This window comes from Ambystoma mexicanum, chromosome 3p, assembly GCF_040938575.1.
Source record: "Ambystoma mexicanum isolate Mex_15411 chromosome 3p, UKY_AmexF1_1, whole genome shotgun sequence".
NCBI lineage: Eukaryota > Metazoa > Chordata > Amphibia > Caudata > Ambystomatidae > Ambystoma > Ambystoma mexicanum.
In genome coordinates, this window is record NC_090925.1 from 742,173,051 (window position 1) to 742,317,229 (window position 144,179).

The window sequence follows — 144,179 nt, forward strand, 5'->3', positions numbered from 1 at the left end:
ACATGCAATTTCTGCGAGATATTAGTTTTTCAAGTCGGAAGATGATTTGTTCCTGGTTGTTGGCTGCTGGAGTTGTCGTCTCAATGTCCTTAATTAGACCTAGAATACGTGTAGCCTCTTCTTCGGAAAATCCAAAAGTAGTTGCGTGTTTATCTGTTATAGTATTTATCTTGGAAAAGGACCTGTTGTGTCCCAGTGGTATCTATAGTGTTTTGATGGGTGCAACTCGTGTTGATGTGTCACACACTCAAAGAGTGGGAAAAATACAACAAGAAACAATGAACACATATGCACTCCTGTTATTGTCCTGGAGAAACCTATTTGTTGGTTTTAAGATTGGTAGTGAGGTGCTGAGGAGTGTAACACAACCTTGACACAAGGTTGTGGGTTTGGAAAAACTGGAAGAGGGAGGGTAACCACAAGATGTGGGCCCCTCGCGTCCCCGGCACACTCTTGGTACTGCCACTGACGGTCAATATGTATAGTTCTCTAGATATAAATGTTAATCATCATCTAAACATACCGTTATGTCAAAAAGCTTTGTAAATGATTCTATTATCGGTATTACTAAAGAGATTTATTCACATAAACTTTAGTGGACTTCTCTTATTAACATACATATATTTTGCAAACAAAGTTGTGTGAAACTTTTAGAAGTCTATATAATTTCTTCACACGTGATAAGTCATCAAAATTCAAACATAAAAACTCTACGCATTTCGGGAAAACTCCCATCTTCTGGAGTGTATGTTAAAGATTGTCAAGAAAAATTTCTGTCCAATGATTAATCTTCAATATTCTAAACTTCTGAGACGTTGTGTCTAGATATCTACAAGAGAAGACATTATTCTTAGTTGTAATTTTTACTCAGAAAAACAAGACTTTCTTACTAATTGTTATAAGCAGACTACCATAGTGCTTCCTACCTCACATCGGTGCCACAAGTTTGAAAGCCTGGGTCTAAGTGGATGAGATTAACATCTATCAGTCTTCGTATGTCAATACTGGTAAATAAGTACCCTGCAAGATAAGGGTAGGTCTGATAAGTAAAGTATCAAAAAACCAAGACACATATTCATAACAGGAGAATCCAAGAGAATGACAGAGAGATGTACCTTGGATATGAAACTGCATGGAGCTTGGGATTATTACGCTATATTCTTTCAGTTGCCTGTAGTTCAAAAATCTCTAGCCCAAGTCATGCCTTGGCAGGAGTAGCTGGAGTTACAAAGTAACAGGGGGTAGTGTGTTAAGTTCCAGAGGTGAAAGAGTGGTTGCAAAAGTCAGCCAAGGCTGGAGGTAGGGTGTCAATGTGGTCCTGGATGGTTTTGGAAGAACAGGGAAGAACCTGTTTTGATGAGGTTTTCATAGCTCGAACCTGTCTAGAAACCTCCTCAGGGGATAAGGGAGGAAAAGCAGAGAAGGGCATGTGGGAGGCTGCAGGCTCACACAGGGGTAACCGGATAACATAGGGGTAACTAACACCGGCTCCCCCGGAGGACCTGTATCTATGATGTCTGTGTGATCATCCTTTTCAAAGACTGCTTCTGGCCTTCCCCAGCCCAGATATTATGTGACTCTGCCCATAACTGATCTATCAGAAGGGTCAGCGTGTGCAGCAGAATCTGGAGCGGCAAAATCTGTTTCTGGCAAAGCTTCAAAGCCACTAGCATCTCTGTGTCCACAAGATATTGCTTTCTGGAGATTAATTGTTCAGGCACATTAGAAGTGCCATACTTCAAGTCAAAAGGCACATCTCCCTCTTCCTCCAAAATCGACCCCATGGTCTTGAAGAAGTCTGGCCTTGGTAAAGGATTGAAAAACTTCAAAGAATCCTTCAAAGACTGACAGGACATCGATGTAGTAGAAGGCGCCAGGGGGCTTAACAGTTTTGATGGCTTAGAGGGCAACACAGGTTTTGACTGACCTAGTGCCTGCTCTTTTAAAAGAGTTGAGGAAGAAGGTTTTGGCTTCACTCGATGAGGTGATAAAACCTCCTTCTGCAGAAATCGAGTAGACTTACTGTCCGGGATCTCAGGCACACAAGTAGTGGTCTCAGAAGAACCCCTGCTGGCTTTACTAGATGTGGTAGGGTCCAAATACTTCTTGGATACCTCCGAAGGGGTGGTTGGAGCCACCTTCTTAATCACCTCCAGCATCTGGAGATGAAAATTCTCCCAGTCAGCTCGAGATGCCGGCTTGCTGGGAATGCTTTGCCGCTTTTTGTCAAGTGAGGAGTCTGTTAAAGATGATCACGAGCGACGGCGACATTTCTTCAATTTTTTTTGTTTTGTTTTGTTGGAATGAGGACGAGCATGAATGCTGACCTCTAGATCTCGAGCGCTTCTGTTTAGAGCACTTCTTCACAGGGGAAATCTCCCTGGATTCGTCAGACTACCTCCTATCGGAAAGGGTTGATGAAGGAGATTTTGAAAGTGGCCTACCTCCTGCGAGCTTCCCCTTCTTCTCCTTCAAGTCCTACACAGTCATTGACTGACAGGAACCGCAGCTGTCGGTTTTATGGTCAACTCCCAAACACCAAAGGCAGATCCGATGTTGGTCCGTAATGGACATTTTAGCTCCACAATCGGAACACCTTTTAAAACTAGTTTTCAGTGTAGAAATAGTTGAAAACCTTCAAGTATTTTAAAAACGCAGTGAAAAATCACTGAGGCGATGACCCACCTGAAGCTTGCTAAACATGCAGAAAAGCAGCACTGGGGCAATGGGTGCTGTGAGAGCTTCTTATACCAGCATCAAGGTCATGGCCCATGACAGAACAAAGGTTGTTGATGGCCATTGAGGGCCACGAGTCAACGGCGCACAGCAGCCGCAACTATGAAAAAGGTTTCTGAACCTGCAAGAGGACTTACAAATTTATCAAAGATGAGGAATACATGGGAGGACACAACCCATTTGAAGTGTCCATTTGGGGCCAAGAGCCTTCTACTACTGTTGGGGCGTGTGCCTTGCATGCCACCCAGTTAAAAAAAGAATAAGTACAAAATACAAAAGAAACCTCTAAACAGGTTTTGAATCACCATTCCCAAGTATGTGTATTTCTTTATTATTAGAACTGCCATTGCTTTATATTATCACTAGCAAAAAGCAGAACCTGTCGTATGCTGACAGGTGGTCCCTATATGCACTCCAACGGGATAATAATCCCTACAGTTCAATAATGAAGCTTTTGCAAATTACACTGATTCAAAAGCAATGTAAATAACAACTTGGGCATCAATTGTTATTTTCAAATCAACGTACTTTGTAATAAGGGTTTTCAACCAACAAAAAAAATGTCACACAGAAATTTTCAACAACAGACCATGACAAGTTATTCAACCTAGTGATAATACAAGTCAACTGATGGTACAACGGTAAAATCTGTTATTAGATCAGATCAAGGCATACAGTTCATATAGGATATTCTCTAATTCCTTAATGACTTCCAATACGGCAGTTAACCAATGGCAGATGTATATGATGTTGGTTGCACCTAGTTGCATATCCTATATTGATGTCTCAACGTGATCCAAATCTGTGGGCAGTGTCCACGGTGTTGTGTCAAAAGTGCCAACGTGTTTTGGAATAATTCCTTCTTCAGGGCTCTTACTGCTGTGTTGTAATTGTCATTCAAACTCGTGATGTGTATCTGTAGATAACACATAAGTATAATAGTCTGTCAAAATACAATATCACGTACCTACACTTAAGTCTAGTGAGAAACATACTACTAACAGAGAATCATTAATTTAAACTAACCTTATGTCAAAAACCCAGAGTATAGACTACCTCGGTCACACCAGGGGCGGTGGTAGAGGTAAATGGTTAGATAAGCTATATCAAGGCTGTAGATGGTGCATCATGCAACATCCTCAAATTAGCCTGGTTAGTCGGTCTGGGATAAACATGCTGCAGATAAAGTAGAAAAGGGAGGTGTCACTGTGCTCTGAATATCATAAATGCGTGTGCGCCACTAATGCGCTGCTACCTAAGAGCATTACATATACGTGTTGCGTAGTAATATGCGGTTCTGCGCATGCGCGGCCCATAAAGAGGCTCGCGCATGCGCGCATTAATAAAGACGGTCCCGGCCGGCAGTTCGCGCTGGAGACCAGAGCAGCAACACATCTCCGGCGTGTCTCTTGGTGCAAGTGCTGTGTGCGTGCCTGCAGGTGGGGCCTGCCACCGCCCCACACCATCACACTGGCGACGAGGACGGCGCGGGAGCAGTCCTCCGCTCCGGTAGCATCCAGAGAGGAGAACGCTGCTCCGTGTCGGCACGGGCTCACACGTGTGGCCGGCGGCCATCTTGGATTGAGCGCAGAACGCAGTGGTTGTGGCCCGTGAGGGTGCTTGTGCGCCACCTGCAATTTGCACCGAAAATAGTCAATTTTTGGACCCTCCATAGCCTGTGCAGCTGCAAGGTTGTGGCATTCTGTCAATATAACAGGAAAAAGAAGAAAAGAGTGGCACTGGAGAAGATATTGCGCCAAAGGTGATCCGGGGCCCTGTCTTCAAAGCAGTTTAACGTATTTCTGTGAGTACCACGCAGGGAAATGGGGGAGGAAGACAACAGGATGGCGCTCCTGCCCCCATCCCTCGCAGGGTGAACAGCACACTAGCCCCCATGCCGGAATTTGATACCACAGGCCCACCTTCCAAGTTGGGTCTAAATGGCACCTGTGGGTGAAGAGGTTGGAGATGTTCTTCAAGGCCATGGGGATCACGCAGGACGAAGAAAGGATTGCAATCATGGTGTACTCGGCAGGGGCCGAGGTGCACAAGATATGACTCTCTGAACATTCCGGTTGCGACGTACGCTGCAGTGAAGCAGGCGCTCCGAGATCATTTTCTGCCAATGGCGAATGTAGACTTTGATAGGTTTGTCATGAGTGCGGAAAGACGACGAGAGGAAGAGTCATTGGATCAATTTTGTGCACGACTCAGAGTTCTAGCAAGCTCCTGTAGATGGGAAAATGAAGAGGAGATGGTTCGGAACCAGTTGTTGCAGGGCTGCAGCTCTGGTAAACTGAGGGGGCAGGTATTGAGGGAACCTGGTTTGACCCTACAACAGATTCTGGACACAGGAAGGGCCTATGAGCTGGCTGACGCGAGGGGTGCGAAAATGGATGCAGCCACGCATGGGAGGAACGAAGGTGAGGCTTTTGCAATTGGCCGCACTAACCCAGGAAAGTCCAGGTGGACGTCAAGAGGAGGTGATAGCCCGGGGGGGCATAGCAACGCTCCCTCGTGCCAATATTGTGGGTACGACCTGCCACATATGGGTGACTGTCCAGCCAAATCGAGAACCTGTGGCCGGTGTAACACCCCAGGACATTATGCTAGGGTGTGCAGGGCATCAGCACCTGTCGGCGTGTCGAGAGGGCCCGAAAGGGTTGCCAGAGGCAGCACTCGGAGAGTGAGGGGTGTATCATCCATTGAACAAGGCGTACAGGACCTGAACATCGCCGAGGAGGAGGAGGAGGAAGACGAAATCTTCATCTCGAGCATAGCTGAAGGGCCAGACAAGAGACAACAACCCAAGTGCACAGCTAACATTGGGGAAACACCCACACCGGTCTTGATAGACACTGGGGCGTCCGTCTGTGTGCTGGCAACGGAACACTACAACGCACTCCCTGGTCCACCAGGCCTAGCAGAGTCCACAGCACGGATATACGCTTTCGGAGGAGACACACCGCTTCCCATCCAAGGAGTATTCGTGACCCCAGTCACTCACAGACAAAATAGAATAAGGGCAAGATTCTTTGTCACAGATGTGAGCCCGCATTCACTTCTGAGTTGTGCTGCGGCTGAGGCATTGGACATTGTACACTTCTCATTTGCGGTCTATCACACTGACTTGGAAAATCTGTTGAGTCGTTTTGAAACGATATTCCGAGGGATAGGGAAACTAAAGGCTGACCCAATACGCCTCCACATCGATGGGTCTGTGAGACCAACGGCTCTCAAACACTGCCGCGTCCTTTTCCATCTGAGGACACAGGTGGAACGCGAGCTGCAATCCCTGATAGACAAGGACATCATTGAGAAGGTAGAGGGCCCCACCCCCTGGGTCTCCCCGATCGTGGTAGCCCCAAAGCCCAAACAACCGGGTGCTGTATGCATCTGCGTGGACATGAGGCTTCCCAACCTAGCGATCAAAAGAGAGCGCCACATAACACCCACCCTGGACGACATCATTGGGGAGCTTCAAGGGGCGAAAGTGTTCTCAAAACTGGATTTGAGGTCCGGGTACCATCAGTTAGAGCTCCACCCCGAGTCAAGATACATCACGACGTTTACAACTCACGAGGAGTTATACCAATATAAAAGACTCGGTTTTGGTATCTGTTCCGTGGCAGAGGTCTTCCAGAATACCATCAGGGGAGCCCTGTCCGGACTCAAGGGAGTGATAAACATGTCGGATGACATTCTGGTCTTTGCCCGTTCCGAGGCTGAACACCTAAAGCGCATGGAAAACACACTGGTGAGGCTGCGCGACCTAGGGTTGACACTGCACAAAGAGAAGTGTGAGTTCCTGAGAGACAGGCTGGAATTTTTCGGGTTCGTCTTCCACGCAGGGGGCATATCATCTGATCCCGAAAAAGTGAAGGATATCCGGGAAGCTACCCCGCCAACCTCACCATCTGAAATCAGAAGCTTCCTGGGTATGGTGACATATTGTGGTCGCTTCATCCACGATCTAGCCTCCCTGTCGGAACCCCTGAGAGCACTAACCAGAAATGACATCGCCTGGAACTGGGGGGAGAAAGAACAGAGGGCTTTCGACAACATCAAAAATGCCCCATCGGAACAAGAAACTATGGCATACTTCAATCCGGATCGGGAGTCCGAAATTGTAGTCAATGCCAGCCCCGTAGGACTGGGGGCTGTCCTCATGTAGGCCGACAATCAAGGAACCATGAGGCCCATCGCATATGCCAGCAAAGCTCTAACAGAGACGGAGAGATGGTACTCTCAGATCGAGCGGGAAGCTCTGGCCATCCTATGGGGGTGCAAGCACTTCCAGATATATATTTTGGGAAAACCGGTCGTGGTGGTAACCGACCACCAGCCTCTCATCCCGATCCTGTCCGGAATATCATCCAAACCACCGACTAGAATAGAGAGATGGATGCTGTTGTTAATGGAGTACAGCGTCAAACTGCTGTATCGACCAGGCCCTGACAACCCGGCAGACTACCTGTCCCGCCATCCAGGTGTGGGGAGGCCAAAAGACACAGTGGAAGTGGCAGAGGGTGTTGAAGCGATGCATCTCGCGGTCGAATCGGCGCTGCCCGTTGCCCTATCCCGCCAGGAGATCGCCGAAGACTCCAACATGGACGAGACATTCACAAGGATCAAGCTTGCTATGGCAAATGGAGAATGGCGAGAGGTCCTCCAGGACAACTCCCGAAGGAACGCAGGGGCTCAGAAAGACCTGCAGGCCCTCTGGAAAGTGCGCCATGAGCTCTCGGTGGCCGAGGATGGCCTCCTGCTAAGGGGTCACCAGATTGTCATCCCGAGAACACTGGTTGACAAGGTTCTGCAGCTCGCACACAATGTGCACCAAGGGATGGCCAAGATGAAAGCAAGACTGAGACTTGAGGTCTGGTTCCTCGACCTGGAAAGTAGAGTGGAGGAGTTTGTGAGAAGGTGCATCCCCTGCCAAGCAGCCCGCCCGGTGGAGAGGGCCCCGCCGATCCAAACCATGGAGAGAAGTGACCAGCCATGGGGGACGGTCCATGCCGACTTTGGATCCACCGGCCGAGGGCTCTACTTCCTAGTGGTGACAGACCAATGGTCCCGCTATCCGGAGGTTGAACTGGTGGAGTCGACGGCGAGTGACCACACCATCATGGCGCTGGAGAAAATGTTCGCCACGCATGGATTTCCGGTGGAGATATGCTCAGACAATGGGGCACCATTTCGCGGGCAACGTTTTGCTCAGTACTGTGAGGAGAGGGGAATACGCCATAGGAAAGTCACACCGCTCTGGCCGAGGGCAAATGGGGAGGTAGAGCGCTTCATGCGAACGCTAAACAAAGTGTTCCGCATATCAGCAGATGGAGGCGCAGACCTCCGACGCAACTTAGTGGACTTCCTTCGAGAATATCCCTCGACCCCCCCATCAGTCAACCGGGGTCGCCCCTGCCAAAGCACTCTTTAAGCGTGTACCAAGAGGGCTCCTGCCCGAAATGGAAGGCCGCCAGCCGGGGGAGAATGAAAAGGATCACGTGCGAACGGAGAGGGCGGTGCGGAATGAAAAGGAGACGATCAGGAGGAAGCTCTTGGAGAGGCCGATTGCGGTGGGGGATACCGTATTGGTGCGAAGCAGAAGGAAAGTTATCTTAACCTACGAAACCCAGCCCCTGGGGGTGACGCTTGTGAAGGGCTCGATGATCACAGCGGCCAACACACGTGGAACTGTCACCAGGAATGTCTCGTTTTTCAAGCGCGTGGGATCTGCCGAAATGGATGAAGTCGACCCTCCGGCACCTGAGCCGAGCGATGAACCGCCACCGAGACCCGATGGACTGGCCGAGACTCAAGGGACACAAGAGGTGCCTCAGGCCGAGGAACGCAGGTACCCGAGCCGGGCCGCCGCAGAGGTTCCAAGACTTTATTATGGACCCTGCCTAGTCATCTAGGTCGTGCTGGAACATTTATGTTTGAAGAATACGTTGTTAAGTTATACTGTTGATCAATGTTCATTGTTTGGGCAAAAAGGAGGGATGCTACGTAGTAATACGCGGTTCTGCGCATGCATGGCCCATAACGAGGCTCGCGCATGCGCGCATTAATAAAGACGGTCCCGGCCGGCAGTTCGTGCCGGAGACCAGAGCAGCAACATGTCTCCGGTCGTGTCTCTTGGTGCGAGTGCTGCGTGTGTGCCTGCAGGTGGGGCCTGCCATCGCCCCACACCATCACAATACGGCTCAATTGTACGCAATCCGTACACTTCGAGGTTTTACTTCAACTTCACAGCTTCTATCTATGTACATCTACGCTGAATCAGTAATCCGACTCAGTGTTCCAAATATCGGGACGAATAAATCTTAAACAGAATGTTTCCTACTGTTAACGATTTCGAACCAAATGCATGCTTAGCATCAACATTAGCCACTAGTAGCACAACCTATACTACAGTTTGTACACCGTCAAGTCTCACCCGCTAGCTATTCTTCATGAAGAACAAATGGAAACTTTACAAATGCGGAAGCAAACGCTGCGCGTCTGTCTGCTCGCGAAGCCGAGCTACAGTAAACCAAATGTACATATGTTGGCATGGTGACCAGCGCGCATGCGTATACGGTGGCATGTGCATCATATTGGTAGGGGCTTCTCAAGAGTAGTCATGGCAACGTAGTAATTTAGCACAGTGCCTATAATACGAACTAATACACATGCTCTAGCACGCAGTGTGCATCTGACCAAGTCACTTGGTTCACAGACTGACAATACATTTGTCAGTATTTGATATATTACTATTCCCTTGTTTGTCACGTAGCTCTGCATGGGTCCTGTAGACAGACATGACACTCAATTGTTGAAAATAAATGATCCTGTATGTTGCTGTTTCGAGTCACTTATCGCTTGATGTGCTTTTCACTCTGAAGTAAATTGCACTGACAATGGGAGCATGTGGTTGGCTGACATACCCCGTAGTAGACCTGGGTGGGAGGTGAGAGTTGGTGTGCTGCAGCATACTGAGACCTTCTGTGTGCTCTCCCCACCTGTCGCCTCAACCTGGCACTGTGCAGTGCATTGCGGTACATTGTGATGCAAATATCCCCAAAACCGTGCATCCTAGGTTCTTAAAACGTGGTAGGGACCAATCGAGTTTTGTTCCTCATGTCGAGAAGCTTCAAATGAGCTTTGTCCGGTCCTTCTATGACGACATTGATGTTTTACCAATTTCAGCCAACCGTCTCATGTGTGAAGGGGCTGAAATCCAGGGAAAGGGATGTAATGTCCTAATATCATGTAGCCAGTAATGTCTGGATGGTCCTAACCGGTAACTATGCAACATTTGGTGCAGATTGGTAGAATGGTGTGCAATTGTATAAGGATCAAACTAACAGATGGTCTGCTTTATATATATATAGAGAGAGAAGAGATTGCATTGTGCATTGTTTTGCAGTATACAAAGTAGGATTCTGGAGTTTGCTTCACAAGTCACCAGGTGGAATCGGTAATCCTTTATGGGGCATGTTCAATGTCCACAAAGACACAGTATCCATAGGGTCCCCTAACTATCTCAAAGGACTCAGGAACACTCTAAGCGGTACAACCCTGCCCTTTTCTTAATTCACAGACTTTGCTTCTGTACGGACTCCCCATTAGCAGCAGGAGAATATGACCCTCATCTCTTACAGGTCCTTTATCACACCTGTTCACCTCTGAGAACCCATTAGAGCGCCCTCACACCAGGGCCCCACATAGCGTTTAGCGAGAAGAACAAATGGATACACTTGCATGGTCTATCTGTGCCCTACTGTCTCTAAGCGTGTGTCCGCTTGGGCCTCATTCCGAGATTGCCGGAATTCTGGCGGTAGAACCTTCAGGATACCAGTAAATGGAGATACCGTTTCCGGCACTCGGTCCAACTGCATTGCTGCCGGATTCCTAGTGCGGGAATGACGGTGTAAATCCCCTTTCATGAAGTCCCATAGGACTCCATGAGGGGATTTGCCATCGGTAACGGGGGCTTTTTTTGCCGATATGGCACTTTTAGCTGGAGGTAACCCAGGAGCCCCACCTGCAAACCCATAGTTGGGCCAGTCCGGTAAAGTGCTGGTATCCATGAATGCCGGCACTTTTACCGGACCGCCCCACTTGGAATGAGGCCCAGTGACGACGCTACATTGTTGAACTGCTTATGAATACCGCCTGTGGCCTGCTCCAACTCAAAGGCACTGAACTCTACAAAAACCTCTAACTCCTCTCGTACATTTTCTGCGTGGCCTTAACTTTCCAAACCTCTGGAAAGGCCCCCTTGTGACCCGTCCTGTTCATCGATTCTGGTTTTGCTTAGAAGACCCTTAAGAACTCTTAGATTCATTTTGCAAGTCTCTTCCAACAGCAGAATTTGTAATGTCTCTTTGAAAATTAAGCTTTATTACAGGGCAATATAGTTAATTTCGTTTTGACATTTAGTGTGCTTTTTTTTAAGGTTCTGTGATTTGATGGACGTTATTCTCGGCAAAATATTTATTTTTCGAAAAAGGGCCAACGAATGAATTTGTGATGAAAATGTCCTTTGACACCACAACCGTTGTACTTAGCAATTTGAACTCTGAGCAACAGCCTGAAACATAATTTTTGAAATGCATCTGGTACAGTGAAGGGTTTTTAGGTTTTTTGTTGTTCACCTGCTATAATCTCATCACTTTGTGCTTCTATGAACCGTCTCCGAGCTTAACCTGAGAGTTATACTGTTTCTTAACCACATACATCCATTGCACAGTCATAGCTTGTTACATTTTCAGAACGTTTAAATGGAATTTCCCTTTTTTTCAAAATGTATTTCACCCCTTCGTCTACTACCCTGTCTCTTCCGGTGTTTGCTGTTGCGCACTAATCTGGGTCACAGCATTGTTCCTCTCCCTCGGGGGGGAGGGGGGTTCTCTTTGCTTTTTGTGCTTTTCCTAGCGTGCAGCATTTGCATTGTTTTATGATTCACCTCAGATGTCACGTTTATTACCATCCAAGGCTTGTTTTTTTTCTGTCATTTTCACCAAACCAACATGCTATAAAAAAGTGCTAGAAATGATATAACGGTTACTAAATGTATTGTTACACGTGTTTTCATCGTCAGCTATAAGCATAGTTTATGTTTACAGCATCTTTATTATCTAGTTTCCCCGATTCTATTGTCCTGCTTGCTTCTATTTCCACTCCCACCATTCTAGTGTCAATTAAATACATCGCTACTATTTTTATTTCCTGGACCATATCGTTTTTGTTATCTATTGCAGAAGAGCCGCCAGGATACCAGCAAATGGAGACTCTGTTTCCGGTAATCGTTCTGGCGGCATTGCCACTGGATTCCGAGTGCCGGGATGACGTATAAATACCCATTCATGGAGTCCGATAGGGCTCCATGAGGGGATTTGCCGTTGTGCCGGTAATGAGGGCGTTTTTGCTGGTAGGGCACCTGGCTTACCTCCAATTTCCCCACTGGCAAACTCATAGTCGGGTGGTCTGGTAAAGCGCGGGTATCCATGAACACTGGCACTTGTTTACCAGACTGCCCGACGACTCGTAATGAGGCCCTCTGTCATTTCTGGTAGAGATAAGCTCCGAACTTTGCAAAGCTTCCTTCATGAAGAGCCGCTTGTATGTTTGCGAGTCATGGTTCAACAATTTGGTTGAGGCTTGTTCAGTTGACCGGTACACGGTAAAAGTGGCAGTAATAACGTTTACCAGCACTTTTACTGTTTTGGCAAACTACACCTTTGCTGGTAGGAATGGAGGATTTACCTCCAGCCCTTCTGACCCCTGCCGGTAATACTGCTGCTCCCCATCCCCCCATGACGTCCGATCAGACTCCATGGAATGGGGATTTACCGTTGGTACCGGCGTTTGCCGGTATCCTGCCAGAATTACCGGTGGGATACCAGCACACTTGTAATGAGGTGTGCACCTTAAGACTCTATCTTCTCACCCACTTCTACTCCTCCATCGCCTTTCTCAAAGACAAAATGCTGTCAACCAATCAATCAAGATTATTCTGCTGTCCACAAACCTCCCAATGGCATTTTTTTACTCCAAAATGCAAGCAGTAAGTAGTCTGTGCACCGCTGTAACTGGTTAGCGACCTATGAGATTGAGTGGGGTGCTAGAACATCACTTGGTCTGCTGGCTGGAGAGCAAGATTGCGCCACCCACAAACTGCCTCAGCAGCCTTCATTAACTCTTGGCGCAAGTCTAATTTGTTAGAGCTGATCTACTGCCCATGGAGACATTGGCAGCCTGATGCGTCCACCAATCGGCAATATTCAAAGCGCCCCAGTAGGCCTTCTGGAGGGGTTCACATTCAGTCTCCATACGGACACCTTCTGTATGTTCTGGTCAAAAACTGTGATGGTATGTGTTCATCCGAAGGTTTAAGCTCTTGCAGAAGGCCATCTATTGGCAAGAGAAAAATGGGCCAAAAAAGTTACGGTCCTCGGTCCTCCCAATATTCTAAGCTACAGAAGAAGGGAAAATAATGGCCCCCCCCCCCCTAAACAACAGTAAAAAAGGAGAAGTTTGATGCTTCAGTTGTTCTAGGTAAGTAAGTGAGCTGGCACGTATGTTGCGTTGCAGCCGGATAGCCGAACAGGGGGCGGGGTAGGGTGTTGAGACATTTTAAGAGGAAGACATTTTAGAGGTGGCTGTTCTTTGTGCTGGCCACGCTGGGGGAGACCGGGCCAAGCCTTGCTGATGTTCTAGCCCACTCTTGCCAAGACTGGCATCTGGCTTCGCATCACCCTAAATAAAGACTGCTATGCTTTGAGTATAGTAACACACAAAAACTGAAGGGCACAAGTTTGATATATTAGGAAAATACTATGAATTTATTAGAATATTTTGGGAAGTTTGATTTTCCTCCATCCTCTGTGTACGATAACTTGGCAGTCTGCAGTTGGTCTCGTCCACTTCCCCAGATGGTCCCACCTACCCAGGCCTGGCCTAGAGATGCTCTCTTCTGCCGCTCATGTAGTAGCTCGTTCCTTCGCTCACCTGCTCCTTCCACATCTCGTTCCAGATCTCTGACAAGTCGACAAGGTACTCTTTGATCTGGAAGGTAGAAAGAGCACAATAAGGTCAAAAAGCGTGTACTACTACTCACTGACATACGGCTCACCTAGTGAAAAATATATGGTTACCAATTGCTTCTGCAACCCCCTGGTCAGTGTGTGGCCAGCCGAAGCTTGTTCTTAATGTGACCTCTCATGTTTTACATCTAGGGCAGCTGTGGACTGTCTGACACGGGGTTAATTTGTTGTGACTTCAAGGGGGACAGGCGGGTTGCACTGGGCAACCTTCCTGTACTGTCGCAAGATGTCTTACAATAAAGGGGTTAGTCTGCTAGGAGACAATAAAGTGACCGTGACAGGACCAATAAGTGAAGGAGCGAATAGCAGGATTTGACAGTTGGGAATAATATTTAGGTTCCTGAGGAGAAAGTTTAGGGTGACTCTTAAACGTGTTCCGGCTCTAGATGTTCCCCACATCAGAAGTTCCTGGGCGTCTTCCTCGCAGGTGAGGCTTAATCCCCCAACATTAGCTGAATTATGTGTCTCACAGTATCCAAAGTAAGCCACTCAAGAGGGGGGGGGGATACCCGTGGGTTCGCCTAGGTACAGCCCCTGGTGGGATTCTGGTATCGGTGAGCTGTGGGCGATGACTTGATAGACTGGCAAAGAGGTCATTTGGAGGTTGTTGCAAACCCTGGATCAGGGATCCCAGGGACAGCGCTGTGAAACTAAAATAGATCTGTCTCTGGTTAGAGTTGTCCTTTGTCAGTTCCCACCCATTGCCTGACCCATAGAGGGTTCAGCATCTTCCTAGAGGCTGCTGAGGGGCTCGAGGGGGGGATACGTGGTGATCAACTGCTCTTCCCTTGTGCCACGTGTCAGCACATCCTTGATGGTGTGTGCGGGATGATGCTGGAGGAAGGTGCTGTGCAGGCTCCTGGTAAAGCAATACATGGTGCTGGTGCTTTAGGAGGTGAGGATGGCATGGATTACTGGAGTGCGGAGGGCATGAAGACAGAGCTTCGGGAGAAGACAGGAGAAGGAGTTGGGCACAGGAAGCCCGGGGGCAGCAACTATATTAGGCTATGCAAAATCGGCAACTGGCGCATGTTACTATGTGTTGCACCTGTAGCTCACATATGGTAACTATGTCGTGCACAAGCTGCCATTGAATATATGGTTACTGGGGCATTGCATGCTGCACTTGGCATATGACGGCAGCGCCTGCACGTGTGGGACTTCCTCAATCATATGGTGAATATGCTGTGTGCTTGAGGCATGCACTTGCATTAGATATGGTGAATGTACCAGGTATGCGTGGCACTATTTGGCATTCCATATTATGTTTGAAGCCCTTGCGGCTGCAGTTGGCATATGGTGTGTTTGTTGGAAGATGAGGGGTGTCTATTTTTAGAACGTCACATGCCTAAATGGTGTAACTGGAAGCATCCCCAGCAAGAGTGCCTACACAATAGCAGAAAGGTGAGAATAAGGGGCGGTCACGCGTATAAGGATGTGGGGAAAGTGGCACAGGGAGCAGGGACAAGAACAACAAAAAACAGGTGACTGAGAAAGGGCCGGCAAGTGCTGCAAACGGAAGAGCAGTACTGTACAAATATACAACAATACGGTATTGGGCAACACTGAAAGCAGTCGTGGGGTCAGGACTTTGGAGCAAGACCTACACCTGGCATCAGACGCAGTGGCGTAACACAAAATGTGGGGGCCCCCCTGCGAGCCATGCTGAGGGGGCCCCCCAACTCGGCAACAAATCACGGGTTGCGCCACACTCTGGGCCGGCCTAGACTGTCACGCTTGCACAATACGCATGAACGTGCTACTGAAGGGGTATGCCGCACACTGCACTAGGAAAAAGATATAAATATGTGTTTTAATGCAATATATACAGCACACTTTCTGGGATAAATTGGCTATAAAGCCAGAGTGTTTGCAATTGTTTTGTAGGGTAACACAATCCAATACATGCAAGTCACCAACAGTGCACAGGAACATTAATGCTTCCAACTGGCTGCACAATGTAGACCAGTGTAAACACGTAATAACATTATAGTACAGAATGCCAGGCCACATTTAGACATACCTAGACTGTTTTCAGCAAAATGCCAGTCAAAGCAATAACACTCATCAAGAAGAGAGCACACAATAAAGCATGTGTCTCCATGGCCTCGAACAACACGGCCAAACTCTTTAAAATCTGCAAGGAACTGGTCAATCCTGTTGTGGTCTATACCTCTTCTGTTCCCTCCCATGGCCTCTGTACAGCTCTGGCCTCTCATTTCTCTGCTAAATCTCAGGACATCCTGTCCTCTATGTCCTCTTCCTCTCTCGGCCCAATTTGGCCATCTCTTCTCTCCTCCTCCTTTTTCCTCTTTCTCTCTGACAACACCTGACGAGGTTTCTAGACAAGTCCGATCTATGAAAGTGTCGTCCAAACAGGTGCTCCGCTGCTCCTCCAGAACCATCAAAGCCCATATTGACACCCTCGCTCCAGCCTTGGCCGATTTCTGTAATCACTCTTTCGCCAATGCAATGTTCCCCTCTCCCTTTGAGCACTCCCTTGTGCACCCACTCCTCAAGAAGCAGTCTGCTGATCCTACCTGCCGGAAACCTATCGCTCAATCTCCACCTTTCCTGAGCAAACTCTTGGAAAAGCTTGCCATCTCCCAGCTTACTCTCCACACTGAATCTGTTGGTTGTCTCCATGACCATCAGTCTGGCTTCAGAGCTGCCAGAGGCATGGAAACTGCTCTCCTTAACACCTGTGCTGCTCTCTAACCTTGATTCCAGCATTCCTTCTATTCTCATCCTTCATCTTTCCTCTGCTTTCGACAGGGTCAACATCGCCATCCTCATCAATCGACTCTGTGAGAACCTGGGCATCACAGATCAGACCCTAGAGTGACTGACCTACTTCCACTTGGACCGCCACTCCGCTCCCAGGTCGATCGTGGTCCCATTCTCTCCGCCACCTCTCTCTACCTGTGGCATTCCCCAGGGCTTTATCCTCTCATGCTGGTTTTTCAACCTCTACTTGGCCACTTTGGCCTCCCTGATCTCTACCTTATCCTCTAAATTTCAGTGTTGTGCGGATGACTCAGCTTTCCTTCAGGCTCCCCTCATCCTCCTCTCCTCTCTTGCTCATTCCTGACTGTCTATCCACGATTCAGGATTGGTGGGCCTCCAACAATCTCTGCCTTAATGCCAGTAAGACAGAGATCCTTCTCATTGGGACCCTTGCCACTGTGTTTCCTCTCTCACTATAGCAGACCACCTTGGGCCCTCTTCCTTTGCCTTCCTGCGAGGCAAAAAACCTTGGTGTCATCTTCAACGCCACACTCTTTCTCTCCTAACATCTCGGACATCACCAAGAAGTCCCACTACCAGCTGCTCCTCCTCAAAGGGACTCTTCCCTTTCTCACTCTCCACCAGAAGCTCACTGTCTCTAAGCTGGACTACTGCAACAGCCACTTTCTCAATCTGTCTTCCTCTAGTCTCCGTCATCTGCAAATAATCCAGAACAGGACTGCAAGACTTAGCCTTGGCCTCAAGCCCTGCGATTGTATTTCTCCAGCCCTGAAATCTCTCCACTGGCTGCAAGGATCAAGTTCAAGAACCTTTGCATTGCCCACAAGGCTTTCTGGGGCCAGTGCCAACACTAAATCCAATGCTCTCTTCCAAAATACCTTATTTCTCTAACCCTTCACTCAGCTACCTCCAACTCTCTAAGGCTTAGACATTTCTCCAGGCAGAGAGTGGGGGTAGACCTCTCTCCTCTGCTGGTGCCTCAACTGGAAAATTAGCCTGGTTAGTCGGTCTGGGATAAACATGCTGCAGATAAAGTAGAAAAGGGAGGTGTCACTGTGCTCTGAATATCATAAATGCGTGTGCGCCACTAATGCGCTGCTACCTAAGAGCATTACATATACGTGTTGCGTAGTAATATGCGGTTCTGCGCATGCGCGGCCCATAAAGAGGCTCGCGCATGCGCGCATTAATAAAGACGGTCCCGGCCGGCAGTTCGCGCTGGAGACCAGAGCAGCAACACATCTCCGGCGTGTCTCTTGGTGCAAGTGCTGTGTGCGTGCCTGCAGGTGGGGCCTGCCACCGCCCCACACCATCACACTGGCGACGAGGACGGCGCGGGAGCAGTCCTCCGCTCCGGTAGCATCCAGAGAGGAGAACGCTGCTCCGTGTCGGCACGGGCTCACACGTGTGGCCGGCGGCCATCTTGGATTGAGCGCAGAACGCAGTGGTTGTGGCCCGTGAGGGTGCTCGTGCGCCACCTGCAATTTGCACCGAAAATAGTCAATTTTTGGACCCTCCATAGCCTGTGCAGCTGCAAGGTTGTGGCATTCTGTCAATATAACAGGAAAAAGAAGAAAAGAGTGGCACTGGAGAAGATATTGCGCCAAAGGTGATCCGGGGCCCTGTCTTCAAAGCAGTTTAACGTATTTCTGTGAGTACCACGCAGGGAAATGGGGGAGGAAGACAACAGGATGGCGCTCCTGCCCCCATCCCTCGCAGGGTGAACAGCACACTAGCCCCCATGCCGGAATTTGATACCACAGGCCCACCTTCCAAGTTGGGTCTAAATGGCACCTGTGGGTGAAGAGGTTGGAGATGTTCTTCAAGGCCATGGGGATCACGCAGGACGAAGAAAGGATTGCAATCATGGTGTACTCGGCAGGGGCCGAGGTGCACAAGATATGACTCTCTGAACATTCCGGTTGCGACGTACGCTGCAGTGAAGCAGGCGCTCCGAGATCATTTTCTGCCAATGGCGAATGTAGACTTTGAAAGGTTTGTCATGAGTGCGGAAAGACGACGAGAGGAAGAGTCATTGGATCAATTTTGTGCACGACTCAGAGTTCTAGCAAGCTCCTGTAGATGGGAAAATGAAGAGGAGATGGTTCGGAACCAGTTGTTGCAGGGCTGCAGCTCTGGTAAACTGAGGGGGCAGGTATTGAGGGAACCTGGTTTGACCCTACAACAGATTCTGGACACAGGAAGGGCCTATGAGCTGGCTGACGCGAGGGGTGCGAAAATGGATGCAGCCACGCATGGGAGGAACGAAGGTGAGGCTTTTGCAATTGGCCGCACTAACCCAGGAAAGTCCAGGTGGACGTCAAGAGGAGGTGATAGCCCGGGGGGGCATAGCAACGCTCCCTCGTGCCAATATTGTGGGTACGACCTGCCACATATGGGTGACTGTCCAGCCAAATCGAGAACCTGTGGCCGGTGTAACACCCCAGGACATTATGCTAGGGTGTGCAGGGCATCAGCACCTGTCGGCGTGTCGAGAGGGCCCGAAAGGGTTGCCAGAGGCAGCACTCGGAGAGTGAGGGGTGTATCATCCATTGAACAAGGCGTACAGGACCTGAACATCGCCGAGGAGGAGGAGGAGGAGGAAGACGAAATCTTCATCTCGAGCATAGCTGAAGGGCCAGACAGACAACAACCCAAGTGCACAGCTAACATTGGGGAAACACCCACACCGGTCTTGATAGACACTGGGGCGTCCGTCTGTGTGCTGGCAACGGAACACTACAACGCACTCCCTGGTCCACCAGGCCTAGCAGAGTCCACAGCACGGATATACGCTTTCGGAGGAGACACACCGCTTCCCATCCAAGGAGTATTCGTGACCCCAGTCACTCACAGACAAAATAGAATAAGGGCAAGATTCTTTGTCACAGATGTGAGCCCGCATTCACTTCTGAGTTGTGCTGCGGCTGAGGCATTGGACATTGTACACTTCTCATTTGCGGTCTATCACACTGACTTGGAAAATCTGTTGAGTCGTTTTGAAACGATATTCCGAGGGATAGGGAAACTAAAGGCTGACCCAATACGCCTCCACATCGATGGGTCTGTGAGACCAACGGCTCTCAAACACTGCCGCGTCCTTTTCCATCTGAGGACACAGGTGGAACGCGAGCTGCAATCCCTGATAGACAAGGACATCATTGAGAAGGTAGAGGGCCCCACCCCCTGGGTCTCCCCGATCGTGGTAGCCCCAAAGCCCAAACAACCGGGTGCTGTATGCATCTGCGTGGACATGAGGCTTCCCAACCTAGCGATCAAAAGAGAGCGCCACATAACACCCACCCTGGACGACATCATTGGGGAGCTTCAAGGGGCGAAAGTGTTCTCAAAACTGGATTTGAGGTCCGGGTACCATCAGTTAGAGCTCCACCCCGAGTCAAGATACATCACGACGTTTACAACTCACGAGGAGTTATACCAATATAAAAGACTCGGTTTTGGTATCTGTTCCGTGGCAGAGGTCTTCCAGAATACCATCAGGGGAGCCCTGTCCGGACTCAAGGGAGTGATAAACATGTCGGATGACATTCTGGTCTTTGCCCGTTCCGAGGCTGAACACCTAAAGCGCATGGAAAACACACTGGTGAGGCTGCGCGACCTAGGGTTGACACTGCACAAAGAGAAGTGTGAGTTCCTGAGAGACAGGCTGGAATTTTTCGGGTTCGTCTTCCACGCAGGGGGCATATCATCTGATCCCGAAAAAGTGAAGGATATCCGGGAAGCTACCCCGCCAACCTCACCATCTGAAATCAGAAGCTTCCTGGGTATGGTGACATATTGTGGTCGCTTCATCCACGATCTAGCCTCCCTGTCGGAACCCCTGAGAGCACTAACCAGAAATGACATCGCCTGGAACTGGGGGGAGAAAGAACAGAGGGCTTTCGACAACATCAAAAATGCCCCATCGGAACAAGAAACTATGGCATACTTCAATCCGGATCGGGAGTCTGAAATTGTAGTCAATGCCAGCCCCGTAGGACTGGGGGCTGTCCTCATGTAGGCCGACAATCAAGGAACCATGAGGCCCATCGCATATGCCAGCAAAGCGCTAACAGAGACGGAGAGATGGTACTCTCAGATCGAGCGGGAAGCTCTGGCCATCCTATGGGGGTGCAAGCACTTCCAGATATATATTTTGGGAAAACCGGTCGTGGTGGTAACCGACCACCAGCCTCTCATCCCGATCCTGTCCGGAATATCATCCAAACCACCGACTAGAATAGAGAGATGGATGCTGTTGTTAATGGAGTACAGGGTCAAACTGCTGTATCGACCAGGCCCTGACAACCCGGCAGACTACCTGTCCCGCCATCCAGGTGTGGGGAGGCCAAAAGACACAGTGGAAGTGGCAGAGGGTGTTGAAGCGATGCATCTCGCGGTCGAATCGGCGCTGCCCGTTGCCCTATCCCGCCAGGAGATCGCCGAAGACTCCAACATGGACGAGACATTCACAAGGATCAAGCTTGCTATGGCAAATGGAGAATGGCGAGAGGTCCTCCAGGACAACTCCCGAAGGAACGCAGGGGCTCAGAAAGACCTGCAGGCCCTCTGGAAAGTGCGCCATGAGCTCTCGGTGGCCGAGGATGGCCTCCTGCTAAGGGGTCACCAGATTGTCATCCCGAGAACACTGGTTGACAAGGTTCTGCAGCTCGCACACAATGTGCACCAAGGGATGGCCAAGATGAAAGCAAGACTGAGACTTGAGGTCTGGTTCCTCGACCTGGAAAGTAGAGTGGAGGAGTTTGTGAGAAGGTGCATCCCCTGCCAAGCAGCCCGCCCGGTGGAGAGGGCCCCGCCGATCCAAACCATGGAGAGAAGTGACCAGCCATGGGGGACGGTCCATGCCGACTTTGGATCCACCGGCCGAGGGCTCTACTTCCTAGTGGTGACAGACCAATGGTCCCGCTATCCGGAGGTTGAACTGGTGGAGTCGACGGCGAGTGACCACACCATCATGGCGCTGGAGAAAATGTTCGCCACGCATGGATTTCCGGTGGAGATATGCTCAGACAATGGGGCACCATTTCGCGGGCAACGTTTTGCTCAGTACTGTGAGGAGAGGGGAATACGCCATAGGAAAGTCACACCGCTCTGGCCGAGGGCAAATGGGGAGGTGGAGCGCTTCATGCGAACGCTAAACAAAGTGTTCCGCATATCAGCAGATGGAGGCGCAGACCTCCGACGCAACTTAGTGGACTTCCTTCGAGAATATCCCTCGACCCCCCCATCAGTCAACCGGGGTCGCCCCTGCCAAAGCACTCTTTAAGCGTGTACCAAGAGGGCTCCTGCCCGAAATGGAAGGCCGCCAGCCGGGGGAGAATGAAAAGGATCACGTGCGAACGGAGAGGGCGGTGCGGAATGAAAAGGAGACGATCAAGAGGAAGCTCTTGGAGAGGCCGATTGCGGTGGGGGATACCGTATTGGTGCGAAACAGAAGAGCAGAAGGAAAGTTATCTTAACCTACGAAACCCAGCCCCTGGGGGTGACGCTTGTGAAGGGCTCGATGATCACAGCGGCCAACACACGTGGAACTGTCACCAGGAATGTCTCGTTTTTCAAGCGCGTGGGATCTGCCGAAATGGATGAAGTCGACCCTCCGGCACCTGAGCCGAGCGATGAACCGCCACCGAGACCCGATGGACTGGCCGAGACTCAAGGGACACAAGAGGTGCCTCAGGCCGAGGAACGCAGGTACCCGAGCCGGGCCGCCGCAGAGGTTCCAAGACTTTATTATGGACCCTGCCTAGTCATCTAGGTCGTGCTGGAACATTTATGTTTGAAGAATACGTTGTTAAGTTATACTGTTGATCAATGTTCATTGTTTGGGCAAAAAGGAGGGATGCTACGTAGTAATACGCGGTTCTGCGCATGCGTGGCCCATAACGAGGCTCGCGCATGCGCGCATTAATAAAGACGGTCCCGGCCGGCAGTTCGTGCCGGAGACCAGAGCAGCAACATGTCTCCGGTCGTGTCTCTTGGTGCGAGTGCTGCGTGTGTGCCTGCAGGTGGGGCCTGCCATCGCCCCACACCATCACAATACGGCTCAATTGTACGCAATCCGTACACTTCGAGGTTTTACTTCAACTTCACAGCTTCTATCTATGTACATCTACGCTGAATCAGTAATCCGACTCAGTGTTCCAAATATCGGGACGAATAAATCTTAAACAGAATGTTTCCTACTGTTAACGATTTCGAACCAAATGCATGCTTAGCATCAACATTAGCCACTAGTAGCACAACCTATACTACAGTTTGTACACCGTCAAGTCTCACCCGCTAGCTATTCTTCATGAAGAACAAATGGAAACTTTACAAATGCGGAAGCAAACGCTGCGCGTCTGTCTGCTCGCGAAGCCGAGCTACAGTAAACCAAATGTACATATGTTGGCATGGTGACCAGCGCGCATGCGTATACGGTGGCATGTGCATCATATTGGTAGGGGCTTCTCAAGAGTAGTCATGGCAACGTAGTAATTTAGCACAGTGCCTATAATACGAACTAATACACATGCTCTAGCACGCAGTGTGCATCTGACCAAGTCACTTGGTTCACAGACTGACAATACATTTGTCAGTATTTGATATATTACTATTCCCTTGTTTGTCACGTAGCTCTGCATGGGTCCTGTAGACAGACATGACACTCAATTGTTGAAAATAAATGATCCTGTATGTTGCTGTTTCGAGTCACTTATCGCTTGATGTGCTTTTCACTCTGAAGTAAATTGCACTGACAATGGGAGCATGTGGTTGGCTGACATACCCCGTAGTAGACCTGGGTGGGAGGTGAGAGTTGGTGTGCTGCAGCATACTGAGACCTTCTGTGTGCTCTCCCCACCTGTCGCCTCAACCTGGCACTGTGCAGTGCATTGCGGTACATTGTGATGCAAATATCCCCAAAACCGTGCATCCTAGGTTCTTAAAACGTGGTAGGGACCAATCGAGTTTTGTTCCTCATGTCGAGAAGCTTCAAATGAGCTTTGTCCGGTCCTTCTATGACGACATTGATGTTTTACCAATTTCAGCCAACCGTCTCATGTGTGAAGGGGCTGAAATCCAGGGAAAGGGATGTAATGTCCTAATATCATGTAGCCAGTAATGTCTGGATGGTCCTAACAGGTAACTATGCAACATTTGGTGCAGATTGGTAGAATGGTGTGCAATTGTATAAGGATCAAACTAACAGATGGTCTGCTTTATATATATATAGAGAGAGAAGAGATTGCATTGTGCATTGTTTTGCAGTATACAAAGTAGGATTCTGGAGTTTGCTTCACAAGTCACCAGGTGGAATCGGTAATCCTTTATGGGGCATGTTCAATGTCCACAAAGACACAGTATCCATAGGGTCCCCTAACTATCTCAAAGGACTCAGGAACACTCTAAGCGGTACAACCCTGCCCTTTTCTTAATTCACAGACTTTGCTTCTGTACGGACTCCCCATTAGCAGCAGGAGAATATGACCCTCATCTCTTACAGGTCCTTTATCACACCTGTTCACCTCTGAGAACCCATTAGAGCGCCCTCACACCAGGGCCCCACATAGCGTTTAGCGAGAAGAACAAATGGATACACTTGCATGGTCTATCTGTGCCCTACTGTCTCTAAGCGTGTGTCCGCTTGGGCCTCATTCCGAGATTGCCGGAATTCTGGCGGTAGAACCTTCAGGATACCAGTAAATGGAGATACCGTTTCCGGCACTCGGTCCAACTGCATTGCTGCCGGATTCCTAGTGCGGGAATGACGGTGTAAATCCCCTTTCATGAAGTCCCATAGGACTCCATGAGGGGATTTGCCATCGGTAACGGGGGCTTTTTTTGCCGATATGGCACTTTTAGCTGGAGGTAACTCAGGAGCCCCACCTGCAAACCCATAGTTGGGCCAGTCCGGTAAAGTGCTGGTATCCATGAATGCCGGCACTTTTACCGGACCGCCCCACTTGGAATGAGGCCCAGTGACGACGCTACATTGTTGAACTGCTTATGAATACCGCCTGTGGCCTGCTCCAACTCAAAGGCACTGAACTCTACAAAAACCTCTAACTCCTCTCGTACATTTTCTGCGTGGCCTTAACTTTCCAAACCTCTGGAAAGGCCCCCTTGTGACCCATCCTGTTCATCGATTCTGGTTTTGCTTAGAAGACCCTTAAGAACTCTTAGATTCATTTTGCAAGTCTCTTCCAACAGCAGAATTTGTAATGTCTCTTTGAAAATGAAGCTTTATTACAGGGCAATATAGTTAATTTCGTTTTCACATTTAGTGTGCTTTTTTTTAAGGTTCTGTGATTTGATGGACGTTATTCTCGGCAAAATATTTATTTTTCGAAAAAGGGCCAACGAATGAATTTGTGATGAAAATGTCCTTTGACACCACAACCGTTGTACTTAGCAATTTGAACTCTGAACAACTGCCTGAAACATAATTTTTGAAATGCATCTGGTACAGTGAAGGGTTTTTAGGTTTTTTGTTGTTCACCTGCTATAATCTCATCACTTTGTGCTTCTAAGAACCGTCTCCGAGCTTAACCTGCGAGTTATACTGTTTCTTAACCACATACATCCATTGCACAGTCATAGCTTGTTACATTTTCAGAACGTTTAAATGGAATTTCCCTTTTTTTCAAAATGTATTTCACCCCTTCGTCTACTACCCTGTCTCTTCCGGTGTTTGCTGTTGCGCACTAATCTGGGTCACACCATTGTTCCTCTCCCTCGGGGGGGAGGGGGGTTCTCTTTGCTTTTTGTGCTTTTCCTAGCGTGCAGCATTTGCATTGTTTTATGATTCACCTCAGATGTCACGTTTATTACCATCCAAGGCTTGTTTTTTTTCTGCCATTTTCACCAAACCAACATGCTATAAAAAAGTGCTAGAAATAATATAACGGTTACTAAATGTATTGTTACACGTGTTTTCATCGTCAGCTATAAGCATAGTTTATGTTTACAGCATCTTTATTATCTAGTTTCCCCGATTCTATTGTCCTGCTTGCTTCTATTTCCACTCCCACCATTCTAGTGTCAATTAAATACATCGCTACTATTTTTATTTCCTGGACCATATCGTTTTTATCATCTATTGCAGAAGAGCCGCCAGGATACCAGCAAATGGAGACTCTGTTTCCGGTACTCGTTCTGGCGGCATTGCCACTGGATTCCGAGTGCCGGGATGACGTATAAATACCCATTCATGGAGTCCGATAGGGCTCCATGAGGGGATTTGCCGTTGTGCCGGTGATGAGGGCGTTTTTGCTGGTAGGGCACCTGGCTTACCTCCAGTTTCCCCACTGGCAAACTCATAGTCGGGCGGTCTGGTAAAGCGCGGGTATCCATGAACACTGGCACTTGTTTACCAGACTGCCCGACGACTCGTAATGAGGCCCTCTGTCATTTCTGGTAGAGATAAGCTCCGAACTTTGCAAAGCTTCCTTCATGAAGAGCCGCTTGTATGTTTGCGAGTCATGGTTCAACAATTTGGTTGAGGCTTGTTCAGTTGACCGGTACACGGTAAAAGTGGCAGTAATAACGTTTACCAGCACTTTTACTGTTTTGGCAAACTACACCTTTGCTGGTAGGAATGGAGGATTTCCCTCCAGCCCTTCTGACCCCTGCCGGTAATACTGCCGCTCCCCATCCCCCCATGACGTCCGATCAGACTCCATGGAATGGGGATTTACCGTTGGTACCGGCATTTGCCGGTATCCTGCCAGAATTACCGGTGGGATACCAGCACACTTGTAATGAGGTGTGCACCTTAAGACTCTATCTTCTCACCCACTTCTACTCCTCCATCGCCTTTCTCAAAGACAAAATGCTGTCAACCAATCAATCAAGATTATTCTGCTGTCCACAAACCTCCCAATGGCATTTTTTTACTCCAAAATGCAAGCAGTAAGTAGTCTGTGCACCGCTGTAACTGGTTAGCGACCTATGAGATTGAGTGGGGTGCTAGAACATCACTTGGTCTGCTGGCTGGAGAGCAAGATTGCGCCACCCACAAACTGCCTCAGCAGCCTTCATTAACTCTTGGCGCAAGTCTAATTTGTTAGAGCTGATCTACTGCCCATGGAGACATTGGCAGCCTGATGCGTCCACCAATCGGCAATATTCAAAGCGCCCCAGTAGGCCTTCTGGAAGGGTTCACATTCAGTCTCCTTACGGACACCTTCTGTATGTTCTGGTCAAAAACTGTGATGGTATGTGTTCATCCGAAGGTTTAAGCTCTTGCAGAAGGCCATCTATTGGCAAGAGAAAAATGGGCCAAAAAAGTTACGGTCCTCGGTCCTCCCAATATTCTAAGCTACAGAAGAAGGGAAAAGAATGTCCCCCCCCCCCCTAAACAACAGTAAAAAAGGAGAAGTTTGATGCTTCAGTTGTTCTAGGTAAGTAAGTGAGCTGGCACGTGTGTTGCATTGCAGCCGGATAGCCGAACAGGGGGCGGGGTAGGGTGTTGAGACATTTTAAGAGGAAGACATTTTAGAGGTGGCTGTTCTTTGTGCTGGCCACGCTGGGGGAGACCGGGCCAAGCCTTGCTGATGTTCTAGCCCACTCTTGCCAAGACTGGCATCTGGCTTCGCATCACCCTAAATAAAGACTGCTATGCTTTGAGTATAGTAACACACAAAAACTGAAGGGCACAAGTTTGATATATTAGGAAAATACTATGAATTTATTAGAATATTTTGGGAAGTTTGATTTTCCTCCATCCTCTGTGTACGATAACTTGGCAGTCTGCAGTTGGTCTCGTCCACTTCCCCAGATGGTCCCACCTACCCAGGCCTGGCCTAGAGATGCTCTCTTCTGCCGCTCATGTAGTAGCTCGTTCCTTCGCTCACCTGCTCCTTCCACATCTCGTTCCAGATCTCTGACAAGTCGACAAGGTACTCTTTGATCTGGAAGGTAGAAAGAGCACAATAAGGTCAAAAAGCGTGTACTACTACTCACTGACATACGGCTCACCTAGTGAAAAATATATGGTTACCAATTGCTTCTGCAACCCCCTGGTCAGTGTGTGGCCAGCCGTAGCTTGTTCTTAATGTGACCTCTCATGTTTTACATCTAGGGCAGCTGTGGACTGTCTGACACGGGGTTAATTTGTTCTGACTTCAAGGGGGACAGGCGGGTTGCACTGGGCAACCTTCCTGTACTGTCGCAAGATGTCTTACAATAAAGGGGTTAGTCTGCTAGGAGACAATAAAGTGACCGTGACAGGACCAATAAGTGAAGGAGCGAATAGCAGGATTTGACAGTTGGGAATAATATTTAGGTTCCTGAGGAGAAAGTTTAGGGTGACTCTTAAACGTGTTCCGGCTCTAGATGTTCCCCACATCAGAAGTTCCTGGGCGTCTTCCTCGCAGGTGAGGCTTAATCCCCCAACATTAGCTGAATTATGTGTCTCACAGTATCCAAAGTAAGCCACTCAAGGGGGGGGGGGTACCCGTGGGTTCGCCTAGGTGTACAGCCGCTGGTGGGATTCTGGTATCGGTGAGCTGTGGGCGATGACTTGATAGACTGGCAAAGAGGTCATTTGGAGGTTGTTGCAAACCCTGGATCAGGGATCCCAGGGACAGCGCTGTGAAACTAAAATAGATCTGTCTCTGGTTAGAGTTGTCCTTTGTCAGTTCCCACCCATTGCCTGACCCATAGAGGGTTCAGCATCTTCCTAGAGGCTGCTGAGGGGCTCGAGGGGGAGATAGTTGGTGATCAACTGCTCTTCCCTTGTGCCACGTGTCAGCACATCCTTGATGGTGTGTGCGGGATGATGCTGGAGGAAGGTGCTGTGCAGGCTCCAGGTAAAGCAATACATGGTGCTGGTGCTTTAGGAGGTGAGGATGGCATGGATTACTGGAGTGCGGAGGGCATGAAGACAGAGCTTCGCGGAGGAGACAGGAGAAGGAGTTGGGCACAGGAAGCCCGGGGGCAGCAACTATATTAGGCAATGCAAAATCGGCAACTGGCGCATGTTACTATGTGTTGCACCTGTAGCTCACATATGGTAACTATGTCGTGCACAAGCTGCCATTGAATATATGGTTACTGGGGCATTGCATGCTGCACTTGGCATATGACGGCAGCGCCTGCACGTCTGGGACTTCCTCAATCATATGGTGAATATGCTGTGTGCTTGAGGCATGCACCTGCATTAGATATGGTGAATGTACCAGGTATGCGTGGCACTATTTGGCATTCCATATTATGTTTGAAGCCCTTGCGGCTGCAGTTGGCATATGGTGTGTTTGTTGGAAGATGAGGGGTGTCTATTTTTAGAACGCCACATGCCTAAATGGTGTAACTGGAAGCATCCCCAGCAAGAGTGCCTACACAATAGCAGAAAGGTGAGAATAAGGGGCGATCACGCGTATAAGGATGTGGGGAAAGTGGCACAGGGAGCAGGGACAAGAACAACAAAAAACAGGTGACTGAGAAAGGGCTGCAAACGGAAGAGCAGTACTGTACAAATATACAACAATACAGTATTGGGCAACACTGAAAGCTGTCGTGGGGTCAGGACTTTGGAGCAAGACCTACACCTGGCATCAGACGGCATTGATGAGGAAATGGAGTCTACATTTGTCCTATGATGGTAGTAAATATATAATATAGGCTATATCTTACATAGTATGAGTTTACTTGGCATGCAGGGCTAATATGGGCTTACGATTCCAGTATCATCTGCATGTGGGAGGCTATACTTGGTATATTATGGACTGTAGGTAACATTGCATGACTATAGCTGCTGTGTGAGGCTGCAACTGGCATACGAGGTCCTTAACTGGCCATATCTGACTGTATTTGCCATTGGCTTATATTTGATTTGTGGTACACCTGTCTTTCATGATCCCGCCAGTGTCATATCAAGTCAGCATGTTATCTCAAATATGATTGTTAATTAAAATAGTCTATTATGTATGAAATATTAAGTATATCTTCTTGTGGGAAGCTAAATCCTATGTAAGTTGTTTTGTATACTCCCTGACCTCAGTTCCAGTGATGTAATAGAGGGCAGGAATCATCCGTCAACACTGCATGGGATCTCACTTCCTCAATCGCTGCCATTTTGGTAAATAAACGTTCTTTACTGGAAGGAGGGCTGAGGAAGAAATGTGTACTTTGGCACAGGGGGTTTGATGTTCCATCTTCTCATAGCGTCCAAAACCTGTCTTTGAATCACTTATTTACTTTACTAATGATGGTGACGGTCCACAGGCCCTAAAGTGCTGTGTCATTTTATGTTCCAACGGGGGAGGGTTTTACAGCCCCCATAAACGCCCAATATTCATTTGAAACCATTCTGGGGGTGCGAGGATTCGTCTGCTCTTAATATCCACATCTCAGAAGGAACTCCGAGGTGGTTCCGTTATCCCTCTTTATCCCTGTGAAAAAAAACGGCTTGCAGAGCAGTTAGTCTTCGTCTTTTTGAAGCTAAGGTAAATTGCTTTCGAATGCTTATCAAATCTAATTCCGCCATAATAGACAATTAAAGATTAAATAAGTAAAGACCATGGAGCCCTAAAAAGACTCATTTTCCATTCCAGTAAGACTAGTGAATACCTAGATCCACTCAAGACGAAGAGTCTACTTGATAGAGATCACGTTTAAAGTGGAAGAGACCAAATAACGAAGAAATTCAAAGATTCTAAATCTTCATTCGAAACGAGGCACGTTCATTAACGTATACACACACTCATATAATTCAGAGTTTGATTGGAAAGCATTATGTCTTATATAGCAAGCAAGGTATAAGCATTTGTAAATTTATTTTACAGGCCAAGCTAGACCTAAAATAGTTCAGCTAATGGCATTGAGGACAACTCCTGCTTAACTCTGGACCTATCCCTCATACCTTTTCGACCAACTGGACCAGGAATTTGAATTTCCTAGTTCTAGTTTTTATATAATGGAAAATATATTAGTACTAAAGCAACCATAGCTTACTATTTTTTCGTTTTTGTCGTTGTTCTTATATCAACAGACACAGCTAATACTCACAGATACAATTGTTATGCATCGTTAACAAGAATGACATTTATTCATCAACAGCAACTGTATTGACAACTGTGCCAATATTAATTCCCATCAAAAAGTGACATTTCTCCTGAAGAAAAGTCCCTTAACTACCAGCGAGAACTGAAACATGTCGAGTCTTTTGACCCAAGTATAATAACTTGGGTGGTTTTAGATAAACCCACTAAAAGGGCCCTAACTATCTCAAGATGGCAATGGCCTCTGATTTAGTTATATATTGAATTACAGTCTACAATACAACTATTCCCTTAGTAGATCAAGGATTCAGATATCATGAGTTAATTGTCTGTTTTTTAGACACATTTTATATTGAATACTTGTGGCGAGAACATATCATTTCTGATGTTTTTCGTCTTTTAATACCTGTTTATACTATGAATAAAATGAATTATTTTTGTATCACTGAATAGTTTTATGATATAATGTACCTAAACTGTGACTGTTGATATGAGCTAACTACCTCCCCAGCACACACGTCTCAACATGGTGACGGACGCACCGGATGACCGGGCGGAAGGAAGTGTGAACCTTTAAGGGTGTATTTCTGGTCTGAACTTATGGATCTGTGTGCAGGGCCGGTACAAGGATTTTCCCCACCTTGGGCGTAAGGTCATTTTGCTGCTCCCCCCACCAGCCCCATTTTTTTTGGCGATACACTCCCTCCCCTTAAATGTGTCTTCACCTCTTTACATGCATTTCCCGCCCACCATGCTCACAGGATGCCATTTCACCATCATGTTTTAGATCTTCTTTTCATAACAATGTAAAATCAAATGTTATGTTATGTTTCGCGTAGTTGTAAGGCACAACATTCGCCATGACTGGCATCCTGGTGTTAGTGGTTTATCTACCTTGTGCTCTGGAGCGCATCAAACCCAACAGAGCTGCAGGGCTTGTGCTTGGGTCCCTATGTTGCTTTATTTGAATCCTTCAAATATACTTGGCAAAGTCTTTCAACTAATGACCAAAATTGCTCATAATTGTATCCTAGCTGAGAAAGCCGAATGAGGGGCTTGCGCGCCCAGTTGTTGGTACAGCTTGCCTGCACCGCATCCTTTGAGTTCGGGATTGGTTGTTGTCCTGGTGCCCGCCTACTGCTGGTCCAAGCTGGTCAAGCTGGAGGTAGAGAAGGAGGAGGAGGCAGGATTGCTGTAAACTAATCTGTCTTTGGTAGCTGAAGCATCTTGCTCTCGGGTGGTCGCTCGCAATAGAGGACTCGCTGTGAGGCATTCATGTGTCTCTGTGCCTACAGGGATCAACTTCCCCCTCATAGCGGAGAGCCATTGAACAGAAATTGATAACCGCTCTCAAACAATCCAGACTTTCTAGCGCCACACTCAACCATACTGAATTAACGCTAGAACGGTAGAGTGAATCCCTGCACTTAACATTGTTATACTACATCAATATCCCCATATAGGTAGAAAGGGTGTCAGAGAAAGTATTTATCGGTCCTCTGAGTATCAAAGAAAGAGGACAGTGGTCTTGTTTTCAACAAGTTCTATATGTTAAGGGATGATGATTGGCTACTGGTCATGTGATATTCTGATCATTAAGACTACTCCTTCATGGGCTGAAAATACTTTGCCTCCATGGGCCTCATTACGACCCTGGCGGTAGGGGGTTAACGGCACCGGTAGAGCTGCCGGTGCCATTAACACCCTACTGTCTCATTCCGAGGTCTGCTCGCGGGACCCGCTAAGGACGCCGGGTCTTACCAGGCGTCCTTAGCGGGTCCCGCGAGCAGACCAGGATGCTAACAACGGGCCCGTCATTAAAGGGCCCGCTGTTGGCATCCTCCCCATTCCCATTGAGCTCTATGGGGGCTCAAATGGGAATCGGGATGTACCGGGTCGGGGTTCCTTGAATGGGGAAATACCGGGCCCTCCAAGGTCGGAATGGCCTAGTATTTCCCCATTCAGGGAACCCAGACACGGACCCAAGTTTGGAGGCAGCCATGCCCTTTTTAAGGGCATGGCTGCCTCCAAACTCGTAATGAGGCCCCATGTCTTTAATAGAATCATTGCATTCCTTAGCGTGGAAAATCTAAATTAGGCACAGAAAAGGTGGAATACCATTGCCCTCTTGAGCTTGAAGCCTATCAATACAGCATCAGACCGGTGCAGCAACACTACAGGTGAGTGAATGTAGGTTGCAGTAGCCCTAAACACCATACCACCCTGGATAACTAGGTAGCATCCACAACATGACTGTAGCACTATTTACTATCTCTAAACACATGGCATGCATCATGGCAGGGAGCTAACATGCAGCCATAGCTCTGTTAGGGGGTTCAGCACAAAAGCAGACGGCCAATGGAAAGGATGGGCAAAAGAAGGGGGTTCTTCTGGATTGGTTTTAATTTTGGTCCCTTCGCTTAAAACACATTTCAGTTTAGATGTAACTGATATGAGGCATTCGGGAGGTTTCGCATCTGCAAATTCTAGAAAGGGAGCAGAAATGTGGCCTGTGGCCATTCAGATTTTTCTTTTATAATCAACCATATATAATGTTTTAGTTGTTGAACTTCTCAAATTATAACAGTTGGCGCATAGAAAAGAAATAATGGTACAGTGACTTCTATGTTTTCCAAAAATCTAAATTCACATGGAGGAGGGACAGGCCATTTTTTTTTAATCTATCACAACGGTTTGGCCCAAACTGCCTCTCCACCTCTGTACAGTCACCAGCAGGTGCTGATAATGTCTTGTAAAGTTGTCTGGGAATAGCTTTGTTCATTTTAGGGCCAGAAAGAACGGAACATGGTCAAACATTAATATAAAAAAAGGATACATCGAGGTAAGAAATCAGATTTTTATTTTTGGCCTGGGGCTGTGCCAGAGCTTCTAGGAGGAGACACATGAATGCCCAATGTGATGAATATGCATTACTGCACTTGAACACTGTGCTTCCCAAAATGTCTGTTTTAAGTAGGGCACACTCTCCCTGCAGTACCTGTGAACCCTCCATCCCACTTACCTCTTTTCTTTGGCGTCAGAGGCGAACCCTCTACCGCCGCTGTCGCACTGCTGCTGCCACTGCGTGGGTGCCATGGAAATGGAAGAGGGGCTCTGTATGTCACTATGAGACAGTGAGACAGTATCTTCATCCAATGAACGGGACACGCGCAGCGTCCTATACATTGACTGAATTTTCTTAGCACCCGATTGGAAACCTGGGGTGCTAACAGAATTAAGCACCTGTTCCAAGAACTGGAATGGGTGTTCACGTTCCGAGGCCCTCGTTAAATAACCTCAGGCCCCTGGCATTTGAGAATTTGGAGAAGAAAAATACAGTAGTGAATAGATTTTTACACAGAATCACTGAGCTAAATTCTCCCCAGAAGCAGTAGTCCATTCACAGATTAGAGGCATTGGTATTTCAAATGGGACCCATGCCTAGTTCCTTTTCTAGACTCTACAATATCTCTGCATTCTTAAAGTGCCATCTATTGACTATAAAAATGAACACTGGCACTGGCATCAAAAAAAATCAAATTGACAAATGTGTTGGCAGATGACATCGATGTCCATCTGAATCGTAGCAACGTAATGCGCCTCCTGCACTCAGTGCCTCTATTAAGAACAATCTCCTCTGACGACATTCAAATTGTCGAATATTTCTCTGAAGAACGGGTTGACTGCGTATTGTTACATGTCAGCTCCCAAGCAGTCAGAAGGTCACTGATGCGCGGAAAGGATGACATCTTATGCCTTGGTTTCGAGATTTTCGAATATCTCGAACCGACAGTACAGAATGGAGACAAACTAACAGACAGGTGTGAACAGAAGAGCTCACTGAGTCACCTTCGTGATCAGATTTGCATGCATTTGAATTCGAATTCGACTTCTGTCAGGAACAAAAGGACCTCACAATATTCTGGGAAAAAATATTAACTAGACAACGATGGATTGGATACTGTTAACACCCTGATTTCATGGAACACCAGAGGTTTTAGCCACCTATACAACAACTTCCCAGTGGACCTATCAGATAATTTCATAATATGCCTGCAGGAAACTTGGTTGCGTCAACCACCCGTAAAAGACGGTTACCAAATACTGATAAATCCTGCAAGCAAGAACATAAGAGGTCGCCCATTTTCAGGGCTATTGACGCTGATAAAAATAGGCACAAGTTGGGAAGTGGTGGGCTCATTAAATCCAAATGGACATGTTCAGTCAACGCTACTTGAAAGAAAAAATAGTGGAGCCGGAAAAGAGCATCACCTATCTCAACAGCTTTTGTTATTCAACGTATACTGGAACCCTGCTAAGATCTCGGCAGGGGCATTTATTCAATCAATAACAACAATAATCGACAAAAACCAGAGGAGTCTTCAAAACCTTTGGATAATTGTGTGTGGCGACCTAAATACATCCTGGTTTAATGGAAACCAACAGAATAATAATCCTCGCTGCCACAAAGACCTCAGGGACTCCTCTAGAAGAGCAAGATGGACCGAGGCAATGGAAGCCAGAGATTGCACCATGGTCAACGGCAACATGCCTGGCGATTCTCCACCACAAATCACGTGGCTGAATATGGGATCAAAGAAAACATTGGATTATATTTGGGTCTCGAACAATGCGATGCATATAATTACCAACTTGCAGATAACACCGACGAAGAACATCGATCATTACCCTCTGAAAATGTCCTGGCAACCTCGGTGCAGGCATTTGAGTGGTACGTCTTGCACTCAGTTAGAAGTGAATTCCGGCCACAATAGACTTAGGCTGAATAAAAAACAGATCCAGCATCTTACTTCTGTTTTTCAATCAAGAAATAAAGAAACCTCAGACTTTATCAACTATCCAGCCATTCTCCTAAACTTGAGTACACTTTCCTCAAGAAATCTTTCTCCAGTTTTTAATCACAAACATACATGGAGTATATCCCTGAATAGTGAAAAGAAGAAATTGAGGAAAGACTTAAAAGACCTGCGAGCCAGACTTGGTACTAACAGTGCAGCTCAAATCAAACAACGTAAACAAAGGTACCGAAACTGGGTAATAGCATTTGCGCACCAACGTGACCAAGAACGCGGTGAGGAGATGCTTTCCTTGATAAGAACCCATAACACCAGAGACATTTGGAAAATCTTAAACAAAGAGCATCCAAATCAAGCTGCAATAATGGCAAATGGAGTACCCGAGGCGACTTGGGTGGGCCACTTTCAGAACGTTTTCTCATCCGATGGTTGTTCGACGGAGAAAGAAAACAACCGTGCAGACTCGTATTGGGACGCAATGGAGACGGTGGACAATATAATCTGCGCCATAACAAAGCTAAAAAATTCTCGAGCATCAGGCCCGGACGGCATCACGAACACAATGCTAAAACAACATCCTAACGAGTGGGCCAAGTTCATAGCCGAACTGTTCATCACAATAACCACATCTAGGAAAATTCCATCATCCTGGCGGGAGGCAATAATTGTCCCAATCTACAAGAAGGGCAACAGGGCCGTCCCTGCCAATTATCGTCCAATCGCTCTATTGGATACCATTGGAAAAGTATTTGCTTCCTTTTTACAGAAAAAAATTTCAGCTTGGGCCCTTCGATTTGGGTTAAACGATGCAAGACAAAAAGGCTTCACTAAGGGAGTTGGAACCGAAAACAATCTGTCCATACTAAACCTCTTAAAGCTAGAATCTCTGCGAAGAAAAGAAAAATTGTTTCTTGCATTCATAGATCTGCAACAAGCTTTTGATGGAATAAACCGAGAAAAACTTTGGGGAAAGCTGAAAAATTGGAACTGCCCAGATAACATACTAAATCCCATAAAAGCTCTGCACGATTCAACCTCTATAAGAATAAGGCCAAACGAGAATGGTGACCTCTCTGAACCCATTACAACAAATAAGGGAGTGAAGCAAGGCTGCCCACTGGCAGCGGTCCTCTTCAAATTAAACATCGCAGATGTGTCAGGAACGTTAACAAAAACCCATTGCTTCCCTCCCAACGTCAACGGCAACCCCGTAACTTGCTTGATCTACTCCGACGATCTTGCTTTGGTTGACAAAATGCAAATAGGCTTACACAGGCTACTAAATATGCTGAACATATACATGATGGAAAATGATATGAAGATAAATGTGGAAAAAACAAAGATACTGAAGTTCGGCTCCAGCGAGGGTCATAGAAACAAGTGCTTCAAGTGGACAATAAACAACGTCCCGATCGAGAACATGATCCGCTATTTGGGCATACCCTTTAGCACGTCGATAAGAGAATGGAGTTGGGTGTCTGAACTTGAAAAAAAAATTAAAACATTAGCTCTACAAGGAGCCAGAATCCACTCATAATACGGAGAATTTTCCTTGATTCCAGTACGAACTTTCTACCTACAAAAGGTGATTCCAGCCATAACGTTTGGAGCAGAGTCAGGCTGGAACATTGACTATAAGATCTGGTCAAAATTCGAAGGTCTGTTTTGGCGACGCGCGCTAAGACTGCCTAAATATCTATCAGTGATAGTAATCCGGCATGAATTAGGGCTGGAGCCTATGTATGGAGCAGTTATCTGGAAATCAATGGCATTGCTACGAAAGATGTCGCTGGAGAAGCCCGAACCGGCTTTCAAACTGTTTAGCTTGCAAAGAAATACAAACATGAATACCCTACAAGAAGTGTGGTCTGAAAAAGTAAAAGCAAACATGCAAGCCGCAAATGTCACCATGGAGATGCTACTAGAACGTCCTCAAAACGCAAAGATAAAATTGAGACAACAGCTTTGGAGTGAAAATTTGGAAAAATACAACGAATTAAAGACCGCCCTGGATCTGAGTTTGATTTTAAATAAACTGGATCAATTGCGGAAATACTTGAGCAAATTTCCATCTCAATATCATAGAGATGGTTTTCTGTGTTTAAGAACAAACATCTACAAGACTAAGCAATTGTGTTTTGTCCGGCACATCGACAATGTAAAAGACCCTCTATGTAGGTTCTGTGCGAATCATTTGGAATCGTTAAAACATTTATTGACTGAATGTCATTTGCTCAAAGACCTAAGGACTCTTCACTTATTCAAGTTTGCTCCACTTACTGACAGTATGGATGAATTGTGGTTGCGAATCCTAAGTGGGAATTCAATTCACCTGACTTGTGCAGTCATAAACTTTCTGGAGAAAACGGTGAACTAAACGGCCACCTGAACCTTGAATTTGACAATTCACCTTGTAAAATGAAGTGACTGACAAAGAAAGTTGTGAACAAAATTGTAATAAAAGTTTGTAAGAAACTAGATATTGCAAATAAAAATAAATAAATAAATAAACAAAAAAAAGAACAATGGCATGTTATTAAGGTCCAGCCTGGATCATTGCCTGACCGTGACTATGATCATAATGTGATTCGACGAAAGATACCAACACTGGGCTATCGCAGAGGAAACGTTGATGCTGAGTCCATTGTCTATTGGTATCGGTTGCAGGAGGGAAGGCAGCTAGATGAGCATCAGAGACATAGGTGGATCACTTACTACTTCGAGCTGCCGGGCAGTGTCCTCCACGTTTACGTCAACCCGTTCCTTCACTTCTTTGCTTATGCTCTGAAAGAGGTTCAGCGTTGCCATCTTGATGGTCCCGAGCAGCAGGGTCTTCTTGGCCGCTGTGTTCTGGATGTGTGCCCAACGTGACTCCTAAGGAAACAGAGTGAACAAGAGCATAAATAGTAAGTGGAGGGCCAATGGCGACCAAGAGTGGGGGTGATACTAAAAAAGGGCGGTGCTGCTGAGAAGGTTTTAAGTGCACTGAAAGAGCACTTTGTGAGATCCACTACTCGAAGTGTAGGAGAGGCAACATGTTGGAAGAGATTGGCAAAGCGTGTCTCAGTGCAGAGTTTAGGTGATGTGGTACAGCTGTATAAATGTACTCTTTATAAATAAATTAGTAAATCATCTGTTGTGAACAGAGGCGTTGCTAGGGGGTCTGAGGGGGCTATATCCCCCTGGTCTTTTGGTTGTAACCCCAGATAGGTCACAGGCTACAACCAAAAGGCTAGCTACCGGGGTCAAGTCCTAAAAATTAAAATGGGGGGGACTCATCAACAAACACAATGAGATGTGATGTCAGCAGAAATTAGCGTATCAAGGTGAAATATGCACATTTCATTAAATTGGGTTTTCATAACCACCCAAATTGCACAGGACGAACGGCATTTGCCTTTCATAACATCAACACACACAAAACCAAGAGAGGATATTTAATTCTAATAGGGTGTTAGAAAACATTAAAAGGTGTGCATGTTTTAAACTCCAAGAGCCAATACAAATGTTTTCCCTGGGACTTGCAGTACCAAAATGGGACATTTCACCTTTAGTTGTTTGTTATTTTTCATCAGTTATATAGTGCAGTGGTGAAGTGTCCCTTCTAGAAACATGACGACTGCGGTTTGATCCCTAAGGGCGGCTTTAATTCATAAATTTAAAAAGGTCATTCGATGTTTCTCATTTTAACTTGGGGGGGGGGCTCAGTCCACCCTCTGAATGAAGTGGGTGGACTTGGTCCCCCCGCGTGTACCCTCGACTTGAGCCCTGGCTAGCTAGCCCCTTGTCTCGACATTAGCGTAGCCCCGGATCTTTTCTAGACCTAGCAACACTCCTGGTTGTGAGGAATCTACTTACCCAGACAATGGCCTCGCTCTGTGCATGGTCAAGCCGTGTCTGTAGCACAGACAGTTCGTTGTTGTACTGCAGGATGGTGTCGCTCTTCTCCTCTACAAAGTGGGTCAGGCGCGCCCGCGCACGTTCAATCACCTCCTGCGCCTCCTGCTCAATCTGCAGCAGGTCATGGTAGGTGGCCACCAGAGTGAAGTAGCGGCTGATCACATCCCGAACCTCTTGGAACTAAAAGACAGACCGAGGTCACTTACCAGCTCACTCAGCCAGGTGTCCCACTCACAAGCACGTGCATCTGCAGCTCACTCAGCCAGGTGTCGCACGTACATCTGCAGCTCACTCAGCCAGGTGTCCCACTCACAAGCACGTGCATCTGCAGCTCACTCAGCCAGGTGTCCCACTCACAAGCACGTGCATCTGCAGCTCACTCAGCCAGGTGTCCCACTCACAAGCACATGCATCTGCTGTTTGCTAGAGCACCATCCATCCATGACATGTTATCCTTTGTGACAATGCAGTTTATGGTGGGCTATTGCCAGGCATTGTTTTGACCCTACCTTCATCAGGGCTGATTTTAGGGCAAGGTAAAATTAGGTGCCCACCGAAGGTGCCACCAGCACGAGGGTATCATAGTACCCCTAATTGCTGTAAATGTTACTCGCGTGGAAGGGGGAGATGGATAACAACATGTTCCTTTATCCGACATGGAAGGCATCCTTGCGACAGTCTGTCCATCACCAACTTCTCTGACCCTTATTTCACTGGATTTCACCACCATTGTTCCCTCAAACTGGACATCATCAGAGGCCTTCACCATCTTGCCCTCACCTATGCCTCATTTAATGCTTTCAGCACATTTTTTTTTCTGACCCTCACCTCATCCGAGACCTCCACCACCTTCTCCAGGTACTCATTGAAGATGGAATATTTCTTCAGCTTGCGGCTGAGATTTGCGCGCTCCACCCGCAGGCGCTCAGTGTCTGTTAGCAGGTTTTGCAGGTCCTTCTCCTTCTGGCGTTTCACCTCTCGTTCCTTGCTGGCCTTCTTCAAGGCTCGCCCACGCTTCTGGTCATTCTCCTGAAGAAATTAAGCATACATGGAGATGTGAGCTGAACGAACGCCAAGAAAAAAGGTACACCTTTCATGCAAGGTCCTTTCACTGCTTGAAGTAAGGTAAATGGGTAGGACCATGATGCTGTCCAAACTGAGCTAAATCAATTCTGTTCACATATGCAGGTAAGGAAAAGTGGTGAGGAAACGTAAGGTCATTCAAAACAATCCTTAGAGTGTCAACTGAAAGGTGAAACCTAGACCACTCTTTCAACCTCTCCTGAAACTTCACTTTTGGCTCCTGGATACAATGCAAGCTTTCCTACAAAGTAAACAGGGCTATCCAGAGGGCCGTGCATATCTCTAGCCAAATCTAATACATATTTTCCCACTTAAGCCCTACATTTTCCAAGGAAACAATAAACTCATAAAGAGAACGAGAAGAAAGAAATGTTTGCAGTTCAGACTTGTCATCTGAGAATTCTCTTTTCAGATGAGCTGACAACCGAGTATCACTTCCTTCAAAGGAGGCAACGTGAGACTCGCCTTTTTAGGTTGGCTTTCAGGCTGTGGCGGCACCCTGCCCCAACAGCGAGAGCAAGGTGGACCCGGCAAGCTTACAACCTCAATATAGACCAGATCAGGGGACTGCAAGCGTTGGCTCTCCTATTGTTCTGGACTGCGACTTCCACGATCCCTCACCATTCACTAGGATGGCTACGGCTGATGGAATATGTAGTCCAAAACATCTGGAGCGTCAAAGTTTGTTGACACCTTGGCTTGATAGTTTGCATACACCGGTCTCTTAACATTCAGGGATGCTGGACCTAAATACAGTGGAATGCAGCTTCATGTGGCTTACTTAACTTGTTAGCATTACTTTGAGAAAAACAGGGCATGTTTACTGCCTTTGCTGCAAATGTTGACTTTCTCATCAGCCGCCACACCTGCAGGTCGTACCTCCACTCTCCCCCAAGATTTGACAGAAGATTCCACACTTTCATGTATTTTTCTGCATATTTGGAATGCCGCTACTACGCGGCATATGGATGGGGTATTGAGCATGACTCCAACTTGACAACATAATCCCCATGATTGTGGGTATTTTGCAAACAGCTGGACTCCTGAGGAGAACGAGTTCAAAAACAGAGGGAAAGGGGAGATTTAGGAGTTGGGCGTAGATGGGAAGTAAACCGCAAGTGAGGCCATTTTGCCGCTCAAACGCATAGCAATGCCAGGACTTACCTAGAGGCCCACTTGGTGGGTTTTAGATATCCTGATGTGTTCATAATGTCAACTATTGCCCAAGTGGTTTGCTGATAAGCACCCATTGCCATGGTAAGTGTTCAGTCTGAAAAACAAATCCCACTTTGACGACCAACCCTATTTTAATGAAATCTCATAGCAACCTTATTTATATTCACTGAAAAAAACGCTGGTTAACAGAGAGTTCAGATGACCTGATTTATTGCAACAAAACCCTTGATATTGAGCGGGTATGGGAAGTGATGACCATCTTAACACAGTGTCCCCCATGATGTAGTTTTGTACGTCATTGGGAATCTTTTTCCGGAATATCATGTATGTACTCACGGGCTTTGCAACGAGTGGGGTGCCAGGTAAGATGGTCATCACTACTCACACTGGCTGAATTTCAAGGGTTTTGTTGTGATAAATCAGCTCACATTATAACTAAAGTTTTTTTTCAATGAATTCCAAGGGTTTTGTTGACCTATATTGTTTTAGGCGATCCCATCGCAATGGCCATCAGCTGTGCCCACTGTCCATGTTGCATCAATGACTTAAAAATAGGTAAGGCCCTGGGCCTATCAGGTTGCCTTAACTCTCTTCACTAAAGTTTTTTTATTTGATTTCAAGGCTTTTGTTATGCTATTGTTTCTTCAGGGCCCACTAGCCATGGTCCTCGGCCGTGGCCACTGTCCATGTTGCAAAGATGATTTTAAAATGAGGGCAGGCCACTGGTCCTGGCTTACCCGCCAGGGCCGATAACCCTGTAGCGACCTCTGGATCCACTGCCCATTCGGCCATTCCCAGTGGGCCACAAGCCATGGCCTATGGTCTCAGGGTCCACTGGCTATGGCCGTGCCCACTGTAGTCCATTGTACATGTTGCACCAATTCTTCCCAAAGAGCCATTACCCCTGCCTAGTAAATGTGATCTGTGTAGGTTTAAATGACTGTGCAAGTGACTTTTTCTCCCATCTTCCTATTCTCACGATCTTTTCCCAGTAATGATCCCCGAGTATGACGATGCCTGCAGTGACATAACATTTGCCAATTCCCGCAGTAATGAGAAAATGCTTGAAAATGAAAAGGTCTTTCCTTTCTTCACTGGCGCTCACCATGTATCCCCACTTCCATTTCCTTTGTCCCTCCACTTCTCTCCGTTGTGTTTTCCCTCCCTCATCCTCTTTCATTGCCCCCTTTCTCTTTTTGGTTGGTGTGATGCAGTTTCTTTTCCGAGCATGTCTTGTGACATTACCGCAGTAATCTTGTGAGATTCCCCTGGGATTCCTCTGATAAACCGAAAATCCTCTTCCACAAACAGGCTTCCCAGCCCACCCACAACTCCCCCACTTCACATGTTGTGCTCTTTCCTCCTCCCCACTTCCAGACAGATGTGAATACACCCATTTCCCTCCTCCATATAGCATTTTGAGGACTTTTCCTTTTCAGCCTCCCTCAATATTGCTGCAGGAATTGCTTGCATCAAACAAACAAAAAATGGCTGATTTGGATTTCTGAAAAGCCTTTTCACCTCTCTGCTGAAAAGCACCCTGGGAGATATTAACAAGGTTTTTTAGGAGCAGGTCATCACCTCCTACTATTTACCCCAAACCAGCAAAATGTGCATTTGCTGCGCTTTGTGCCGAAGTTTCCAGTGGTTTTTTTCACGCTAGGGTGAGAGTGGTGTTCAATCAATTCACTTTTTCTCTGTCAGAAAATGAATGGAAATAGGCCAAAAACAGCATTTTTAAAAAAATAACTTTTGCACCTTTTTATAAGTTTTCCCAAAAAGTTCCAGTTTGGTTGGGGCCCCGGGACAAGATTTTGTTTGGAAAAACTTCACCCAAATCCATCCAGTGAGTCAAAGATATTAGCAGTAGAATTTGGGGGAAAGTCTATCTACACAGGTTTCACCTTAACTATAGGGCGGCGACCTCTATATGTATATTCAAACATATATATAGCCCAGTTTGGTTTGCTTGTAGTGTATTAGCCAAGTGTATTATAAAAAGTGTTGATCCAAAAACCCAACAGGGTGATGTCTTAGTTCGGCTAACAAAGCCATTTATTTGCAAGCTTTCGTAATCTTGGGGTTACTTCATCAGGCATAGTAAGAATGAAGAACTTGGAATAGCAGAGCATCTCAAGGATACACCCCTAGAATGTCTCGTCTGTTCGAGTCGGCTTCCGATTTGTGTTTCAGGTTTATCACTTTAAAAATGTATATCGTGTTAAAAACTTTAATGCATGGGCTTATAAAAATAGAACAATATGGCATTTCTTTGCATTCATGGTTCTGTCTGCTGTTGTCTCGCTTCGACAAAGCTGTTTTATCAACAATGACCTGGATTGAGACCCCGTACTTGGCATCCTCTCATTACAATGAGCTAAACCAATCCACGGTGACCCATGTGACAGACATGCTCACATTTAGCCGCAGGGGAATGAGGCTGTGCCGCCCTATAGGGAACTCTGGAGATTTCCTGGGTGGCCTCTGCACCCTGGCCTCTTTTGTGTGGTAACCTATTTTATTTCCGAATTTTTTCATAGGAGAAGGGTTAGGTTTGCAAAATAATGTGCAATATAGGGCCACTATGAACAATATTTCCAGGGCCTCTTTTGGTTCCCAGTCCACCCCTGAATGAGGAAATACAAAATGGATGACAGATCATTTTCCATTGAATGTTGTTACCTTTATAAATTCGTCAAAGTTGAGGAGGTATTCCTTCATGAGAATTTCCTTCTTCTGCAACTCATCCCAGCGGTAGTTGAACCCGTCGATTTTTGTGTTGAACTCCTGAAGGGAGAGAAGAAACAATTCAGGGTTTTGGTCACCGGCTGACACTCCCCCTAAAAACCACTGGCAAAGAAACAGTCTTCACGTGATCTCATCTCTACTCTCTCAGAGGTCCCTCCAAGCTCAGAAGGGCAGAAAGTGAATATGTTAGGGTCCTTTCCTCCGCTATGATCTCTCACTTACACACACAAACATCCAAAGACAAAGCAATGTGCCATTTCATGGGCCTCTCTAGTCTTGCCAACGATTCCCAATAGCCCTGAAAGAAGAGGCTCGCTAGGTGCTTGGGACTATCACACTCCTCTCATCCCTCATGATTGACGATGCTGGGTGGGATTGATCGAAGTTGTAGTCCAAAACATCTGGAGAGCCAAAAGTTGCCAATCCCTGTACTAAAGGTATACGTCCTGATATGCTCTGTCCTTTCCCTGAACACCCAATACACTGAGGAGAGAAGGGGAATATTTCATGTTATTTTTTCAATTTCTGACTCTTTCCCAGACCTGCAGAATATAATGTTCTATAAGTAGGGCTCCAGATACACAATGGGCCTCATTATAAGTTTATGGGTCCGGTAGTAATGATGCCGGTAAGCTACCGGTGCTGTTAATACCCGACCGGCAAACTACGAGTTGTGCTCGCGGGTGCCTTTCTGCCCGCCAGGTCTGACAGGGCAGGCAGAGCGGCACCCGCGAGCACGACTCGTCGGATGCACCGGCACAATTCATGAATGGTGCCGGTGCATCTGACCTCCTCATTCCCATTGAGCCCCAAGGGCTCAATGGGAATGGGGAGTAATGAATACCGGCAATGGGAACGGATGGGGTTAGTCGGTGTCGGAATTCCCCTGTACGTCCCCATTGCCGGGTGCCGGTAATTTTACGAGTTTGGCGGCAGCCGTGCCGGTTTTACCGACATGGCTACCGCCAAACTCGTAATGAGGCCCAATGTATACTCAGAGAAACATGCTTGCTTTCGGTCACTATAACAAGAAATGTATGGACAAAGGTATAGAACAGTCACTCAATGAAAAGCATACTTACATATGACTTAACCTGCAATCAAATAACGTTGTTAAACCTTAGCAAATCATCCCGCCTTACCAGGTGTATGCAGACATGTGTGTTTCGTGCATACTGTTAGGATAAATTCTCTATCCCGCTCCCGCCTTACCAGGTGTATGCAGACATGTGTGTTTCATGCATACTGTTAGGATAAATTCTCTCAGCCCTGTGTTGTGAGTACAGAAATAATTGTTAGGGAGATTTTACTTAAGCCTGTTGTCTAGGGCCTAGATGTATAAACATAATTGGTTTACAGGCTGTGTCCTCCAAGTTATCATTGACTCTCCAGGTGATGGTGTGGCTTTTTGCGGGAAAGGCAACACATCAGAAGGTAAAGGTTGGTTAAAGGCAGTGTAAGCACATAAGCGAATTTTCACAAAATATATAAGTAAAAATCAATTCTTTACGCTAAAGTTGTGCAAATGAGACTCATTACTAATTTGGTGATGTAGCAAAAAAGCGGAGGTAACACTGTTTACCTCCATTTTTCCAGCACAGCCATACTACAAGTTTGCCGGTATTACCTCCAGTTGTATTATCTGATGGTAAAACTGGCAATTTTTGAAGGTAAAGTAGAGGAGTCCCCTCCAAACATCGCTGGTATTACCATCAGTTAACACCGCTGGTGGTAATACTGGCAAACATCCCCAATGGAGTGCCATGGAATCCTTTAAACTGGGGATTAACACTGGCAAACCGCTACCTGTAATCAGGAGGTAATACCTCCAGTGGTAATAACGCCTGACCAAGGGATTTACCACCAGAATACCAGCAAACTCCTAAGGAGGCCCACGGGGCCCATGAGATAGAGTCGCCCAAAGAAGAACATACGGTCGATGAAGGGGAACCTTGGAAGAAATCCTGACCTTGAAGTCACTCATCAGCATGCCAATTTTGGGACTGCAGAAAAGAGCTTTGGCGTCATCGGCCAGAGAGGTTGTGGTTCCTGTTGAGATGGGTTAGGTCAGCAGTGGAAGGCTCATTAAAGGGATCCGAATGAAGAGCTCTTAATAAAGGTATCACCCCAGAGGAACACAGAGTACAAGGTTGCTGAGAAGGATTCTTGGAGGAGCAGCTGTAGAGGTCGCAGTTCAGTTCAAGATGGGGAGGTAAACAGCAGAAGACCCCGCAGAAGAGGACAGACTTCACGCAGACGCCGGAACGCCAAAGAGGATGAGAAGTTGAAGACGGCGCATCAGCATCTTGCTGTTGCAGCGCCTGCAGGGTAGTGTCCCAGCGCAACAGTCGGAGAGGTGGCGGTTGTCCACTGGATGGTTGAGCCCAGCCTCCAGATGACGAGACAAACGCCTCAAGTGGTATTCTAGAGGGCCCACCGAGGTCGACTAGACAAAGTACCAGTGTCCCAGCAGCTTCTCATCAGAGAAAGTAAAACTAGTGACCCTAACAAGGGTCGCTGTTTGAACAAAGAGCAGCATGGCATGCCAATGGAGGTCTTCATTTATTTCTTTATTTTATTACGTGCCATAGCCCACAGGCATCAGGGCGAGCACAGACACCCAGGACATAAACATCAAAGACAGGACGGGAACAATAAGATCCTCGAAGGAAGAAACTATTCGAACTGGAAAGTTTTCAGAAGCTTCCGAAAAGGTGGCAAATTGCTTTCCTGGTGTAGGTTCAATGGCAGGGTATACCAGGCAGAAGTTTCCAGCACTGGCAAGGATCTACCATTTCCATTGGCCTGTCTTATTCTGGGACAGGAAAGGAGGTTTGTGTTTGCTAGACCTTAGCACTCTTTTGGGCTCATACCTAACCAATCTGTCCCTGAGGTATACTTACCATATACGCATTTGTGTGCTAGGGTGATATCTAAAAATGCACTCTGGCAGCCACATGGAACCAGTGTAGTTCTTTCCTGGTTTCTGAGATGTGAACTTTGCCCAAAAAACCCTTTGCAGTGCGGATTGTGTCATTGTGTACTACTTGCAGCTTGTGGATGCAGCCGTTGCTGGCACCCCCTAGAAGAGCATTACAGCAATCAATCCTAGGTAGTATAGTAGCACGAGCTACGGTTGCACAGTTTTTCTCTGAGACGAATGGTTTAATCTGCCTGATATTTGTTACAATCCTCTATGATGAAACTTGAATATCTAAAGACATGTTCAGTCCTGGATTGAGGAGATCCATAGATCAATAGCTCAGTTTTTAAGTTAATCAGCCAGCTTGCTAATATTAAAAGCCAGTACCCTGGGTAACAGAGGATTATACGTTTATGGAAACTTGAGACTGCATTGGACTCTGATTAGAGAGCAGAGAGAGTTTTCACCAATAGAAGTGTAAATAACAGTACTTAAAAACATTGGTTACAAGTGAATTATCTTCCTGAGGTGAGAAGAAGCACCAAGTCTTGATAAACTTTACAGCACAGCAGGTTGGAGCTGATCATAGTGGCAGGAAGATAAGACAAGAATTCTTAAGCACCCAGAATGCCTCAAGGCTTAAAGCTGAGGTAGTCAGGTAATTGGTGGGTAAATCTAGAAGAGGGCAAATATAAATTCATTGCAGGTGTTATTTCTGAATGTTAACCAAAGATGTGTTATTTGCAGGTTTTCCAGTGTTCCAAAGCCTAAGAGAGAACCTGACCGTGTGTTATTTTCTCCACTTCCCCCTTTTCCCGATCTGGTCAATCGAGCATTTGTTCACCTGACTGCTGGGAGGACTGGTTTGGAGGATTGGGTGGGCTATCGTCTGCTCCTGCAGGATTTCGGCATTGGGACATGACAGAATGAAAGGCCCACGTTAAATACCTGCCGACCAGAGATGGAGGCCAAAGCAGAGGTGTCAGTGGGTTCTTTAGTAAAGATGCTAGCGGAGATGAGAGGATATGAAGGAGTCAAGGAAAGAGACTACTGAGTTAAGTGTCAGGTTAAATGAATTAAGTCTTTTGGTGCGCAACGAGGCATGGAGGAGGAAAGACCGGGTGTTTCAGGTTGGAACTCAGATAGGGAACTGCCAGTACTATCCTCTGTAGTGGAACTTGGAAGGATGGAGGGAACCAGAGATGAGGAGAGGTTAAGAGGGGGTGTGCCAGCAATTTCGGTTGTTACAACTCCTTTGGCTCCACCTGAGCGATTTTCAGGAGACCAACAGAAGTTTAGATCTTTTTTAATGCAATGCGAATTACATTTTATGTGTAGGTCAGAGTCTTTCTCTAGTGAGAAGGCTAAGGTGGCATTTTTGATCTCTTATCTGGTTGGTGAGGCAGCAGCATGGTCTGTTCCTTTAGTTGGTGCTAGGGCAAGGGAGTTAGAGAGTTGGGAAGCATTTAAGGTAGAATTCAGTAAGATGTTTAATAGGAGAACCTTAACTCAGAGTGCGGATGAGTTATTGTATTTGAAACAAGGAAACAAGGATTTATTGGTCTATGTTACATAGTTCTGAGCACTGGTTTTGGAAAGTGCTTGGCCAGAGCAGAAAAGGTCTTTTTTATAGGTGCTTGCGAGAAGAGTTAAAGGACGCCTTCTATACAGTTCAAGAGAGGCCGGTAGCGAGTGACGAGTTAATAACTGGTTGAAGTTGCATAACCGTTTGATTGAATGGGCCCAGAGAACAGTGGAATTTAAATCAGAGTTTTGCCAGGAACATTGTGTGGGAGTATGGGAAGGGAGTGAAACTGGAAAGGGAGAGAGATTGGGAGAGTTTTTGGCGGATGGTTTGGCAGAGGAACATGTGGTTGGTGCGGTGGTAGGGATATTGCCTGAGTGTTATTAGGAGTATAAGGATGACATTAGCGAACATGAGGCAAGTGAATTACCACTGCATCAGCCTTATGATTGTAAGATTGAATTGGAACATGGGGCACCAATTCCTTGTGGCAGAATATATGCGCTGACTGAAAGAAAACCTCTACTCAAATTTTGGTTTCCTTAGACATCGAGGCGCTTTATACCAACATCCCTCAAGATAAAGCTGTTTCCAGTTTACACATTATGTTAGACAGACGGCCTCTCCCTCACATTGTTCCAACTGAATTTCTTAGTGATTGTGCTGCACTGGTTTTGTCCAATAGCTTCTTCAAGTTTAAGGATACTTACTACCTGCAAACCAAGGGCACGACGATGGGCTGTACCTTTGCCCCTAACCTGGCCATCTTCTTCATGTTCTTGTTTGAGGAAAACCATGTGCTTAATGTCACTAATCCCTTTGTCAAACACATCCAACTGTATTGTCAGTATATAGACGATATTCTGTTAATTTGGGAAGGTGACCTTGTCACATTGGATAGATTTATATCTTGGCTCAATCAGGTGGACTCCAATTTGAAACTCACGTTTGAATCTTCCACCTCTAGGATTGCCTTTCTCGACTTATCCATCTTTGTTGATGAAGGGTGCCTTCATACATAACTGTATAGAAAACCTACAGAACGTAATACTACTCTGCAATTTAAGAGCCAACACCCAAAGAGCTTATTAGGCAACCTACCGTATGGCATGTTCCTACGGCTATGACGTAATTGTACTAATATTTCTCACTTCAATAAGCATGAAGATATTTTACAAGCCAGGTTGCTACTCCGTGGGTACCCCAAAAAACTTATCAAACACTCTAGAAAAAGAGTGCGATGTGCCAATCGTGAAGCCCTGCTTATTGCACAACCCAAAAACACAAAAAATTAACAGATTGTTTGTATCACCAAATTTTGCAGGTTCAGTGAGTCAATTAATGGGATTATCCTTAAAACTTGGAGGATCTTGAATTCTGCTGGTATCAATTTTAAAAAAAACTTTTTGCGTTTAGAAAAGGGAAGAGTTTGGCACAGAAGCTCACCGGGGCCAACAGACTACCATTACAACGCAATGTGGTTAGGCATGTCAATTTACAACCAGTGGTAGGGCACTATCCCTGTACCACTTATATGGCCTGCAGATTCTCCAAAAAGACTACACACTTTGTGAATGACGGTAGACAATGGGATCTGCGTACGTTCACCACTTGCAAAAGTAAGAACGTGGTATATGCCATTCAATGCCCGTGTAATTTGGTTTACATAGGTAAAACCTCCAGAGAGATACATGTGCGCATCAATGAACATCGCTCCAAGATCAGGATGCGTTGTCTCACTGCCCCATTGGTGTCCCATTTTTTAGAGAGGGGTCATGACGCAGATTCATTAAGATGGTTCTGCATTGAGAAAATTTCAGCAAGTGGCCATGTGCAAACCATTAACAAATTGGCATACAAAGAGCAAATGTGGATCTTTAACCTTAGGACTCTACAAAAAGGGCTTAACTCCATGGAAACATGGGAGTTCAATGTGAGATAGACAGCCCCCCTCCTAGGTTTACATCCTTTGCTTTATGGGCACATTGTGTATCAGCCCCATATTTGGTTCCACGGTTGAGGAACATCAGGTTCTATGGTTATGCTATTTATATGCAGCCGACATCCCCAGCTTTGGGTGTGGGTCGTTAATGCCAGGGGGTTATTTTCATCAATATACTGGACTTATATGAGGTGTTTGGGCCCAATTTGGTGGTTCATAGTCCCTTCATTTGATGTCTTATACCGTACATCATGGTTGTTCTGTCCATCCCTCACCTTGGAATTATGCTTTGGGCAGTGGAGTATAATGTGGTGTCACATTATTATCAATGAGGTCCTGGTGACACCCTTATTGACATCGTTTTGCTATGGGATTTTTCATTCCCCTATATTTATACGTTGAGACCATTTTGGTCCAATCCCAAGGAACACCCACACTGGTATTTCCAGCCCTTACCACTGTTATATTTGGAGCTTCATATTAGTCTCCTTTCTTTCTCCTTTTTTGTGCCGGACGGACCCGAGACTTGGGAGCGTGGGCGGGCCATTGCCACGCTACCCATCGCAGCTACGTGTTGCGTCCTGGTCGTGTGATTTACACTGCAGGGGTGGTCTAATTCAGTGGACTGACCTTCGTTCCTTAACGCAGTACATTACTGTGTCGGGCGTCGCAAGCAGGCTGTTTGAATTTTTACAGCTGCCCCTTTATCTGGCCCACGCACCAATTACCAAGTAAGTTTGTATACTTTCAGGCCATAGTTTTTTGGTGCTTTACTTTGTGTACCACGGGCGGATGCCCATTACGCACATGTCAGCATTTTGTCATCATTACTGACTAGTTCTTGTTGCCTCCTGTAACTTGGTCCCGAGGTTTCCATGACCTCTGCGGACCCCCAGACGGTCACAGCATTGCTTGCTGTAGCACATACACTAGTGGTTCAGCCCAAAATAGGGGCATTTGGCCTGTATCTTGGGAAGGCTTTTGCTCTCCCTTTATTTCATTGACCAATTGCTTAGGTAATATATTGTCTGCCGCACCTTTGCGGTCACAGCTTGCGTTTACACTCACACCTGTATTTGTTCCACAGCTAACCTGGCTATTCCGTGCTGATAATACCTCCCCGACTGTATCCAATATCCAGGAGGTCATCACAATTTTTTTAGATTTACTCATGTTGGGCACCACCTAATACAGCCCTTCTGCACTGGCAGGTAACTATCCCATCTTTTACAGTTAGCCTTTCTTGTGTAGTGTATAACTCTTTGGTCTAATTTGCGCTATAACTGTTTTTCAGTTCTTGAATAGTTGCTGCCTCATGTGGGTATATATTCCAGCATAGAGACCCACTAATCCATCGGGTCTGCGACTGGCTCATTGTGTGAGGTTTGTTTGGTTTATCATCTACCCCCTTACTTGGGTTCTGTCCTTTTGGCCTTTCAGCCACCCTATCTGGTCTGGTGCCTAGGTCTTTTTCCTTTTTAGCCTCCCTGTGGTGTTTCCAACCACATTTCTGCTCCTTTTTGCACACCTCACGGAGTGGGCACCCCAGCCTCTGGTTTTTCTAAATATACCTCTGTTACTGGGATGTGTCTTTGATTCTGCTTGATCTCCCCAGCACCTAAATACTATTCTTTTTCTTCACATGGCTTGTAATAGGTGGCACATGGTGGGTACACATTACATTTTTAATTGTTGGATCTGTTTCATGAGATGGGGCACTGCTGCATATTTATGCAGTAATGCTCTTCTCTTGCAGTTTTTCATCCCATATCTCCTGATGAAGACGTTGTGCAATAGACATACCACGTCGAAACCGGTTGAGTTTTTCTCCCAGGGATGTGATCTACACAACATTTTCACTCCTAGATCCACCCTGACTATAGATTGTTTTAATCATTTCTATTGTATGTTTTTCAATTCCTAAAACATCAAAATAATTAGATGGGATGTGGAGATTGTACTCACTTCGATTGCGAATCAATTTTGTCATTTTTAGCTATTGTTGTTTGGATGATTGTCACTTTGAATGTTGTATGGTTTGAATGCTGCACTATGAATGGTCTTTGATGTTCGACTAATTTTAGCCATGTGTCTTGTGTACCCATGTTGTTGTGCTATGTAATATGTTCTTTAAAGTACTGTGTCATTAATTGACTATTTTGCACATTTCTGTATCATGATTAAATAAAAATTGATACATTTTGTAAGCAACCTAGTTTTGCTGGTGGTGTGCCACCAATGACCTCTGCCTTAATGCCAGTAAGACTGAGATTCTACTCATTGGCACACCCACTCCCTCCTTCCCTGCAGCTCTCTGGCTGGCCTCTCTTGGCCCTCTTCCTGCTCCTACCTGCAAGGCTAAAAACCTCGGGGTCATCTTCGACTCTACACTCTCCTTCTCTCCTCACATATCTGACGTCTCTAAGAAGTCACACTACCAGCTGCACCTCCTCAGAGGTATTCTTCCCTTCCTCTCCTTCCCCCAGAAGCTCACTGTCTCCCGAGCCCTGGTTCTCTCGAAGCTGGGCTACTGTAACAGCCTCTATCTTAATCTGCCTACCTCCACTCTCCGCCCTCTGCAACTCATCCAGAACAGAACTGCGAGACTTGTCCTTGGCCTCAAGCCCAGGGACCGTATCTCTCCAGGACTGCAATCTCTACACTGGCTCCCAGTGGCTGCGAGGATTAAGTTCAAAACCCTCTGCATTATCCACAAGGCCTTCTGGGTCCTGGGGCCAAAATACCTTCAACTCTCTCTCCCTAAATATCTTCCTTCCCGAGCCCTTCGCTCATCCGTCTCCAACTCCCTCAGGGTCAGCCGCTTCTCAAAGCAACGAGCTGGGGGTAGATCTCTCTCCGCGGCAGGGGCCTCCCTCTGGAACAGCCTTCCTGCCTTCCTGAAACTTGAGGAGAACCATCTCCGGTTCCGGAAGCACCTCAAAACCTTCCTCTTTGCCTCTGCCTTCTCTGTCCCTCTCCCCTGCTAAATTCTACACTGAAATTGCACTGAATCTGCAACTGGGCCACTCTCACCGACCTCGGTCCTGGGCCCAGCCACTCTCCACTTGCACTGCCTCCCTGGCATCGCATCCCCTGCACTGCGGGACTGTCTCTGTATCCCTACAGCCCCCCCTTCCCAGCACTTGCCTGCACCTACCTTGCACTTGCCACCAGCTGGCCCTATTTATTTATTTATTTTTATTCTACTTACTTGTACTGCACTTCCCCCTCCCCTTTCCCTTGCATTTTTTCCCTTCCACTACCCCTGCACTTGCGCGGTCTGAATGATACCTGGCCTAGCAGTATCGTTGTCTGTCTTCCCCTTGTCCCCCCCCCCCGCCTAGTCGCGCCTTGAAACACTTGTGTATAGGCGCGTTACAAATGCCATATCATATCATATCATATCTCCCTGGACATTCTTTCTGGATTTCTGTGGTACAATAATACTCTGGTTCAGGGTATAGAGTTTCCCTGCTCCTTTCTGCTCTTATAGTGTTGGTGTGTGAAAGAACAAACGAACATCTAAAGGAGTACTTGCAGGAAAACTTAAAGAAGGGGTTAATTCGTCATTCTCAATCTCCCGTGACCTCTCCATTATTTTTCGTGCCCAAGAAGGATAAAAGTTTAAGAACTTGCATCGACTACAGAGCCATCAATACAATAACAATCCAGAATCGATATCCGCTTCTGTTGATTTCAGTGATGCTAGATACCATTCAAGGTGCGAAGATCTTTTCTAAATTGGATCTATGTGGAGCATATCATTTAGTCAGAATCAGAGAAGGTGAAGAATGGAAGATGTCGTTTTGAACTCACTTCGGATTGCTTGAATACCAGGTAATGCCGTTCGGACTGTGCAATGTGCCAGTGGCGTTTCAGTATTTCATCAACAAAGTTTTGCAGGAATACCTAGATGTCTTCGTAATAGTTTATATCAATGATATTTTTATATTATCCCGAGAGGAGCATCAGCATCAAGAACATGTCTGGAAAATATTACTGAAATTAAGAGAGAACCATCTATTAGCCAAGCTCGAGAAAAGTCAATTTCACACGACAAGGGTGGAATTTTTGGGGTTTGTGATTTCCCCGGCCGGATTGGAGATGAATTCCTTCAAGATTAAGGCGACAGATTGGCCAACTCCCTCTTGTGTGAAGGGTGTGCAAAGTTTCAGCGGGTTTGCTAACATCTACTGTCGGTTCATTCAAGACTTCTTGTCTGTGGTGGCTCCAATCACACGTTTATTGAAGAAGGGTGTTACATTTTGTTGAGAGAAGGAAGGGAAAGAGGCCTTTCTTTTTCTAAAGAGCAAGTTCACCACTGGACCAATACTTTTGCATCCTGATGCAGAACAACCGCTGACGCTTCGGATGTGGCCTTAGGAGCTGTGCTTTTGCAGACACCCCCAACCTCTGATCAGTTACATCGGTGGCTTTCTTTTCCAAAACGTTTTCAGGCGCAGAAAGAAATTACACCATTTCCGGCAGGGAGCTTCTGGCAATAAAGGCAGCATTTGGGGAATGTAGGCACTATCGACTTGGTGCTCGACATAAGGTAACAGTACTTTCAGGTCACCAAAATTTGACCTTCTTTCGTTCAGCCAAGACCTTAACGCAACGTCAGTTAAGATGGTCTTCTTTTCGCTGAGTTTGATTTTGTAATTACTTTTAAACCTGGTCGTCTGTTACGCTCACCCTGTCTCTGCGGGGACGTCCGGTGCTGATGCGTGGAGTGCCTGCTTCCCTGGTTAGAGGCCCTGTGTGTCTTTTGTTCCCGGGACTGTCCTTGGGTCAGCTCCTACGACAGGGGAAAGGGTGGTGAGTGAGACTGTCTGTGCCTGCTACCTGTGACACCCACTCTGCTCCTTCCTCACGTGGTCTCCATTCCGGGGAGCTCTCACCTTGTGTTTTGGTTGGTGGGCTCTCCTTCCTGCTTAGTCTCAGCAGGGCCGTAATGTCCTGTAGGATCCAGTTAATTCACTGACCCTTGAAGTCAAGTGGCAACCCAGTACTGCTGTGGTCACAACTTGTGTTACTTGCGTTGCTCTGCTTGTTATTGTCTGTGTAATCTGTTGTATTGTATGTTGTCCGTGTCCAGTTATCTGTGTTGTCCTTTGCTGTGTGCCGCAGTCCGTGCTCGTTTCACTGTTGTGACTCGTGTCCCTGTTGTGGCACTAAGCCCTCCTCGGTGTGCGTTGGTTTGGTGCAACGCATGTGAGCGGCTGAGCCAGTGGGTCAGGGTGGTCTGCCTTGTGTCTAGGGCCCAGTGCGAGCTTAGGTGCGGTTTACGTGATCTAACCTGTTCTTTCTTTCTCTTTTCCAGATACTTGTGAGCCGCTGTGATGAATGAATCCGGTCGATGGTGACGGAAGCGGTGAGTAATGCGCGGCGGTGACAGGATGCGATGAATGAGCTCAGCGGTTAACCTTGTTTTCCTTCTATTGCTTCTGCAGGTGCCGGTGACCGATGAAAGCTGGAGTCCTCTACGAACAACCGGGTCGTTGCTGGAGGCACAGGTAAGTCAGAGCAGGTGAGTATGCGAGGCCCGACGATCTCCGGCTTTTCTTTGCAGGTTTGTAGAAGATTGCTGGCAGGAGTTCCTCGGAGAGCGTTGCGCTGCTAACTGCAGAATAATGTGAAGCATGCCTTAGTGCTTGGGTGGGGCTTATATAGCCAACCATGCCCTGCCACTCCCATTGTGCAATTAATTCTAGAAGCTCTCTGCCACACCCATGATTGCAGACTAATGCACAAGCTAATGACTTAGAGCCACACCCTTAACTGCAATTAGCACAGAAGTCAATACCTCAGTGGCAGACCAACTATACCTGTGTTTTCTTTGAGGTTAGCTCCATGAGCCTGGTGCCAGAGGTGCCAGGACTAGGTCCTGGTGGCCCTCCTTTTGAGGCTTGATCCAGTCATGGCCCTTAATGTGCCCCAATGTTCTCACTGCCGCTGGGCTGGGGCGATCTGGCCTGCTCATCGTGACATTGTTAGAACGGAAAGGCTGATGCTTTGTCTCGATGTAATCCAGGAAGTCTGAAAGAAGATCCTTTGACTTCAGTGCCATTATTAAAGGACTCAAATTTTGTGGTTGCAGAGATACAAAAGGGATTGAGTATGAGGAAACGGGTGCAAAAAGAAATGACTACAGAGCAGATGAGTGAATGGGCAAGAGCGGATCCAGCAAGGGTAATTAAAGATGGTCTGCCTTTTGTTGATGCAAAATTGTTTTTACCCACAGTGAAGTTAAGGGAAGAGGCTCTTCATCAGGGTCATGAATTACCTCTAGCTGGGCATCCTGTGTTCAGAAAAACTTTAGAACTTGTACGCAGAGAGTTTTGGTGGGATGGAACGCATAAGGATGCGTTGAATTATGTGCAGACGTGTGAAGTGTGCGCGAGAGCTAAGCCTGAAAATCAGAGACCCGCAGGTTTATTGACCCCTTTGCCCATTCCTCCACGTCCATGGCACACTATTTCATTGGATTACATCGTAGATTTACCTTTCAATCAGGGTTTCACTACTATTTTAGTAGTGGTAGATGTTCTTTCTAAGGCCAGTCATTTCATCCCCATAAAGGGTTCTGCAACAGCAACTAACTTAGCACAAGCATTTTTGAAACATGTGGTAAGGTTGCATGACCTTCCGACACAAGTAATTTCAGATCAGGGAACTCAGTTTGTCTCCAAATTCTGGCGGGCATTTTGGAAAGAAAGAACATTTTGTAACGTTTTATCTCCAGTGACAATCAAATTAAGGTTAGCCTCTTGTTTGAAAGTGCATCCCACTTTCCATGTTAACCTTCTGAAACCTTGCATAAAGGGAACTAGGCTGGGTAAGGCACCGGGTCCAGTTTGTGTAGAAGGTTTGGGGGAGGAGTATGAGGTTCAGGACATTTTAGACTCTAGGGTGGTTTGAGGAAGGTTACAGTAACTAATAGACTGGAAAGGGTATGGTCCTGAAGAGAGATCCTGGGTTTCCAAGCAGGATGTTCATTCGCCACAGTTGGTCAAGAGATTTCATTCTCGGTATCCTATGAAACCACGCCCTAGGGCATGGTGTTAAGGAGGAGGGGTACTGTCAGGTTCCTGGGTATTGGGGTCATGATTCTGCTGTTTATGGTGTTGATAGGTGCAAGTTCTTGATGCTTCCTTGATTTAATGTTAGGCAGCTGACATTCTCCCAAAGCAAGATGGTGAACTTCCTGCTCAATAACTACTGGCTACCGACTGCTACAGACCTTTGTGATGCAGCTTGGAACCTCAGGAGAGGTTCTAAACTGCCTTTCATTCAGGATCAGCAGAGAAATGGTCGCAACGCTTCAGAGCTCCCGAGTTAACCACAGAAACCAGAGAAAGGAACCACATCTTTCAGTTGACTAGCTACAGAAAGTGCCAGAGATCAACCACAGATAAGTGACAAGGGAAAAAGATATTGTTATGGAAATGTTCTAAGTTAAAGTGACTGTTTGCAAGCTGCATGCACTGCATGAACTTTGTTGCCAAAGGAAATTAAAAGTAATGATCAATTTCTTGAAAGAAATATTCAGTTCGTACTCGGGTCATTGTAAATAAGTTTGAAATTTTAAGTTGCGAGCAAGCTTCAGCTTCAAAGGCATATGTTTAGACTGTAGTGCATATGCAGCCTAGAAGGGAAGCGTTTTGTTTCCATTGCGTGTTGTGTATTCCACGCATTCGAGGAAAGCACCTTTTGGCGTGTCTGTGGGTCGGTGAAACATTTAGGTGGCAGCGCCGGGCGGATCCATTCAGAGAAGTGGCGTAGCGTTTAATTTTGCATGGCGCGGTGAGGAAGAAATCAGCTGAGGTGACTGCCACGCGGGTGGAGCTGGATTCGCGGGGAAGGTGAAGTACTTCACTTCGGAGGTGTTCTCCCTGGCGGGTGTCAGTTTCAAGGTATGCGCGCGTGCGAGAAGTCTGTTTCAGGATAGCGCAAATGTGAGCGAGCTAGGGCAGTGTTCACTGTAGAGGAAGAATACTGCTTCGTGTGAACAAAGCAATTAATGCCAAGATTCACTCAGAAAGTGTGGCAGCAATGCTAGAGGAAGCAGTTAAGGCAGCAAGAGGAAGCAAATTGTGTTTTTGAAAAGATTCAGTTTGGGAACTTTAGAAAAAAGAAGTTAATCAGCCAGCTTGCTGATATTAAAAGCGAGTACCCTGGGTAACAGAGTATTATAAGTTTATGGAAACTTGAGACTGCATGCATTGGACTCTGATTAGAGAGCAGAGAGAGTTTTCACCAATAGAAGTGTAAATAAGAGTACTTAAAACATTGGTTACAAGTGAGTTATCTTCCTGAGGTGAGAAGAAGCACCAAGTATTGATAAACTTTACAGCACAGCAGGTTGGAGCTGATCATAGTGGCAGGAAGATAAGACAATTGGTGGGTAAATCTAGAAGAGGGCAAATATAAATTCAGTGCAGGTGTTTCTGAATGTTAACCAAAGATGTGTTATTTGCAGGTTTCCCAGTGTTCCTGTCAGGTCTCTGAATTAAAGATAGAGCTTTATTACATTATTACATTAAGCAAGAACGTTATTACATTATTACATTAAGTAAGAACTTTATTACATTATTACACTCTATTTTTGGTTAGGCCTTAACTTTAGTTTTCAGGAAGCAGTTGGGATCCCAAGCCAAAATGGTGGAATTGAGTTGGAGCCATGATTGGTTGAGTGGTAAACAAAGGTTTGATCCAACATTCTAAACTGCCTTTCATTTAGTTTGTCTTATGAGCAAGTCATGTTTTTGTGTTCACCTGAACTTTAGGCCTAGGATTCCAGTTAAGAAACTTGAATTTGAATATTACCTGATAAGAATATCTCAACTCTTGCGAAGAAAGAATTAATTTCTTGTGAGTAGAAGAATATCATTCTACAACCAGCGTTCCAAGAACCAAAAGCTAAGTACCAGTCATTTATCAACTAAAGTGGATTTCAAGTTTAAAGTTAAAATTCTTGTCAAATAATTTATTTATGGATTTAATAATCCAGTTAGTTTAGTGTCAATTGATTCTGTATGTGCATATTTTTATACGTGCATGTTTATAAAAAATGATATATTTTTATTTTAGGCACATATTTATTTAACGTTGCTTCCTGTTTAATGCGAGCGATTTTCTAATGCTAATATTTTCTTTTCAAAGGTCAATAATGGTACCTTTGAATTCATCCGTCTTCGTGTTATGAAGCAGCGTGTTATCCTATGTGTTACGGAGCTACGTGTGGAGAGTCGGATTGTGGGAGCTCATCGTGAAGAAGGCTTTTAAGTCCTTTCCGAGTTGCATTTCCTCTGGTGAGCTTAAGTGCGCGTGCGGCGAGAAAGTTAAAGACTTTCCAGTTAACCTGTTGTAAACCAGTATTCTATTCACAAAACCAGATTATATTGGTTTATAATTCTTAGACTAATCTGGAAAGGAGTGTCATATGGAAAAAAAAAGTTTGAATCAGAAAATACTATTTTGATAAAGTTTCAAACCTTGGAAATAAATCCACTATGCAAACAATTTGAATACAAAGTTCAAATATCTTCATTTGAGAACAACTATTAGAATGACATTTAAATCAGCTTTTAAAAGGAAAAGGCAGTTGATGAAAAGTGCACATTTAAAGGGATACAATTCATATTGCAAAAGAAAAAGAGTTCATGCTGCATCTTTTCTATGATTTAAATGACATTATAACTCTCAGAAAAAGAAAGAAGAAAAACATGTTCATTGTTTAAGTTTTAACAAATAGCATCCTATATGTTGAAGTCAAAAGACAATCTGATGAACTCTGCATGCATCATTTGAGTCTCAGGAAAAGGCAGTTGATGAAGAGTATACATTTTAATTCTTATGGATTAAGAACATTTGCTGAACTATTTCAATTTAAAAGTTATTACTTGTCTAAAGTTATGAAAACAAGTTTATTTGACAAGGAAAAAAATCCTCTAGGCAAATTGCAGAGGATATTCAGGTAAACTTTTGTCATTGTGAGTTAGATAAATTAGTTTAAGAAATATAAATGTTTAACATGTATACTTATATTTGTTCTACTTGTTAATCTCATTCTTACAGATACTTACCTCTTGAAATGATGTCAAGTTCCAGTGTCTGATTTCTTATTTTATCCAAATTCCCCTTTCCCCCAGGGTGTCACAAACTCAACTGGTAATATATAGTTAGTTGAGGATGCTGCGCTTTGGTGGGTCTGTGGGGCTCAGCAGCTTCTACGTTGGAATAGAAGATTAGTCTTGACAGTTCCAAAGCCTAAGGAGACTGGAGGGAACCTGACCGTTTATTATTTTCTCCACTTCCCCCCCGATCTGGTCAATCAAGCAGTTGTTCACCTGACTGCTGGGAGGACTGGTTTGGAGGATTGCGTGGGCTATCGTCTGCTCCTGCAGGATTCTGGCATTGGGACATGATAGAGTGAGACCACAAGCATCCCCAGACATGTTTCGACCTTGTTGGGCCTCATCAGTGAAGAGCACTTTAATCAACCTTTTTTCCTTTGATGTAACGCTGGTCTCTTTCATTGCTTTGCCACGCTACCCACTTGCTATCATAATCATAGTGCTCGCCAAGAGATTACGCTTCTCTCTCTTCATCCCAAACCCTCAAAAGAATCAACCGTGAAGTTATGGTACACGTAATCCCATCCAGCTCTCGGACCCATGCCAAAACCTCACTCCAGAACTTCGGTATGTACTGACAAGGGCACTGTATTTTCCAATAGTTTCCTATTTTGTGATATCCAGTCCAACAATGAGGGCTAATCCTTTAGGCTAATCATTGAATACATTTTAGATAGCTTGAGTTGGGTGCAGTGTCATCTGAGCAGGATTTTCACAGCTTGCATTTTATATTGTGCTGCTACCAAGGTCTAGAAAACCTTGCCATGCATTAAACTCCACCAGGTATCTGTAATTTCCTTCCCATATCGTCTCTGAATTGTGCTTTTACCTTCAGCGGTTCTCATGGTTCTGCCAGCAAGGCCCCTGACACATGTGAGCTATCAATCCCTTCCCTTCTCCCTTGCCTTCTCTTCTATTAGGAGATGCTCAAATGGTGCAAAGTTCCTTTGGGAATTATTGCACCATCTGGCATCTGTCAGACCACCCCAGAGATGGAAATACTTAAACACAGATACAGCACAATGTTAAAAAATTACCCCAAATGTTCACTTGTGGCGTGCTGCCCTTCCACCCACATCTGCCCAGCTCTATCAAACCCTGCTTTATACCACTTCTAAAATCTCTCGGGTTCTTGCATCAGATCTCTTATTGGAGGAGCCCAGACGCAGCTTAAGCGGGGAGGCATCAAGTAAAACCATCTTAGTCTCCTATTTTCCTTCCACAGTTACCATAATACTGCCAATACAAGCTGGCGTAAAACGCTCTAGGCAATCTTATCCTGTGGAACCCACCGTCATTGCCCTGGAGAAACTAAAGTTAAAACCAACATTTCCAAATGCACCTATTTGTTTCGCACTAGCCGGAGCCATGTGATCCACAAACACCTGAGATTGCAAATCTGGGAAGCATACTCCCCCTTTCTCTTTGGGTAAAAGAAGTGTGTTTTAGGCAATCCTTGATTTGCAGCCTCCCACAGGAATGTCAGTAATGTCCCTTGAACCAGCATTAAGAAAGTGAATGGCATGCCTTAGTGGGCATCATCTGAAACAGAAACCGTAGTCTGGGTAAAATCTTCATCTTAATGGTGCCATCCACGCAAGGGATGTCCCTTCCCACCTCTTCAAATCTTTCAGAACCATTTCCCAAAACACTAAATAGTTCTTCTGGAACAATCCATTCAACTAATTTGGTATATGTAATTTCCCAATAGGAAAAGCAGTAGGCTTGTTTAAATTGACCTTGAACCCAGAGCATCTTCCACATTTCTGGAGTACCCCCGCCGCATAATGTGAGAGATCGATTAACATACAATAATGCACTATAAGTAAACAGGATAAGATTATGCTTCCGGCCATTTGCTGTAAATCTATTTACTCACTGATTGTGCCTAAGACTCGCTGCTAAGAGTTCTATCACAAGGGTATAACAATAATGGTCAAAGTGAACAGCCCTGTCTCGTGCCATTCTGCACTCAAAAGGGAGCGGACATAACACCATTTGCCACCACCTAGGCCAATGGCAGAAAATGGGGTGATTCAATCCATTTAATCCAATTCTGTCCAAGACCTGCCCTTTTCAGAACTAATCTCATGAACACCCAGCTGACCCGGTCAAACACGTTCTCAGCATCTAGCGACAAGATGACTGGGCTGGCTGTTGGCAGCTCAGAGAAGCCATTAAGTTCACTGTTTTATGTAGGGTATCTGCTCCCTGCTTGTTCTTAACAAAACCCACTTGGTTTCAGTATCTCAACATGGGAAGAACTAACTCTAGCCGGGACTCTAGTATACTCGTAAAGATCTTGACATTGATATTTAATAAAGAGCTGGGTCTGTGGGACGAACAGGGGGTTGAGTCCATTCCCTCTGTTGGCAGTACCACTATTAGGGCCTTGAGAAAGGTGGGCGGAATTCCTCTCTCCCCCAGAATCCCATTGTATTCCTCAGCTAGAAAGGGCGACCAACACCTCAAAAAAGCACTCGGAGAAAGCTGATGTATACCCATCCTCCCTCTGGTTTTTTCCAATTTTCATTTGATGGATAGCTACCTGTACCTCCTTTGCTGGAATTGGTTCCTCTGAGCTCTTTATCCCTGCAACTGTTAGGGTGGAGAGATCCAGGTTACTCAAATATTCTTCCATATCTTCAACTCCTATTCTATATTATTTCTGATATTATGTCCTATAGTATTGCACAAAACCCTGAGCTATCTCTTCTGTATTGGTTTGGACATTCCCTCCTTCGTACTGAACTGCAACCACCCTACGCTCCAATTTCTGTGCTCTCAACCAATACAGCAGCATTGTGCCAAGGTAGTACCTTCTCTTATGCTACCTTGTGATTCTCATCTTCTTATAGAATTCTCCTGGTATTAATTCCTGCAATTCCTGTCTTTTATCTCTTGGACAGCATCACTGTTTAATCAGTTGCATCACTAGCATGTAGCCTTTTCTCTAATGCCAATATCTATGCTTTCAATTTCTTTTCCTTTTTCTTCCTCGCGCCTTTCACTATGAGTAGCCCCCTGATCTTGACCTTAGCCGCCTCCCACACATACTTGAGAGAGGCATCTCCAGGATTGTTCCTTTTCAAACTTTGGAAAATCCCCTCTTCTAAAAAGTCCCTGAAGACCTAATTCCTCAATGATGTATCATCTTCACCCATCCATAAGGGGATTTCCAATTTCCAACTCCATTACTAAAATGTTGTGGTCTGAGCGTGAATTCCATTGCTAGATTGGTATATCTGATGCTCCTTCGTTCTTTCCAACAGGAGATAATCAATCCTTGTGTATGTTTGATGCAGTGGGAAGAAAAAGGTATACCCCCTGCTTTTGCATGTAGCTCTCTCCACAAGTAACACCAAAAATATCTATTAAGGCACTCTTCGAATTCGACATTCTCTTTTCCCCCTTTTATTAACATTTAGTCTACATGACTTTCAGTCTAATCCCGGACCTCTAATTAAGTTAAAATCCCCTCCAAGTTTCATAAGGGCTTCAGCTCATTGTTCCACCATTTGAAATACTTGCTCAACAAACATGAATTTACCCTGATTGGGGCCATAAATTGCCCCTTATGTAACCACAACCCCAACCCTAAAGCCTTTCACTATTAAAAGCCTGTCTTTCAATGGTTGCTTAAACTGATTTCCATCTAAATGGAACCTTTTAACATGGAGAATTTCCACTCCCCCCTTTTTCCCCTTGCTGAATGCCCAGAAAGTCTGCTCTATTGCCCTTCTACATAGGCAGTATTCTTCTCCCTTGATAAAATGTGTTTCCTGTGTAAAGATTATCACTGGCTTCTTCCCTAATGAATTCCCTTACTAGCAATGACCTTTTACAAGGGGGGTTCAAGCCTTTCACATTTAAGGTTGCCACTGTCATCTTATAGTCATGTCCTCGCTCCATGTTTCCATGTAGTTCCTGCCTTCTGCACATTTCCTGTTCCCCTCTTAGCCCACAAGATGGTTCCTCCTGTAAACTTTAGTAACATTCCTTGGCTAAAGTCACCTCCGCCCAGCCACTTCGGTTCACCCATTACCTCACTACTATCCACAATTCTAACCATTGAAAAGCTCAACTGAAGAATACATTTTCGGTCCACTGTTTTTGTCGAGATACCCAGTAGCCCCTGGGCCACCGTCTGAAACGTCATTCCCTCAACCTCCTTTACCTTTTATACCTTCATTCTAAGTTTCATATAGTACAGAGTCCTCCTCTCTGAGTTCATCGAGGCAATGCCCCAATACACTCATTCATCTTCTAAGCATCCCTCTCCTCTTTTTTTTTCACATACATTTTTTATTGGCATTTATAAACAACTGAACAAACCAAGCCTTACCCCCCAACTCCCCCCACACTCTCCCAAACAACCCCTGCCCTCCCACCCCCACAGGTCATGGTGCATCTCTGCATCTCTCTTAATTTTTGTACTTTGTTAAAGTCATTACTTCGCCCGTCTCACGCCGCCCCTCTCCCATGCTGCTGGGCAATCCAAGTTCCACTGTGTGGGGCCACCCGGGACCCCAACTTCCTTCCAATTGCAAAACCCAGAAGCTTCATGCTACGCGGGCACCAGGCCGTCCTGAAATCTCTTTTAAGAAATTGCAACGCTAGGTCCCAGTCCAAAAGAAAATGCTGATGCTCTCCTCTTAGCGAGTACGTCACTTTCTCCAGTGCTGCTAGTCTCCAAAACCTCCTACCCATTCATGTTCTGTGGGCGCTTCCTTCGCCTTCCATTTTTGTGCTATTAACTGTGCCCCTGCCATCCCCAAAATCAAGTATACCTTCTTTTGGGCCTTCGTCCGCATCTCCTCCAGAGTACCATCCAGCCCCAATATAAACAGCCCTGTGTCTATGCCTCCAACGATATCTATGCCCATTGTGTCATGAACCGCCTCACAAACTTTGACCCAGAACGGGACTACCTTTGGGCATTGCCACCAGACATGTCCCCAGGAACCCTCTTTCCCATATCCCCTCCAACACAGGGTGGTCTTGGACCGATACATTTTAGCTATCCTGTCGGGGGTGAGGTGCCATTGGTACATCAACTTCACCCAAACCTCTTGAATTTGTAAAGAATTCGTCAACTTGGGAATATACGCCCACAGGGATTGCCATTGCTCTAGTGCAATTGATTGCCCAGTTTCTTTTTCCCAAATGGCCATAAAGCCCCTCTTGCCCGCCACTTCCCCTTCCTTGAGCAACCTATACAGATCCCCCAATAGGTGTCTGTCCCCTGCTTTAGTTGTAACATATTTCTCAAATTGGGTAAGATCCCTTTTGGCCGTCCCCTTTATAGATGGGTGTAGGGCCCAATGTCTTAGTTGCATATATCGGAACCGCTCCTCTTCCCCCACCCGGAAGATGTTCTTACAGGTAAGGAAGTCTCTTACCTGCCCTCCTTCGTACAGGTCCCTTAGGCACCTACAGCCCCCACCTGCCACGCGTCAAAACTGGAGTCAGCTCCCAACCCAGGGGTAAACTGAGGATTAGCGAAGATGGGTGCTAGAGGTGAAGGGAAGGTAGTAATCTTTGATCTGTGCACCGCTTCATCCCATGACCGACCCACTAACGCCTCAATTGCGCTGCAGTACATCCTCTTGGGCCTGTCCTCCCAGGGAAGCCATAGAACCCCCTCCAGACCATATCCTACTACTGCCCTATCCATTTCCATCTACACCTTCCCCCTGTCACTCTTCGTCCAATCTCGTAATACCCTCATCTGAGCTGCCCGGTAGTAGTTTACCATATCCGGTTCCCCCATGCCTCCTCTGCATCTGGGCAATTGCATCAGCCTACGAGGAACTCTAGGTTTCTTCTTCCCCCATATGTAGGCCTGAGTAAGCTTGCTTAACTTTCTGAAGAAGGGAGCCGGTACCCTAACCAGTAACGCCATAAGCAAATACAATAATTTTGGAAGGATAATCATCTTTAAAGCATTGAACCTACCTAACCAAGACACAGCCAGCGGTCCCCAGCCCAGGATCAGCCCCTTGATTTTCCCCAGCAGCGGGAGATAGTTTGCCTCATACATACGCTCTATTGTCCCCGTAATAACAGTCCCCAGATACTTAATCCTACCCTGCGCCCAGGCAAAATCAAAGCTCTTCTTTAACTCCCTTTCGACCCCAGGGGACATCTGTAGACACAGCACCTCTGACTTACTTTTATTGATCCGTAGCCCTGCAATTTGGCCAAACTCCCCAAAAACACTCTTGATCACTTCCAGGGATTCTCGGGGGTTTGTCAGGGTCAACAACATATCGTCTGCAAAGGCAGCGACCTTATGTTCTCTACCCCGAACATCACCCCCTTAATCACCTAGTGAAGTCGGAGTTTACTCAGAAGCGGCTCCAGATATATTGCAAAAATTAGTGGCGATAGCGGGCAGCCTTGCTTCGTACCACTAGATACCGCTACCTGATCTGATGCCTACCCATTAATCATCAGGCGCAGTGTGGGACTACAATAGTTCGCCTCTATCTTGCCCATGAATTTTTCCCCGAAACCCATCTGATGCATGGTGGCGAAGAGAAAGCCCCATTATACCCTATCAAACGCTTTCTCAGCGTCGAGGGCCACCACAATAGCCTCCATCCTGGATTTGTTTACTTTCTCTATAATATGGGCAATCCTCCTGGTGTTGTCATGCGTTTGCCTCCCCGTACAAAACCAGACTGGTCCGGCTCCACTAAGGATGGGAGGAGGGGTTCGAGCCTGGCCGCCAAAATCTTAGTAAAGATATTCGCGTCTAAATTGATTAGAGCAATCGATCTGTAGGCACCGAAAGATGTGGGGTCTTTCCCCTGCTTAGGGAGTAGTACCACTTTCGCCTCCTCCATAGATGTGGTTATCCCGTTGCCTCCCCCAAATGCATTATATAAGGCAACCATTCTCGGGGCCAAGACGTCCCTAAACGTTCTATAAAAGTCCACTGTGAAGCCGTCAGGCCCTGGAGCTTTGTTAAGGGGGAGAGCTGCAATAGCCTTGTGGACCTTCTCTATAGTTAAGTCCTTCTCAAGCTCCTCCCTATCCGCTACCTTAATCCCAGTGAGGTGGCACTCTTCCAGATACTTCCCCTGATCCCCTTCCGCTGGGTTGTCCGACTTATACACCTCCCCGTAATACCTCGCAAACTCCCTTTTGATATCTTGTGTCACTGTGACCTCCCTCCCCGCCGCCGTCTCAATTCTCAGTATTGTTCTATCTTTCTCCTCGCTCCTCAACTTTCTTGCCAATAGCCAATCCGCCATGTTAGCCTACACATAATACTTCTGCTTAAGATGTAGGTGTGCCCTCTCCGCCTTGGCCGAGACTATCGTGTCCAATTGGCCCTTAAGCACCCTATACCTCCTCCTAGTCTTTGTGGAAGGTCTAACGGCTAATTCCTGCATGACTGCCTTCAAATTAGCCTCCAAATCTTCTATCTTCCTAAATTCCCTATCCCTCCTAGCCTTGATCCCAATAATCGTCCCCCTATGGTGGCTTTAAAGGCATCCCAGACTATCCCTGGATCCATGCCCGCTGTATCATTCCTCTGAAAAAAGTGACCAATCTCCTGTCGCAGCTCCTCCCGCAACACCTCGTCCTTAAATATGTGAGAAGGGTATTTCCATTTCCACAGTCCCGCCGCCTGCGATGACGCAGCAAGCTCCATCACAATCGGAGCGTAGTCTGAGATCAAGATTGCGCCTACCTCAATCTCCCTAAGCCTGCCTACCAGGGAACGAGACGACCAGACATAATCTATCCTGGATGCCGATCTGTGCACATGAGAGTAAAAAGTGTACCCGCTCTCCTCACCCCTTTTTTCCCGTCATGCGTCAAACAATGATAGGTTCTCCGTTTTGGTCTGCAGCTCTTTGGATGGTTTAGCCTGGACTTGAAAGAGTCTTGCACTCCTATATCTCGCCAGATCCCAAGCTAAATTGAAATCCCCTGTGAGTATTATGTTGCCCTAGCAGCCCTCTCCAATTTACACATTGCTTGTATGAAGTGGTCCTGCCCTGTGTTCGGAGCATAAAGGGTTGCCACTGACCACACCTCCCTGCCTCTTTGAAGATTCAAAACCAGGAATTTGCCCATGGAAGCCGAGGAATTCCTCCTGACAGAACAAAGACCCATACCCTGATTCCCTCCCACCAGACCTATGACCTCCCCCCCTTTCACCGGGTGCGCACTGCTGGCCTCTAGCCCCTCCCGAACCACTTCCTCTGGGGCAGTGCTACTTCCCACCCCAGTGACCCCATTGGCAGGTCAACCCTGACCCTTAAGTGATCCAACGTAACCCACCCCATCCCTCCCCCCAGCCACTACTGCCTCATCTAGACACCCCTCCCTGGGTACCCCAGAATCTGACCATATCTTGGCCTAGAATTCAATTTGGCGACGAGCCCTGTCCCCCTGCCCCCCACCGTCTGGGACCCCTCCACTGGGGGAGGCACCCGCCAAGCCCCTTCTCCTCCTCACTTTCCTTCTTGACGCCTGCGTCGACCACTCCCACGCCCTACGTTTAGGGCTGGCTTTCCCCCTGTCCGGTGACTCACTTGAGGAGTGGTCCAGCTCTATCCCAAGGATGGCGGCACCCTCCTCCACTGAAGTAACCCTTCTTTGCCTTCTGTCCAGCTCAAACACCAATCCAAACGGAAATGTCCACTTGTATCTCATGCCCCTCTTCTGTAGCTCTTGTGTTATCGGGCGCATCTGCCTCCTTTTGTTCAAAGTAATGGCCGACAGATCCTGGTACAGCTGAATGGTGGATCCATTAAAGCTGAGGGCGTCCGCCCCCCTTGCAGCCCGCAAGATTTTCTCTTTTTCCGTATATTCGTGCAGCGCCACTAACACATCGCGTGGCCGGGCACTGGGCTCATACCTTCTCGGGCCCCACTCTATGAGCCCTGTCTACCCTGATCTCTTCCGGGCTTGAGACATCTGCCAGGGGAGCGAACAGCAGCTTCACCGTCTGTTGGAGATCTGAATCCACGACTGATTCTGGCAAGAATTTCAACCTAATGTTGGCCCTCCTCGATCTGTTCTCAAGAACTTCGGTCTGAAGCTCCAGATTGTGGGTGGCTTTGGCAAGGCTCTCCACCCATTCCTGTACTTTATGAGAATCCTCTGCTAAGTCCTGGAGAGCCCTTTCATTAGTGTCCACTCTTGAACCCAGATTAGTCAGGTCGCTCTTCACCTCACGGACTGCCCCCGTGAGGTCCTCCTTCATTCTATCTAGTTGTACTTGCATTACATTGACCATTCTGTCACCAAAAGTTTCAAAACACTCTTCCAGGAGCTTCTTTGTGTCCCTTTCATCTTCTTGGTCATCTTCCAGTGCCATCCCCTCCTCGCTCCTATCTCTCTCCTTCCTTCCCTCCATAGTTTCTGAAGCATGCCCTCTGGTGATTTCTTATCTTCTTTCCCCGGGGTCCCTGGAGCCTTTCCTCTGTTCTTAGACATCTTACACAGAGGTGGGACCTTCTGGTACCGCTGCCTTCTTTGCCTAAATCCAGCTTCAATTCCTTCCACTGACTTGCTCTTTCTGATCACCGCTAGATCTTCGTGCCACTGACCACCCCAGCCACCGGATCGTGTGCACCCCAACTGTAAGTCCGCCACTTCTGGGCTCGCGTCCTCCTATTGTCCAGGCTCGACCCTACAGTGGCCTGAGGCCTGGGGTGGGGCTGGACCTCCTACTATTGAAGGTACTCCGAGCTCTCCACACAGTTCAACCCCCGGAGTGAACTGCCCGTACCCACTTCTCCTTCCGGTGCAGGCACTGTCCCAAATTAATGTGGGGGATGAGGGGGGACCAAGGGGCAGGCACGTTGCCCAGGATCTTAGTTCGTGTCTTTTTTTTTATTCATTTTTTTTCCTCCTCCTTCATGCCACAATATTACAGAAGTCCAGCAGTGCCCCCCTCCTACTCCCCTCGCTCACCTGCCGCTCCCTGCAGCTCGCTCCGCCGCTGCCAGTTCGAGGCCCGCTGGCCCACACCTCTCTCCACTACAGCCCCGCAAGTGAGGCCTGAAGCTGACCTCTCCAATGTTGGAGCTCCGGGACTTCCCCCGGAGCTGCTCCGCTTTGCTTTTCACCGTGGCGGGCCCCTCCTCCTTCCTCTTCGAGGGCCTAGGGCCGCCCTCACTCCATGCCCCAGGGGCACCTCCGCCTCCCGCAGCGGCCGCAACCGAGGAAGATCCCAGGGGCGGAGGCGGTCCTAGGTCCCAGGCCACGGGTTCCCGCCTGGGTTTCTACCCCTTCGCCAGCAACGCTCCTGCCCGGGCTGCAGAGGCCCAGCTCCACCAGCATGCACCGCAGGCAGCGCCGCGCTGCCCAGCCACTCTGCTCCTCACTACCGACGCGGCCCCTCCTGCCTGGGGCTGTGCGAGCCAACTCCACCGGCGCACCCACAGCAGGCCGTGCTCCGCCGCGCCACCTGGCCCCTTCTCCCCAGAGTAGGCCACGCTCTGCCGTGCCAACCGCCCACCTTCTCCTTAGAGCCCGCTCCACACCTCCACCGCACCAAGGCACCAACACCAGCAGGTAGGAGCACCCGGGGAAGGGAATTGCTCAATTGTCCCACTTTTTTGCTGGGAGTTCTTCGCGCGCTCCTATCACGGGGTCATCTCCCTGCGGCCATCTTGTATCCCCCCTCTCCTCTTTTTAACACTCACCATTCTCTACTTCTCCCCCCATCCACACCCCAACATCACTCCAAATAACTTTTTTCTTGCTCCAGCTTGTGAAAAAGCCTTATGAAACATTTCCTGTGATATTTGTTGGTCTTTCAACCCAGTCAGATCCAATTTCCCTCACAGCTTTTTGGTCATCTGGGGGATAAGATATGTATCTTTTACATTATAATGTGCCCCTTTAAATTCTAAAGCCAACGAGAAGGGGTAGACCCAGCGGTATCGGTTTCCTTCTGCAGTCATCCACCCCGGCAGGGCTTTGCACAGTCTTTGCTTTTCTAAGGTCACTGCTGAGAGTTCTTGAAATATTCTAATTTTGGCTCATTTTAAATCCATACGGTCTTTTTTCCTTGCCCTGGCAAGGATGCCGATTTCATCTCCTGATGTAGTGCCACCTGGCCACCACCATTCTCTGCCCATTTTGGGGACATCCTATGTGTATTAGATCGAAGAGTATTTGCTTATCATTGTCAGAATCAAGAACAGAATCCACAATATCCTTCACTTTCCTAATCAATTCATCGAGTGACTCTGCATCTAGCCCTGGTATTCCCCGATGCACAAATTGTTTCTGCGCTCTCTGTATTCCAAATCGTCTACCTTAATGCTCTTCAGATACACGAAGCGTATGAGCTCCTCAACCTTTCCAGCACCGAGCACAAGGAGTAATTCTTCCCATAGCTCTGTTTCTTCCCCAACTTTCACCACCCTATACTCACATTACCTGGGTGTCTTGTTGATTCCTTTTTCTTCCAGAACCACTACCTGACTCCCTAGCCTTCCTTTTGCTTCTGTGTCTAGGGAGGGAAAAGAAACCCCCCTTCACTGGATAGCATTTTCATTCTGCTTGCTGCTTACTTCTATTTATCCCCCGCGTGGTTTTATGGCTGCCTTGACACCCAGATCAGCCTCTGTAGAGCCTTTGCTTCACCTCAGAGCAGCACCGCTTTCTTCCTCCATTTTGCTGCTTTGAGAGCTTTTACTATATGTTCTGGTGGTTCTGCACCACACTTCTGGTCGCTGGCACCTATGCCGTTCTCTCCTGGTTTACCTCTCTAATGTGCGGTCATGCCGGGCACCGGCAGATCTGAGTCCATGGTAGTTCTGGATTCCAGAGTCTATGGATTCTGTTGCTTCATCCTCCAAATCGGAGCAGCACAGACTCTCTACTTCACTCCTGCTACTCCGAGCTTAGACCCTGCATACTTTGAGGGCCCTGTACCATACCTCTAGGCCCCAGTACCATGGCATGGTTGACGTCCGCTCTCCGAAACACTCTTTAATACAATATCTTGCCAGATGCCGGGAGATTCTGCATCTACAACAGTTTCGAACCCTGGAAAGGTGGGCCAAGTGAATTCTGTGAAGGCCCAGAAGGGAGATTCTGCTCAATTCAGTTTTTCTTCACTCTACGACATGGAGAAAATTATATTAATTCCAAGGGTTTACCAGAGGAGGGACGTTAGGAGGCCATCTTCGTCCGCATCCCTTAGTAGACTTTGAGCATTATTTATTTTAGGGTGTTTTTTGTGCTTTTTTAGGAGTTCAGGAGCACAGATGGAAGATGATTTACATGTATTTAAAACATCAAGGACGCCAATAGGTAACCTTGCTTTTACTCCTGCATTGGTAGGACATTTTTCTGGTAGCTGGCCATTTGAACTAAATATCCTTTGAGCAGTTAAGGCATTGTAAAGCTCTACATTAGAGAGATTGGATCCTTTCCAGCAATCTCTAGTTTATACAAATTAATTTGTGTACTGGGGTTTTGAGAGCCTTCCTTTCTCCTTTTATAATCAATAGCCCTGCCTCTTTCATATAATCTAAACCAGTTCCTATAAAAACGATGCAGATACACCTTTGGAATAGATCAGAGCCCAAGGTTACAGGCTTCCTGCACCCCAACGGCGATGTGGTTCCATCTTCGCCTGTAGCCCCCAACCTGCATCTTCTATGCCAATGGTTGACAAGTCAAATAGATTATGTAAGATTCGTGCCAGTAGCATCAGAAATCCGTTTGGCTGACCAATTGTGCCTAAATCCCCCCAAAAAATCAGTTGGAGCAATACTGCTAGTTAAAGGGTCCTGATCCATACAAACAACCAAGTGACAAGAGCATACATTCATCGCTTTTGCTGCACCAGGTCCTATCAGTTGAGGGTCCTGGATCACTGTCTGTGACTTAGGGCGTGAACATATCTGGGATCCGGCCTCCAGCTCATATCCCTGGGTGCAAGAATCTCCAGGCTGATTATATAGGTCGAGCCTTCCTGGCTTAAGTCGAGTTCTGTCTCTCAAACAAGATATTTCTGTCCCTGGTGAAATGGTGGGGTCTCTCCTATATCGACCCGTCATAGAGATCAGTTCCCTGCTCGTGTGGTGTTCTGCCATATTTCAAGACATAGTGCCTCATCACGAGTTTAGCGGTAACCCTTAAATGTGGCGGTAGCGCTATTACCACCGCATTTAAGGGTCTGCCAAATCACGGCTTCAGCTGATTTCCCCCCAGCTCTTAGCTGGGGGGAAATCTGCTGAAATTTCGCGCTCTTACCGCTGGCGGAAAATCCGCCAGCGGTAAGAGCGTGAAATTTCCCCATTGAGCCCAATGGGGAATGGGGAATTCCCGAATGGGCTCAATGGAGAATGGGCAATACCCGTTCGCCAAACCCGTGATCCCCCTATTAGCACCGGAGGGTTCAGCGGTAGGGCTATTAGTGCCGGCGCTAATAGCGCTGGCATTACCGCCCAACTCGTGATGAGGCCCACAATCTTTTTTTGATGGTGGATACTTCTTTGTCTCCATGTATTGTGGGCTTGCTGTTTGCCCCCCCCCCCCCGCCCACTCCGCTTCTTCTCCTCCAGTGAGGGTTGGTCACATTATCATGGTGTCCAGACATTTGGTCGACCTAAAACTGGTCGAATGACATTTGGTTGACGCAATTTGGTCGAAAACCAAATGGTCGCATTGTTTTGTTTTAATTATATATTTATTTTTCGGGTTTTCGTTTTTTACAAAAATGGGTTTTTAGAAAAAAAAGGGGGTTGGGGGGGGGGGCCCCAAAAAAAAGTGAAAATAAAAAAAAAAAAAATTCGACCATTTGGTTTTCCACCAAATTGGTTCGACCATTTGTCTGGTCGACCAATTTTTTTCGACCAAATGTCTGGTAACCCACTATCATCAGTTGTGTGTCTGTGAAGCCTGCTCAGGAATCCAGTTCTCACTCTTCGCCATCTTTCTCTCTCCCCTTACTCTAACACAAACCAGCACTACATGTTCCAATTCTTTAAGGTGCTGCATATGCTATCTGTCCCCTCCTGCTGCCCTAACGGGAGAGAAGACTATGGGGGTCATTACGACCCGGGCGCAAAGGGATACCGGGCACCGGTAATGACACTGGTGCTGGTAATCCCTTTGCGCCCTATTCCGAGGTCCCTTTGCGGGTCCTTCCCTTAACGCCTGGTTTTAGCAGGCGTTAAGGATGGGACCCGCAAAGGGATACCGGGGTCAATAACGGTACTGCAATTTGCGGTACCGTTATTGCCGCCTTCTCATTGAGCCCTATGGGGGCTCAAATGGGAATGGGGGATGGCATTTCAAATGGGGACTTGCCGGTCCCGCAAAGGGCGGAATGGACCGGTAAGTCCCCATACCGCCACGTCAGTGGCGGTACCGGTATTGGTGCTAGTCATGGCGCAAACAGCACCATGACTAGCACCAACCTCGGAATGAGGGCCCATGTGCAAATGGTAAGCTTTCTCATAAAACCAAGTTTTGATGTACTTGAATGTAATGATGTGCATCCATGATCAAATGAAATCTGTGTGTGTGTGTGTGTGTCTACATGTGTGCATGATTTGAATGAGTTTGAATGCACAGCTTTATGAAAATGATTTACACTGAACATACTGGCATAGATTATGGCCATAGATTTATAAAAGTGATTTGCAGTGACTATATTGGCAAGATTGCAGCCACAGCTTCATGAAAGTGATTTGCAGTGACCATAGTTCAAAGATTGTGGCAACAACTTCAAAGAGATCAAAGTGTTTTACAATGGGAATGCTGCCATATTTTATGGGCACAGCTTCCTGGAGTGATTTATAGTGGAGAAACTAGCATATAGCCTTTTGAGAGCTGCATGAAAGTGACTTACAATGACAATGGCGGAAAAGGTTTGTGGACACAGGCATCATGAACATGTTATAAAACGCTTGTGTGTACTTTTGGTGACAGAGTATCGACTGGATCTTTTCATGCATTACCCTAGAGAACCAATTGAAATGTGATTGGATTTTTACCTTATTTTTCTCAAAACATTTCAACACATTAATTGAAAGCAATTCTTTGGGGAGGGAACCACCACTGAACACCCCTATATATTTTACGGCTACCTCACTATCCTCAGATACTCACTCTAATTTGGGGTATACGTTAATGCCCATCCTTTAACAATACTCAACTGGCGCCACTGACCTTGAATCATTTACAGTGCCAGTGCCCCCTACAGAGCTGCCTGCCCCCCTTACACCAAAAGCTGCCTCGGCTAGTGCGAAGGCTGTGCCGTGTGCTTTTTTTGGTTTAAATGTTTCGTACCTGTGCTGCCTTTTTCCCCTTTTACACCCTAACCACTGACATTCTGGGTGCTGCCCACCTTCACCTCACCTCCTTGCGCTCCAGCATTGCCTGGTGTACGACATCGGCTTCCTTCCGCTTGTCCAGCAGCCGAATGTATGGTGACAGCGCCTCCTCTTCCTGTGATGGAAATTTCCTGTGGTGAGAAAGGACAATGCAGGTCAGAGCAGAATTCTTCCCTATCTCCAGCAAGAGTCGGACTAAGGTACATGGAAATCTGGAGGTTGTTGCAAAGGGCCAGTCCCTCTGAAAGGTGGTATAGATGGATGGAGTTAGTCAAATGTGAGGCCAGGGCCTCTAAGAGGTTGGCTGGGGTATGAAAGAGTCACTCACAGGTTGGGGGGAGCTCTAATGGTTTGGTGGCTCTGAGATGGTGTCAATCACATACCAGGCCAAGCTGGTGGGACAGAGACCCATTAATTCACATCAGTACAGTGCCCCTGGAAGGCCTGTATGCCCGGGGCATAGTAAATCATATGTCAGGGCGGTGCCTAAAATGCCAACAGGGCTGAGCAAAACAGAGCCTCTGTAAAAGGTTGTGGGGCTATGGAAAGTCATACTGATGTCTCTTAAAGGGTGACAGGACTTGGGTGATGTCAGTCACATATCTGGCCTGTGACTCCACAGGGCCAGTAGAGTTAGAGAAGAGTAAATCACGTTTTAAAAGGCAGCTTGGGCTGGGACAAAGCCAGTCCTGTGCCTAGCAGCACATCGGAAAAGCTGATCGGTTCAGAGCAATTCAGTCTGAGGTCAGGTGGCTATTTCTACAAGGCCATTAAGGCTGTGGTGGAGCCAGAAAAACCTCTTAATACCAGAGTGATGCCAGAAGATAAATCTTAACCTTGGGCATTCCACTAAACAACTTTGCAGATCATTGTTATTCGCCTGCCAAACCATTACATAAAGGGGAAAGACCATATGCAAATCAGGCTTGGTTCCAACGCAAAAGCAGAAGTCCTGCCCAAACTGCTTGGTCACATGCTTTCTGCACGAGGCCACAAGCATCCCCAGACATGTTTCGGCCTTGTTGGGTATCATCAGTGAGGTGTAGATTGGAGGTCTAGGCCCAACAGGCACGCTTTGCACGTCTGGGCATACTCGTCTCCTTAGGGGTGACTACAGCAAAACAAGAGGTGATAGCTGGAAGGTTTAGAATACATCTTAACCTCTGGCATCACTCTGGGATACCCTCCAGACTATTGTTCTTCACCTGGATTAGATTAGATGAGAACCAGGATGCAAATAAGAATGAAGATAGTTGTGGAGTCAGGAAGGTGAGGATGATACTGAATCAAGGCGGTGGAGACATCCCTCCCAACTCACCTTTATTTGTAGTTGTGAACCACAGACTTCAACAGGATACACTTTCCTGAGGTAGGTGGCGGGATTTCAGGGTGGAGGTAGTGGATGAAGTTGGGCCAAGAATGGAAGTAGGAGTTGAAGGAGGTGGCCGGAGCAGAATGGAGTTAGTGGGCTGGATGTTAGTATGTGATTGTGAGGTTAGAATGGTGTTTGGTGGGTGAAGGATGGTGAAGCGGACAGGATATTGATAGTTGCCTGGAAGGTTGGTGGTCTTCATAGAGTTGAGATTTAGGATGCTGGATGAATTCACTACACATGTTTGAAGTGGAACAAGCTTACATCAGAAGTCAGGATGGGGTGGATGTCATGTCAGTAGAGGTTAGGATGGCAGTCGTGAGGCTCAAGGTTGGAAGTAGGAGGCAGCACTGTTGTGCTCAAGTTCAATATGGTGGTAGTGGGATGTCCAGATGTTATGCAGGCCCAGCTGACTCACTATACTTACTGCAAAAGTTTTTGGATCCTTTGCCCATACTGAGCCTGGAAGTACTCGTTTATATGCTTCTCCGCAGCCATGGTTTCACCTCGGGTCACAGAAGAACTTTCCTCATAGAGTCCTGTCTGGCAGATGGGTAACAATCATCACACTGGTTTGCAGATGTGTATTGTTTTATGTGCAGGTTGACTGGTTTCTAAGGGTGTGGTGAAGGGGTGAGCTTGTGTTATTGGGTATGCTATGTGTGTAGAGATGTATGCGTTTGTGGTTCTAGTATTGGGACGGTGTGTGTGTCGGAAATGTAGAGGCATTTTAGGGGGTTTTAGTTGTAGTCTTTGTGATGAGTTTCTGTAGGGTGTGTGCATTTGGAATATGCATGTGGGGATTGAGTGTGTGGCTTGTGTGTAAGAATGTATTATGTGTGCAAGGTGGCATGTTAAGGTGTCAGTGGATTGTGTGTGCTATATTATGTTATGAGGTTGTGCAGAGCTCACTGCTGCCATTTTCATGGTCGCCAGGCACTATGGCAGATTTGGAAAAAGTTTGGTTAGTAGGAAGAGAGGGAACATGCAAAAAAAGGGGCTTCACGTGGGTCTGTTTCCAGGTGTCCTGTGTCAAGAGCATAGAGGCATCTTTTTCCAGAAAGGTCTTGCATTCCTGTGGTGCTAGCATGCATGTGGCCAGGATTGTGTTATGTAAGTTCAGTTTAGAAATGTAGAGTTGCATTCTTTGATGTCTGTTGGGAGGGTTGTTCAGTAGCAGTCTGCGAGTGGCACAGTTGATATGACTATAGCGCTGGGGTGCACAACATACGACCAGCGGGCCATATGTGGCCCATCATATTGTGCTGTGCATCCCCTGGGCGTAGGACTTTCATAATGAAGTGCGCCCCAATTCAAGCAACGGAAAAAAAGCGGCCCGCACTTCATTACAAAAGTCTTTCTAGTATGAGAACATTGCTGGCATAGGCATCCCTAGAGGGGGCCAATTTCCCCCAATAAGCTACTTTGCACCTCCTAGTTTATGGCCTGCTCCCCCAGGCAAATAACTCTTTCCAGGAGCCATAAAGGTGCCCAGCCATTAGTTGCACGTTTGCAGGCTCTATTTGCCAACACACCACTCTCAACAACCCCTCCCACACTCACTCACACTCCTGTACCCCTGAAATACCCCCATTAAACGCACAAGGCTCACACATCATAGGACCTTGCAACCTTCTTCTTCTTCTCCCCAAGTCTGCCCAAAATCTCATCTTGTACCCCCTCTGTATTTCCCCCAGCACTTTCCTCCCACTCCCAACCCCACCATGGCTCTCTTCTCCTCCGCTCCTAAACTTCAATCTCACACCAGCCTCTTAACCCCTCCATACTGACAGCTGATCCCACTCACACTACCTGCCCCCACCCTTGCCCTCGTCCCTTCTTCAACAGCTCCCTCACCAACCGCCCCTCCCTTCCCCATTCCTACCCTACACCAGAATCCTCTCCAGCCCTCATGCATACTCATTAATGTCAGGTGTGTCTCCAAAAATAAATACATGTTCAACCTTATATCCCATTAAAACCCCAACATTGCGTTCATCACTGAAACCTGGTTAAGCGTTGACTACAATCCCATTGCACATGAGGCCTTCCCACCCAACTACTCCCTGATTGTCCAAAGCAGAGCCAGTAGAGCTGGGGGACTCGCGATCCTCCACAAACAACACCTCTCAGTCATATTCACTGAGAATTCACTGTGTAACATCGAATGCGAATCACTACTTATAAAGATCCGCCTCCACCCCTCTTTCACCTACAGCTTCCTTCTCCTATACAGACCGCCCAGCTACACCAGGAACTTTGCTGACTCCCTCTCAGCCACCCTAATCCAACACCCATCCTTCACTTTACTAGGAAACCTCAACATCTGGTTTGACATTCCTGCCACCCCTACGACCCACTCTCTCATAGACAATCTGGAAGCTCTCAGCCTGACAAAATTGATATCCCATCCTACTCACACCGCAGGACACACCCTTGATGCCCTCAAACCTAATCTCCACCCTCCCTCCCTGTCCTCTACTCGAGACAGATCACTACACCATATTTGTCTGCCTCCTGCACCACTCTCTCTCCCCTGTCCATTAAGCTCCTCCAATTCAAATCATCCCTCCCATGTCCCTCTCTGGAATAAAGTAATTATTAACCCTGACCTGGCCAATTCCATTCTAAACACACTACTTGGTCTCTCACACCAGGAAGGACATCCTTCCATCAACCTGTTCAATCTTTGGCTCTCCAACTCCCTGAGTCCCCTCACACCCTCCAGACATGCTTCTCAAAGATCAAGCCCCAACCCCAAGTGGTATACACCTTCCCTCAAATCCCTCAAAATCACCAAACACTGCCTAGAATAAACTTGGAGGACCAACTCCACACCCCAACACAAAACAACCTTTGCAACACGTAATATGGCCTACTTGACCAAAATAAGTAAAGCCAAAAAAAATCTATGGAAACTGAATCTCCAACTCCAATAACCCAAGTAGCGAACTCCACAAAATCATTGCAGAATTCAAGTCTCCTAGCTGTATAACTCCTTTCTTCCCACACTCTCAATCCTTTTACAACAATCTTTCTGACCACTTAAACAACACTGCTCTTGATAGACACTGCTGCATCATCTCCAAACTAGCCCTACCACCCAGTTCTTCCTCTTGCCCTTTGAGTCCAAATCCTCCCCCATCTACTCGGCCATTCCTCTCCTCATTCGGTCTTATTTCCCACTCCAAATTCATCAAACTACTTGTACTCAGCCACCCTCGGCCTCCCCAGCAGATACCTGTCCCACTCCACTCCTTAAAAAGATACTTTCTACTACTGGTGCATGCAATGTTGACCGGCCCATCATCAACAGTTCCCTATCATTCGGTATGTTCCCTGAGGCCTTAAAAAACCTCATATGTCAAACCCCTTCTCAAAAAACCCTTACTCAACCCCTTCTTTCCCTCAAACTACCACCCTACCTCAATCACCCACTTCATTGCCAAACTCCTAGACCGCACTGCCTGCAAGCAACTCGGCTTCTTCACAGAAACCAACATGCTCCTCGGTCCCAGCATAATCTTGGTCCAGACCCCTTCGAGGAACTGAATCCTCTCTTGTGTCTATCTGGGATGATCTCAAAAGGTCCGTTGATTCAGAAGGATGCTATCCTATCCATTGCTTTTGACACCAGTGAACACTCAATACTCATAGACAGACTCTCCATTCTAGGCATCAGAAACTGTGCCCTAAAATGGATCTCTTCATTCCTTTGTAATCGATCGCAGCTCATGCTTCTTCCACCGTTTTCCTCCGCCCCTCGCCCTGTTCTGAAAGGGGTCCCACAGGGAGATTCCTATTCCCCCCATCTCTTCAATATCTACCTTAGCCATCTGCCGGCACTCATCCGCTCCGACAACCTCACCTGCTATAACTTTGTAGATTACACCCAGATCATCTTCAAAATCCCCAAAACACCAGCCTCCCCCTGACCCGATCCCTCCTCGTGCCTCTCTGATATCGACCTATGGATGATGGTCAGCCACCTTCTCTTCAACCTCAGCTAATCAGAAATTCTACTATGCGTCAAAACCACTCTCATTCCCCAACCGCAACCCTGGCCAACTTGAAAACAGTCACAGAGAACATTTTGCCCATCCCTTCCAGCATTCAACCTAATTACTAATCTACCAGGCACTTGATCAGACACCACCAGGCGGAGCCGGCTATTTTCATGGCGGCTTGCCCTCGCACTCTGACAAGCGCCGATTAGGAACACAACCTGCCCTCCGTTATCGCAGCAGCCCTGCCTAGAGACCCTCGCAACCCACTGAATACAAAACACTGAACAGCTATCTAAAGTCTATAAACGACTGACGTAGCCACAAGTAAACAGATGAACCACCTGCCACTGCACACTCATTCCCGGTCACCATAGCACCATCCCTGACATGTTACTCACCTAGGGGCGTATCAGGCAGATATACCAGCCCACCTATCTACATTCCAAGCCTAAGCTCACACTCTTTCTTAGTCTCAAGACATCCTTCGTTACCTGATCCCAGCTTTTAAGATGACCCGTACCCGCTCCATGGATCAGACGGCTAAGGATGACAGGCAAAGGGCAGTTCTCTCCCAATTTGTTCCCGTTTGCCAATAGACAACCATTGAAGAACCCTACAGCTAGAACTAAGGTAAGGTGGCACGGGCGGTGAATACAGCCATTCCTGTGCTCAATTAAAACCCTGCTACTTCCACATTTCCTTCAGCAAACTATAACACTGTGTAGATTACCTGATTCTCCCCCTAGATAGCCCAATAGATGTTTTGGGAGTTACCTGTGTGTTGCACTTAGCTGTATTTCGGGGGTAGGAAATGTATCGCACCTGGATGGATTTTTGGGGGTATAAAATGTGTGGCCCTAGCTGTATTTATGGGGTAGGACATGCATTGCACTTAGATGGATTGTTGTAGGTATGATATTTGACCCTACCTGTATTTTGGGTGTAGGACATGTGTGACCTTAGCTGTATTTTGGGGGTAGGAAATGTGTGACTCGAGCTGTATTTTGGGGTAGAAAATGTATTTTACTTAGATGGATTGTTGGGGTAGGAAACGTGTGACCATAGCTATATATTGGGGGTAGGAAAGATCTTTAGTAAGACTATAAATGTTGCCTGTCCATTGCATTTAGAGAATCTGATTATCCTAGTTCCTGTGGTACCCTGACTGTCATAATAGAAGATGCACTTGGACAGCCATTCTATTGCACTTAGTAGTCTTGAGGGTAGCCTCTCCATATTGCCTAGAAGAATCTGAGGGTAGCTGTTTTTTCCCCCACAGACGATCTGATGACACAGTGACATCAAGGATAAAGCTCCATTTGAGCTCTAGGTACGTATAAGCACACCACTATGGTAGACATCCGCTGCAGGCATGGCCATCCATCCACACACATGAGAAGGCATCTATGATCTGCGCCAAATTTTGTCTAGCTGGACATTTAGTATTACCGCTGCATTACAGCACCACCAAACCATGAGTTGGGCCGAAAGTTGGAGGATTCACCCCCCAGCTCTGAGCTGGAGGTAAATCCGCTGACTTTCCGCCCATTCGCAGCGCAATTACTGTGGCACAATTACTGCCATGGTAACTGTGCCTAAAATGCCCCATTAGTCCTATGTTCTAAAAATAAATGGGCACTTACACCACCACTGCCACTTGTGATCTGGCGGTAATACCAGCGGATCAAGTGGTGGTAACGGTAATTGCATTGAGCAGTATTCCAGTGGATTTACCGCTAGGATAGACTGCCCAATTTGTGATGAGGCCCTTAATGTTTTAAGACTACTTACCCTAGACTTGCATCCATCCCTCCGCCATTAGGATACAGCGACAACCTACGACAAAGTTCTGTCTAGCTGGACACATAACAAGTCTCTTGCACTTGTGACCCCCTTAAGGCACCCACCCTCATGCCTGGCCTCTTGGGTTGCTTATTGGAGCCTAGCCAGCCCATCTAATCCCTAATCTCGGCCAAATGCACACACGCATTCTAAGCCTTTTGAGAATGATCTCATACCTGGACTTCGGTCCCCGAGGGCCTTCCCACCACAAGCACGTTGAGACCATTACAATGGGGAAAGGCGCTATATAAATGATTATGACTAGTACTACTACTACTTCTAGCCTGTGTTCTTTCTTCTGGTCTGAAAGGGACACCACAGGAATCAGTGGTCCATGAATATCACTGGGGTGGGGAACATCACTGTTAGAAGCAGGCTTTCTACATGATGGACACACTTTTGTTTTCTAAATGTGCAGCTTAAACTTATCTAGAAAAAACAAGACATTTCCAAACTGAAACAGGCTTCTTAAACTTACATCACTAGTTTTCTTTCAAATGTGATTTTTGTGTCTGTTCCTCCTTTTTTCACAGAATATATTTCTAAAGCTGTTATATACTTGTCAAACTGCTTAATCACAAATAAATGTTTCTACTGCGCTGACAGCTGTTATTAGAAAAATAGGAATCTGTGGGTTATGGGTGCCAAATTTTGATTTTCACTAAGGTGGCGGAAATTCCCTCACCATGTCCCAGAATATAACTAAGCTACCAACCCAACCCATCCACTGGCCAAACACATTTTGTAATACTTGCTTTTTATAAGGAATTGCAAAAAGTCATAAGATTTTCAGCCAGTTTTAAATATATAACTACTGTCTAAGGGGAAACAGAGTTTCCTTTTGACAGTTCTGTTCCTCAGCCTTGCATATCGAATGAGCCATGCAAAACTAGGGGCATATTATTGCCCCAACCGTGCATGGCCCTTTGGGGATGCTGGCTGAGGAACTGCATGTTTGCATGTGCGTGGGAGGCACTCCTGCACCACCTCGCACATACAAACAGAGCAGGCACTTTGTCATCAGCGTTCCGGCTCTTGCGTGCACAAACCAGGAAGCGCTCTTTGCTTCCTGGTTCCTGTTCGTGCTACACAGGAGCTGGAGTGCTGGGAGGAACCATCAGGGCTGGGACAGATGGTACGTTAATTTAAATATGTGCATGTCTGTGTGTATGCTTATGTTTTGAAAATGTTCTTGGGGGGGTGAGGAGGAAGCCCCCCCAATCCTCTTGATTGGTATGGGCTCCCTCGCTACGCTTCATCACACTGACATATTGGGGGGAATATTTACGTCCCTCCAATTACACAATTCACCAGCCGGCACTGGGATGTAGAGCCAGAAACTGAAAACAGTGCAACTCTACAGGGGCAAAGTGAGATTCTTGCAACCATTGCTATAGAACCAAAGGAGCAGTTGGCTCCTTTCCTTTTGTAATCCAAGCCTTTATGTGAATTTCTTCTGTTAAACAGACTGTCCTTGACTTTCATTTGAAATTGACGTATGCGTGATATCTCTTCTATTAAACAGACTCTTTTTGACTGGCTATTATTTAAAGCTGAGCTGGAAGTGTTGTATCTACTGCCAAATGCCACCTCTAACTACACATTATTTGTAGCTCTGCTGGGAGTGATGGCTGCGTGAGTTAAAAGAATGCAGTGTCCTGCTGAGTGCATATGGCATTTCTGCAACTCTTGAACATAGGTTGACTTTTTAGGATGTATATTAACTTGATGCAAAACGTTTTTGAATTAAACCTACTCTGAACATGCTTAATGCCCCATTTTTTTAACCTGTTTGGAAAAATATAGGTATAATTAAACCAGTTTGTCTTACTGACCCTTATTTGATATGCCACCCACACACCACCTTGTTGTATTTATGCCCCCCGGTTTGCCCCCTCCCTAATACTGAGCTCTAGTGACGCCACTGTTGCTCCCCCTCTATTGGCATGGCGTATGCACTACATGGCTGGATGTCTAATGTTTCATGTGGTGTCTGTGCTCAGCCAATAGGGGACCAGCAATGTGAGAATCACCGCTGGGATTGGGTAAACTGGCTCTTCCCAACTTACTTTTGACAGAACAGAAGACCCTCACATGTCTCGCCTTGCCCTTGTGGCCTGCATTGCCCCCATGGCATGTTCTTCCCTGTGCCCTACTTTCCCTGTATGCCCCCACCTGCCCATCGCCATGACTGGCCTTGCCTGCCCCCACCTGCCCATCATCACCAGCCTTCGGCTCCCAAGGTAAGCTTGTGGCTGTAGCTGGAGGGCTGGTGGGAGGAGACGAGCTCAGGTTGTGCTGCACAGTGCCACCATGCTCACTTCTATTAGGAATCATGGGAGGTGGGAGGGGCGGTGGATGGTTGTAAATTAATATAGCTCTCTACTGAGTGCCACGGTGTATGGCCAAGTCAAAGTGCTAGATGTCGGATAATACTTTTACTAATCCATTTTCATACAATTCTTAACAGCTGGATTCATTCTTATCAATTTTTAAACTTAAATAGTATTTTTAAAACTGTGCCAAAGGATCTTCAGATTTATGTGAGATTTAAATTCACTGTGCTGGTACCTTTTGCATATTTGCAAATCATAAATAAATACTGTGATCGTCACTGTTGGCCGCGAGCGTAATAACCAGGGATGGGAAAGTTGTTTTTATGTTCAAATCGCATAGCGCTCTATGCAAGTCTCAAGGAACATGGAGTCAAGTAACTATATATATATATACACACACACACACCATCCCCCCTCCACTCCACACAATCTCAAGCCCACACACAATCCCAAAATTGCCATTCTCCAATTATACTCGCTTTTTCACACCAAAGAGCTGAAAGCAGGGTAAAAGGTGTCTGTGATTATTGGATATTGGCAAAAATCGGTCCTAGATAAAGCAATGGAGAGAGGGGGTTGATAGCTGCAGAGTATCAGCCATTGAATTCTTCCCTGCACAACAGAGCAAAGAAAAGCGGCCAGTGGTCAAAAACTAAATGACCACTTAAAAATGTATTTGGCCAAGTCATAGTGAGCCACCCAATGTGAGGGGTTGATTTCAATTGCAAGAGTTGGAAGGCCCAAATACAGAGCCTCGTCATCACTCCTTCCCTCTCAGGCTTGCGGTCTACACAGCTCTTGTCCACATGTGGACCACCTGGCTTGCTGTGACGTGTGCATGTTGCTGGGGTGCAAGGGAGTATGGATTACATAGTCACGCTCACTAACAATTCTGTTTTTCTTCAGGGTTTAACACACAATTCTACCAACACCTGTGCTGTAAAGCATGCTAATAAGCCGTATAGAAAACCAACTATATCAGTTATATTTTTTTCGATGGCCTGTGGACACCTCCTTTGTATGCTGCTTCAGAGCAAAGTATTGGAAAGAGAACATTCATTAATTGCCTGGTGGTGTGTGGAGGATGCAAATATAAAGGTTTTTCTTTTAATTTTTTTTCTCCAATGTAATGGTGTCCTCCCAGTCTGCCCATACTGCAATTCTCTAAAGTGCAAAGGGTCGGAGGCTGCATTCTCTTCTAAGATCCAGAGGGAAAGCTTCCTCATGTAGTCACTAATGTGGGCAGATCACTCGTCAGCCACATCTGCACAGCTCTGTTCCACCTTCAGGACACCTAGCTCTGGGTTAGGTTGTTGCTACTGGGGTTACGGGGACATTTTGTTCTCACACTATGGATAACCTGTTCAAGCCCAGGGTCAAATCAGTTTTTCTTCTGCTTTGGTAATAATATGTAGTAACACCAGCGCTGTGAACAATGTTAATAAGCACTAGAAAGACTATTGGTTAATACATGTGCTGCATAATTCAATGCACAAATAGCAATAAAGACAAGAAGTACACCTCACAATGTCTGTTTGTTCCCCCACATGCTTACTAAAATTGTCTGGGGGGTGGTAAATACACCATATGCCCCTCCCGGCTACCCCACACAAACAATCCGGCCCCCTGTAGACAGCTTGTAAGGTACATTCGGCCCTCTGGCAAAACTAGTTGTGCACCCCTGGTATAGCGTGTTTGATCATGGAGGTTAAAATGGTTAGTGGTGATGGATTCGTTGAGGGCCTGGTGGGCCTTTCGGGTTCCCATCTGGTGTGACCATGCCTACTGTGTATTTGATTTGTGTGGATGGATGATGAGTGTGCGATTGGCTGTTGAGGGTGGTTGTGTGCCTATGCTGTGTTGATTATTGTATTAAGTTGTAGGACCATTGTTGTGTGGGTGGGTTATTTGTATGTGTGTCTGAGTTGTGTGTGATGTGTGGCTGGGTTTTGTGTGTGTGTGTGTGTGTGTGCGCACGCGCGCGCGCCTGCACACGCTTGTGGGTTGTAGAAGTAGGGCTAAGACTTTTGTATGGCCATTGTGCCTTTGTAAATGAGTGTGGGATTGAGTGTGATGGATTCTGTGTGGGTTTAGGAGTGGCTAAACATGTATGTTTGAAGTTCGTGTATGAGTGAATGTGTGGTGGTGATTCTATGTGAGTTGGCCTATGTGGGGTGAATTGGTGTGGGTGTCTACATGTAGGTTGTTTATTTGGGCAGTGTGTGGGGCTGGGGGGAGGAGGTGCATGTGTGGGAGGGGTCGTGTTTGAGAGGGTTGTGGGCGTTAACTAATTCTGTGTGGGTTGCTTGTAAGTTATACGTGAAGAGTTGTGCATTCTATGGGTTCTTGGGCTCTGTGTGTGGTCTATGTCATGTGTATGTGAAAGAGGTGCTGTATGTGGAATTTGTGTTAGTGTAATGTTACTATACCGCTCACCGGTGCTATTTGCACTGTCTCAAGGCGATCTGCCAGATCTGAAAGTGAGGGTTGGTTCAGTTTAGGGGCTATGATGAGGTGGGCTGTGTGTGCATGTGGTGTACAAGGGGCAGTTTTTATGTGAGAGGGTACTGTGTTGAGGTGTGTTGTATGTTTATTTGTATGTGTGTTGTATGTGTGCGCTGTGCGTTTGGGTGATGTGTGTTTGGATTGTGTGTGTTGAAGCTTGGCTCTGTGTGTTGGTGGTTTGTTTGGTGTAGTTTTGTGTATGAGTGTTTGAGTTGCATGTGGATTATATGTTTGTGTTTTGGTGTGGAAGTGTGCGCTTTTGTGTTGTGAATTTAGATTGCGTTGTAGTGGGGGAGTTTGTGTTGCATTATATACGATGTGAGATATATGCCAATGTATGCGCGGCTGAGGAAGTGGAGTGTGTTTTCTGCCGCTTGGTGGGCGTGTATGTCGGGGTGAGATATGCCAGCTGTGGTTGTGTGTGTTTTCATGTTTGAGTTACACGTGTGGAGTGATGGCATGTGTTGCGCCTGGTACCCCCTGCCAACACAACAGCATGTACTGCACAATAGTGACCGACCTTATTCCACCTTTGACTTTAATCGAAAGTGGCTTTCGAGTGGGGTGGCCAGCCCACAGCGGGGATCCTCGCCTGATTGGAGTAACCTCTCCTGAGTAGAGGGCCCTCTCCAGGTTTGCAGAGATCTCTCCCGGGTGTGGTGTCTTCTCCTGTGTATAGATCACTCCCCCTTTTGGGGTGGCCCCACCTAGGTGAGTGGCTTTTTCCACTCCTCCCGGCACCAATACATCTGCACACTCCAGACGCTGCCCTGACCTTGACAGTTTCTTCTCTGCTCAGATGATGCTAAGCAGTTACCTAGCAACCGGATTATGCGTGGACGCAAGATTCTGAATGACATCATCACGAGGTTCTAGCGTCCTTGCCCCTGGACCACAATGATGGGAATACAGCTGGCAGCCAAGCCATGTATTATGAGTTTACGAATTCCACCTTCCCACTTGGAATTCACAAACGTTTCTCTTTATTCTGCCTTTGTTTTAACGTCAGCTGAGTGCCCCTCCCGGTTTGGACTCTTGGAGTGTATGTTCGCTCTAGAGCCAACGTCGACTGTCTGTCCCCTTGTTACCTACAAATGCATCCATCCGGTGGCACAGGGCCAGATATGTTTCCATCAAAAATTAAAATCCTAAATTCTTCACTTTAGTAATTTTCCTTGGCACTGTGAAAATTACAGACTCTGGTTTATGCTAACGCCAGACCCCACAATGTCAGCTGTTGCAATGCAATAGGTCCTATTTCTAGACTCAAACCCACTACTTCTCTAGGGAAGGAGTGGGATTAAGGTATTGCAGATAGGCGCTGAAAGAAATTGCAAACATGCGATTTGAACTCATGGACACTCATTGGAAAAGGCCCATTGTATCCAGACTGAGCTGATAAAAAACCTCCACCTGGCAAAATGCCTTTGACTTTCTACCATCGGTGTATTTCAGGTCAGGGAGGAGAATTGCACGAGAAGGCTCTCGGCAGCCATCTTGGCTAGGGACAGTGTAACCCAAGTGACTGAGAGTCAAGTAAGCATTGATACCTGTCTGATATAATCAGCCTGTTTTGAAGGAAACGTATGAATCAGCTAGCATTTAACAGTTGGGCCGCATTAAGAAGTTAGCAATTTGACAAAAAAAGTGGCATCATCAAATTCAGAGTTTCAAAAGCTAAAACTCACTACAAGCAGACTTGTTTGGTGTCCTACGCGCAAAACCAATACCAGATGTGATTTTACCGCACGTGGTAGTTACCTCATAGAGTAATAGACAATCCCCAATGGGACTCCCAAATGGTGAATAAGTGAAGGCTCTGCTTGACTCTAGTCAGGCAGATCCTTCCCATTAGAGCATGATTACCGCAGGCAGTAATGGTAAAAAAAAGTTTGCCGGCATTACCTTTGGTAATACAGCACAGGTCCTAATGAGGCCTTTGGCCAGCTGGTGAGTTTGGAGTCTTTATTGAGCACTGTTCCACCAACTAGCCGTCAATCCATTCAGGTTACATACAGGAATCAATCACACACCAAATTAAAAAGAAACTGGCGGTTGGACGCAATCAGCAAACAAGCATTGGCAATGACAACAGTTTGCGCTTTTGTGTAGACATAGGAAAGGTATTCGCCAGGCAGTGCTGCAAGGGTAATAATTGGGCATTAATGATAGCAGCTTGAAAATGTTGCACGTACCTGGGCATATGATAGCAGCACCTAACAAATGCCTATCAAATACCTATACACAAGCCAAAACTGTTGACTTTACCAGTGCTGGCATTTAATAGGACTTCAATGATGGACACACATACTGCTTATTTTATTTTTTTAACAATTGTATTTATTTCACAGCAGCATAGATTACATTCTTCCTTTAACGAACATCAAACAATGGCGTAGAGTCCATTCCGCCTTCTACCCCGATCCGAGGTGCCGATTGCCGCTGATATTTAACCAACATAACCCCCCTCCCAATCCCCCACCCCGCAACAAGAACATCTCAACATTTGGGAGAAGTGTGTCCTTTTCCTCCCGCCCCCCAGGAGGTTCCTGCCAATCAGACATCCACGATCAAAGAATAGAGACATTGCGCAACAGCCTAAGTGTGAAATACATCTGTTCCCTATCGTCCATGAACTCGTAAAACGGTGTCCAGGTATTAATATATTTCGAGTAGGAACCATAGGCAATTGCAGTCACTTTCTCCATGGCCATCAACCCCCAGAGCCTCACCCACCATGCGGCTACTACGGCCCTTGTTTGTTCTTCCATGCCTGCGCTATGGTGATTCTTGCCGCGCTCAGCATGTGAGTGATTAGGTCAGCTCTACATCCGGAGTTAGCGTAGCTCCCTTCCACTGACTCACCCAGCAATACCACCACTGGGTCAAACGGTAACTGTACCCCAGATATCTCTTTTATATGGCTTAGGACCTCCCTCCAGTAGACCTCCACAACCGGACATTTCCACCACGTATGGATTCAATCCCCGGTTTGCCCACAGCCCCTCCAACATAGCATGGGATAGTCCGGGTTGATGGAGTGCAACCGCCGTGGCATCATATACCAGCGTAAACAAAGCTTGTACTCCCCCTCTTTAATTGCAGTACATTTAACACATACTGCTTATTAATCAAGTGGCTGAAGGCAGACCTGCTTAAGACATTTTTATTACACCAGTAGCATGTTTACATCACCAATTAAAACATTATCTCTCATAAAACTGCTTCCCAGTGCAAAGTCTGATTGCAAGGCTTGATAAATGTAGCTCCAAAGGGATCCGAGGAGGGTGTGTTTTGGGTGCAGAGAGCAGGAAGTGGGTAGGAATGGCCATAGGGATTAGCATGGCCATGGGCAGTTAATGGGTGGGTAAATAATCCCCTACACGCTTTGTTTCCCTTTTCATATGCCACCTCTTCCTAGCTGTACTCCAATGCATTAGTTCTGGCTTCTAGGTGGCACCTAAGCGCCACCTTATAGCCAAAACTAAAAAGGCGTATAAGAGCTTTGAAATGGAATGAGGTTATGCCGCCCAAAAACAGTATGGCAGGATGTTGCTGTTGCTTCTTAGCTTAAACGCCAGGCTTGAAAGAGCAGAGGCTGGTGGGAGAGGCGAATGTAGCACTATTGTATGAGTGGTATCTTCCAATGTTTCTAATGGTCTTTCAGATCGGGCCTGGAGCCAGAATCCTGCCCCCCACATCCTATTGTTATGTCTAGCGAACTCCCTGAGGTAGACAAACAGGGATTCCTTCCAGCTTCCCTTTTACTTTTAGATCACTTGGAAGTGAGGGAAGGTAGGGCGCTACCTATAACTCACAGGAGAGGGGGCACAGCGACATTCACCTGAAGGGCAGACAACATTATCCCCATAAGTTGACGGCCTGGCCCTGCCCCACAGATAGCAGAATGAATGGAGGACCTGCTTCAAGCCTTCACGAAGGAGATCATGCTGACCTCGGATCTGTCTGTCCTGTGGCATTATGGAAGCTGGGGCCATGGGGGACGTCTCAGTCCTTTCGGCCCCGAGCCAGTGTTGGCTCAGGTTATGGAATGGGGAGGTCTCACAGAAAGCCATCCTGAGGCTGCTACCTTTCTCGGGTCAGAACATCTCTGGAAAGGAAAGGTCTGGATGGAACGGTGTCTCTACCACCTTGCTAGGCAAAATGTCAATTGTTAAAATTAACATTTTACCCCCGTCTATTATAGCCTTTTCAGGTGTTGCCTGTCCCAGTTCCTGAGAAGACATTGTTGGGTATTCCAAAGGACCTTATGAGGTTCATATGGAACGGGAAGAAACCATGCATTAAGAAATTGACACTTTATAGGCCTAAAGAACAGGGGGGAGTAGGGTGCCCCAATATAGTAAAATACTTTCAAGCTGCACAGCTACGAGACTTGGCGGAATGGGGAAGGGCAGTTAATGGGAAACATTGGGTAAAAATGGAACGAGCTATTGCAGCAGAAAATATTTGGAAAATTCTGTGCTTGCGGAGGCGGGATGGACCAAACGGGCTCAGGGAAAACCTGATAATCAAGTATGTCCTGGAGATCTGGTTATAGTTGACCCCATGGCCGTCGGAGCGTACCCCGCTCTTCAGAAATCCTGCCTTCCAACTGGGGATGTAACATTGCCGGTTTGCCAGTTGGATTATAGGGCGGGCAAGGGAGGTCCTAGATCTCTATGAATCCACTGGACACAAATCATTTGATGACTGTTGCTGGGATTTTGGTTTAAGGAAGGAGTACCGCTACACATACCAAAAGATTAGGCCCTGCACAAATACGCCTTCAATGGCAGAATGTGCAAACGACAGAACAGAAGGAATGGGAGAGATTCATTTCCGAAAGCTAGTCTAACAAGGGTCTCACATCCTCGATGTACAGAATACTGTCAGAGGGGGAAAGCCGGGGCCAATTGAAGGTGAGGCGGAAGTAGGCAGACAGTTTACCGGGCGATTCAGGGGGTGTTTCCCTTTCACACGTCCACGCAGAGCCAGAATCCTACAGGATCACAGTTTAGATAGGTGCCATTACACGCCAGAAAAACTTCACAAAATGCATAGAGATAACTGCGAAATGCTGTTGGGAATGTGAGGGAGAGGGAACAGCAGAGCACATCTGGCGGGGCGGCCGCATTTAAAACATTTCTGGCAGGAAGTGAAATTGAAAATCGGTGGAATCTTGGATTGGACTTCAGTAGCGCTTCTCAACATCCATGTCCTGGGAGAGGCTAAGCTTAGGGGGAAAGGCGGGAGTCGCTGTGCAAACTTGCTAATGTGTGCAAAATGCTGTATTGTTACAAAATTGGAGGATACTGGGATTGCCCTCGATAGTGCAGTGGTAATGTGTGATTCGGGATACTGTCAGGACGGAGAAGATTTCTGCAGTAGTTAAGGATGACATGCGATGATTCAGTAAACCGTGGTCACCTTTCATTGAGTATGCCCACAAAGACCTCGATAGACAATACATGCCTGCATGGTTGAAATTACTTGATATTATGCCTGAGGAAGGAAGCTAAGCGGTGGACAGAATGGTCATTATAGAGGAATTATGGATAGAGGGGTTTATTTCTTTCTTTTCGATGTTCAAGTTGAAGAGAGAGAATAGTTGAGAGATTGTTAACCATCAAATTGTGAACAGAAACTGACGACGTGCCATTGTAGGTGAAAACCCCATGGAGATGTGTTAATGGTTTGCTAGGTTATGCATGAGAAAATATTTGAATAAAGATCTGGTTGGAATAAAAGGGGGCGAGCCCTCTTTACTCCCCCATTAGCGTTCCAGCCCCACACATGTCCACAAATCCTGAACTCAACCTGAAATACTAACCGAAGACCTTGGCTGAGACAATCATTTCAATGACTACTGTGTGCTGATTAGTGATGAGATTCTGGTCAGCAGAGGAGAGATTAATGAAAGATGAGCTTGAATTTATTTAAAGAACAGGGTTGTCAATTTCCATCTGAAGGGACACAGATTAGTACATATACCGCTGGCAGAGGCATTCCCCAGAGGGGTTCCGTGTACAATAGCACAAAGATGAGAACAAGGGTTGAACCAGTTTATGCTGGTGTGTACAAACTGAGACAACACCCAGAAAAAACAATAAGAAACAGGTGACTTAAAAAGGTAACATTAACCTAGGGGTGCAATTTCCTCGAACTAAAGAGTAGTACTGTAAAAATAGACAAAACTGCTTTATTACCTGGCACTAGGGGGGAGTGGTAGGGCCAGGAAAGGAGGATGGGGCAGAGGGTTGAGGGGGCTCCCACTGCAGCAAGTGATTTAAGTTTAAGCTAAGTTCAAAGTCCAGATAAAAAGCTGAGGAGAAAAGGGGAAAACCTTCAGACCTGACAACATTGGATAAGGCAAATAAGGGACTGGACTCATCAGCAATCATACTGAGACACTTCCATGATGCTGCACCTACACTATATACCACCCTTTCCACTGGAAATCACTTTCATGATGCTGTGCCAACTACGTATGCAAGCAACCATATTGGAAAGGTATCCAGTGAAAATGTTTTTTTTTTGTAAATATTTTTATTTTATTTTAGAATCAAACAAACACACTACAACTGTTTCAAAACATAGAAAGCATCATATTCCAACACTTTTTCATCAAAACTCCCCAACTCCCCCCTCCCCCCTTAAACTAGAGCCGGTTCTCACATGTCATTTACGGGAGCATCATTGGGTAGCACAATACTTAGGTAGTCATCATCCGGGTCCTCTGTTTCGTTGTCACCCTGGTGAGGGTTTGCCAACGAGGCCACCAATTGCCGCCAGGCCAGCAAGGGCCCTACTTCCTCCTCGCCTCCCCTGGTGACCGCTTCAAACCAGACTACAGATTCAGCCTCCGCCCACCTCAAGAGGTCCGTCCACCATAACTCCACCCTAGGTCTGTGGGCCGCCTTCCAGCCCATGGCAATCCTACGTTTGGCCAAAACATAAGCCAGGTCCTTCATCTTGCTTGTGTGTTTCAAATGCCGGGGTCTGGGGAAAAGCCCAAGCATGCACGACCAGGCCGATTCCATATCCAGCACCACCCCCCACCAGCCAGTTTCGTCTTAACCTCGTCCCAAAATCTATGCACCTCCGGGCAAGCCCAAAACATGTGTAGCAGTCCCGCATTCACCTCCCCACACCTGGGGCATTGCTGCATAGCTGGTCCCCCAAACTTTGCAATCTTCCCGGGGGTTAAATAAGCCCTGTGGGTAACGTACAATTGAAGCTGTTGGAATCTCGCATTTCGGGGCACCTTTTTGTGGTACCTCTGGGCCCGTTCCCACTGCCCATACGTTATGGGTCCTCCCACCTCCTCCTCCCAATCTTGTCTCAATTGGAGCAATTCCTTCCCTGCCCTTACTCGCAGGAGCTCATATATCCTCGATATTTCATGCCCGCCCTCTGATACATCATACATGGTTTCCAGGGAGGCGTCTGGGTCTTCCGCTAGCACTGTCTCAGGCAATCTTTCTCTAGTCTTTTTCACCAGCCTAGTGTAGGTTATATATTGGCCACCATGTACTCCCGTCTCTTCCTGCAACCTCTGAAAGTCCACTGCCTCCCCTTCCTGCCATATGTCCCCGAGGGTGGATAAGCCTACCTGTTCCCAGTATCTTCGGACCGATTCAAGTAGTTGAGAGTCGCTCCCGCACAGCGCCGCCAAAGGGGCCTGCTGGGAGTACGGCTCCGAGTCCCCCCCAATCTTCCATGTCCTGTGCCAGATCTCCCAGCCCAGCCTCAGTAGCCGCCCCTTGCCCATCAGTTTGTCTCTGCACAACCACACCACTTCCATCAAAGTATGGGGCTGTGTCTCCACGCAGGAGCCTGGCTTCCGCCGAGTCTTCAGCCGAAAGCCAAATGGCCACGTACTGCAGCTGCCCCGCCAGGTAATAGAGTTCAAAATTAGGCAGGCCTATCCCCCCCTGTCACATGGGTTCTGGAGCTTCCACAGAGCAACCCTATTCCTAGAGCTGCCCCACACGAAACCCCTACACACGCTATGAAGTTTCGCGAATAGGCTCCTAGGTATTAGAAACGGGAAGTTTACGAAGTGTAAAAGTCTAGGCAGGACCATCATCTTGAGCAAGGCCGCCCTCCCCATAATGGTCAGGGGCAATCTGGACCAAAATACCATGCTGTTCTTGATCCCCTCTATCTCCTTTTCCGTGTTGTGCTTGTGTTCTGCCTCGACCTTGTGGTAAATATTTATTCCCAAATACCTAAATGTCACGGGCTGCCATGGTATTAGCAGGACAGGCAGCCTCTGCACTGGGACATTCCTGTATCTGCCCAAAGGGAACAGACTGGACTTTCCAGGGTTCACCGATATGCCCGAGAGGATGGCGTACCGTTCTATTACCTCTAGCACGTACTGTAGGTTTTCCTCTGGGTAGCGTAAATAAAGGAGCATATCATCCGCATATAATGATATCAGATGCTCTCCACTGGAAATGCTTATACCCACCTCCCCATATTGTTGTCGCAGGCATATTGCCAGCGGCTCTAATGCCAGTATATATAGCATGGGTGACCAGGGGCATCCCTGTCTGGTCCCCCTGCAAAGTTACCAAGAATCTGAGACTGTGGACCCCGTCTTGACCCTCGCCATCGGGGTGCTATAAACAACTGGACCCATCTGAGGTATCCAGGTTCCATTCCGTACCCCTTCAGGACCGCTTTCAGCCAGGGCCATCGTACCGAGTCGAAGGCCTTGACCGCGTCTAACGACACTATAGCCAGCTCGCCCGTGTCTTCCTCAGTTTGGTCTATGACATGGTGTAGCCTCCTGTGGTTATCGGTGATGTTCCTACCTGGAACATATCCCGTCTGATCTGGGTGTATCAGTTTCTTAATCACCCTCTTCAGTCTATTAGCCAGCACCGCCGTGAGTATTTTGCTGTCCTGGTTAAGCATGGACAACGGTCTGTAAGACCCGCACTCCACGGCCGGCTTGCCTGGTTTCAGGAGTGGGATGATTACAGCCTCACGGAGGGACAATGGGAGTTCTCCCTGCTCATAGGCCTCGTTGAAAGTGGCAAGCAGTGGCTGAAGCAACTCTTGCTGGTATGTTTTGTAGAACTCGCTGGGCAGCCCATCCGAACCTGGCGCCTTGCAAGTGGGCAAGTTCCGAATCACTATCTCCAGCTCATCCGAGGTGACGGGTGCGTCTAACTCAGTGCGTTCTAGATCATCCAAGGTGGGCAGCTCAATGTCCCCCAATGTGTCCAGTATGTCTTGGCATGTATCCTCCCCCGTGTCCTCATACAAGTGTCTGTAAAACTTAAGGAATTCCTCGCCTACCTCTTTCTGGGTGTTGCATATGTAACCTCTCTCGTCCTGAATCTCACTAATCACCGAGCGGGGGGGTCTCACTCTTATACAGCCAGGCCAGCAGTCTGCCCGGCTTGTCGCCCCCTGTGTGTATCCTCTCCTTATATTCCCTGTAGTTGAGTCTGCACAGTCTATCCCAGAGTGCGCTGCAGGACAACTGTAGCTCCTCTACTTTGGTTCTATTGTCAGGAGCGGTGCTCTCGCAATGCGTGAGATCCTCTAGCTCCCTTTCCACCTCCTGGAGTTCCCTTTCGACCCCTCCCTGTAGCCCCTTAGCTTGGGAAATAGCTACCCCACGCACCACCACCTTAAACGCTTCCCACAGTGTGCCCACAGAGCTTACGCTTCCCGTATTTATATCAAAGTACTCTTCGATGGCATCCCTCAGGCCCTCCCGAAACCCCTCGTCCTGCAGAGCCTCGGTCCTAAGTCTCCATGTAGGGATCTGCGGTCGTGGGGGCTGGTGTCTCCAGTCTACCACCAAGGGCGAGTGGTCCGATAGTACTCGGGCCTTGTATTCGGCTCCTTCTATGTCTCTCGCTATCTCGGCTGTTACAAACATGTAATCTAACCTTGTGTGCAAATCATGTGACGATGCGTAGTGTGAGTACTGTCTATCCGTGGGATGCAGTCTTCTCCACGCATCCTCTAGGCCTAGGTTTTTCAGTAAGGTACTCAGCGCTTCAGCCGCTGGTACCGTTTTTCCTTCCCTGTCCTTGGACCTGTCCATTCTGGGATCTATGGTACAGTTAAAGTCCCCCCCCCCACACAACCGTACCCCCTGCCAGGGGGCCAAGTTTACCGTAGTGGGTCCTAAAGTAAGCCGCTGTATCGTTATTGGGGGCGTACAAATTTATGATGTGCACTTCTCTGTTTTCCAAGAGACCCGTTACCACCACCATTCTACCCTCCGGGTCCACCGTAGAATCAAGCACCCGAAACGGCACATGGGGCGCCACCCAAGTAATAACCCCTCTAGCATACGCCGAGTACGCCGCTCCCACAACAGTGCCCTTCCATTTCCTCCTGACCACCTCCAGCCTTTCCCTATTGAGGTGGGTCTCTTGCAGCAGGGCTATGTCTACGCACATCCTCTTTAAACACAACATCACTTTGTTACGTTTAAAGTAGCTGTTTAGGCCCCGTACATTCCAGGTCACAATTCTGAGATTACCCGATGCCATCTGGTCGGTCTATCTCCATCCCATCCCTTCCCATAATGCTCCCCACGTAGGGTTGTTCCCTGGCTCTTTCCCTTCTATTCACGAACAGTGCCCCCTCCCCCTTCCCCAACTTCACACCACTGCACACAACTCCCCCCTCCTAACCCCCCTCCCCGCCAACCCCCAACTATAGCCCAGCTCCATCCCTGGATCTCAGGTCTACCCACGTCTGGACCCGTCTCGTATCCGAGAACGAGGACCCCACGGGGTGTCACCAATTTAACAGTGACCTAACTAAATATACTACTATTGGGTGCAGGGGTTGCTCCCCAGGAGCTCCCAGTCATCTATTTAGGAGAAGGGAATTCTACGGGACCCGCCGGCAGATACCGTGACCCCCCCCCCCCCCCACAAGCACAATATCATACTATATTCCAGTCCTAATGTCATAACTATGGCCTCACGGGTGCCTCTGCAATGTGCTACTTATCTCCAGCCGCTTCTGTCTGGGCATCCGATTCCTGAGGTCGACCTTGCATATCCAACCATTCCATCGCTTCGGTCGGCGTCTCAAAGAAGAGGGATCTGTTCTTATGAAACACCTTTAACCTGGCAGGCTAGAGCAACAATGTAGCGGTGGCCTGCTTCTCTAAGCCTCCTCTTCACCGTTCCAAAGTTCATCCGACTCCGTTGTACGAGCAGCGTATAATCCGGATACGCTGTTACATTCGCTGACCCCCTTTCTATCGTGCCTCCTTCCCGGAAAAATTTGAGAATCTTCTCGCGGTCACGATAGTTCAGGATCTTCGCGATCAACGGCCACGGGGGGGCTCCTGGGGCCGGTCTCCTGGTCAGGGCCCTATGCGCCCTTTCGACCGCGAACCCCTGGGTCAGCTCCCCGCCTGTAATCTCCTGCAAGAGCATGGTTTCAACGAAATCTGTGGGGTTCGATCCTTCCATTCCCTCCGGAACCCCCACTATGCGAATGTTGTTGCGCCTGGCGCGCCCCTCTGCCTGCTCTGTCCTCCAAATTGCCCACTCGTTGCACGAGGGCATGAAGCTCCTTGGCGTGTGTATTGCACGCCTCCGTGGTCGGGGCCAACTCATTCTCCAGTTCCCCAGTGCGCTCCGCGATCGTTCGCACGTCCTGGCGCAACAGGTTCACCTCTTCTCGGACCGCTCCGATCTTAAGGTTTAGGCCCTCTTGCAGCTCTTTCATGGCCAGGCCCAGCTTCGTCTCCCAGGCCACCTTCAAGTCGGCAATTGCTGCCAGCACCTCCTGGATAGTACCCGGCGGGTCCATCGCCGCCGCGGGGGTTTCTTTGCTCTTGCCCCCTTCCGCGCCCGAGGGCGACCTAGCGTAGGCTTCCATTGTGGGCTGTTTGATCCGGGGTCGCACCACCTTGGAGGACATCCTGCTGTGCCGGTTGGGCCCACGCGCCCTGCTGTACCCTCGGCGCTGCAGAGTACTTCGCGGGGTTCACTCGCCGGCCCCTTCACAGCGAGGTTCCGCTGAAGCCAGGCTCACTCTGCTAGCCCGCCACGATCCAGGGCCTCCTCAGTGGGGGCTCGCCCTTATGTTCTTGCCTTCAGCCAAAGGCGCATGCGACACGTCTATCTGGTTGGGCTCGCCCACGTTCCGACCAACTTTGTCTTCCTCAGCTCCACGGACCATTTATGGCCCTTTGTCCACAGGCGGCCATCTTGGGTGCTGCCCTTCCATTGCGCGACCACCACCTTCTTCGAAGTCTAGTTCCATGGATATGCAGTCTCGCTGGTGGGGAGGGCACTCACCATGTGCTCCCCACTTTCATACGCCCTTGGATGCACCTTGGGCTCAAAAGTCTGCCAAAAACCGTCACTTCTTCCCAGGATCAGGATCGGATCTTCGGGAGCTCCTCCAAGGAACATCCTCTCACGTAGCCATCAAGCCACGCCCCTTTCCAGTTACAATGTTGCCAACAAAAATGTAGCCAGTGAAAAGGTTGTGCTGAAAATACCTCTGCAGTTAAAAAGTAGTCAATAGATGCAGCTGAAAATTAGCCATAATTGTAGTGCTGCTAAGCTAAGTGTTACAGCCTCATCACAAGTTTGCCGGTAACCTTTGAATGCGGTGGTAACGCTATTATGGCCGCATTTAAGGATCTGCCAAATCACGGGTTGTTCTAACCCGACGGTAGTTGTGCTGAAAATTCCCCATTAGGCCCAATGGGGAATGGGGAATTCCCGAATGGGCCCAATGGAGAATTACTGTTCCACCAAACCTGTGATCCAGCGCTAATAGCTGGGGGATTGGAGGTAATGCTATTAGCTCCGGCGGTATCCTAGCGGTAATACTGCCGGATACCACCCAACTCGTGATGAGGCCCTTAGTGTTAAGGAAGGTTTAGTGGGACTGTGATTGCCTGTTTAGGGTTAGGATAGGGGTTAGGGCAAGGATAGGAGTTAGAGTAAAGATGTTTGGGGTTGGTTAATCATTAGGGTAGATTAGGTATCGGGGTTAGAGTGAGGGTAGGGGTTACTGTAAGGCTAGAGCTATACAGTAATGGTTTGGGTAAGAGTTCGAGAAAGGGATAGGGAGTTTGGAGAAAGCTGGTGATGTTGCCATAGCATAATGGTTGAGATGAACCTGGAGGTTCGGGTAAATTAAGCGTTACGTTAAGTGGTGGAGTTGCAGTTAGGTTAAGGCTAAGGTTAATATTAGAGCAAGGGTTTGGGTTAGGGCAAGGGTTATGTAATTTGTGGTGAGCTTTGATAGGTTTGGAGACAGGTTCACTGTTTATTTTGTATTGAGTTTACAGTAAAATAAGGGTTGTAATTAGAGTTAGGGGAAGGTTTGGGAATGGGATTGGGTGATTGTGAAAGTTTCATTAAAGGTTTGGGTCATATTTACTGTTACAGCCTCATACTTTTGTTTATTTAAAAATAGCTTTTTGTGGCAACCTTATTGCTGCCAACATGTTCAGACTTTGGATTGCTTATATTGAATGACTACTAACTACATTTTCACATGACTACATTTACCTGGGGACACTTTCACTTAGAACCATTGGAAATCACTGTAATGACGCTGCACCATAAATATGCTCCAGCATTACCAGAACAAATCACTTCATGATTTTCTACCCATAATGTATGCCACCATTGCCATGGTAAATCACTTTCATGAAGCCGTGCCCACAATAGATACCAGCAATCATACTGGAAATCACTTTCATGATGCTATGACCCCCAATATATGTCAGCATTGAGAAGTAGATTAATTTAATGAAACTGCACCCAGAGTATAGGCCGACAATCATACTGGAAATCACTTTCATGATGCTGCATCGACAATATATGCCAGCATTGCCAGGGTAAATCACTTCCAGGATATTGTGTGCACAGTACAAGCCAGCATTCACACTTTCTACACTTTATTGATGTGTTTTGTGCAACCTGCCACAAAACAGATAGCGCTATAGTCACACACAGACACACCGACACACACACACTTCTACATCAAAGAAAGAAATCACACATTGGAACGTATTGTTTTCTCCCTATTTATTTCACCAGATGTCTACCAGATGGAGCCTTCACCTACAGCATTGCAGCTTGGAAAATGGCATAGGTAAGCATGTGAATTAAAGGCCCCTAGCACTCATGAATGCACAACATACACATGGGCCTCATCACGAGTTTAGCGGTAAGCCTTAAATACGGCGGAAACGGTATTAGTGGCACCAATACGGCTCTGCCGGATCACAACTGTAAATCTTGCTGGCGGTAGTGCAGCCGGCTGTAATAGCACTGGCACCCAAACGCGCTATTACAGAGCCATCACAAGTCCGGCGTTGGCACTCTTAGCAACAGAAAACCGGCGGTAAAACTGCCAAAAATAACCCTGGCCAAATGCTGGAGGTAAAAGAGCACATGTGACAGCAATAAGGGCCCAGGTGAAAACAATGCACACCAGAGGCCTACAAAAGACCCACCCATGCATGACACACCCTTCCCAACATCATTTCACCATCAGGAGCAGGGAGGAGACAGCAATAAGGGCCCAGGTGAAACCAATGCACACCAGAGGCCTACAAAAGACCCACCCATGCACAACACACCCTTCCCAACACCATTGGGAGGAACAGGAGGAGGAGGAGGAAGGGGAGGAGGAGACCAGCAAGGTTGCCATCCATCCCCAGGGTCAGGCCAACACCTTGGGCCCTGACTGATGGGAAGCTGGTGACTGAGTACAAGCTGGACAGGACAACCATCACCCAGTTGCTGTACACAATCCAGGCTGGCATTGGCAGCCGCATAGCCATCAGCACTGCTGTGCCCCCATTTGTGAAGCTTGTGTCCATTCTACAGTACCTCGGGACTGGCAGCTTCTAACAAACCATTGCCATGATGCATGGCATGGCCCAGTCCACCTTCAGTGCGTGCTGGGACAGGTGCTGGATGCACTGCTGCTCCATGCCAATGAGCACATTGCATTGCCAGCCACACAGGCACAGGTCAACCAGCTCAAGGCACAGTTCCATGCCATTGCCCAAGTCCCGAACGTCATAGCAGCCCTAGACTACTGAAGGCGAGCGTCCCTAGCCAGCACGATCCTCCCCGCAATGAGAGACAATGAAGGACTCTCCCAAGTCGGGAATAAGGCCAAGACAGAGTGCGGGTGAGCTTAAATGGGAGTTTATCAATCAGAATAGGGCATGCAAAGAACTCTGCAGACTCTGAGAGCGCTCTGTCCGACATTAGCAAAGACAGGCGTATGTATTTACAAAAAACGTCATAAGAACCTACATACTAAAGGGGGCACAAGTTCAATGGGATTGGGTGGCGATGACTAACTATAGGTGCCGCTGCGATGTGGTTGGCCGTGGCTGGAGAACGTCACTGGTCAGCCTTGTGGGTTGGGCTGGGCCTGGCAGGTTGGCAGAGTTCATCCGGGCGGTGTTGTTGTGCCATCGCGGCCAGTGTCAGAGATGAATGTCTTTTCCTGACTTATTTGCCCTAGGCCATGCACACCGCAGTCATTCAGTCATTGCAATATTATCTTCTTTAGTAAATCTTCCAATAGGTTATTCTACAGGTTAATGCAACACAGGAGAAATGCACCTTGTGAGGGGTCTAATGGTCATTCGTCAAGGCATGGTTACCAGTGTCCTGTTGACCGGAGCCATAGGTTGAGGGGCTAAGCTTCAGGGCATGGGACGGACGGTACAAGCCTCCCTGTCTTGTTAGATGTGGTTATAGATGTGCCGCTGTGTGTTGCCACAGTGTTGGGTGTCCTGATTGCACAGGGCCATAAGTCTAAGATGATCTGGTGGGTTGTGGGGTTTACGAGGGGGCGCCTTTGGAAGTGTGGGTTCAGGCAGAGGTTTACTGCTGTGCTGTAAATAATGCAGGTGGCGGCCCGTGGCCTTGGGTGCTGCAGAGGGGGCTACACATCTTTGAAGCAGCTCCAGTCTAGTTGGGGGAGGTGGGGCAGCGCGGTGCGGGCCTCTGCTCTCATGTTTGGCAGTCTCTGCAGGGTGGGAGGGGAAATGGCCTTGCACGTATTTACAAAGGTATCTTCCTCGCGTGTTGCCGGTTTTTGGAGGCGAAAACATCACAATCATTAGAACACTTTATGATATTTGTTTGAATTACTTGAGAACATACATTTCACTTCGCTGGAGGCATTTCAATTATATTCAGTCTGAGCACCTTATTCGTACACTATGTTTCAACAATTACAGTATTTAGCTATATGCATATACATTTGCAGTAAGTGAGGTAGTATTGAGGTTGGTGGAGTACATAGAAAATGATCCGCCACCGTATGTGACGGTGGTGGCATGTAAGGGGCTTAGACATACACGCGTGACGAGTGCATTCTCGCACACCCTTCACATGTGCCCCCTGTATGGTTACATTTGTTTTCTTGTGTACTCTAGCAGCATTAGTTCAGTTATGGCGCGGGACCGCGGGGTGTACGGTTTTCAATGATACATATAAGGAACACTCCCCCGGAATGCGTTTATCATTTGCACACCCCAGCAGGGGTGTGGGTCCTTCATGGCTGGTGTCATACACAATTTTACAGGTTTCTTTAATAAAAGTGGTTGTATGGAAAGGATATACATGTTAAAAGTGGCTTTTGACATTCATATTTGGGTACCTTTCTGCTTTCATCGGATGACCATTCCACAGATCTTCCCATCACCCAGGCCTTGCTGACCGGGTCACTCTGGGAGCAGTGATACACTGCGGACGGTGAAATGTTACAGTGTTAGTATCTTATGCTAGCTCATGTCCGTCCTGTTCGTGGGAACGTGCTCACAGCGGATCTGCCAGGGTGCTGCGGCGACAGGGATAATTGAAACTCTCCGACGGTGGGGGCCGCGCTGCAGTGCGCCACGCTCACACCATCTTTATTAGACAAAATAGTTTCTGAGGTCTAGCTGACTTCAATACGTGTGGGCAATGTCTTCAGCAGGTGAGCCATCCACCACCTGGGCCCGGGTGGTAAGGAGGGGGCACCCGATGAGCCATGGCCCTCACCTGGGGTGGAGATGTAGGCCAGGGGGGTCTTTTACACCACTCCTCCACTACATTTCCCCCCTTTCGTTACTTAAGTAACGAATACTTTAACTCCTCCAGCCTTCTGCATTCTACTTCGTCCATCACTGCTTCATCCCATGCAGGTGTGCCTTTTATGGGCATCCATGCTCTACACACCCCCCGTAAGCTTTCCCCTCTTCTGGCACATTCATCTGGGGTACAAGTCAGGTATATACATCCGCCATCTCCCGCCAGATCTACCCACACCTCTTGGTACCATTCTAGTACACGGGGCTCTCTAATGGTGGTGTGCCATGCTTTATCTACGATATCTTTGTCGTGATAGATAGGCACCAGCTGATATCTTGGTGTGTTATCTGTTCCTGTTTGTACCTGCACTTCCTGCATGTTATGCATTGCCCCACGGGTGTTGCCCATTGTCACCATCATCAGTGCACCATTAGGTACTGCGTTAGCACAACATCGAAGACCCACCTGGCACAGGCAAAAGATAAAAAGGAGGAACACCACAGCTGGCATCAAAAATTTCACAGTTGTTCCAAGCCATGAGGGGACCCAGGAGAAAATGTTATCGAACCACGTACTGTCTTCCGCTCCATCTTCCATTTTCATCTTTTCTCCTAGGTTGTGTACTGCTTCGATCACATGGGACAGGGAGCCGTTTTCTGCATCCTCGGAAGGTACGAAAGTGCAGCAAGCACTTCCAATTTTTCAGCAAACACCTCCATCCATCGCCGTCAACAGGTCCAAGACATACCTGTTTTGCATTGTCATCAGCCGTAAAGCCCTTAGTTCCACTTTTATTACGTTGAACCCTTCTTCAGTGTCATTGGCCAGCTGAATCAGTTCCCAACGTGCTATCTGGAGCCATTTTGCATTTGCCCTTGCTTGGACACTTGAGATGAGTGAGGCGAAGAATGTTTCTGCTGAGCTGAATAATCGGTATCTGTCTGGGATCTGAGCCAACAGTTCTGATGATGCCTTTGATATGTAATTTGATGCTCTTCTGTTACGGGTTAGCACCTCTCCCTTGTTTCCGGAAGACAGGACATACATTTGTGACTCCGCAGTCGGCTGTGCTGCACTCTGTTGTATGCGTTCCTGTGTCCTTTTGCTTCCATCGATGTGGCTTTCTGGTATTACCATTAGGGCTGAGTGCAGAGTGGCCATTGAGCAGCTGCCACTCCATGACGGGGGAAGGTGCAGGTATGCCTTATTGCCGCATACCCAGTACGTGTCCATTAGGGCCGCTGTCCCTTTTCTCAGATCTGGGATGGTGAGGGTCTTGTTGCAGCTCTTGTTTGTTCCCATGGTGGGTTTCCCCTCTCCTTTGAAACATAGTTCATAGTCTATTTCGCTCTGTAGTTTGAAGGGTTTTTCAATGGCGGTTACCCAAGTTAGTTTTGAAATGTGTTCCTTCCATACTGGTGTGCATGTTTCTTCTATCCACTGCAGTTTCTCTGGTGCCACACCTCTCAGTGCTTCAGCTTTACACGTTACTTCTTCATCCTTCCACTTGTTGTCTGAAAAAAGTGTCCCCTGTATTACAAAAAATGGTTCCTCCAGACATACCACCCCTGCCGTCTTTGGATAGCAAGTTTTCTCGTTCTGCAGCATTTTAAAAGTAACTTCATGTGCCTGGAAGGTGTTCTTAATCCTGCACAACGTGAGATGAAGGAGACATTGGGCATCTATAATTGGCAACTCTTTGGGTAGCAATACTTTGGGTGTACCTGAAGCATGAGGAATGAGGGAGCAGACATAACAGCTCTCATTTGTTGTTTGTTTCGCGGTGGCACTCATATCTGCATACCACTTATTTGTCTGGTGGGGGTGTTGTGGGTCTTCCATTTTACCTAATCCTAACCCATAGTACTCATCATACTTCCTCCTCCCGGTTTCCCTTTTCCGTCTGTTATTCTTGTTCCTCATGTACTTCCCAGCCTCCTGGGCGAGGGACAAAATAGACCCCCCTTTCTCATTCCCGCCCCCCTTAGCCCATTCATCATATAGGATTTTGTGTGCTGCTAGCATCTTTTCCTTTTCGTCCCTGAGTTTATCTTGCAGGTTGTTTTTTAAGACGGGGGCAGGTTGAATGGTGGGGGTATCATACAACCACGATATGGCAGACGGGTTTCGGTCATTTAAACTGCGAGTATTATACCTGTACATCACTGGTGGAGACACTGTGTTGTTTTGCATTCCACCCTGTGGCTCTTTCTTATCGGATATAACAGCATTGGATGGTGTGGTGTGATAACCCCATACAAGTTTAGTTCCATCCCATACCAGAAAATCACCTTCCCTCATATTGACACTTGCAGTTACATTGGTCCCAGTGGTGCTGTTAATCCCAGCGCTGTTAATCCCTCCCCCCTCGTTCATCTCGATAGAGATGAACGCTACAAACCAATATGTAACCAGACCAAACATTAGCATAAAAAACAGCGTAATGCACACAGATAATCCGCACTCATACGAATATCTGCATCTCTCATTTGATAATTCTCTCATTCTACTAATTCTATCCGTTGCAGGCTGCCTGTTAGATGTCATGGTAGTTCCTGTTTGAGATATAAAAGTGCATTAAGTGCATGCATGTAAACATTTTGTTGGCACCATTAGTGCCAATATATATATTGACGGGTAATGGAAGCGGGTAGGGTTGTAGGTAAGGGTATTCACAGACAAGGGTGTCGACATGTCATAATTTGATCACTTCATTAATTACATATAAGTCCAAAAAGAACCTTTTCTTTTTCTTTTTTTCAGTAATATATAAAAAGAAAATGCAGGAATACTTTATCAGTCACTTTCCCATTCACTTTCATTACTGACGCACAAACACAAGCTAATATTCAGACATTCTGTTCAGTTGGATCGGTTGCTGTTGTCTGTGCCTCCTCATCTGCCTCCTCTTGCACATTACTATATGCTCTTCGTACAGCTGTCAAGTGTACCCAGTACCTCAAGCCCTTCACTTTTACAGCTGTGCGCGTGCAGAACACTACCTCGTATGGGCCGTGGAACCGTGGTGCATTCCATCGACGCACAAAACTCCTGACATAAATTAACTCGCCCGGCATCAGCTGTAGCTGTTGCTCAGGTTCTGTGACAGGCCCTGTTATGTTTCCCTCCTCTCTAGTGAAGGGTGGGGAGAGCTGCTTTGATATTGCGCGTGCTGCCCTTGTTAATTTTTTCAAATAGTCTGTGAATTCTTCTCCCAATATCGTGGCGCTTCTGTGTGCATCTGAGTGCTCGCGCAGTGGAGAGTGTGCTTTGTGCATTCGTCTCCCAGTCACGATTTCGTGCGGGGACAAATGGTGATCTTTACTAGGCTGATTTCTCAGTTCAAATAGCGCAAGGGGTAGACAGTAGATCCAATTCTTCTTCAATGAAAAGCATAGTTTTGATAACCTGCCCTTTAGCAGTCCGTTCATCTTTTCCACTACGCCATTACTTTGAGGATGATAAATCGAACACAATTTATGTTTTATTCCCAATAATGTAGTGACTTCCTTGAAAAGTTCATTCACAAAATGAGTGCCGTTGTCTGAGGGAATCACGTCACAAATTCCCCAGCGCGGGAATACTTCCCTCACTAGGAACTTGGCGGCGCTTTTGGCATCAGGTCGTGCACATGGTCCTGCTTCCACCCACCTTGAGAATGGGCACACAACCACGATCATGTACCGGGCGCCATTACACCTTTCCCCCATGTCCGCGTAATCAATATGCAGTTCTCTGAATGGGCCAATGGGTTTAGGAATTGTTCCCCGGAGTGTGCGTAATGTCATTCCTGAATTGTAGATCTGACATGTTGTGCATTCCATTGCTAATCGAGATACGTGCTCCTGGAGACAGGGCACAAACCATTCTTCCTGTATTTCTGCTGCAATGTGCTGTTTGGTATTATGTGCAGGGAAGTGTAGTTGTTGAAACGCAATTTCTAGTAACTTGATTGGCATTACCACTTTCCCTGAGTTATTTTGCTGCCACAGTAAGTCTGTTCCCGACTTGCTGCACCCTTGTTTTGTCCACATCAATTTTTCGTCTGCACTAGCTCCTTCCTGCAATTCTAGTATTTGTGATATGGGCATAATGTTGTACCTTTCTGGGGGCTCTTCGTTTGTTTTGTGCTGCAGCATGTACTCACCTGCTTCATATTTCTGAAAATAGGAAGCCTCTTTGGCGGCAGCGTCCGCTGCCGCCTTCCCCAAAGACACAACGTCTGTGTTGGATGTATGTGCTTGGCACTTAACTATTGCTACTGCAGTGGGGTTTTGTAGGGCCTCAATTAACTCTTTCAACAATTCTGCATGTTGTACTGGTGTTCCGTCTGCCCGTCGAAATCCCCTCCGCCCCCATCTCGCTAGACCTCCATGTACTGTCGTCGTCATGTAAGCTGAGTCTGTGTATATTGTCACTGCGCAAGCTTTTGCTGCATGTAGTGCTTCTATGAGCGCAATCAGTTCTGCTGCTTGTGCGGAGTAATGTGATGGGAGGCGGTACTGCACTAATGTTTCATACTCGCCGTCTTCTAATCTCACCACAGCCATACCAACATGCTTTTCTCCCGTGTCCACATCAATTGATGCAGACCCATCCACGAAGTACACTTCCCCCTCGCTCAGAGCGTTCTCACACACCACTGTGTCCTCTCCTCTTTCTCCTGTGTAGGTTGCGCAATTGTGGTCCTGCATGTCCTCTAGTGTGCATGCTTCTGTAATGAATGTCGCAGGGTTTACTGTTTTACATCTCACCACATGGATTTTGGTGCTAGACTATATGATTTCATAAGCTGTTGCCCGCTGTGTTGTCAGTGTGCTTTTTGACCTCTCAAGGATTGCAAATAATGAATGTTCCACAAACAATGTTACAGGGCAACCCATTACTATTGTGGCACTTTTCTCAATCGCGAACGCGGCTGCAGCGAGTGATTGCTCGCACACGAAATGGCCTTGCATTACGGCATCCAAAGCACCACTATAGTAAGCCAAAGGCTTGTGTCCTAGGGACGTTTTTGTGTCAGAACAGCTGTCATGAGTGTTCCCTTGCAGTGTGAGAATAGGTAAAATTCGCGTCCATAATCAGGGTTGGCTAGCACTGGAGCGCTTGAAATTAACCTTTTTAATGATTTGAATGACGTGCTCATTTCTTCTGACCATTCGATCTTTTTATTTTCCTGTTGTGCTTCTTTGAGTGCTTGTAGTAGGGGTCTCGTGTATGCTGCATAATCTAATATCCATGCTCGGCAATAGTTGCACATTCCCAAGAATTTCTGCATCTCTTTCACTGTTGTGGGTTCTGCTACTGATCTTATCGCTTCTACCCTGTCGGGAATTATTCTTTTTCCATCTTTTGAAATCAGCTGTCCCAAGTATAAGACCTCTGTCAGGCAGTACTGTAGTTTCTCCTTGTCTACCTTGTACCCCTTATTGGCCAATAGAGTCAGGAGCGTTGTTGAATCCTTTCTACATATTTCTTCGTCTTGTGCACACACTAGTAAATCGTCTACGTACTGAATGATTGTACTCACAACTGATAGGTTTCCCAAGTCTTCATGCAATATGCGGTTGAATATGCTATCCCTGTGGTAGTCTGCAGTGTTCATACCTTTTACCCCCCAGTGTGAATGCTGTAAGGTATCTACTCTCTTCAGCCAGGGGTATTGAGAAAAATGCGTTTTTCAAGTCTACTACTGTGAAATGTGATGCCAGTTTCGGGATGCTGCATAATATTGATGCAGGGTTCGGGACCAAAGGGAACTCTTTCTGAATTACATCATTTAGGGGGCGTAAGTCCTGCATCATCCTGCAAGACCCTCCTTTTGCTATTTTGATTGGATAAATACATGTGTTACATGGGGAGGTTGAAGGCACTATTATCCCTTGCGCTAGTAGTGCATTTATGGTCTCTTTTATCCCTTCTTCAGCCTCACGGGACAATGGATACTGTTTCACTCGGGGTAAAATTGCTCCTTGCTTTAGCTTTATTACCACAGGTTGTACTCCATGCAACAGCCCTACATCATGGGGGCCTGTTGTCCACAAATTATTTGGTACGAGCCTCATGTCGTCATCAAAAAATGACGGCGGTGCTCCTACCACTGCCATCAATTGGACGGGGGTTTCCCTGGCTTGAATCAAAATGTCACAGGGCATCGCTATTTCCATTACTATCTCACCATCCCCTTCTGTGTCTGAAAAGAGATCCTCATCTGTTAACTCTCGTAGGGCGATGTTGGCATTTGTACACAGCACTGTACGCCACTCACATCCTTCCCTATCCACTCCAATCACAGCGATCCTTTTCGCTGATACCTGTACAGCGTGCAAGTCTAATGATACCACTGATCCTGGTGCTGTGTCGGGGCACACTATGGGGCGGAAGAGGAACTCCGCTGGAATCCTCCAGTCCATTCTTCTTAGCTCTGGAATTATGAGGGCCAATGTCTTTAGCCCTTCAATAAACATTTCCTCATTTTCCGGCAACCCTCGTACTTCTTGTGTGGTTGTGTAGGCTTGCACTACCAACATTGCACGCAAGGGGCATATCCCGGGTGTAGAACACACTATTCCTCTCTCGGTAAATGATATGGTCATGTTAAGTTTACTCAGGAGATCCCTCCCTAATAAATTTATTGGTGAATGTTCGTGATACAGTAAGGGTGTCTTTACAGTTTTACCCCCCACTGTTACATCCAATGCTTCTGTGTAAGGAACTTCAATTACAGCCCCAGAGAACCCCTGCGTCTCTAACTTCCTGTTAGATAACGGGAACCGGCCCTCCCGGACACATGATTTCTCCGCTCCCGAATCAACCATGAATATGAACTGCTTGTCTCCTATCTGCGCCCCTACCAATGGTTCCTCTGCTGCATTGTAGGTTGTAGATAGAACTGGACACGCAAGTGTTCTCTGTGGGCTGTCCTATGCGGGGTGTCTCATCGCCCCCCCCTGATTAAAGACATTTCCTGAAACCACTGACATGCCGTTGTAGGGTGCTGGTGCGGGGGCCCCGTTTGCTGTTGTCGCGAAAGGGTTGCCTGGCGTGTACTGCATATTGTCATTATTTTGTGGGTGGTTCTGTGTTCTATACTGGTGCCCCTCTTGCTGCTCATTATTACCTTGGCCTGGGTTTCTCAGTTGTTGTTGTCCCATTGGAAGGCCATATGGGCTCCCCGGGTGGGGGTGGCCATACTGTTCTACCTCTTGGAACCCGTTGTTGGGTCTGGCTCTGCACTCCCTAGAGTAATGCCCCCATCTTCCGCAGTTCCAGCAACTCCCTTGTGCACCTCTAGGGCCCTGCCATCCATTTCCTCCCATTCCCCCGTACCCCGGTCCACCTCCTCGTCGGCCCCTGTACCCACCTCGTCCCCCTCGAGGGGTCCACTCTTGCCACTGCGGACCTCCACCTTGTTCCTGCTCGTTCCACTGCCGCTGTCCTGTTCCAACCCAATTAGTTGCCACCCTTCCTTGTATTGCTATCAGCCCCTCCTCCTCCTCATCTCCCTCCCTGCTGTGGGGGAGTGCGGCTACAGCCGCTGCGACCTTCACCAACTTTGTCTGCACTAGTTTTGCTTCGTCTGCCAATCTCTTCTGCGCCACCTCCTTCTCCCTTTCCTTTATTCTCTTACAATGGTGTACTATTATACTCTGAATCTCAGGCCATCCCTTCGCTTCAATACCTGCTATCTTGTCGAGCGCCTTTTGCACTTCTTTGGGGAGTCCTCTTTTTATAATGAAATAAAATAAATATGTCGATTGATACCAGGGCGTACCCGTTTCTGCTCTCCACATCTCTTGAACCCGAAAAATGTAATCCATAGCCTCCTCCCCGTCATTCATTGTACACTGCATTACTGACTGTAAGTCTGGCGTGTCTGGAAACGTTTCTCGCAAGGCATCCCACACCCTTGCACGCACTGTGTTAAAGGAGGCCCCATCATGGCGGTCGCAGTATAATGTTACTCCCGGGAAACCGGCCTTGACCCATACTCTCTCAGCCTGATCCCCCACTGCTGATACAAGCAAGCTCTTCACATCCCCTATTGCTAGGGGTACCCCGGCAGTGTGTTTCTCAAAGGCGTATATCCACTTACTTGCCCCTCCTGATAACGGGGGCAATAGCTTTAATAAATTGGCTTTATCCATCTGAGCCCATGGGATATGATTCGGCCTCCCTCCTCCCCTAAGTATCAATGGGAGCTGTAGCCTTCCTTTTATCGTTGCATCCGGACCCGTTTTGGCTGCTGAGGTCCCCAGTGATGCCATTTTCCCCACCCTGTTCCTTAATCGCCCCGTCCACTCATCCAATGTTCTCATTGAACATGTACCATCCCCCCCTTCGCTTCCCCCTCCCATTGCCATACTCAACCTGTCGCTTTCTTCTAAATCGTCCCTTATGTCACATAGTAATTCCTCTCTGTCCCCCATAGGCCTTTCTTCATTATCAATATCTCCCGCTCGTGTCCCTACTTCGATTATTCGTGTCGGTTCTTCTTCAATTCTGAACAGTATCTCGTCCTTTTTCCACCCGTCTTCAAGTTTTCTATTCTCACCTGGCGCTCTAGACGTGCGCCCTGATCTAGCCGCATTAAGTGCTGTTTGTTCACACATGTCTTTTATCCTCGAGAGCTCATCTTTTGCTATTGAGAGTCTTGATTGAAAATCATCTGTGAGCTTCTCTATGTCCACCCTTTGTGTACCTGCCTGGGTTCGCTCCCTTGTACTTTCATATGGCGGGGGTGCTGTGGGCCGGCGGGGTGTAGTAGTTGTCGGGGGAGGCACGTAAGTGGGGTCACTGTACCCTTCTGCAGGCACAGGCTTGTTTAATATCGGGTACAAACTTATTACCTCTATTGGTGGCGCTACACTTGACAATTCTTTAACATCTTTCTGTATCATCAGTGGATTGTCGGTGGTGGACGGGAGGTCAGGATTTAATGCTGGTGCTTTAGGTGGTGGTATCTCTTCAAATAACCTCCAGAGATCTAATACTTCTCTCCTATTTTGCAATTGCTTCCCCTTGTACTTCAAACAAATGCATGTGGCCACCATATCCAGAACACTTTTTTCAAATGACCCTCCTTCGGGCCATATCTGGGGTAACCCCTCTCCCTTCAACTCGGTTATCCATTGGTCATGATATTTCTTAATTCGCTCTGCGTAGCCTCGTAGGTTCTTACAAATATGTGATAAGGGTGTTTCGGCCCCCATCTTGTGTATTTTCCTAGTACTTCTTTCTCTCGGTGTGTCCACAATTACAATGTAAACCTCTTACCAATATGGGTTTCGTCTTTTACTTCACATTCAATAATGGGCGTCTTTGTGCTCTGCCCCCTGCCTGCGCAATACAAAACTGGCTGTACACAGTCTCTCTTCTCTTCTCTTTGGGGGGCACATACAAGAGCAAACCATCAGTTATTTCGACAACATTAACCCGGAAATCAAATGGGTACACACACACTCCACCTTGTCGTTTTTCTCTTCAAAAAGTTCTATCCGGTCACACTTACCATGACCATTCCATTTCTATACATTTATAGCCATTTTACACACTTACAACATCAAATTGTCGTCTGACACATACGAGGTGCACACACCTCTCGGTAACACTCTATTCACAATTCAAGCTGCCCTCCCTTTCCTCCCTAGCCGGCTGTCCCTATCCTTCTTATTCGGATGTATGGATGCGCATATATATATATATTGGTCTGCTCTTCCCTCTTATAGTAGGACTCTCTCTCTTGCTTTCTCCCTGAGTTTTGTACTAATCTCACTTTTATTTTCCCCCTAACCCTAAAGAGAAGAAAAGAAAGAAGTAATAGTGGTCACTAATATATTCTCAGTGCCCCCTTTTGCTGGACACTTTTATCTTATATTCCGCTTCTTCATATATTCCCAGTACTAGTCAAGATAGCACTATGCGGCGCCGCCTTCCACCCCCTTTCGGAGCTAGGTTCCCGTCTCTTTTATCTCGTATTCACCTCTTAATCCTAATGGCCATATGCAAAGAAAAAGCAAGGAAATTTTAAGATGATCCTTAGTAGATCTGCGTACCCCCTCTTTGTTCCCTGTCCTACACTTCTTCCCCCACTCCCTTTACAGTCGCTCGCACTCAATACTCACGTGCCCGTCTTGAACCGATAGTCTCCGAAACTGGGTCCGTCCAGGCAGTGTTGCCGTCAGCTCAACAGTCAGCCCCGGCTCCGGCGAGCGGTACTCAAAGGGGATTTTTCAACTGGGATCCCGTACCCTCTCTCTTTTGAGTGCGCACTTCTTAGTGTACCGGTCGCCGTTGGCGGCCAGCCTCCCGGAGCCGGCTCACCGTGCGTATCCCTTTTCGACCGGAGATTCTCGTGCCAAAAGGGGACGGTAATGTTAGATCGGGAAAAAATAATAGTAATAATCACGCTTTCGGGGTCACCACTGAAGGCGAGCGTCCCCAGCCAGCACGATCCTCCCCGCAATGAGAGACAATGAAGGACTCTCCCAAGTCGGAATAAGGCCAAGACAGAGTGCGGGTGAGCTTAAATGGGAGTTTATCAATCAGAACAGGGCATGCAAAGAACTCTGCAGACTCTGAGAGCGCTCTGTCCGACAATAGCAAAGACAGGCGTATGTATTTACAAAAACCGTCATAAGAACCTACATACTATAGGGGGCACAAGTTCAATGGGATTGGGTGGCGATGACTAACTATAGGTGCCGCTGCGATGTGGTTGGCTGTGGCTGGAGAATGTCACTGATCAGCCTCGTGGGTTGGGCTGGGCCTGGCAGGTTGGCAGAGTTCATCCGGGCGGTGTTGTTGTGCCATCGCGGCCAGTGTCAGAGATGAATGTCTTTTCCTGACTTATTTGCCCTAGGCCATGCACACCGCAGTCATTCAGTCATTGCAATATTATCTTCTTTAGTAAATCTTCCAATAGGTTATTCTACAGGTTAATGCAACACAGGAGGAATGCACCTTGTGAGGGGTCTAATGATCATTCGTCAAGGCATGGTTACCAGTGTCCTGTTGACCGGAGCCATAGGTTGAGGGGCTAAGCTTCAGGGCATGGGACGGACGGTACAAGCCTCCCTGTCTTGTTAGATGTGGTTATAGATGTGCCGCTGTGTGTTGCCACAGTGTTGGGTGTCCTGATTGCACAGGGCCATAAGTCTAAGATGATCTGGTGGGTTGTGGGGTTTACGAGGGGGTGCCTTTGGAAGTGTGGGTTCAGGCCGAGGTTTACTGCTGTGCTGTAAATAATGCAGGTGGCGGCCCGTGGCCTTGGGTGCTGCAGAGGGGGCTACACATCTTTGAAGCGGCTCCAGTCTAGATGGGGGAGGTGGGGCAGCGCGGTGCGGGCCTCTGCTCTCATGTTTGGCAGTCTCCGCAGGGTGGGAGGGGAAATGGCCTTGCACGTATTTACAAAGGTATCTTCCTCGCGTGTTGCCGGTTTTTGGAGGCGAAAACATCACAATCATTAGAACACTTTATATTTGTTTGAATTACTTGAGAACATACATTTCACTTCGCTGGAGGCATTTCAATTATATTCAGTCTGAGCACCTTATTCGTACACTATGTTTCAACAATTACAGTATTTAGCTATATGCATATACATTTGCAGTAAGTGAGGTAGTATTGAGGTTGGTGGAGTACATAGAAAATGACCCGCCACCGTATGTGACGGTGGTGGCATGTAAGGGGCTTAGACATACACGCGTGACGAGTGCATTCTCGTACACCCTTCACATGTGCCCCCTGTATGGTTACATTCGTTTTCTTGTGTACTCTAGCAGCATTAGTTCAGTTATGGCGCAGGACCGCGGGGTGTACGGTTTTCAATGATACATATAAGGAACACTCCCCCGGAATGCGTTTATCATTTGCACACCCCAGCAGGGGTGTGGGTCCTTCATGGCTGGTGTCATACACAATTTTACAGGTTTCTTTAATAAAAGTGGTTGTATGGAAAGGATATACGTGTTAAAAGTGGCTTTTGACATTCATATTTGGGTACCTTTCTGCTTTCATCGGATGACCATTCTACAGATCTTCCCATCACCCAGGCCTTGCTGACCGGGTCACTCTAGGAGCAGTGATACACTGCGGACGGTGAAATGTTACAGTGTTAGTATCTTATGCTAGCTCATGTCCGTCATGTTCGTGGGAACGTGCTCACAGCGGATCTGCCAGGGTGCTGCGGCGACAGGGATAATTGAAACTCTCCGAGGGTGGGGGCCGCGCTGCAGTGCGCCACGCTCACACCATCTTTATTAGACAAAATAGTTTCTGAGGTCTAGCTGACTTCAATACGTGTGGGCAATGTCTTCAGCAGGTGAGCCATCCACCACCTGGGCCCGGGTGGTAAGGAGGGGGCACCCGATGAGCCATGGCCCTCACCTGGGGTGGAGATGTAGGCCAGGGGGGTCTTTTACACCACTCCTCCCCTACACTACAAACATGTACCACTAGTAGCACCCCGGGAACACGAGGCAGCCTACAGGAACCGTAAGAGTCACTATCCCATGAACGTGCAGATCACATGTAGCCCCGACCTAACCTTCACCCACTGCTGTGCCCGCCACCCAAGATCCACCCACAACGCCATGGTCCTGTGCAACAGTACCCTGCCAGCCTAAACGGAGAGGCACCAACGCCAAAACACATGGATGTTGGGTGAGTGCAAATCTTGTCTGAAATGCATGCCAAAGTACACCTGTTGAAGGGGGGCATGCACACAGGAATCCCTGCATGCCAGCAGGAGACACAGGCAGCACTAGCAAAGCACCATTCCCATGCATTTGCCTCGCACAAGAACCCTTGCACACGTTCCACACGGCAGAACACACCCTGAATGGCACACACTTGTGAAAGCACAGTCACATATGGAAGCCCAACTACCACAAAGCATTGGGTGGGTGTCGTTGTGCTGCTCCTCACCCTGACACCAAAGAGATATCCCACCCTGGCCACCAGACAGTTATGCCAATAGAGTCCTAATGTAGACACATCCACCAAACCACTATACACGAGTAGTTGGTGTCACGACAACGACCATCCTTGAGATAGTGACCCCTGATTGGCCAATCACATGCATGGCCAAATGTACATCATTGTGCCAAGTAGCAAACGCAACACCAGCCATAGTGAATGCCACAACAAATGGCCTAACAACATGTCGCCTGAACATGCAGATATAAGGGTACCCTCATCCAGAAATAAGGGACAGAGTATTGTGGAATTTAGACACTGGGGTGGTGCATGCAGTAAGTAGTCCATTGACTGAATACTGCACCTTGCACAGCACACACCACAATGAAAGTAGGTATATGAAAAATAGCGTACATGTACTACATGAGTGTGACACACATAAGCATTAACATATTAATTGATACACTGCTGCATGTAAACCTCAGCCCATGCATGTCCCGGAACGCAAAGGATGTATGACAACATTGCACTGAGATAGCATGACCCTTAACAACACATACGTAATTCTGCTGCCAATGTCACTGATGTCTGAGCCTTGTACACCCACTGAACCAACCTTGGCATAATGTCTGCATTCTCTCCCCTGCAGGTCATTCTGGATACCCGCAGTACACATGGCTCATAACCCCTGTGCGTAATCCACACACTCCAGCTGAGCTGGCATATAACATTGCCCATGGACGTACACGCATCTGTGTGGAAATGGCATTTGGATTGCTGAAGGCACCCTTCCAGTGCCTAGATCTTACGGGAGGGGCATTGATGTATGCACCAGAGAAAGTTGGCAAAATAGTACTTACCTGTTCCACGCTGCATAACATTTGCTGTCACTGGCATGAGCTCCGCTCCCCGATGCTGATGGCCAGCCACCTGGGGATGAAAGTGATGATGAAAATGTGCCCGAAGCTGGGGCACATGCACACAGGGATGGGGTGAGGGAGGAGAGGTTGGCCAAACAAGTCTTGATTGACAATTATTTTTGATCCGGTGGATGTGTACATGCAACACATCACTTGTAAAATAAAGAGCACTTTAACACAATAATGAATGTCCATGCTTTGTATGCATAATGAACAGGATTTATTATTCGTTGAACAATCCCCCCTCCCCCTTGTGAACTCCCCAACACACAATCCCCCCTACCCCCTGTGAACTCCCCAGCACACAATCCCCCTCCCCCTGTGAACTCCCCAGCACACAAAACCGTCTCCCCCCGGTGAATTCCCCAGCACACAATCCTCCTCCCCCTGTGAACTCCCCAGCACACAATCCCCCTCCCCCTGTGAACAACCCAGCACACAATCCCCCCCCCCCTGTGAGCACCCCAGCACACAATCCCCCCCCCTCAGAACTCCCCAAAACAGTGCAAGCTGGTCCATGTGCCCAGGGCTCGGCACAACTGTGCTATATCCATCTAGGATGGTCGTGGGAGCTTCCCACATCTGGGTGAGTGGTGTGGGAGATTGCGCAGGGAACGGCACCTGGGCATAGCCTCCAGGGATCCCTCTGTGGGTGTTGTAGAGGTAGATGGAATAGCTCCTGAAAACTGCAGCTGCTGGTGGAGCAGATTGTTTGTCTCCCACATCTCCTCAGCATGTGCAGATTGGCCCTCACACAGCTCGCATACTCTTTGTCCAAATCCTGTCAGGGCCGCTGTACAGCCCTCCACCACTCTATGGGTGGGCGCATTATCACGTGCCATGGTCTTGGCAGCATTGCGTAAGGCACGGCTTATTGCCTTGATGTGGCCTCAATTCTCAGCTGTCGAGCCTCTATCACATCCAGCCGCCCTATTACAGCATGTCCAGTGACGATGGGTCTGTCAGGTGTGCTGTTGATTGGACTGACAGATCTGCGCGGGGTGGAAGGAGAGCTTTTGGGGACATGGCAGCATCTATGATGGGGCTGCTGCGGTTGGAGGGGCTGCCTTCAGGTGAATCATAAGAAGGTGTATCCACATCATGGACACGTGTGCGGGCACGACGTAGACGCACAGGTACATGGGGAGTGTTTGCTTCCACTGGCACCTGCTCAGGGCTCCCTTGGGGTGTGCCCATCTCAAGAGTGGCACTTTGGCTGGGTGAGGACACCAGTGCAGTGTGTCATACCGCAGTGGATGTGTGGCCCTCATCTGAGTTAAAACCACTGGTGGCTCCCTCCACATCCTGAATGCCTGTGGTGGCTCCCGGCGTTTGAGGCGCTAACGTCCTGCAGCCTTGTGGACCTTGCGCCGGTCTGAGTGCGCTCCGGTGGGGTGACCTAGGATGTGTCCTCCGTCTTGCCTTCTCATGGCGGTCCCTTTGTGGGATGGTGGTGCTGGTTGATGCGCATCGGGACATGCGGCTGGATGTGGATGCTTCTTCCCCATCATCATTGCCCTGCGATGATTGCTGCGTACCTGTGGGCTATCTATGGTGTTGTATGAGTTGAGGGCAGCTTACATTTTTATCATACATTTCATGCCTTGCAGTAGGTTAGGGCACAGTTTCTATCATGCTTGCCCATTGCATATTAGTCATTCCCCATGTTTTGATTGGTGTAACGTGCTACAGGGGAGGGACACTGCTTGGACATGTTGGTGTGACATCTTCAGATGTCTGTTGTGAATGCATAGCTCCCATGTCGCTGTGCGTGGGGGGGGCTTTGATACGCACCCACACATCATGTTTCCGTGACATGCCCATGGATGTCTTTCCCTTGGGGCTTAGGTTGATACATTGTAGGTAGTTATGGTACCAGGGGGCGCTAGGGTACGGTGGTACGAGGAGGCACTAATGGGTGACTGCGGTGTGTCACACACATTGCAAACACACACTGGGATTGGAGGGGTGGGCCTAACATGATTATGCAGTTTTCAGGGCAGGGTGTACTCACCTGCAGCCTCCTGGGTACCGGTACCTGCCTCCGCTCCACCGACTCCCTCGATTGTGCCTGTGTCTATCAGGGTAGTCATCTGCTCCTCCTAAGGTGTCAACTCGGGTGGTGGTGCTGGCCCTCCTCCAGTCCCCATGCTCTCGCTCCTGTCCTGGGCCAGGAGACCATGGCCACGGACCCGCAAGTCATTCAGCCACTTGCGGCAATCCTCCCCATCCCTGGGCACATGTCCCACCGCTGACACCTTGTGGTTCACTTGTCTCCAGATCTGTGCTCGCCGTTGTGCACTTGTCTTGCGCTGCTGGGGGCCATACAGCTCTTCTTGATGTCCCAAAACCTCCTCAACAAGTATGGCAAGCTCCTGATCTGTGAACTTGGGTTTTCGCACCCTGTCCAAGGCTGACATACCCCTGGTACGTTCCTATGACATTTTCCAAGCTTTAGAGGAGTGGATGGCTTACAGGGGCTGCGATTTGTGGCGGATTGTGATTTCCAAGATGGCCACTGCTTTATTTCCCGTTCCGGCAGTGACGCGTTTCCCGCGGCGCTAATAGCGCGCACTACTAGCGCCGCGGCTTGGCGGTAGTGCAATGTGCGCTGGATTTATGGGTTTATAGCAATTTTTGCCGCCGTACGCTATTTTCGTTAATGCCATGGCCGTGTGCACGTGCACGCTGACTCATGATCTGGCGTTGTTTCCGCCAGACATCATGCCGCTAGCGCAAATAGCGTTCGACGGAAAATATGCCAGGATACCTCCCAACTCGTGATGAGGCCCATAGTCAGAAGATCACAAAAGCATCCACTCACAAACAATCTGAATTTCATGGAGGAATTACATGATACACTAAGCTCAAACCATTAATTCAAACTCCCCACTAACCAAAGTGAAATCTCACGCACACTCCCTTCAAAACCTACACCCCATCAACAAACAACCACATAATTCACTATGAACAAGGCTTCTACAGCGACTGCCCTATCATTCACTTACACCCGACACAAGCACAACAAACTAAAATGTTGAATCAGAATATTAAGTACTGTTCAACACTCACAAACAAATTCATATGTCACTAGTTCATACAAAAAATAATCTAAAACATCAGAGGACTGTTCACAGAGTGACAGGGAATTTACTTAGGAACATTTAGTATTGTTCAACCAGTAAAAGGAATCACCTGCACTTCAAACAAAAGACTTGCAAACATACATATGTCTCAGGTTCATACAGCACCAAAAAAGTACCCAGAAAACATCAGAAGGCTGCGCACCAAGTGACAGGGTATCCCGATAGTGACATCCCCAGCACCCACTCACACCCCACTGTAAGGAAGGCATGGTATCAAACAGCGAGGACAGAGACAAGTGATCACAGTTCAAGGGTGTTTATTGAACTTTAAACAGGTTGGTTGAATGCCTATCTAACCCTACAGCTAAGGATTGGAGCAAGCTACAACCATCCAATAATAATAAGGCAGTCCTAGTGGAGTCTCACATTCAGAAGTTCTCGGGTGATTCACTAATCACCATGGGCACCCCTCTGTCGGGCTTAGACCCTCTGTAACACAATGTTCATAACTGGTCTCCCTTGTTTGGGCTCGAACCATGGATCTCCCTCGTTCGGACTCAGACCACAGATGTCCCTTGTTCGGGCTCAGCCCCCTTTAACTGCACAGTTCACAATTATACACAGCTTTTCTCTTTCTCTCAGATATCGAGAGTTTCGATTGTGTGATGGATTTTGCTTAAACCGTCACAGGACCACTTTGATTCACAGTTCCTTTCTCATTCTCTTCTTTAACTTTAACTTCTTCCACTTCTTGGTTGGATACCTTACAGAGACCATCGATTGAGCACACTCGCAGTGCCAGACTGCTCTGTCAATGGTATCATCTCTTTCCTTCTCAAAGTTCAAACATTCATCAGCAATTTAGCTTTACTCAAGTAATTCATCACACGCGTTCAACAATGTTTGTTCCTGTGTTCGTTATACAATGTTGCCACTTGCAACCTTGACTTCAACACAGACCGGTCTTGCATCGTTCTTCCCAACTCACCGGCTGTGTTGATCTCTATGCCGCTACTTTGTTCTTGGAACCAAAGATGTTACCACAGCGTCTGCAGCTCCTCCCCGACTTGGTCAGCTACGTGGGTGGGCCTCCTTCAGTATCTCTGACACAGAATACACGATTCTTCAGTCTGGTTTCCTATCCTTACGCTTTCCAATATGCAGGGTTTTTTAAACTAATGGTTTCTTGTTGGAAATGTCAAGGGTATTCCCCTCTTTGCCAATCCTTCTTGGTTTGCCATCTTTCTCCTCTCGTTCAACTTTTGTTTTAAAACTGCTGTTCCTTTGTGTGCTTTGCCTCGCTCAGAATGTGCTCTCGTGCTCTGCTTTTTATCCATGTGGTGAAGTTAAATGGAAGTAAGGTGAGGGTGATTACCAGTAATTGCCTGACCTTGCCTGACCCATGTAGTGGGACATGTCAGGTACACTGCTCGGTGTGAGTCTGTTTATTCACACAGCAGCCTGTCCGTGTGAAAGTGTTCATGCAAGGAAAGGGGGGTGGAGGGTAAGGTTCCCACGTATCCTACCTGGTAGGATGGGGTAAAAGTGTTACAGTAGGAGGGATACCGTGTCTCGCCATCCGGTGTCCCACTCTCTAAAGACCACTCACCCAGATGATCCTGCCTCACTGGTCCACCACCAGGTTCTAGATCCAAAGGCGATGGCCATGCCCTGGCCACATGAGAGAGAGATCCACAGGGACTGGCAGGTGAGACACCTTTTATCCTGTCGAGGATTTCCCTGCCTAAAATAAACTAAAGGAAACACTCTAACAAAAGTTTTCTGTCCCTCACACTTTTACACATAACAACTCAACAAGGTAATATATGGCATTTCAAATATTACACATACACCAGTTATGTTCAAAGTCTGATAACTGTTTCTCCTTATAATCTGGGTGAATTCCCCTTCCGCAGATTCAGGCAGGATCTGTTCAACAGTTCCAAAAGGATAAGGAAATCCTGTCCTCTAAAAAAGTTCCAATGCACTTCTGTTGGTTCCAACTTTAATTAAACACACAGTTCAAAATTGTTCAACAAAGTGTTTCCTCTTTCCACTTGTTATAGAGCACTTGAAAGAAATTCTTCTCATCAGCAAGGTTTTCATCTTTTCCACTTGTGTTAAAGAACTCACAACAACTCCTTCTCATAAACCAAGAATACTTCCATAGTTCATTAAGATCCACAGGAATTGTCCACGTGTTTGGACAATATTAGATAATTCTGCAGCAATTCATACAAAACTTGCTTCAGTGATGTAGGTTTGTCAGGATGCTACTGTAACAATTCACATACACTTCTTAATGGTTCTGCCACTTCTTCTGCACAACTTCTCACCAACACATCACATTACTCCATCGACTTCCACCTGGTCCAATCACCTGACAGGCCTACTACTACAAGGTGCTCTGCCGTAGTGTACTCTCCTGCCAGGACAGAATACACTACTAACTACAAGTACTTATGTGGTAAAGGTGATCTTCCAACAAGTTAGCAATGTCTCTTGCTCCACAACATCAAGTTTAAGTATTATTTCGGGGAACACAAGAAACATATTGGTGCTATTTGTTACACGCTTGTGTTTGCCACACGCAATGCAAGTTATGCTCCACACATCCTGAATATCTCCTGTCAGAAGGGTAGCCTTCCGGCCACTCTTGTTTCCCCACTTCTGCAACAACTAAATGCTGACAAATGTTCTCTCTCACTTTTATACTTCTTTGGCTTTGGCAAAGTAGGTTTAAACCAGTTCCTCTTATGACCTCCTTTACATATGGGCAATATGTTTTACACACATTGGGCCTCATTACAAGTTTGGCGGTAACTCGCCGATGCGACCGGCTGGTTGCCGCCAAACTCGAAACACCGTTCTGCCGCCTGATATCCCAGTACCACCGGGACATTACAAGTCCCGGTGGCCCGGCATGTCAGGCAGCGGAAAGTGTAAGTCCCCATTCCCGTGAAGTCCTATCACGGGAATGGGGACACAGAAGCACTGGCACTGTTGCTAACGGTGCTGGTGCTTCCATAAAAACCATGCCTGTAGAGGCCGGTCCCCCAGCAGGTCAGACATGCTGGGAGCAACGGCCCATTCAGGCATACTTGTAGTCTGGTGGTCCGGAAAGGGTGCTGGTACGCTGCTACCGGCACCCATATTTCCGGACCGCCAGTCTTGTATTGGGGCCAATAGCTCTTAATTGCCTCCTCTTGGCTTTGGCAAGGTTGTTTCTTTTTCACTTGCCTAAGTATGACTCACTTTTGGCATTGCCAGTATTTGTATTGGTTTTGAATATTGCCTTCTCTGTTGATGGCCTTTATCTTGACCCACATAAATACAACCACACCTCTCTGGTCTATTTGTCAACTCCTTCTATTTATATCAGCAAGGTTTTTTTAATGGATTATTATTCAGCTTTATGTCAGCTCAGTATTCCAAATAGGAGCTACTTTTCCCCTTCACTCTCTTTGTAATAGTTCTTTGGTTATGGCACCCCGGCTTGGCCAACGGGCGATGTTAGGGAGAATTCTCTGTTAAGGCTAATTTCCCAAACCTAGTGAGTCCCCCAGCAGCTTTGCTGGATTTTTGGGGTTTATTTTTTTCTCCTGCTAAGAGTGAGACTCTTTTTCTCCCACTCTTAGGCATGATTTGAGATATCCTTTGACTTTGTAATGTGTTTTATGGGCTATGGGGACTTTTACTCCATAGGGTTTCATGTGGTTTTTGTATTGTATTGTATTGTATTGTATTTTGCATTTATATAGCGCCTTATATACCATTGGTATGGTCTGAAGGCGCTGGTAGGTTGAACGCCCTTGGGAACCGAGGTTCGAGTCAGTAGAGAGGGTGAAGAGAGACAAAAGGTGCGTGTGCGCACAGAGTATGTGTGCAGCTGGTGCGGGGTTATTGTGGTAGCTGCTTCTTAGCAGTAGGTGTGGTGGTTGAGAGGTCAGGAGAATGTGTACGCTCTGGCAGAATTAATCCAGCTCGAGAGTGGCTGCGTTAGGCCTGAGGAGAGACGCCTGGCTGGGGGTGTTAAACCAGCGGTGGTTACTTAGAGTGATGGGGAGTGAGCGGGAGATGTTGATATGAGAACAGTTATAACGAATGGTGTCATAGTATCCCTGTGTTCTATTTGAGTGATGGTGTAAGGAGGAGAGTAGGCGTGAGGTGTGGTATGATATATGTTCATTCGAATGTTCCCGCATATCAATGCATATTGTGTACGTTCCTCACACTCAGCCAATTCCTACATTCAGCTATTTCCCACACTCAGCCATTTCCCACATACTCAGCCATTCCCACATACTCAGCCATTCCCACATACTCAGCTGTTCCTACATACTCAGCCATTCCTACATACTCGGCCATTCCTACACACTCGGCCATTCCTACACACTCGGCCATTCCCCACACTCGGCCATTCCCCACACTCGGCCATTCCCCACACTCGGCCATTCCCCACACTCGGCCATTCCCCACACTCGGCCATTCCCCACACTCGGCCATTCCCCACACTCGGCCATTCCCCACACTCGGCCATTCCCCACACTCGGCCATTCCCCACACTCGGCCATTCCCCACACTCGGCCATTCCCCACACTCGGCCATTCCCCACACTCGGCCATTCCCCACACTCGGCCATTCCCCACACTCGGCCATTCCCCACACTCGGCCATTCCCCACACTCGGCCATTCCCCACACTCGGCCATTCCCCACACTCGGCCATTCCCCACACTCGGCCATTCCCCACACTCGGCCATTCCCCACACTCGGCCATTCCCCACACTCGGCCATTCCCCACACTCGGCCATTCCCCACACTCGGCCATTCCCCACACTCGGCCATTCCCCACACTCGGCCATTCCCCACACTCGGCCATTCCCCACACTCGGCCATTCCCCACACTCGGCCATTCCCCACACTCGGCCATTCCCCACACTCGGCCATTCCCCACACTCGGCCATTCCCCACACTCGGCCATTCCCCACACTCGGCCATTCCCCACACTCGGCCATTCCCCACACTCGGCCATTCCCCACACTCGGCCATTCCCCACACTCGGCCATTCCCCACACTCGGCCATTCCCCACACTCGGCCATTCCCCACACTCGGCCATTCCCCACACTCGGCCATTCCCCACACTCGGCCATTCCCCACACTCGGCCATTCCCCACACTCGGCCATTCCCCACACTCGGCCATTCCCCACACTCGGCCATTCCCCACACTCGGCCATTCCCCACACTCGGCCATTCCCCACACTCGGCCATTCCCCACACTCGGCCATTCCCCACACTCGGCCATTCCCCACACTCGGCCATTCCCCACACTCGGCCATTCCCCACACTCGGCCATTCCCCACACTCGGCCATTCCCCACACTCGGCCATTCCCCACACTCGGCCATTCCCCACACTCGGCCATTCCCCACACTCGGCCATTCCCCACACTCGGCCATTCCCCACACTCGGCCATTCCCCACACTCGGCCATTCCCCACACTCGGCCATTCCCCACACTCGGCCATTCCCCACACTCGGCCATTCCCCACACTCGGCCATTCCCCACACTCGGCCATTCCCCACACTCGGCCATTCCCCACACTCGGCCATTCCCCACACTCGGCCATTCCCCACACTCGGCCATTCCCCACACTCGGCCATTCCCCACACTCGGCCATTCCCCACACTCGGCCATTCCCCACACTCGGCCATTCCCCACACTCGGCCATTCCCCACACTCGGCCATTCCCCACACTCGGCCATTCCCCACACTCGGCCATTCCCCACACTCGGCCATTCCCCACACTCGGCCATTCCCCACACTCGGCCATTCCCCACACTCGGCCATTCCCCACACTCGGCCATTCCCCACACTCGGCCATTCCCCACACTCGGCCATTCCCCACACTCGGCCATTCCCCACACTCGGCCATTCCCCACACTCGGCCATTCCCCACACTCGGCCATTCCCCACACTCGGCCATTCCCCACACTCGGCCATTCCCCACACTCGGCCATTCCCCACACTCGGCCATTCCCCACACTCGGCCATTCCCCACACTCGGCCATTCCCCACACTCGGCCATTCCCCACACTCGGCCATTCCCCACACTCGGCCATTCCCCACACTCGGCCATTCCCCACACTCGGCCATTCCCCACACTCGGCCATTCCCCACACTCGGCCATTCCCCACACTCGGCCATTCCCCACACTCGGCCATTCCCCACACTCGGCCATTCCCCACACTCGGCCATTCCCCACACTCGGCCATTCCCCACACTCGGCCATTCCCCACACTCGGCCATTCCCCACACTCGGCCATTCCCCACACTCGGCCATTCCCCACACTCGGCCATTCCCCACACTCGGCCATTCCCCACACTCGGCCATTCCCCACACTCGGCCATTCCCCACACTCGGCCATTCCCCACACTCGGCCATTCCCCACACTCGGCCATTCCCCACACTCGGCCATTCCCCACACTCGGCCATTCCCCACACTCGGCCATTCCCCACACTCGGCCATTCCCCACACTCGGCCATTCCCCACACTCGGCCATTCCCCACACTCGGCCATTCCCCACACTCGGCCATTCCCCACACTCGGCCATTCCCCACACTCGGCCATTCCCCACACTCGGCCATTCCCCACACTCGGCCATTCCCCACACTCGGCCATTCCCCACACTCGGCCATTCCCCACACTCGGCCATTCCCCACACTCGGCCATTCCCCACACTCGGCCATTCCCCACACTCGGCCATTCCCCACACTCGGCCATTCCCCACACTCGGCCATTCCCCACACTCGGCCATTCCCCACACTCGGCCATTCCCCACACTCGGCCATTCCCCACACTCGGCCATTCCCCACACTCGGCCATTCCCCACACTCGGCCATTCCCCACACTCGGCCATTCCCCACACTCGGCCATTCCCCACACTCATCAGCCATTTCCCACACTCAGCCATTCGCTCTCCAGACCCATCCGCTCTCCAGACCCATCCGCTCTCCAGACCCATCCGCTTTCCAGACTCATCCGCTAGTCACACTCATACACTCCCCACACTCATATGTTCTATACATTCATACGCTCCCCACACTCAGTCTCTCCCCCCATTCGGTTGTTCCCCACATTTCTCCGCTCTAAATGTGCCTCTGTTCTCAGCGCTCTTTCGTTCTGCATGATCTTGCGCTCTGCACATTCTCCAGGCTCATTTGCCAACAGCATTTATCCTCACATTCACCCATACTCATCTATACTCATCCATACTCATTCGTTCTTTCTACTCACCTGGTCGTGCCCTCTATGCTCATCCGCTCTCCTTGTTCATCCGCTCTCCACGTTCTCTTCTTTCCATTATTCAGTGATTTTTTTTCTATTTAATCATTTCCCTGTTTAGATCTAGTTTATTCGTTTTAGTTCTGTTTGTCAATGTAGGTTACAATCTGGTTCGGTTACTTTATTTATTTATTTGAATATATTTGTTTTTTTTTTTTTTTTTCTTTTTTTTTTATTTGGGATGATGGTGGTTTAGGGCTGGTTGGTTTTAGGGAAAGAGCCAGGTTTTCAGTAGTTTGCGGAAGGCCGTTAGGTCCTGAGTTCGGCGGATGTGGGGTGGGAGCGAGTTCCATAGGGTTGGGGCCAGGGCTGAGAATGATGCTCCGCCTAACCTGACTGAGTTTGTTTTAGGAATTACTAGGAGGCAGGCTGAGCTTGATCTAAGGGTGCGGGTGGGGTGATAGGGTATTAGCTTTTTTTGAAGATAATAGGGTCCAGTTTTATGTAGAGCTCGGTGGGTGAGGCATAGGGTTTTGAAAGCTACCCTGCGGGCTACTGGAAGCCAGTGCAGTGTTTTAAGGGCTGGGGATACGTGGTCCCTTGGACCGAGCGCGAGAAGCACTTTGGCTGCTGCGTTTTGTGCTCTTTGTAGTTTATTCAGTTGGTAGGCATGAATTCCGAGGTACAGGGGGTTACCATAGTCCAGTCGGGATATGACGATTGATTGGACCGCGGAGACTCTGTTAGGGAATGAGAGATATGGAAAGATGCGCCTAAGGTTTTTGAGGTGGTAGTGGCAGGACTTAGAGACATTGTTGACTTGGCGCGAGAGTGTTAGGTCGGAGTCCAGGGTGCACCCAAGATTTTTTACTATGTTAGAGGGGGTCGGTGAGATGCCCATGGTGGGTGGCCAGGGTAGTGGGTGCGGAAGAAAATCTGAGTTGCCGCAGACCATGATTTCTGTTTTGGAGGGGTTTAACAGGAGGTGGCTTTGGGTCATCCAGTGCTCGATGTTGAGGAGGCAAGAGGTCAGGTCAGGTTGGGAGTTGGGTTTCGTGTTCAGGAACTTTAGAATTAGTTGAGTGTCATCTGCGTAATTGTAACACAGGATGTTGTGAGCACGAATTATTGGTGGGAGGGTGATCAGGTAGAGATTGAACAGGAGGGCGGATAGACATGCTCCTTGTGGGACTCCTGTGTCAACTGGTCGGGCTTGTGATGTAAAGTTGGAGAGTGTCGTTATTTGGTGTCTGTCTTTGAGGAATGAGGCTATCCATTTAAGGGCGGTTCCACGGATTCCTAGGGAGTGGAGGCGGTCAAGGAGTATAGAGTGATTGATCGTGTCAAAGGCGGCTGATAGGTCGAGTAGGATTAGTGCGGCGCATCCTGCAGAGTCAGCAGTCATTTTTAGGTCATCCCAGATCGAGGTTAGGGTGGTTTCAGTTCCATGGCAAGATCTGAATCCTGATTGGGCGGGGTCTAGGAGATTGTTGGCTTCAACAAAGGCGTTTAGTTGGGAGTAGGCTGTTCGGTCAATGAGTTTTGCAAGGAACCTGGTGTTAGAGATCGGGCGGTAGTTTTTTGGTTCGAGAGGGTCGAGTGAGGGTTTTTTAATCAGAGGTTTGACGTACACTAATTTGAATGCATCTGGAAAGATACCGGAGGAAAGGGAGGCGTTTATGATAGATCTTGCGTGTTCTCCTGCGCAGGTGGAGGCAAAGATTTCTTTAAGGGTTGTGGCTGGGCAAAGGTCTAGTGGTGATCCAGATGGCTTGCGGTCGGATAGGAGTTTGAGAAATTGTTTTGGTAAGTGTGTTACACAGCACCCTCAGTGCAGTAACACAGGGGTGTCATAGTGACCCCCAAACATAGACTCCATACCCTGGGACTGACTACTGTCTCCCAGGGCATGTAAAGTCACCATTGACTTTACTAGTCTTAAATTGGGAACAGAACCAGTGCAAACCATCATAATGTGGAAGTACTGGTAGGGGTAATTAGATTACCCCTCGGTCTGTTTTTCGAGGGGGCACTGTGCAGTCCCCCCTCGCTGGGTTTCTGGCTGGTGGCAGTGGTTACCACGAGAAATATTCCACCGGAATATTTTCTATGGGATTTTCCCATTCATTTTAAACGCACCACTTTTTGGTGCAATGTTAAAGATACCGCTAGGTTATTTATTTAATATTTATTCCCCGGTTGGGTCTTTTTGTCAGATCTCGGTTTTAAAATGGCGTTTGTGTTCACCTCTGTAACTCCAACCCAAGTCCAGCCCTTTGTTCCACTTTTTGGCAGGCTTCTACACAGAAGCCTCCAAAAGTGGTGCCACTCTGTCTGGGTCTACAGGATGTGTGGGAGGGGGGTTTAGGCACCCTGGACTGAGTTGCCTCGGCAACTCAAGTCGCATTCTTGTGTGATTGGCCCAGTGGTGAGCCACCCGGCTCACCACTTAGCATGTTTGAGTGACAGCTAGGACTGATGAATGGGGGTTTTCTGCATAAAAGCAGGGCTTTGGGGACTGGAACTTCAGACATCGCCACAGGACCTAAGAATCCAAGGAGGGAGAAGCTGAGCCGACCTGCAACGACGACACCACCGGTGGAGCCCTGCTGAACCGTCTCACCACTTTTCCCGACGACAGAGAAGATCTTCATCCGAGGAGTCTTCTTCCTTTGACTGGTGGGGATAACCAGTTTGCCCGTCTTTTCGCCTTCCCGGATCATCTCGTGGCTGCCTTGCCTGTGCCAAGCACCCCGGCAACCGGGATACCACGATTTACCACTACCGCGAATAAAAGGGTAGTACCTTTTAACCGGAGAACTCTGCAGCTGGTTTCTTCCCTGGCAGTGCAACGACTTTCAGCTTTCCTCCACGTCGAGCTCTTCTCTTCCTCTGGACGAAGCCGTGACTTGCACCTGCTGCCAGGAAGAACTGCCCCCGCTGGAGGATCCTCTCCATCTTAAAGGTACTGTGTCCGCCTAGCCTCCCTTGCAACGGTCTGTACGGGGTGACTACTAAATCCTCGACATACCACCTGGGCTGACCTAGGCTGGCTAACTGAACTTTTCTGAGCTGAACTAATTCCTTTTTGAACTCTCTGCAAGACTTTTTCAAAGCCTCTTAAACTGGGTGATCTTGGGCGCATTGGTGTTCTGTTCTCTCCAAGAGGGAGCCTGGCCTCTGAACCTTTTTCTCACTAGTAGACTTTGACTTTCCTGCCTTGCTGGGTGCTTCTAAAGTATTGTGTTGTGTGCTTTTCTAATTTCTGCCTTTTCCCTCCCTTTTTTGATAACTTATTGGAGTGCCATCTTTAGTTAAGTGCTCACCTCTGTCTGAAAATAAGTGGTGTTAACTAAGACTTGTCTAATAAGGAATAAGGGATGTATATATATTAATAGTGACTGTGTTTTGAACTTGCTTCCAATAATAGTGCTGGAGTGTTTCTATAAGTGTGTCTTTAAATAAATAATTATATACTTTGATACCAAAGCTCTGGTCAGTGTTTGCTTGTGCTACTGTATCCTTGTACCTATTTTGTATACTCTATATACTGTCTAACTCTTCTTGAGAGAAGTCTGGCTGCTCAGCCACAGCTACCAGGTAAATCTGGGTGGTACAGACTGCTACCAATTGGGTTTACTGCCAACACCTGTAGTCCTAAGCCTTTTGCAGTGGTCCCTAAGGGAACTGAAAAGGTTTCTGCCTAACAGAGCTTTCTCACCATTTCAGGTACTGTGTCCCGCCTGGTCTCCCTTGCAACAGACTGTTCAAGGTGTCCCGTAAATACTTGACTCTCTATTCTGGGGTGACCTCGGACCCGTTAACATTACCTTTCTAACTTGATCTAACCTCTTTTTGACTTTCCTACAAAGACTTTTAGTGCATTTCCACTGTGTGATCTTGGGCACATTCCGCCTTGCTCTCTCCAAAAGTGGTCCTGGCCTATGAACTTTTTGCTCTACAGTAGACCCTGCCTTTCTTGAATGGCTGTGGTTCTTTAAAAGTGTTGGTATTGTGTGGTTTTCCCATTTCTGCCTTTTCTCTCCCTTTTTAAATAATTATTGGAGTGCCATCTATGGTTACACGCTCACCTCTGTTTGCTAAATAAGTGGTGTACTAACCTAGACTTGTCAAATAATTAATTAGGGGGGTGTATATATTTCTAGTGACTGTGTTTGAACTTGCTTGACATATCAGTGCCATTGTACTTTTTACAAGTGTGGTTTTAAATAAATAATTATATACTTTTATACCAAAGCTCTGGTCAGTGTTTGCTTGTGCTACTGTATTTTTAGCCCTTTTGTGTATATTCTATATACTGCCTAACTCTTCTTGAGAGAAGTCTGACTGCTCAGCCACAGCTACCAGGTAAATCTGGGTGGTACAGACTGCCACCAATTGGGTTTACTGCTAACACCTGTAGTCTTAAACGTTTTGCAGTGGTCCCTAAGGGAACTGCACAGGTTTCTGCCTAACACTGCCTCCAATACCATGGGTTTGGCTGGCCCCGCCTCCAGTTACATGGGTTTGGCTGTCCCCGCCTCCAGTTACATGGTTTTGGCTGGCCCCGCCTCCAATACCATGGTTTTGGCTGGCCCCGCATCCAATACCATGGTTTTGTCTGGCCCTGCCTCCAGTTCCATGGTTTTGGCTTGCCCCGCCTCCAATACCATGGTTTTGGCTGGCCCTGCCTCCAATACCATGATTTTGGCTGGCCCCGCCTCCAATACCATGGTTTTGGTTAGCCCCGCCTCGAATACCAGGGTTTTGGCTGGCCCCGCCCCCAGTTACAGGGTTTTGTCTGGCCCCGCCCCCAGTTACAGGGTTTTGTCTGGCCCCGCATCCAATACAATGGTTTTGGCTGGCCCCACCTTCAGTTACATGGTTTTGGCTGGCCCCGCCTCCAGTTACATGGTTTTGGCTGGCTCAGCTTCCAGTTACATGGTTTTTGCTGGCCCGTTTTGGCTTGACCCGCCTCCAATACCATGGTTTTGGCTTGCCCTTCTCCAATACCATGGTTTTGGCTGGCCCCACCTCCAATACCATGGTTTTGGCTGCCCCCGCCTTCAGTTACAGGGTTTTGACTGGCCCTGCCTCCAGTTCCATGGTTTTGGCTTGCTCCGCCTCCAATACCATGGTTTTGGCTGGCCCTGCCTCCAATAACATGGTTTTGGCTGGCCCCGCCTCCAGTTACATGGTTTTGGCTGGCCCTGCATCCAGTTACATGGTTTTGGTTTGTCCCGCCTCCAATACCATGGTTCTGGCTTGGCCCGCCTCCAATACCATGCTTTTGGCTGGCCCCGCCTCCAATACCATGCTTTTGGCTGGCCCCACCTCCTGTTACATGCTTTTGGCTGGCCCCGCCTCCTGTTACATGGTTTTGGCTGGCCCTGCCTCCAGTTCCATGGTTTTGGCTGGCCCTGCCTCCAGTTATATGGTTTTGGCTGGCCCTGCCTCCAGTTACATGGTTTTGGCTGGCCCCGCCTCCCATACCATGGTTTTGGCTGGCCCGCCTCCCATGCCATGGTTTTGGCTGGCCAGCCTCCAATACCATGGTTTTGGCTGGCCCCGCCTCCAGTTCCATGGTTTTGTCTATCCCCGCCTCCAATACCATGGTTTTGGCTGGCCCGCCTCCAATATCATGGTTTTGGCTGGCCCGCCTCCAATACCATGGTTTTGGCTGGCCCCGCCTCCAGTTACATGGTTTTGGCTGGCCCGCCTCCAATACCATGGTTTTGGCTGGCCCGCCTCCAATACCATGGTTTTGGCTGGCCCCGCCTTCAGTTACAGGGTTTTGGCTGGCCCTGCCTCCAGTTACATGGTTTTGGCTGGCCCTGCCTCCAATGCCATGGTTTTGGCTGGCCCCGCCTCCAATTACATGGTTTTTGCTGGCCCATTTTGGCTTGCCCCGCCTCCAATACCATGGTTTTGGCTCGACCTGCCTCCAGTAACATGGTTTTGTGTTCGCCTCTTTAACTCCAACCCAAGTCGAGCCCTTTGTTCCACTTTTTGGCGGGCTTCTGCACAGAAGCCTCCAAAAGTGGTGCCACTCGGTCTGGGTCTACAGGATGTGTGGGAGGGGCGTTTAGGCACCCTGAACTGAGTTGCCTCGGCAACTCAAGTCACACTCTTGTGTGATTAGCCCAGTGGTGAGCCTCCCGGCTCACCACTTAGCATGTTTGAGTGACAGCTAGGACTGATGAATGGGGGTTTTCTGCATAAAAGCAGGGCTTTGGGGACTGGAACTTCAGAAGTTGCCACAGGACCAAAAAATCTGAAGAGGGAGAAGCTGAGCCGACCTGCAACGATGACACCACCGGTGGAGCCCTGCTGAACCGTCTCACCACTTTCCAACGACAGAGAAGATCTTCATCCCGGAGAGTCTTCTTCCTCTGAACTGGTGGGGATAACCAGTTCGCCCTCTTTTCGCCTTCCTGGATCGTCTTGTTGTCGAATCGCCCGTGCCAAGCACCCCGGTGGCCGGATAGCCTTGCTTCACCACTACCGCGAATAAAAGGGTAGTACCTTTTAACCGGGAAACTCTGCTGCTGGTTTCTTCCCTGGCAGTGCAACGACCTCCAGCTTTCCTCCATGTCGAAATCTTCTCTTCCCCTGGACGAAGCACTGACTTGCACCCGCTGCCAGGAACAACTGCCCCCGCTGGAGCTTTCTCACCATTTCAGGTACTGTGTCCCACCTGGTCTCCCTTGCAACAGACTGTTCAAGGTGTCCCGTAAATACTTGACTCTCTATCCTGGGATGACTTGGGACCTGCTAACTAACTTTTCCTGAACTGATCCAACCCTTTTTGAACTATCTGCAAAGACTTTTTAAAGTACTATTCAACTGTGTGATCTTGGACACATTCCGCCTTGCTCTCTCCAAGAGTGGGCCTGGCCTATGAACATTCTTGCTCTAACAGTAGACTCTGCCTTTTTCTGACTTGCTATGGTTCTTTTAAGAAGTGCTGGTATTGTGCTGTTCTAATTCTACCTTATCCCTCCCTTTTTAACTAACTTATTGGAGTGTCATCTTAGGTTAAGCGCTCACCTCTGTCTGCAAATAAGTGGTGTTTTAAATAAGACTTGTTCAATAAGTAATCAGGGATGTATATATATCGATAGTGACTGTGTTTGAACTTGCTTGCCATATTAGTGTTAGTGTATTTTACAAATGTGTTTTTAAATAAATAATTGTATACTTTTATACCCAAGCTCTGGTCAGTGTTTGCTTGTGCTACTGTATCTTTGTACCTATTTTGTATACTCTATATACTGTCTAACTCTTCTTGAGAGAAGTCTGGCTGCTCAGCCACAGCTACCAGGTAAATCTGGGTGGTACAGACTGCTACCAATTGGGTTTACTGCCAATACGTGTAGTCCTAAGCCTTTTGCAGTGGTCCCTAAGGGAACTGCAAAGGTTTCTGCCTAACAGAGCTTTCTCACCATTTCAGGTACTGTGTCCCGCCTGGTCTCCCTTGCAACAGACTGTTCAAGGTGTCCCGTAAATACTTGACTCTCTATTCTGGGGTGACCTCGGACCCGTTAACATTACCTTTCTAACTTGATCTAACCTCTTTTTGACTTTCCTACAAAGACTTTTAGTGCATTTCCACTGTGTGATCTTGGGCACATTCCGCCTTGCTCTCTCCAAAAGTGGTCCTGGCCTATGAACTTTTTGCTCTACAGTAGACCCTGCCTTTCTTGAATGGCTGTGGTTCTTTAAAAGTGTTGGTATTGTGCGGTTTTCCCATTTCTGCCTTTTCTTTCCCTTTTTAAATAATTATTGGAGTGCCATCTATGGTTACACGCTCACCTCTGTTTGCTAAATAAGTGGTGTACTAACCTAGACTTGTCAAATAATTAATTAGGGGGGTGTATATATTTCTAGTGACTGTGTTTGAACTTGCTTGACATATCAGTGCCATTGTATTTTTTACAAGTGTGGTTTTAAATAAATAATTATAAACTTTTATACCAAAGCTCTGGTCAGTGTTTGCTTGTGCTACTGTATTTTTAGCCCTTTTGTGTATACTCTATATACTGCCTAACTCTTCTTGAGAGAAGTCTGACTGCTCAGCCACAGCTACCAGGTAAATCTGGGTGGTACAGACTGCTACCAATTGGGTTTACTGCTAACACCTGTAGTCTTAAACGTTTTTCAGTGGTCCCTAAGGGAACTGCACAGGTTTCTGCCTAACACTGCCTCCAATACCATGGGTTTGGCTGGCCCCGCCTCCAGTTACATGGGTTTGGCTGGCCCCGCCTCCAATACCATGGTTTTGGCTGGCCCCGCCTCCAATACCATGGTTTTGGCTTGCCCCGCCTCCAATACAATGGTTTTGGCTTGCCCCGCCTCCAATACCATGGTTTTGGCTGGCCCTGCTTCCAATATCATGGTTTTTGCTGGTCCCGCCTCCAGTTCCATGGTTTTGGCTGGCCCCGCCTCCAATACCATGGTTTTGGCTGGCCCGGCCTCCAATACCATGGTTTTGGCTGACTTGGCCTCCAATACCATGGTTTTGGCTGGCCCGGCCTCCAATACCATGGTTTTGGCTGGCCCGGCCTCCAATACCATGGTTTTGGCTGGCCCGGCCTCCAATACCATGGTTTTGGCTGGCCCGGCCTCCAATACCATGGTTTTGGCTGGCCCGGCCTCCAATACCATGGTTTTGGCTGGCCCGGCCTCCAATACCATGGTTTTGGCTGGCCCCCGCCTCCAATACCATGGGTTTGGCTGGCCCCCGCCTCCAATACCATGGGTTTGGCTGGCCCCGCCTCCAATACCATGGGTTTGGCTGGCCCCGCCTCCAGTACCATGGTTTTGGCTGGCCCCGCCTCCAGTACCATGGTTTTGGCTGGCCCCGCCTCCAGTACCATGGTTTTGGCTGGCCCCGCCTCCAATACCATGGTTTTGGCTGGCCCTGCCTCCAATACCATGGTTTTGGCTGGCCCCACCTCCAATACCATGGTTTTGGCTGGCCCCACCTCCATTTACATGGTTTTGCTGGCCCCGCCTCCAATACCATGGTTTTGGCTGGCCCGGCCTCCAATACCATGGTTTTGGCTGGCCCCGCCTCCAATACCATGGTTTTGGCTGGCCCCGCCTCCAATACCATGGGTTTGGCTGGCCCCGCCTCCACTTACATGGGTTTGGCTGGCCCCGCCTCCAATACCAGGGTTTTGGCTGGCACCGCCTCCAATACCATGGTTTTGGCAGACTTGGCCTCCAATACCATGATTTTGGCTGGCCCGGCCTCCAATACCATGGTTTTGGCTGGCCCAGCCTCCAATACCATGGCTTTGGCTGGCCCTGCCTCCAATACCATGGTTTTGGCTGGCCCCGCCTCCAATACCATGGGTTTGGCTAGCCCCGTCTCCAGTACCATGTTTTGGCTGGCCCCGCCTCCAGTACCATGATCTTGGATGGCCCCGCCTCCAATACCATGATTTTGGTTGGTCCCGCCTCCAGTTCCATGGTTTTGGCTGGCCCCGCCTCCAGTTCCATGGTTTTGGCTGGCCCCGCCTCCAGTTACATGGTTTTGCTGTCCCCGCCTCCAATACCATGGTTTTGGCTGGCCCCGGCTCCAATACCATGGTTTTGGCTGGCCCCGGCTCCAATACCATGGTTTTGGCTGGCCCCGCATCCAGTTCCATGGTTTTGGCTGGCCCCGCCTCCAATACCATGGTTTTGGCTTGGCCCGCCTCCAATACCATGGTTTTGGCTGGCCCCGCCTCCAGTTCCATGGTTTTAGCTGGCCCCGCCTCCAATATTATGGTTTTGGATGGTCTGCCTCCAGTTCCATGGTTTTGGCTGGCCCTGCCTCCAGTTACATAGTTTTGGCTGGCCCCGCCTCCAATACCATGGTTTTGGCTGGCCCCGCCTCCAATACCATGGTTTTGGCTGGCCCCGCCTCCAATACCATGGTTTTGGTGGCCCCGCCACCAATACCATGGTTTTGGCTGGCCCCGCCTCCAATACCATGGTTTTGGCTGGCCCCGCCTCCAATACCATGGTTTTGGCTGGCCCCGCCTCCAGTTCCATGGTTTTGGCTGTCCCCGCCTCCAATACCATGGTTTTGGCTGGCTCTGCCTCCATTATCAAGGTTTTGGCTGGCTCTGCCTCCATTTCTATGGTTTTGGCAGGCCCCGCCTCCAAAACCAAGGTTTTGGCCGGCTCCGCCTCCATTTCCATGGTTTTGGCAGGCCCTGCCTCCAGTACCATGGTTTTGGCTGGCCCCGCCTCCAGTACCATGGTTTTGGCTGTCCCCGCCTCCAATACCATGGTTTTGGCTGGCTCCGCCTCCAGTACCATGGTTTTGGCTGGCTCCGCCTCCAGTACCATGGTTTTGGCTGGCCCCGCCTCCAATACCATGGGTTTGGCTAGCCCCGCCTCCAGTACCATGTTTTGGCTGGCCCCGCCTCCAGTACCATGATCTTGGATGGCCCCGCCTCCAATACCATGATTTTGGTTGGTCCCGCCTCCAGTTCCATGGTTTTGGCTGGCCCCGCCTCCAGTTCCATGGTTTTGGCTGGCCCTGCCTCCAGTTACATGGTTTTGCTGGCCCCGGCTCCAATACCATGGTTTTGGCTGGCCCCGGCTCCAATACCATGGTTTTGGCTGGCCCCGCATCCAGTTCCATGGTTTTGGCTGGCCCCGCCTCCAATACCATGGTTTTGGCTTGGCCCGCCTCCAATACCATGGTTTTGGCTGGCCCCGCCTCCAGTTCCATGGTTTTGGCTGGCCCCGCCTCCAGTTATAGTTTTGGCTGGCCCCGCCTCCAATACCATGGTTTTGGCTGGCCCCGCCTCCAATATTATGGTTTTGGATGGTCTGCCTCCAGTTCCATAGTTTTGGCTGGCCCGGCCTCCAATACCATGGTTTTGGCTGGCCCCGCCTCCAATACCATGGTTTTGGCTGGCCCCGCCTCCAATACCATGGTTTAGGCTGGCCCCGCCTCCATTTCCATGGTTTTGGCTGGCCCGGCCTCCAATACCATGGTTTTGGCTGGCTCTGCCTCCATTTCTATGGTTTTGGCAGGCCCCGCCTCCAAAACCAAGGTTTTGGCCGGCTCCGCCTCCATTTCCATGGTTTTGGCAGGCCCCGCCTCCAGTACCATGGTTTTGGCTGTCCCCGCCTCCAATACCATGGTTTTGGCTGGCCCCGCCTCCAGTACCATGGTTTTGGCTGGCCCCGCCTCCAATATCATGGTTTTGGCTGGCCCCGCCTCCAATACCATGGTTTTGGCTGGCCCCGCCTCCAATACCATGGTTTAGGCTGGCCCCGCCTCCAAAACCATGGTTTTGGCGGGCTCCGCCTCTAGTTACATGGTTTTGGCTGGCCCCGCCTCCAGTTCCATGGTTTTGGCTGGTCCCGCCTACAGTACCATGGTTTTGGCTGGCCCCACCTCCAGTACCATGGTTTTGGCTGGCCCCGCCTCCAGTTCCAAGGTTTTGGCAGGCCCCGCCTCCAATACCATGGTTTTGGCCGGCCCCGCCTCCAATACCATGGTTTTGGCCGGCCCCGCCTCCAATACCATGGTTTTGGCCGGCCCCGCCTCCAATACCATGGTTTTGGCCGGCCCCGCCTCCAGTACCATGGTTTTGGCTGGCCCCGCCTCCAATCATGGTTTTGGCCGACCCCGCCTCCAATACCATGGTTTTGGCTGGTCCCGCCTCCAATACCATGGTTTTGGCTGTCCCCGCCTCCATTACCAAGATTTTGGCTGGCTCTGCCTCCATTTCCATGGTTTTGGCTGGCCCCGCCTCCATTTCCATGGTTTTGGCTGGCCCCGCCTCCAATATCATGGTTTTGGCTGGCCCCGCCTCCAGCAACATGGTTTCGGCTGGCCCCGCCTCCAATACCATGGTTTCGGCTGGCCCCGCCTCCAATACCATGGTTTCGGCTGGCCCCGCCTCCAATACCATGGTTTTGGCTGGCCCCGACTCCAGTTCCATGGGTTTGGCTGGCCCCGTCTCCAGTTCCATGGGTTTGGCTGGCCCCGCCTCCAATACCGTGGTTTTGGCTGGCCCCGCCTCCAATACCGTGGTTTTGGCTGTCCCTGCCTCCAGCAACATGGTTTTGGCTGGCTCCGCCTCCAGCACCATGGTTTTGGCTGGCTGGCCCCACCTCCAATACCATGTTTTTGGCTGGCCCCGCCTCCAATACCATGGTTTAGGCTGGCCCCGCCTCCAATACCATGGTTTAGGCTGGCCCCGCCTCCAATACCATGGTTTCCGCAGGCCCCACCTCAAATACCATGGTTTCGGCTGGCCCCACCTCCAATACCATGGTTTTGGCTGGCCCCACCTCCAGTTACATGGTTTTGGCTGGCCCCGCCTCCAATACCATGGTTTTGGCTGGCCCGGCCTCCCATACCATGGTTTTGGCTGGCCCGGCCTCCCATACCATGGTTTTGGCTGGCCCGGCCTCCCATACCATGGTTTTGGCTGGCCCCGCCTCCAATACCATGGTTTTGGCTGGCCCCGCCTCCAATACCATGGTTTTGGCTGGCCCCGCCTCCAATACCATGGGTTTGGCTGGCCCCGCCTCCAATACCATGGGTTTGGCTGGCCCCGCCTCCACTTACATGGGTTTGGCTGGCCCCGCCTCCAGTTCCATAGTTTTGGCTGGCCCGGCCTCCAATACCATGGTTTTGGCTGGCCCCGCCTCCAATACCATGATTTTGGCTGGCCCCGCCTCCAGTACCATGGTTTTGGCTGGCCCCGCCTCCAGTACCATGGTTTTGGCTGGCCCCGCCTCCAATATTATGGTTTTGGATGGTCTGCCTCCAGTTCCATAGTTTTGGCTGGCCCGGCCTCCAATACCATGGTTTTGGCTGGCCCCGCCTCCAATACCATGGTTTTGGCTGGCCCCGCCTCCAGTACCATGGTTTTGGCTGGCCCCGCCTCCAGTACCATGGTTTTGGCTGGCCCCGCCTCCAATATTATGGTTTTGGATGGTCTGCCTCCAGTTCCATAGTTTTGGCTGGCCCGGCCTCCAATACCATGGTTTTGGCTGGCCCCGCCTCCAATACCATGGTTTTGGCTGGCCCCGCCTCCAGTACCATGGTTTTGGCTGGCCCCGCCTCCAGTACCATGGGTTTGGCTGGCCCCGCCTCCACTTACATGGGTTTGGCTGGCCCCGCCTCCAATACCATGGTTTTGGCTGGCACCGCCTCCAATACCATGGTTTTGGCTGGCACCGCCTCCAATACCATGGTTTTGGCTGGCCCGGCCTCCAATACCATGGTTTTGGCTGGCCCGGCCTCCAATACCATGGCTTTGGCTGGCCCTGCCTCCAATACCATGGGTTTGGCTGGCCCCGCCTCCAGTACCATGTTTTGGCTGGCCCCGCCTCCAGTACCATGATCTTGGATGGCCCCGCCTCCAATACCATGATTTTGGTTGGTCCCGCCTCCAGTTCCATGGTTTTGGCTGGCCCCGCCTCCAGTTCCATGGTTTTGGCTGGCCCCGCCTCCAGTTACATGGTTTTGCTGTCCCCGCCTCCAATACCATGGTTTTGGCTGTCCCCGCCTCCAATACCATGGTTTTGGCTGGCCCCGGCTCCAATACCATGGTTTTGGCTGGCCCCGGCTCCAATACCATGGTTTTGGCTGGCCCCGCATCCAGTTCCATGGTTTTGGCTGGCCCCGCCTCCAATACCATGGTTTTGGCTTGGCCCGCCTCCAATACCATGGTTTTGGCTGGCCCCGCCTCCAGTTCCATGGTTTTAGCTGGCCCCGCCTCCAGTTACATAGTTTTGGCTGGCCCCGCCTCCAATTTTATGGTTTTGGATGGTCTGCCTCCAGTTCCATGGTTTTGGCTGGCCCTGCCTCCAGTTACATAGTTTTGGCTGGCCCCGCCTCCAATACCATGGTTTTGGCTGGCCCCGCCTCCAATACCATGGTTTTGGCTGGCCCCGCCTCCAATACCATGGTTTTGGCTGGCCCCGCCTCCAATACCATGGTTTTGGTGGCCCCGCCACCAATACCATGGTTTTGGCTGGCCCCGCCTCCAATATTATGGTTTTGGATGGTCTGCCTCCAGTTCCATGGTTTTGGCTGGCCCTGCCTCCAGTTACATAGTTTTGGCTGGCCCCGCCTCCAATACCATGGTTTTGGCTGGCTCTGCCTCCATTTCTATGGTTTTGGCAGGCCCCGCCTCCAAAACCAAGGTTTTGGCCGGCTCCGCCTCCATTTCCATGGTTTTGGCAGGCCCCGCCTCCAGTACCATGGTTTTGGCTGTCCCCGCCTCCAATACCATGGTTTTGGCTGGCCCCGCCTCCAATACCATGGTTTTGGCTGGCCCCGCCTCCAGTACCATGGTTTTGGCTGGCTCCGCCTCCAGTACCATGGTTTTGGCTGGCCCTGCCTCCAATATCATGGTTTTGGCTGGCCCCGCCTCCAATATCATGGTTTTGGCTGGCCCCGCCTCCAATACCATGGTTTTGGCTGGCCCCGCCTCCAATACCATGGTTTTGGCTGGCCCTGCCTCCAATACCATGGTTTAGGCTGGCCCCGCCTCCAAAACCATGGTTTTGGCTGGCTCCGCCTCTAGTTACATGGTTTTGGCTGGCCCCGCCTCCAGTTCCATGGTTTTGGCTGGTCCCGCCTACAGTACCATGGTTTTGGCTGGCCCCACCTCCAGTACCATGGTTTTGGCTGGCC

General features: G+C 48.2%; 1 protein-coding gene across 2 annotated transcripts; it reads right to left on the bottom strand.

Annotated features, from left to right (window-relative positions):
* Nucleotides 1–27,245: 27,245 nt before the first annotated feature.
* On the bottom strand, nucleotides 27,246–89,019 carry CCDC42 (coiled-coil domain containing 42). 2 transcript variants are annotated; one of them, XM_069649861.1, is made up of 8 exons: nucleotides 88,751–89,019; nucleotides 77,968–78,083; nucleotides 76,194–76,299; nucleotides 44,242–44,346; nucleotides 40,129–40,329; nucleotides 39,259–39,480; nucleotides 38,116–38,274; nucleotides 27,246–27,493 (listed from the first exon to the last, which is right to left on the bottom strand). In XM_069649861.1, the coding sequence occupies exons 2-8, from the start codon at nucleotides 78,036–78,038 to the stop codon at nucleotides 27,386–27,388; spliced, it is 972 nt and encodes a 323-aa protein (XP_069505962.1). In that variant the 5' UTR covers nucleotides 78,039–78,083; nucleotides 88,751–89,019; the 3' UTR covers nucleotides 27,246–27,385. The 2 variants fall into 2 exon arrangements, with proteins under 2 accessions (XP_069505962.1, XP_069505963.1); XM_069649862.1 differs by having other exon boundaries at nucleotides 27,298–27,493; nucleotides 77,968–78,079.
* Between the last annotated feature and the right edge of the window lie 55,160 nt (nucleotides 89,020–144,179).

Excerpts from the sequence above, each read along its gene's own strand:
- CCDC42 (XM_069649861.1), bottom strand. The coding sequence starts at position 78,038 with ATGGCTGCGGAGAAGCATATAAACGAGTACTTCCAGGCTCAGTATGGG. Across the intron at positions 38,275-39,258 it reads AGAGCGAGGCCATTGTCTGG|GAGTCACGTTGGGCACACAT; the intron begins GTAAGTAGATTC and ends CTGTTTCCTTAG. Across the intron at positions 27,494-38,115 it reads CTGCCCGGCAGCTCGAAGTA|ATCAAAGAGTACCTTGTCGA; the intron begins GTAAGTGATCCA and ends TCTACCTTCCAG.